Source organism: Protomyctophum parallelum (genome assembly GCF_964188405.1).
Source record: "Protomyctophum parallelum genome assembly, chromosome: 2".
NCBI classification, from domain to species: domain Eukaryota; kingdom Metazoa; phylum Chordata; class Actinopteri; order Myctophiformes; family Myctophidae; genus Protomyctophum; species Protomyctophum parallelum.
In genome coordinates this window covers 8,915,317-9,059,495 of record NC_139699.1, presented here as the reverse complement: position 1 = coordinate 9,059,495, position 144,179 = coordinate 8,915,317, and the positions used below count along the sequence as shown (strand labels likewise).

Genomic DNA, 144,179 nt, shown 5'->3' with positions numbered 1-144,179 from the left:
CTGCTGCTGTGAATTTTACACCTCTCCCGCTTAGCGGAGAGTGGTGTGTGGTAGAGGACATCTCCCCGAACGCGTGGGTATGTCCAGATAGTTGCCTCGCGGAGCCGTCTTTTGTCCAGTGTCCATTCTGGGTCCGGAAACGGTACTTTTGTGAGCATTGACCCCAGTAGAAGGTCTGCTGCTGGGAATTTTACACCTCTCCCGCTTAGCGGAGAGTGGGGTGTGGTAGAGGACATCTCCCCGAACGCGTGGGTATGTCCAGATAGTTGCCTCGCGGAGCCGTCTTTTGTCCAGTGTCCATTCTGGGTCCGGAAACGGTACTTTTTTCAGCATTGACCCCAGTAGAAGGTCTGCTGCTGTGAATTTTACACCTCTCCCGCTTAGCGGAGAGTGGGGTGTGGTAGAGGACATCTCCCCGAACGCGTGGGTATGTCCAGATAGTTGCCTCGCGGAGGCCTCTTTGTCCAGTGTCCATTCTGGGTCCGGAAACTGTACTTTTTTGAGCATTGACCACAGTAGAAGGTCTGCTGCTGTGAATTTTACACCTCTCCCTCTTAGCGGAGAGTGGGGTGTGGTACAGGACATCTCCCCAAACGCGTGGGTATGTCCAGATAGTTGCCTCGCGGAGCCGTCTTTTGTCCAGTGTCCATTCTGGGTCCGGAAACGGTACTTTTTTCAGCATTGACCCCAGTAGAAGGTCTGCTGCTGTGAATTTAACACCTCTCCCGCTTAGCGGAGAGTGGGGTGTGGTAGAGGACATCTCCCCGAACGCGTGGGTATGTCCAGATAGTTGCCTCGCGGAGCCGTCTTTTGTCCAGTGTCCACTTTATAAAGTCCATGCACTCCAGTGAATTTATCCATTTAGATAACTTTATTATTATTATTATAATGATTTAATTACTTATTTTTACACAGAAACATAATGTGTGTCTTATAGCATCATATAGCATCATTTAAATGCTTAATTTGTAGTTTTAATGTGCCAATTAACCTTTTTTTCAATACTCTAGAGGGTACTCTTATTTTGAAGAGATCGTCCACCGGAAGCCTTAAATCTGTTCATTAGATCTGCTCACTAGACGCTGCCACCAACGAGTACATTAGCAACTAGAAAGAGGCAATTCTGGGAAATTGCAAAGTGTGGTTGCCCACATCGCACCCGTCGAAAATGGAATCGCTTTCGTCTCTGCGTTGATTAAGCCACCCTCGACATCTGATTCAGATTTGGGATGGATCGGACATTCCGTGCGTGAATTGTGGCGTTTTTTGTAAAATAGGCCCCTCCCATTAACTTTGGAAGACGATTACGGCCGAACGATACAGAATATCTAAATTCTGTCTGTGCTGTTTTAATGGGATAGGTCCCGAGATCATGTGTACCGATTTTTGTGAGATTTGGTCAGGAGGAGGAGCAAAAAGTGTGTTTTGAACAAAATTCAAAATGGCGGGAAATCTATCTAGACGCAAATGGGCGTGGCCTATATGGGGAGATGTGTCATGACCCAAGGAATCCAGGGAAAAAATATTTTTTATTTTACGACCTACGGTTAAAGAGTTATACCCCAAAAGGTAAAGTTGGCTGTTATAGCGCCACCATGAGGCCGACCGATATAGTTCTAAGGTAATTAATTTTAGTAATTATTATGAATCTCTCCTCCAAGTCTTGTAAGTATAGCCCTTATGGTCTCTGAGGAAAAAATACTTGAAAGTGAGTTTTTGCATTTTCCCATTCATGTCTATGGGGAAATTTAATGCACTAATTAATTCATATCAATTAAACTATCCAACAAATGTCTTATCCCAATACACGCACACGATTCCCGATGTAGCCCGTCGTTTTGACATATGGCTCGAGTGTGTGCGACAAAAACTGTGGGAGGTATAACGCGACAAAATAAAGTTTATCTATAAAAATAAAAGGTCACAAAAACAATAGTATGGTTGCCTTCAGGCAACCACACTAATAAAGTGTTACAATTACTAGAGTCTGGTTGCCCATTCGGGCAACCACACTAATAACAGCAGGAAGGCATGGGCCACAATCCACCGTCTTGGCAAAGACCACACCACCCATAATTCACAACGGTCACAGCAAACTCTATTGCATCACAACTGGTGTAGTTATTGGATGGAGCCCGCACACCACCAAAAAAAGAAAAACAACATACTATAGTATGCCCTCCGTGACCATGGACTTTAGCCTTTCGCTTTTCTGCGATTTAACCTTTTTTCAAATCCTCAACAATGATGAAGAATCGTGCACTATAGCGTGCCACTTAATGACCTTGACCAATATCAATGACCTTGAGCAGTATAAATTACCTTCAATAAGACTAGTAAATGACCTTGACCAGTATAAATGACCTTGACAAGTACAAATGACCTTGACCAGTATAAATGACCTTCACCAGTAGAAATGACCGTGACCAGTATATGACTGTGACCAGTATACATGACCTTCATGAGACTAGTAAATGACCTTGACCAGTATAAATGACCTTTATAAGACTAGTAAATGATCTTCACCAGTATAAATGACCTTGACCAGTATGCGGTCCGTGACCATGGACTATAGCCTTTTGCTTTTCCTTGATTTTCACCTTTAAAAAATCCTCAACAATGATGAAGAATCGCGCACTATAGCGTGCCGCTCAATGACCTGAGACCATGGACCAATGAATGAAATACAACACATTGAGCAGGGCACTGCAGGGAGTTGAACCCCGTTCCGGTAAACCAGAAGTCCGACACCAGTGCCTTAGTTTTTGTGTTGTTGTTCATTTAAAGGTCCAGGTGTGCATACGCATGTGCGCCTGTGCGTGTGTAGGTGCATGTGTGCATGTGTGTGTGCACGCTTCAATGACCACTGTTGGACCCAATGGCGATCAAGGACCTCAGGGAGCCACCCATAATTCACAACGGTCACAGCAAACTCTGTTGCATCACAACTGGTGGCCAACAGTCGTAACCAACACCGCCGCCGACCCACAGGAGAATACCATCGCACAGTGGTATCAGACCAACCACAATCAGCCAGCCCTCAAACCAAACCATTCGACCTAGAAGAACTCGAAACCCGGAAAAGCAGCAGGGATTGATGACATACTGGCAAAAATTATACAGCACCTGGAACCTAACGCAAAGACCTGGCTCGTGGGGATGCTGAACACATGCATGGCACAGAAAACCATCCCTTCTGTCTGGAGAAAGGTCAAAGTGGTTGCAATCCCCAAACCTGGCAAAGACCCATCATCCTCAAAGAGCTACCGACCCATTTCCCTCCTCTGCATCACCTACAAGAGAGGCTGCTACTCCAACGCCTCATACCACTCATAGACACCAAGCTGACTAAAGACCAAGGTGGTTTCCGTCCCGTCCTGTGCTGGACAGAGCTCAACCTCACCCAACACATTGAGGATGGGTTTGAGGGAAAACAAATAACTGGAGCAGCAACTGGAGGGCGAAGCAAGCACGCAGGCAGCTTGTGCCTGCCTGCGTGCCTACCTGCCTTCCTGCCTGCCTTCCTCATGTGGAAGCTGCATAGTTGACTTTGTGTGTGTCTTTCTTTTTCTGTCTGTCTTTCTTAGGATGAAGATCAAGGTAGACGCCGTTGGAAGGCTCAACACAAGCCGATGCCCCTAGAGATCCATCCCAAAGCTTCCCTCAGGGAGTCCAGCAAGCCAGCTAGCCAGCAAGCCCGCCCAGTCAGCCAACGCAGCCAGCCAGCTCCGCCAGTCAGCCAGTGTAGAAAGTCAGGCTGACAAGCCAGAGCATATCAGCCCTTGCAGTCCGCCATTGCAGCCATACCAGCCTTGCTCAGTCAGCTCAGCCAGGCCTCTCTCGAGGCCTGGCTCTCTGTCTGCCTGGCCCGGTCTGCCCTGCCCTGCCTTGCAGCAACAGAACCAGCCTTGCTAGCAAGCCAGCCAGCTCAGAATACGAGCTCAGCAAGCCAGCGCAGCTGGCAAGCACGCAGTTAGTCTTAACCAGTTTCAGACAGGCAGGCCAAGGCAGACAGACAGGAAGACCGAGGCGCCTAGGCAGGCAGACAGGCCAGGAAGGCAACAAAGTGCAGGCAGGGGGACTATCCGGCCTAAGGCTGCGCTGCAAGGGTTGGAGCCTGGCCAGCTCCTGCTGATCTCCGCTGAGTGGCTGTGGCTGCACAGTAAGGCTGCAGTAACCTAGTCTGGGCTTGTTGCTGCACTGGCTTGCTCAGCTCGCATTCTGAGCTGGCTGGCTTGCCAGAAAGGCTGGTTCTGTTGCTGCAAGGCAGGGCGGGGCAGACCGGGCCAGGCAGACAGAGAGCCAGGCCTCGAGAGAGGCCTGGCTGAGCTGACTGAGCAAGGCTGGCATGGCTGCAGTGGCTGACTGCAAGGGCTGATATGCTCTGGCTTGGCAGCCTGACTTTCTACACTGGCTGACTGGCGGAGCTGACTGGCTGCGTTCGCTGACTGGGCAGGCTTGCTGGCTAGCTGGCTTGCTGGGCTCCCTGAGGGAAGCTTTGGGATGGATCTCTAGGGGCATCGGCTTGTGTTGAGCCTTCCAACGGCGTCTACCTTGATCTCCGTCCTAAGAAAGAAAGACAGAAAAAGAAAGACACACACAAACCCAACTATGCAGCTTCCACCTGAGGAACCGAGACGCGAAAAAAGAACTGAGCGTCACTTGGGATGGTCACAAACTCTTCAACCATACCCACCCCATGTATCTTGGAGTTACACTGGACAGGACACTCTTCTTCAAAAAACACCTGGAGAACACAAAAGCCACGGTCAACACCCACAATAACATCCTGTGAAAACTAGTGAACTCCAAGAGGGGCGCAGACCCACAAACAATCTGTGCAACTGCCATGGCCCTGTCTTTCTCTACAGCAGTGTATGCCTGCTCAAGCTGGAGCCGATCACGTCACACCAAATTGGTCGACACAGCCCTAAATGACACCTGTCGCATCAACACGGGATGCGTCAAGACAACACCTGTCCCGTGCCTTTATGCGCTAGCCGGCACCTCCCCCCGCACATCAGACGACTGTGTATCGCTCAAGATGAATGGAGAACACAGGAGATAGACAGTGAAGTTGGGAATGAACGAAGGAAAGTCTGGAATGAAATGATAGAGAACACCTCACACACACATAGTTTCCTTTTGTGGCTGTTTACATTCGAGGGTCGCCGGTCCTCTCGAACGGAACAGTTTAACGTCATGCCCAGGACGAAAAGATATAGAGAACACCAACATGACAAATAACAGCAGGAAGGCATGGGCCACAATCCACCGTCTTGGCAAAGACCACACCACCCATAATTCACAACGGTCACAGCAAACTCTATTGCATCACAACTGGTGTAGTTATTGGATGGAGCCCGCACACCACCAAAAAATGAAAAACAACATACTATAGTATGCCCTCCGTGACCATGGACTTTAGCCTTTCGCTTTTCTGCGATTTAACCTTTTTTCAAATCCTCAACAATGATGAAGAATCGCGCACTATAGCGTGCCACTTAATGACCTTGACCAATATCAATGACCTTGAGCAGTATAAATTACCTTCAATAAGGCTAGTAAATGACCTTGACCAGTATAAATGACCTTGACAAGTACAAATGACCTTGACCAGTATAAATGACCTTCACCAGTAGAAATGACCGTGACCAGTATATGACTGTGACCAGTATAAATTACCTTCATGAGACTAGTAAATGACCTTGACCAGTGTAAATGACCTTTACAAGACTAGTAAATGATCTTCCCCAGTATAAATGACCTTGACCAGTATGCGGTCCGTGACCATGGACTATAGCCTTTTGCTTTTCCTTGATTTTCACCTTTAAAAAATCCTCAACAATGATGAAGAATCGCGCACAATAGCGCGCCGCTCAATGACCTGAGACCATGGACCAATGAATGAAATACAACACATTTGAGCAGGGCACTGCAGGGAGTTGAACCCCGTTCCGGTAAACCAGAAGTCCGACACCAGTGCCTTAGTTTTTGTGTTGTTGTTCATTTAAAGGTCCAGGTGTGCATACGCATGTGCGCCTGTGCGTGTGTAGGTGCATGTGTGCATGTGTGTGTGCACGCTTCACCACTGTTGGACCCCATGGGGATCAAGGACCTCAGGGAGCCACCCATAATTCACAACGGTCACAGCGAACTCTGTTGCATCACAACTGGTGGCCAACAGTCGTAACCAACACCGCCGCCGACCCAAAGGAGAATACAATCGCACAGTGGTATCAGACCAACCACAATCAGCCAGCTCTCAAACCAAACCCTTCGACCTAGAAGAACTCGAAACTGCAATGGGAAAGTTGAAACCCGGAAAAGCAGCAGGGATTGATGACATACTGGCAGAAATGATACAGCACCTGGAACCTAACGCAAAGACCTGGCTCGTGGGGATGCTGAACACATGCATGGCACAGAAAACCATCCCTTCTGTCTGGAGAAAGGCCAAAGTGGTTGCAATCCCCAAACCTGGCAAAGACCCATCATCCTCAAAGAGCTACCGACCCATTTCCCTCCTCTGCATCACCTACAAGAGAGGCTGCTACTCCAACGCCTCATACCACTCATAGACACCAAGCTGACTAAAGACCAAGGTGGTTTCCGTCCCGTCCTGTGCTGGACAGAGCTCAACCTCACCCAACACATTGAGGATGGGTTTGAGAGAAAACAAATAACTGGAGCAGCAACTGGAGGGCGAAGCAAGCACGCAGGCAGCTTGTGCCTGCGTGCCTGCCTTCCTGCCTGCCTTCCTCATGTGGAAGCTGCATAGTTGACTTTGTGTGTGTCTTTCTTTTTCTGTCTGTCTTTCTTAGGATGAAGATCAAGGTAGACGCCGTTGGAAGGCTCAACACAAGCCGATGCCCCTAGAGATCCATCCCAAAGCTTCCCTCAGGGAGTCCAGCAAGCCAGCTAGCCAGCAAGCCCGCCCAGTCAGCCAACGCAGCCAGCCAGCTCCGCCAGTCAGCCAGTGTAGAAAGTCAGGCTGACAAGCCAGAGCATATCAGCCCTTGCAGTCCGCCATTGCAGCCATACCAGCCTTGCTCAGTCAGCTCAGCCAGGCCTCTCTCGAGGCCTGGCTCTCTGTCTGCCTGGCCCGGTCTGCCCTGCCCTGCCTTGCAGCAACAGAACCAGCCTTGCTAGCAAGCCAGCCAGCTCAGAATACGAGCTCAGCAAGCCAGCGCAGCTGGCAAGCACGCAGTTAGTCTTAACCAGTTTCAGACAGGCAGGCCAAGGCAGACAGACAGGAAGACCGAGGCGCCTAGGCAGGCAGACAGGCCAGGAAGGCAACAAAGTGCAGGCAGGGGGACTATCCGGCCTAAGGCTGCGCTGCAAGGGTTGGAGCCTGGCCAGCTCCTGCTGATCTCCGCTGAGTGGCTGTGGCTGCACAGTAAGGCTGCAGTAACCTAGTCTGGGCTTGTTGCTGCACTGGCTTGCTCAGCTCGCATTCTGAGCTGGCTGGCTTGCCAGAAAGGCTGGTTCTGTTGCTGCAAGGCAGGGCGGGGCAGACCGGGCCAGGCAGACAGAGAGCCAGGCCTCGAGAGAGGCCTGGCTGAGCTGACTGAGCAAGGCTGGCATGGCTGCAGTGGCTGACTGCAAGGGCTGATATGCTCTGGCTTGGCAGCCTGACTATCTACACTGGCTGACTGGCGGAGCTGACTGGCTGCGTTCGCTGACTGGGCAGGCTTGCTGGCTAGCTGGCATGCTGGGCTCCCTGAGGGAAGCTTTGGGATGGATCTCTAGGGGCACCGGCTTGTGTTGAGCCTTCCAACGGCGTCTACCTTGATCTCCGTCCTAAGAAAGAAAGACAGAAAAAGAAAGACACACAAACCCAACTATGCAGCTTCCACCTGAGGAACCGAGACGCGAAAAAAGAACTGAGCGTCACTTGGGATGGTCACAAACTCTCCAACCATACCCACCCCATGTATCTTGGAGTTACACTGGACAGGACACTCTTCTTCAAAAAACACCTGGAGAACACAAAAGCCACGGTCAACACCCACAATAACATCCTGTGAAAACTAGTGAAATCCAAGAGGGGCGCAGACCCACAAACAATCTGTGCAACTGCCATGGCCCTGTCTTTCTCTACAGCAGAGTATGCCTGCTCAAGCTGGAGCCGATCACGTCACACCAAATTGGTCGACACAGCCCTAAATGACACCTGTCGCATCAACACGGGATGCGTCAAGACAACACCTGTCCCGTGCCTTTATGCGCTAGCCGGCACCTCCCCCCGCACATCAGACGACTGTGTATCGCTCAAGATGAATGGAGAACACAGGAGATAGACAGTGAAGTTGGGAATGAACGAAGGAAAGTCTGGAATTAAATGATAGAGAACACCTCACACACACATAGTTTCCTTTTGTGGCTGTTTACATTCGAGGGTCGCCGGTCCTCTCGAACGGAACAGTTTAACGTCATGCCCAGGACGAAAAGATATAGAGAACAGCAACATGACAAATAACAGCAGGAAGGCATGGGCCACAATCCACCGTCTTGGCAAAGACCACACCACCCATAATTCACAACGGTCACAGCAAACTCTATTGCATCACAACTGGTGTAGTTATTGGATGGAGCCCGCACACCACCAAAAAATGAAAAACAACATACTATAGTATGCCCTCCGTGACCATGGACTTTAGCCTTTCGCTTTTCTGCGATTTAACCTTTTTTCAAATCCTCAACAATGATGAAGAATCGCGCACTATAGCGTGCCACTTAATGACCTTGACCAATATCAATGACCTTGAGCAGTATAAATTACCTTCAATAAGGCTAGTAAATGACCTTGACCAGTATAAATGACCTTGACAAGTACAAATGACCTTGACCAGTATAAATGACCTTCACCAGTAGAAATGACCGTGACCAGTATATGACTGTGACCAGTATAAATTACCTTCATGAGACTAGTAAATGACCTTGACCAGTGTAAATGACCTTTACAAGACTAGTAAATGATCTTCCCCAGTATAAATGACCTTGACCAGTATGCGGTCCGTGACCATGGACTATAGCCTTTTGCTTTTCCTTGATTTTCACCTTTAAAAAATCCTCAACAATGATGAAGAATCGCGCACAATAGCGCGCCGCTCAATGACCTGAGACCATGGACCAATGAATGAAATACAACACATTTGAGCAGGGCACTGCAGGGAGTTGAACCCCGTTCCGGTAAACCAGAAGTCCGACACCAGTGCCTTAGTTTTTGTGTTGTTGTTCATTTAAAGGTCCAGGTGTGCATACGCATGTGCGCCTGTGCGTGTGTAGGTGCATGTGTGCATGTGTGTGTGCACGCTTCACCACTGTTGGACCCCATGGGGATCAAGGACCTCAGGGAGCCACCCATAATTCACAACGGTCACAGTGAACTCTGTTGCATCACAACTGGTGGCCAACAGTCGTAACAAACACCGCCGCCGACCCAAAGGAGAATACAATCGCACAGTGGTATCAGACCAACCACAATCAGCCAGCTCTCAAACCAAACCCTTCGACCTAGAAGAACTCGAAACTGCAATGGGAAAGTTGAAACCCGGAAAAGCAGCAGGGATTGATGACATACTGGCAGAAATGATACAGCACCTGGAACCTAACGCAAAGACCTGGCTCGTGGGGATGCTGAACACATGCATGGCACAGAAAACCATCCCTTCTGTCTGGAGAAAGGCCAAAGTGGTTGCAATCCCCAAACCTGGCAAAGACCCATCATCCTCAAAGAGCTACCGACCCATTTCCCTCCTCTGCATCACCTACAAGAGAGGCTGCTACTCCAACGCCTCATACCACTCATAGACACCAAGCTGACTAAAGACCAAGGTGGTTTCCGTCCCGTCCTGTGCTGGACAGAGCTCAACCTCACCCAACACATTGAGGATGGGTTTGAGAGAAAACAAATAACTGGAGCAGCAACTGGAGGGCGAAGCAAGCACGCAGGCAGCTTGTGCCTGCGTGCCTGCCTTCCTGCCTGCCTTCCTCATGTGGAAGCTGCATAGTTGACTTTGTGTGTGTCTTTCTTTTTCTGTCTGTCTTTCTTAGGATGAAGATCAAGGTAGACGCCGTTGGAAGGCTCAACACAAGCCGATGCCCCTAGAGATCCATCCCAAAGCTTCCCTCAGGGAGTCCAGCAAGCCAGCTAGCCAGCAAGCCCGCCCAGTCAGCCAACGCAGCCAGCCAGCTCCGCCAGTCAGCCAGTGTAGAAAGTCAGGCTGACAAGCCAGAGCATATCAGCCCTTGCAGTCCGCCATTGCAGCCATACCAGCCTTGCTCAGTCAGCTCAGCCAGGCCTCTCTCGAGGCCTGGCTCTCTGTCTGCCTGGCCCGGTCTGCCCTGCCCTGCCTTGCAGCAACAGAACCAGCCTTGCTAGCAAGCCAGCCAGCTCAGAATACGAGCTCAGCAAGCCAGCGCAGCTGGCAAGCACGCAGTTAGTCTTAACCAGTTTCAGACAGGCAGGCCAAGGCAGACAGACAGGAAGACCGAGGCGCCTAGGCAGGCAGACAGGCCAGGAAGGCAACAAAGTGCAGGCAGGGGGACTATCCGGCCTAAGGCTGCGCTGCAAGGGTTGGAGCCTGGCCAGCTCCTGCTGATCTCCGCTGAGTGGCTGTGGCTGCACAGTAAGGCTGCAGTAACCTAGTCTGGGCTTGTTGCTGTACTGGCTTGCTCAGCTCGCATTCTGAGCTGGCTGGCTTGCCAGAAAGGCTGGTTCTGTTGCTGCAAGGCAGGGCGGGGCAGACCGGGCCAGGCAGACAGAGAGCCAGGCCTCGAGAGAGGCCTGGCTGAGCTGACTGAGCAAGGCTGGCATGGCTGCAGTGGCTGACTGCAAGGGCTGATATGCTCTGGCTTGGCAGCCTGACTATCTACACTGGCTGACTGGCGGAGCTGACTGGCTGCGTTCGCTGACTGGGCAGGCTTGCTGGCTAGCTGGCATGCTGGGCTCCCTGAGGGAAGCTTTGGGATGGATCTCTAGGGGCACCGGCTTGTGTTGAGCCTTCCAACGGCGTCTACCTTGATCTCCGTCCTAAGAAAGAAAGACAGAAAAAGAAAGACACACAAACCCAACTATGCAGCTTCCACCTGAGGAACCGAGACGCGAAAAAAGAACTGAGCGTCACTTGGGATGGTCACAAACTCTCCAACCATACCCACCCCATGTATCTTGGAGTTACACTGGACAGGACACTCTTCTTCAAAAAACACCTGGAGAACACAAAAGCCACGGTCAACACCCACAATAACATCCTGTGAAAACTAGTGAAATCCAAGAGGGGCGCAGACCCACAAACAATCTGTGCAACTGCCATGGCCCTGTCTTTCTCTACAGCAGAGTATGCCTGCTCAAGCTGGAGCCGATCACGTCACACCAAATTGGTCGACACAGCCCTAAATGACACCTGTCGCATCAACACGGGATGCGTCAAGACAACACCTGTCCCGTGCCTTTATGCGCTAGCCGGCACCTCCCCCCGCACATCAGACGACTGTGTATCGCTCAAGATGAATGGAGAACACAGGAGATAGACAGTGAAGTTGGGAATGAACGAAGGAAAGTCTGGAATTAAATGATAGAGAACACCTCACACACACATAGTTTCCTTTTGTGGCTGTTTACATTCGAGGGTCGCCGGTCCTCTCGAACGGAACAGTTTAACGTCATGCCCAGGACGAAAAGATATAGAGAACAGCAACATGACAAATAACAGCAGGAAGGCATGGGCCACAATCCACCGTCTTGGCAAAGACCACACCACCCATAATTCACAACGGTCACAGCAAACTCTATTGCATCACAACTGGTGTAGTTATTGGATGGAGCCCGCACACCACCAAAAAATGAAAAACAACATACTATAGTATGCCCTCCGTGACCATGGACTTTAGCCTTTCGCTTTTCTGCGATTTAACCTTTTTTCAAATCCTCAACAATGATGAAGAATCGCGCACTATAGCGTGCCACTTAATGACCTTGACCAATATCAATGACCTTGAGCAGTATAAATTACCTTCAATAAGGCTAGTAAATGACCTTGACCAGTATAAATGACCTTGACAAGTACAAATGACCTTGACCAGTATAAATGACCTTCACCAGTAGAAATGACCGTGACCAGTATATGACTGTGACCAGTATAAATTACCTTCATGAGACTAGTAAATGACCTTGACCAGTGTAAATGACCTTTACAAGACTAGTAAATGATCTTCCCCAGTATAAATGACCTTGACCAGTATGCGGTCCGTGACCATGGACTATAGCCTTTTGCTTTTCCTTGATTTTCACCTTTAAAAAATCCTCAACAATGATGAAGAATCGCGCACAATAGCGCGCCGCTCAATGACCTGAGACCATGGACCAATGAATGAAATACAACACATTTGAGCAGGGCACTGCAGGGAGTTGAACCCCGTTCCGGTAAACCAGAAGTCCGACACCAGTGCCTTAGTTTTTGTGTTGTTGTTCATTTAAAGGTCCAGGTGTGCATACGCATGTGCGCCTGTGCGTGTGTAGGTGCATGTGTGCATGTGTGTGTGCACGCTTCACCACTGTTGGACCCCATGGGGATCAAGGACCTCAGGGAGCCACCCATAATTCACAACGGTCACAGCGAACTCTGTTGCATCACAACTGGTGGCCAACAGTCGTAACCAACACCGCCGCCGACCCAAAGGAGAATACAATCGCACAGTGGTATCAGACCAACCACAATCAGCCAGCTCTCAAACCAAACCCTTCGACCTAGAAGAACTCGAAACTGCAATGGGAAAGTTGAAACCCGGAAAAGCAGCAGGGATTGATGACATACTGGCAGAAATGATACAGCACCTGGAACCTAACGCAAAGACCTGGCTCGTGGGGATGCTGAACACATGCATGGCACAGAAAACCATCCCTTCTGTCTGGAGAAAGGCCAAAGTGGTTGCAATCCCCAAACCTGGCAAAGACCCATCATCCTCAAAGAGCTACCGACCCATTTCCCTCCTCTGCATCACCTACAAGAGAGGCTGCTACTCCAACGCCTCATACCACTCATAGACACCAAGCTGACTAAAGACCAAGGTGGTTTCCGTCCCGTCCTGTGCTGGACAGAGCTCAACCTCACCCAACACATTGAGGATGGGTTTGAGAGAAAACAAATAACTGGAGCAGCAACTGGAGGGCGAAGCAAGCACGCAGGCAGCTTGTGCCTGCGTGCCTGCCTTCCTGCCTGCCTTCCTCATGTGGAAGCTGCATAGTTGACTTTGTGTGTGTCTTTCTTTTTCTGTCTGTCTTTCTTAGGATGAAGATCAAGGTAGACGCCGTTGGAAGGCTCAACACAAGCCGATGCCCCTAGAGATCCATCCCAAAGCTTCCCTCAGGGAGTCCAGCAAGCCAGCTAGCCAGCAAGCCCGCCCAGTCAGCCAACGCAGCCAGCCAGCTCCGCCAGTCAGCCAGTGTAGAAAGTCAGGCTGACAAGCCAGAGCATATCAGCCCTTGCAGTCCGCCATTGCAGCCATACCAGCCTTGCTCAGTCAGCTCAGCCAGGCCTCTCTCGAGGCCTGGCTCTCTGTCTGCCTGGCCCGGTCTGCCCTGCCCTGCCTTGCAGCAACAGAACCAGCCTTGCTAGCAAGCCAGCCAGCTCAGAATACGAGCTCAGCAAGCCAGCGCAGCTGGCAAGCACGCAGTTAGTCTTAACCAGTTTCAGACAGGCAGGCCAAGGCAGACAGACAGGAAGACCGAGGCGCCTAGGCAGGCAGACAGGCCAGGAAGGCAACAAAGTGCAGGCAGGGGGACTATCCGGCCTAAGGCTGCGCTGCAAGGGTTGGAGCCTGGCCAGCTCCTGCTGATCTCCGCTGAGTGGCTGTGGCTGCACAGTAAGGCTGCAGTAACCTAGTCTGGGCTTGTTGCTGTACTGGCTTGCTCAGCTCGCATTCTGAGCTGGCTGGCTTGCCAGAAAGGCTGGTTCTGTTGCTGCAAGGCAGGGCGGGGCAGACCGGGCCAGGCAGACAGAGAGCCAGGCCTCGAGAGAGGCCTGGCTGAGCTGACTGAGCAAGGCTGGCATGGCTGCAGTGGCTGACTGCAAGGGCTGATATGCTCTGGCTTGGCAGCCTGACTATCTACACTGGCTGACTGGCGGAGCTGACTGGCTGCGTTCGCTGACTGGGCAGGCTTGCTGGCTAGCTGGCATGCTGGGCTCCCTGAGGGAAGCTTTGGGATGGATCTCTAGGGGCACCGGCTTGTGTTGAGCCTTCCAACGGCGTCTACCTTGATCTCCGTCCTAAGAAAGAAAGACAGAAAAAGAAAGACACACAAACCCAACTATGCAGCTTCCACCTGAGGAACCGAGACGCGAAAAAAGAACTGAGCGTCACTTGGGATGGTCACAAACTCTCCAACCATACCCACCCCATGTATCTTGGAGTTACACTGGACAGGACACTCTTCTTCAAAAAACACCTGGAGAACACAAAAGCCACGGTCAACACCCACAATAACATCCTGTGAAAACTAGTGAAATCCAAGAGGGGCGCAGACCCACAAACAATCTGTGCAACTGCCATGGCCCTGTCTTTCTCTACAGCAGAGTATGCCTGCTCAAGCTGGAGCCGATCACGTCACACCAAATTGGTCGACACAGCCCTAAATGACACCTGTCGCATCAACACGGGATGCGTCAAGACAACACCTGTCCCGTGCCTTTATGCGCTAGCCGGCACCTCCCCCCGCACATCAGACGACTGTGTATCGCTCAAGATGAATGGAGAACACAGGAGATAGACAGTGAAGTTGGGAATGAACGAAGGAAAGTCTGGAATTAAATGATAGAGAACACCTCACACACACATAGTTTCCTTTTGTGGCTGTTTACATTCGAGGGTCGCCGGTCCTCTCGAACGGAACAGTTTAACGTCATGCCCAGGACGAAAAGATATAGAGAACAGCAACATGACAAATAACAGCAGGAAGGCATGGGCCACAATCCACCGTCTTGGCAAAGACCACACCACCCATAATTCACAACGGTCACAGCAAACTCTATTGCATCACAACTGGTGTAGTTATTGGATGGAGCCCGCACACCACCAAAAAATGAAAAACAACATACTATAGTATGCCCTCCGTGACCATGGACTTTAGCCTTTCGCTTTTCTGCGATTTAACCTTTTTTCAAATCCTCAACAATGATGAAGAATCGCGCACTATAGCGTGCCACTTAATGACCTTGACCAATATCAATGACCTTGAGCAGTATAAATTACCTTCAATAAGGCTAGTAAATGACCTTGACCAGTATAAATGACCTTGACAAGTACAAATGACCTTGACCAGTATAAATGACCTTCACCAGTAGAAATGACCGTGACCAGTATATGACTGTGACCAGTATAAATTACCTTCATGAGACTAGTAAATGACCTTGACCAGTGTAAATGACCTTTACAAGACTAGTAAATGATCTTCCCCAGTATAAATGACCTTGACCAGTATGCGGTCCGTGACCATGGACTATAGCCTTTTGCTTTTCCTTGATTTTCACCTTTAAAAAATCCTCAACAATGATGAAGAATCGCGCACAATAGCGCGCCGCTCAATGACCTGAGACCATGGACCAATGAATGAAATACAACACATTTGAGCAGGGCACTGCAGGGAGTTGAACCCCGTTCCGGTAAACCAGAAGTCCGACACCAGTGCCTTAGTTTTTGTGTTGTTGTTCATTTAAAGGTCCAGGTGTGCATACGCATGTGCGCCTGTGCGTGTGTAGGTGCATGTGTGCATGTGTGTGTGCACGCTTCACCACTGTTGGACCCCATGGGGATCAAGGACCTCAGGGAGCCACCCATAATTCACAACGGTCACAGTGAACTCTGTTGCATCACAACTGGTGGCCAACAGTCGTAACAAACACCGCCGCCGACCCAAAGGAGAATACAATCGCACAGTGGTATCAGACCAACCACAATCAGCCAGCTCTCAAACCAAACCCTTCGACCTAGAAGAACTCGAAACTGCAATGGGAAAGTTGAAACCCGGAAAAGCAGCAGGGATTGATGACATACTGGCAGAAATGATACAGCACCTGGAACCTAACGCAAAGACCTGGCTCGTGGGGATGCTGAACACATGCATGGCACAGAAAACCATCCCTTCTGTCTGGAGAAAGGCCAAAGTGGTTGCAATCCCCAAACCTGGCAAAGACCCATCATCCTCAAAGAGCTACCGACCCATTTCCCTCCTCTGCATCACCTACAAGAGAGGCTGCTACTCCAACGCCTCATACCACTCATAGACACCAAGCTGACTAAAGACCAAGGTGGTTTCCGTCCCGTCCTGTGCTGGACAGAGCTCAACCTCACCCAACACATTGAGGATGGGTTTGAGAGAAAACAAATAACTGGAGCAGCAACTGGAGGGCGAAGCAAGCACGCAGGCAGCTTGTGCCTGCGTGCCTGCCTTCCTGCCTGCCTTCCTCATGTGGAAGCTGCATAGTTGACTTTGTGTGTGTCTTTCTTTTTCTGTCTGTCTTTCTTAGGATGAAGATCAAGGTAGACGCCGTTGGAAGGCTCAACACAAGCCGATGCCCCTAGAGATCCATCCCAAAGCTTCCCTCAGGGAGTCCAGCAAGCCAGCTAGCCAGCAAGCCTGCCCAGTCAGCCAACGCAGCCAGCCAGCTCCGCCAGTCAGCCAGTGTAGAAAGTCAGGCTGACAAGCCAGAGCATATCAGCCCTTGCAGTCCGCCATTGCAGCCATACCAGCCTTGCTCAGTCAGCTCAGCCAGGCCTCTCTCGAGGCCTGGCTCTCTGTCTGCCTGGCCCGGTCTGCCCTGCCCTGCCTTGCAGCAACAGAACCAGCCTTGCTAGCAAGCCAGCCAGCTCAGAATACGAGCTCAGCAAGCCAGCGCAGCTGGCAAGCACGCAGTTAGTCTTAACCAGTTTCAGACAGGCAGGCCAAGGCAGACAGACAGGAAGACCGAGGCGCCTAGGCAGGCAGACAGGCCAGGAAGGCAACAAAGTGCAGGCAGGGGGACTATCCGGCCTAAGGCTGCGCTGCAAGGGTTGGAGCCTGGCCAGCTCCTGCTGATCTCCGCTGAGTGGCTGTGGCTGCACAGTAAGGCTGCAGTAACCTAGTCTGGGCTTGTTGCTGTACTGGCTTGCTCAGCTCGCATTCTGAGCTGGCTGGCTTGCCAGAAAGGCTGGTTCTGTTGCTGCAAGGCAGGGCGGGGCAGACCGGGCCAGGCAGACAGAGAGCCAGGCCTCGAGAGAGGCCTGGCTGAGCTGACTGAGCAAGGCTGGCATGGCTGCAGTGGCTGACTGCAAGGGCTGATATGCTCTGGCTTGGCAGCCTGACTATCTACACTGGCTGACTGGCGGAGCTGACTGGCTGCGTTCGCTGACTGGGCAGGCTTGCTGGCTAGCTGGCATGCTGGGCTCCCTGAGGGAAGCTTTGGGATGGATCTCTAGGGGCACCGGCTTGTGTTGAGCCTTCCAACGGCGTCTACCTTGATCTCCGTCCTAAGAAAGAAAGACAGAAAAAGAAAGACACACAAACCCAACTATGCAGCTTCCACCTGAGGAACCGAGACGCGAAAAAAGAACTGAGCGTCACTTGGGATGGTCACAAACTCTCCAACCATACCCACCCCATGTATCTTGGAGTTACACTGGACAGGACACTCTTCTTCAAAAAACACCTGGAGAACACAAAAGCCACGGTCAACACCCACAATAACATCCTGTGAAAACTAGTGAAATCCAAGAGGGGCGCAGACCCACAAACAATCTGTGCAACTGCCATGGCCCTGTCTTTCTCTACAGCAGAGTATGCCTGCTCAAGCTGGAGCCGATCACGTCACACCAAATTGGTCGACACAGCCCTAAATGACACCTGTCGCATCAACACGGGATGCGTCAAGACAACACCTGTCCCGTGCCTTTATGCGCTAGCCGGCACCTCCCCCCGCACATCAGACGACTGTGTATCGCTCAAGATGAATGGAGAACACAGGAGATAGACAGTGAAGTTGGGAATGAACGAAGGAAAGTCTGGAATTAAATGATAGAGAACACCTCACACACACATAGTTTCCTTTTGTGGCTGTTTACATTCGAGGGTCGCCGGTCCTCTCGAACGGAACAGTTTAACGTCATGCCCAGGACGAAAAGATATAGAGAACAGCAACATGACAAATAACAGCAGGAAGGCATGGGCCACAATCCACCGTCTTGGCAAAGACCACACCACCCATAATTCACAACGGTCACAGCAAACTCTATTGCATCACAACTGGTGTAGTTATTGGATGGAGCCCGCACACCACCAAAAAATGAAAAACAACATACTATAGTATGCCCTCCGTGACCATGGACTTTAGCCTTTCGCTTTTCTGCGATTTAACCTTTTTTCAAATCCTCAACAATGATGAAGAATCGCGCACTATAGCGTGCCACTTAATGACCTTGACCAATATCAATGACCTTGAGCAGTATAAATTACCTTCAATAAGGCTAGTAAATGACCTTGACCAGTATAAATGACCTTGACAAGTACAAATGACCTTGACCAGTATAAATGACCTTCACCAGTAGAAATGACCGTGACCAGTATATGACTGTGACCAGTATAAATTACCTTCATGAGACTAGTAAATGACCTTGACCAGTGTAAATGACCTTTACAAGACTAGTAAATGATCTTCCCCAGTATAAATGACCTTGACCAGTATGCGGTCCGTGACCATGGACTATAGCCTTTTGCTTTTCCTTGATTTTCACCTTTAAAAAATCCTCAACAATGATGAAGAATCGCGCACAATAGCGCGCCGCTCAATGACCTGAGACCATGGACCAATGAATGAAATACAACACATTTGAGCAGGGCACTGCAGGGAGTTGAACCCCGTTCCGGTAAACCAGAAGTCCGACACCAGTGCCTTAGTTTTTGTGTTGTTGTTCATTTAAAGGTCCAGGTGTGCATACGCATGTGCGCCTGTGCGTGTGTAGGTGCATGTGTGCATGTGTGTGTGCACGCTTCACCACTGTTGGACCCCATGGGGATCAAGGACCTCAGGGAGCCACCCATAATTCACAACGGTCACAGCGAACTCTGTTGCATCACAACTGGTGGCCAACAGTCGTAACCAACACCGCCGCCGACCCAAAGGAGAATACAATCGCACAGTGGTATCAGACCAACCACAATCAGCCAGCTCTCAAACCAAACCCTTCGACCTAGAAGAACTCGAAACTGCAATGGGAAAGTTGAAACCCGGAAAAGCAGCAGGGATTGATGACATACTGGCAGAAATGATACAGCACCTGGAACCTAACGCAAAGACCTGGCTCGTGGGGATGCTGAACACATGCATGGCACAGAAAACCATCCCTTCTGTCTGGAGAAAGGCCAAAGTGGTTGCAATCCCCAAACCTGGCAAAGACCCATCATCCTCAAAGAGCTACCGACCCATTTCCCTCCTCTGCATCACCTACAAGAGAGGCTGCTACTCCAACGCCTCATACCACTCATAGACACCAAGCTGACTAAAGACCAAGGTGGTTTCCGTCCCGTCCTGTGCTGGACAGAGCTCAACCTCACCCAACACATTGAGGATGGGTTTGAGAGAAAACAAATAACTGGAGCAGCAACTGGAGGGCGAAGCAAGCACGCAGGCAGCTTGTGCCTGCGTGCCTGCCTTCCTGCCTGCCTTCCTCATGTGGAAGCTGCATAGTTGACTTTGTGTGTGTCTTTCTTTTTCTGTCTGTCTTTCTTAGGATGAAGATCAAGGTAGACGCCGTTGGAAGGCTCAACACAAGCCGATGCCCCTAGAGATCCATCCCAAAGCTTCCCTCAGGGAGTCCAGCAAGCCAGCTAGCCAGCAAGCCCGCCCAGTCAGCCAACGCAGCCAGCCAGCTCCGCCAGTCAGCCAGTGTAGAAAGTCAGGCTGACAAGCCAGAGCATATCAGCCCTTGCAGTCCGCCATTGCAGCCATACCAGCCTTGCTCAGTCAGCTCAGCCAGGCCTCTCTCGAGGCCTGGCTCTCTGTCTGCCTGGCCCGGTCTGCCCTGCCCTGCCTTGCAGCAACAGAACCAGCCTTGCTAGCAAGCCAGCCAGCTCAGAATACGAGCTCAGCAAGCCAGCGCAGCTGGCAAGCACGCAGTTAGTCTTAACCAGTTTCAGACAGGCAGGCCAAGGCAGACAGACAGGAAGACCGAGGCGCCTAGGCAGGCAGACAGGCCAGGAAGGCAACAAAGTGCAGGCAGGGGGACTATCCGGCCTAAGGCTGCGCTGCAAGGGTTGGAGCCTGGCCAGCTCCTGCTGATCTCCGCTGAGTGGCTGTGGCTGCACAGTAAGGCTGCAGTAACCTAGTCTGGGCTTGTTGCTGCACTGGCTTGCTCAGCTCGCATTCTGAGCTGGCTGGCTTGCCAGAAAGGCTGGTTCTGTTGCTGCAAGGCAGGGCGGGGCAGACCGGGCCAGGCAGACAGAGAGCCAGGCCTCGAGAGAGGCCTGGCTGAGCTGACTGAGCAAGGCTGGCATGGCTGCAGTGGCTGACTGCAAGGGCTGATATGCTCTGGCTTGGCAGCCTGACTATCTACACTGGCTGACTGGCGGAGCTGACTGGCTGCGTTCGCTGACTGGGCAGGCTTGCTGGCTAGCTGGCATGCTGGGCTCCCTGAGGGAAGCTTTGGGATGGATCTCTAGGGGCACCGGCTTGTGTTGAGCCTTCCAACGGCGTCTACCTTGATCTCCGTCCTAAGAAAGAAAGACAGAAAAAGAAAGACACACAAACCCAACTATGCAGCTTCCACCTGAGGAACCGAGACGCGAAAAAAGAACTGAGCGTCACTTGGGATGGTCACAAACTCTCCAACCATACCCACCCCATGTATCTTGGAGTTACACTGGACAGGACACTCTTCTTCAAAAAACACCTGGAGAACACAAAAGCCACGGTCAACACCCACAATAACATCCTGTGAAAACTAGTGAAATCCAAGAGGGGCGCAGACCCACAAACAATCTGTGCAACTGCCATGGCCCTGTCTTTCTCTACAGCAGAGTATGCCTGCTCAAGCTGGAGCCGATCACGTCACACCAAATTGGTCGACACAGCCCTAAATGACACCTGTCGCATCAACACGGGATGCGTCAAGACAACACCTGTCCCGTGCCTTTATGCGCTAGCCGGCACCTCCCCCCGCACATCAGACGACTGTGTATCGCTCAAGATGAATGGAGAACACAGGAGATAGACAGTGAAGTTGGGAATGAACGAAGGAAAGTCTGGAATTAAATGATAGAGAACACCTCACACACACATAGTTTCCTTTTGTGGCTGTTTACATTCGAGGGTCGCCGGTCCTCTCGAACGGAACAGTTTAACGTCATGCCCAGGACGAAAAGATATAGAGAACACCAACATGACAAATAACAGCAGGAAGGCATGGGCCACAATCCACCGTCTTGGCAAAGACCACACCACCCATAATTCACAACGGTCACAGCAAACTCTATTGCGTCACAACTGGTGTAGTTATTGGATGGAGATGAAGAATCGCGCACTATAGCGCGCCGCTCAATGACCTGAGACCATGGACCAATGAATGAAATACAACACATTGAGCAGGGCACTGCAGGGAGTTGAACCCCGTTCCGGTAAACCAGAAGTCCGACACCAGTGCCTTAGTTTTTGTGTTGTTGTTCATTTAAAGGTCCATGTGTGCATGTGTGTGTGCACGCTTCAATGGCCACTGTTGGACCCCATGGGGATCAAGGACCTCAGGGAGCCACCCATAATTCACAACGGTCACAGCGAACTCTGTTGCATCACAACTGGTGGCCAACAGTCGTAACCAACACCGCCGCCGACACACAGGAGATTACCATTGCACAGTGGCATCAGACCAACCACAATCAGCCAGCCCTCAAACCAAACCCTTCGACCTAGAAGAACTCGAAACCGCAATGGGAAAGTTGAAACCCGGAAAAGCAGCAGGGATTGATGACATACTGGCAGAAATTATACAGCACCTGGAACCTAACGCAAACACCTGGCTCGTAGGGATGCTGAATACATGCATGGCACAGAAAACCATCCCTTCTGTCTGGAGAAAGGCCAAAGTGGTTGCAATCCCCAAACCTGGCAAAGACCCATCATCCCCAAAGAGCTACCGACCCATTTCCCTCCTCTGCATCACCTACAAGAGAGGCTGCTACTCCTGTTTACATTTGAGGGTCGCCGGTCCTCTCGAACGGAACAGTTTAACGTCATGCCCAGGACGAAAAGATATAGAGAACACCAACATGACAAATAACAGCAGGAAGGCATGAGCCACAATCCACCGTCTTGGCAAAGACCACACCACCCATAATTCACAACAGTCACAGCAAACTATGTTGCAACACAACTGGTGTAGGTATTGGATGGAGCCCGCACATCACAGGTATAAAAAAAACGTTCTGTATTGAAATACTGACAACGTTTCGATCTATTTGATCTTCATCAGGTCATGTGTACACAAAACATACACTTTTATACTAAGGGAGTGCCCCCATCAACCAATCAAAACACCACATTTTGGTGCCCCTCCCATCACTGCAGGTGTGACACGTCAACCCTGAGTGAGTAGGTGGGGACCCAGACATATTGATGTAAATATAGTCTGTTCAGAAATGTTAGTGCCTCTCATAGAGCTTGTAGGTGATGCAGAGGAAGGAAATGGGTCGGTAGCTCTTCGGGGATAATGGGTCTTTGCCAGGTTTATGGATTGCAACCACTTTGGCCTTTCTCCAGACAGAAGGGATGGTTTTCTGTGCCATGCACGTGTTCAGCATCCCCACAAGCCAGGTCTTTGCGCTAGGTCCCAGGTGCTGTATCATTTCTTCCAGCATGTCATCAATCCCTGCTGCTTTTCCGGGTTTCAACTTTCCCATTGCAGTTTCAAGTTCTTCTAGGTCGAAGGGTTTGGTTTGAGGACTGGCTGATTGTGGTTGGTCTGATACCACTGTGCGATGGTATTCTATGTGGGTCGGTGGCGGTGTTGGTTACGACTGTTGGCCACCAGTTGTGACCAAGACCGCCAACGATCAACAGGAGAATACCATCACACAGTGGTATCAGACCAACCTCAATCAGCCAGCCCTCAAACCAAACCCTTCGACCTAGAAGAACTCGAAACTGCAATGGGAAAGTTGAAACCCGGAAAAGCAGCAGGGATTGATGACATACTGGCAGAAATGATACAGCACCTGGGACCTAGCGCAAAGACCTGGCTCGTGGGGATACTGAATAAATGCATGGCACAGAAAACCATCCCTTCTGTCTGGAGAAAGGCCAAAGTGGTTGCAATCCCCAAACCTGGCAAAGACCCATCATCCTCAAAGAGCTACCAACCCATTTCCCTCTGCATCACCTACAAGGCTATATGAGAAGCTGCTACTCCAACGCCTCGTTGCCACTCATAGACACCAAGCTGACTAAAGACCAAGCTGGTTTCCGTCCTGGCCGCTCCTGTGCTGGACAGAGCTCAACCTCACCCAACACATTGAGGATGGGTTTGAGGGAAAACAAATAACTGGAGCAGCATTCAGAGATCTCTCTGCTGCCTACGACACTGTCCAACACTGCACAATGGTCAGGAAAAGCCTCCTCAACAACAGGCGCTTCTATGTCCAGTTAAATGACCAGAGGAGTAAATGGAAAGCCCAAAAGAACGGCCTACCACAAGGTAGCCTGCTCGCCCCCTCCTTTTCAATATCTACACAAACGTCCAGCCACTACCCAAAGTAGTAGTACTGGAATGAAATGATAGAGAACACCTCACACACACATAGTTTCCTTTCGTGGCTGTTTACATTCGAGGGTCGCCGGTCCTCTCGAACGGAACAGTTTAACTTCATGCCCAGGACGAAAAGATATAGAGAACACCAACATGACAAATAACAGCAGGAAGGCATTATAAATTACCTTCATGAGACTAGTAAATGACCTTGACCAGTATAAATGACCTTCATAAGACTAGTAAATGATCTTCACCAGTATAAATGACCTTGACCAGTATGTGGTCCGTGACCATGGACTATAGCCTTTTGCTTTTCCTTGATTTTCACCTTTTTTTTAAATCCTCAACAATGATGAAGAATCGCGCACTATAGCGCGCCGCTCAATGACCTCTGAGACCATGGACCAATGAATGAAATACAACACATTGAGCAGGGCACTGCAGGGAGTTGAACCCCGTTCCGGTAAACCAGAAGTCCGACAACAGTGCCTTAGTTTTTGTGTTGTTGTTCATTTAAAGGTCCAGGTGTGCATACGCATGTGCGCCTGTGCGTGTGTAGGTGCATGTGTGCGCACGCTTCAATGACCACTGTTGGACCCAATGGCGATCAAGGACCTCAGGGAGCCACCCATAATTCACAACGGTCACAGCGAACTCTGTTGCATCACAACTGGTGGCCAACAGTCGTAACCAACACCGCCGCCGACCCACAGGAGAATACCATCGCACAGTGGTATCAGACCAACCACAATCAGCCAGCCCTCAAACCAAACCCTTCGACCTAGAAGAACTCGAAACTGCAATGGGAAAGTTGAAACCCGGAAAAGCAGCAGAGATTGATGACATACTGGCAGAAATTATACAGCACCTGGAACCTAACGCAAAGACCTGGCTCGTGAGGATGCTGAATACATGCATGGCACAGAAAACCATCCCTTCTGTCTGGAGAAAGGCCAAAGTGGTTGCAATCCCCAAACCTGGCAAAGACCCATCATCCTCAAAGAGCTACCGACCCATTTCCCTCCTCTGCATCACCTACAAGAGAGGCTGCTACTCCTGTTTACATTCGAGGGTCGCCGGTCCTCTCGAACGGAACAGTTTAACGTCATGTCCAGGACGAAAAGATATAGAGAACACCAACATGACAAATAACAGCAGGAAGGCATGAGCCACAATCCACCGTCTTGGCAAAGACCACACCACCCATAATTCACAACGGTCACAGCAAACTCTGTTGCATCACAACTGGTGTAGGTATTGGATGGAGCCCGCACATCACAGGTATAAAAAAAACGTTCTGTATTGAAATACTGACAACGTTTCGATCTATTTGATCTTCATCAGGTCATGTGTACACAAAACATACACTTTTATACTAAGGGAGTGCCCCCATCAACCAATCAAAACACCACATTTTGGTGCCCCTCCCATCACTGCAGGTGTGACACGTCAACCCTGAGTGAGTAGGTGGGGACCCAGACATATTGATGTAAATATAGTCTGTTCAGAAATGTTAGTGCCTCTCATAGAGCTTGTAGGTGATGCAGGAGGGAAATGGGTCGGTAGCTCTTCGGGGATAATGGGTCTTTGCCAGGTTTAGGGATTGCAACCACTTCGGCCTTTTTCCAAACAGAAGGGATGGTTTTCTGTGCTATGCATGTGTTCAGCATCCCCACAAGCCAGGTCCTTGCGTTAGGTCCCAGGTGCTGTATCATTTCTGCCAGTATGCCATCAATCCCTGCTGCTTTTCCGGGTTTCAACTTTCCCATTGCAGTTTCACGTTCTTCTAAGTCGAAGGGTTTGGTTTGAGGGCTGGCTGATTGTGGTTGGTCTGATACCACTGTGCGATGGTATTCTATGTGAGTCGGTGGCGGTGTTGGTTACAACTGTTGGCCACCAGTTGTGACCAAGACCGCCACCGACCCACAGGAGAATACCATTGCACAGTGGTATCAGACCAAGCACAATCAGCCAGCCCTCAAACCAAACCCTTCGACCTAGAAGAACTTGAAACTGCAATGGGAAAGTTGAAACCCGGAAAAGCAGCAGAGATTGATGACCTACTGGCAGAAATGTTACAGCACCTGGGACCCAACACAAAGACCTGGCTTGTGGGGATGCTGAACACATGCATAGCACAGAAAACCATCCCTTCTGTCTGGGAAAAGGCCAAAGTGGTTGCAATCCTTAAACCTGGCAAAGACCCATTATCCACAAAGAGCTACCGACCCATTTCCCTCTGCATCACCTACAAGGCTATATGAGAAGCTGCTACTCCAACGCCTCGTTGCCACTCATAGATACCAAGCTGACTAAAGACCAAGCTGGTTTCCGTCCCAGCCGCTCCTGTGCTGGACAGAGCTCAACCTCACCCAACACATTGAGGATGGGTTTGAGGGGAAACAAATAACTGGAGCAGCATTCAGAGATCTCTCTGCTGCCTACGACACTGTCCAACACCGCACAATGGTCAGGAAAAGCCTCCTCAACAACAGGCGCTTCTATGTCCAGTTAAATGACCAGAGGAGTAAATGGAAAGCCCAAAAGAACGGCCTCCCACAAGGTAGCGTGCTCGCCCCCCTCCTTTTCAATATCTACACAAACGACCAGCCACTACCCAATGCCTAATGCCAGCATTTCATCTACGCCGACAACCTCTGCATTACGACCCAACAAGCAGACTTCCAGAAGATTGAGTCTGTCCTTGAAAGTGCCCTCCAAGAAATGTCAAGCTACTACAATACAACCACCTGAAACCCAACCCATAGAGAACACCTCACACACACATAATTTCCTTTCGTGGCTGTTTACATTCGAGGGTCGCTGGTACTCTCGAACGGAACAGTTTAACGTCATGCCCAGGACGAAAAGATATAGAGAACACCAACATGACAAATAACAGCAGGAAGGCATGAGCCACAATCCACCGTCTTGGCAAAAACCACACCACCCATAATTCACAACGGTCACAGCAAACTCTGTTGCATCACAACTGGTGTAGGTATTGGATGGAGCCCGCACTTCACAGGTATAAAAAAAACGTTCTGTATTGAAATACTGACAACGTTTCGATCTATTTGATCTTCATCAGGTCATGTGTACACAAAACATACACTTTTATACTAAGGGAGTGCCCCCATCAACCAATCAAAACACCACATTTTGGTGCCCCTCCCATCACTGCAGGTGTGACACGTCAACCCTGAGTGAGTAGGTGGGGACCCAGACATATTGATGTAAATATAGTCTGTTCAGAAATGTTAGTGCCTCTCATAGAGCTTGTAGGTGATGCAGGAGGGAAATGGGTCGGTAGCTCTTCGGGGATAATGGGTCTTTGCCAGGTTTAGGGATTGCAACCACTTCGGCCTTTTTCCAAACAGAAGGGATGGTTTTCTGTGCTATGCATGTGTTCAGCATCCCCACAAGCCAGGTCCTTGCGTTAGGTCCCAGGTGCTGTATCATTTCTGCCAGTATGCCATCAATCCCTGCTGCTTTTCCGGGTTTCAACTTTCCCATTGCAGTTTCACGTTCTTCTAAGTCGAAGGGTTTGGTTTGAGGGCTGGCTGATTGTGGTTGGTCTGATACCACTGTGCGATGGTATTCTATGTGAGTCGGTGGCGGTGTTGGTTACAACTGTTGGCCACCAGTTGTGACCAAGACCGCCACCGACCCACAGGAGAATACCATTGCACAGTGGTATCAGACCAAGCACAATCAGCCAGCCCTCAAACCAAACCCTTCGACCTAGAAGAACTTGAAACTGCAATGGGAAAGTTGAAACCCGGAAAAGCAGCAGAGATTGATGACCTACTGGCAGAAATGTTACAGCACCTGGGACCCAACACAAAGACCTGGCTTGTGGGGATGCTGAACACATGCATAGCACAGAAAACCATCCCTTCTGTCTGGGAAAAGGCCAAAGTGGTTGCAATCCTTAAACCTGGCAAAGACCCATTATCCACAAAGAGCTACCGACCCATTTCCCTCTGCATCACCTACAAGGCTATATGAGAAGCTGCTACTCCAACGCCTCGTTGCCACTCATAGATACCAAGCTGACTAAAGACCAAGCTGGTTTCCGTCCCAGCCGCTCCTGTGCTGGACAGAGCTCAACCTCACCCAACACATTGAGGATGGGTTTGAGGGGAAACAAATAACTGGAGCAGCATTCAGAGATCTCTCTGCTGCCTACGACACTGTCCAACACCGCACAATGGTCAGGAAAAGCCTCCTCAACAACAGGCGCTTCTATGTCCAGTTAAATGACCAGAGGAGTAAATGGAAAGCCCAAAAGAACGGCCTCCCACAAGGTAGTGTGCTCGCCCCCCTCCTTTTCAATATCTACACAAACGACCAGCCACTACCCAATGCCTAATGCCAGCATTTCATCTACGCCGACAACCTCTGCATTACGACCCAACAAGCAGACTTCCAGAAGATTGAGTCTGTCCTTGAAAGTGCCCTCCAAGAAATGTCAAGCTACTACAATACAACCACCTGAAACCCAACCCATAGAGAACACCTCACACACACATAATTTCCTTTCGTGGCCGTTTACATTCGAGGGTCGCTGGTACTCTCGAACGGAACAGTTTAACGTCATGCCCAGGACGAAAAGATATAGAGAACACCAACATGACAAATAACAGCAGGAAGGCATGAGCCACAATCCACCGTCTTGGCAAAAACCACACCACCCATAATTCACAACGGTCACAGCAAACTCTGTTGCATCACAACTGGTGTAGGTATTGGATGGAGCCCGCACTTCACAGGTATAAAAAAAACGTTCTGTATTGAAATACTGACAACGTTTCGATCTATTTGATCTTCATCAGGTCATGTGTACACAAAACATACACTTTTATACTAAGGGAGTGCCCCCATCAACCAATCAAAACACCACATTTTGGTACCCCTCCCATCACTGCAGGTGTGACACGTCAACCCTGAGTGAGTAGGTGGGGACCCAGACATATTGATGTAAATATAGTCTGTTCAGAAATGTTAGTGCCTCTCATAGAGCTTGTAGGTGATGCAGGAGGGAAATGGGTCGGTAGCTCTTCGGGGATAATGGGTCTTTGCCAGGTTTAGGGATTGGATTGCAACCACTTCGGCCTTTTTCCAAACAGAAGGGATGGTTTTCTGTGCTATGCATGTGTTCAGCATCCCCACAAGCCAGGTCCTTGCGTTAGGTCCCAGGTGCTGTATCATTTCTGCCAGTATGCCATCAATCCCTGCTGCTTTTCCGGGTTTCAACTTTCCCATTGCAGTTTCACGTTCTTCTAAGTCGAAGGGTTTGGTTTGAGGGCTGGCTGATTGTGGTTGGTCTGATACCACTGTGCGATGGTATTCTATGTGAGTCGGTGGCGGTGTTGGTTACAACTGTTGGCCACCAGTTGTGACCAAGACCGCCACCGACCCACAGGAGAATACCATTGCGCAGTGGTATCAGACCAAGCACAATCAGCCAGCCCTCAAACCAAACCCTTCGACCTAGAAGAACTTGAAACTGCAATGGGAAAGTTGAAACCCGGAAAAGCAGCAGGGATTGATGACCTACTGGCAGAAATGTTACAGCACCTGGGACCCAACGCAAAGACCTGGCTTGTGGGGATGCTGAACACATGCATAGCACAGAAAACCATCCCTTCTGTCTGGGAAAAGGCCAAAGTGGTTGCAATCCTTAAACCTGGCAAAGACCCATTATCCACAAAGAGCTACCGACCCATTTCCCTCCTCTGCATCACCTAGAAGAGAGGCTGCTACTCCAACGCCTCTTGCCACTCATAGACACCAAGCTGACTAAAGACCAAGGTGGTTTCCGTCCTGGCCGCTCCTGTGCTGGACAGAGCTCAACCTCAACCAACACATTGAGGATGGGTTTGAGGGAAAACAAATAACTGGAGCAGCATTCAGAGATCTCTCTGCTGCCTACGACACTGTCCAACACCGCACAATGGTCAGGAAAAGCCTCCTCAACAACAGGCGCTTCTATGTCCAGTTAAATGACCAGAGGAGTAAATGGAAAGCCCAAAAGAACGGCCTACCACAAGGTAGCCTGCTCGCCCCCTCCTTTTCAATATCTACACAAACGTCCAGCCACTACCCAAAGTAGTAGTACTGGAATGAAATGATAGAGAACACCTCACACACACATAGTTTCCTTTCGTGGCTGTTTACATTCGAGGGTCGCCGGTCCTCTCGAACGGAACAGTTTAACGTCATGCCCAGGACGAAAAGATATAGAGAACACCAACATGACAAATAACAGCAGGAAGGCATGGGCCACAATCCACCGTTTTGGGGAAAAAATAGCTGATCAATAAGCCCCAAACGCGTTGCACTGCGACGCGTTTTGAGCTTGTACATCGGCTATTTTTGCTACAACAGTAATATGCAACGTGGCCCTCTGGAGTGAGAGTGGAAATATAGTGGACTGTGGAAATATAGTCTCTATCGTCAAAGTTGCCCACCCCCATTCTAAACACTACAACATGCAGAGGAGAAGTCATAACAGAACCATCTAAACACTACAGCATGCAGAGGAGAAGTCATAACAGAACCATCTAAACACTACAACATGCAGAGGAGAAGTCATAACAGAACCATCTAAACACTACAACATGCAGAGGAGAAGTCATAACAGAACCATCTAAACACTACAGCATGCAGAGGAGAAGTCATAACAGAACCATCTAAACACTACAGCATGCAGAGGAGAAGTCATAACAGAACCATCTAAACACTACAACATGCAGAGGAGAAGTCATAGCAGAACCATCTAAACACTACAGCATGCAGAGGAGAAGTCATAACAGAACCATCTAAACACTACAGCATGCAGAGGAGAAGTCATAACAGAACCATCTAAATACTACAACATGCAGAGAAGTCATAACAGAACCATCTAAATACTACAGCATGCAGAGGAGAAGTCATAACAGAACCATCTAAACACTACAGCATGCAGAGGGGAAGTCATAACAGAACCATCTAAATACTACAGCATGCAGAGGAGAAGTCATAACAGAACCATCTAAATACTACAGCATGCAGAGGAGAAGTCATAACAGAACCATCTAAACACTACAACATGCAGAGGGGAAGTCATAACAGAACCATCTAAATACTACGACATGCAGTCATAACAGAACCATCTAAACACTACAGCATGCAGAGGAGAAGTCATAACAGAACCATCTAAACACTACAACATGCAGAGGGGAAGTCATAACAGAACCATCTAAATACTACAACATTCAGTCATAACAGAACCATCTAAACACTACAGCATGCAGTCATAACAGAACCATCTAAATACTACAGCATGCAGAGGAGAAGTCATAACAGAACCATCTAAATACTACAGCATGCAGAGGAGAAGTCATAACAGAACCATCTAAATACTACAACATGCAGAGGGGAAGTCATAACAGAACCATCTAAATAGTAATACTACGACATGCAGTCATAACAGAACCATCTAAACACTACAGCATGCAGAGGAGAAGTCATAACAGAACCATCTAAACACTACAACATGCAGAGGGGAAGTCATAACAGAACCATCTAAATACTACAACATTCAGTCATAACAGAACCATCTAAACACTACAGCATGCAGTCATAACAGAACCATCTAAACACTACTCTGTTCACCTCTAGTCGATTATTTATTCAGCCACGGACCACCATTGTGAGCATAGAGTATATTATGAATAGAGAAGGCACCCAGAGGAAACCCTGAGGCGAAATGGACATAGTGGCCGAATGAAGGTATTGCAGCCTGGCCCCAAACACATGAACGCGCTGGTCCGTTGACTATCATTGTGCACGTTCACGACGGCAGCACGCTAGCTAGCTAACGAACTAGCGTGCATCCCAGAATGCTTTGTTCCTACTGTGTTGTGTTCATATATGTTACTACTACTACTTTATAAAACCATGATCCAGTAGCCTAATGGTTAAGCCGATGGTATGTGAACATCCGGGCCCGGGTTCACTTCCCAGTCGATGACCGAGTTTATTTTCTTCTCAACAAACACAACACTGTTTGTTTGCATCAAGTCGAGGTCCTTTATTCATTCCGTATCTGAGCCACGGGACCACCATTTTTAGGCTCAAATACTGAATGAATAATGGACCTCGACGAGAAAAGCTAAAACAATTGTGCTAGTTTGGTAAGAATGAAGCTAACTCTCAGTCCTCGATGGGGACTCGAACCCGGGCCCTGTTGTCTACTAGGCGCCGAGAGTAACCGTTCGGCTACTGGAACACGGTTTTACAGAGTGGCACGAACATAATATATAAACATCACAACAAGTTAACATATAAAGTGATCACAGATGTTTGAACAACAACAACGTTAAGTATTAAATAACATTGAACGTACCTGCTTGCTGCGGACACGACGACGACCGACATGGTGACGTGGCAAAACAACACTGAGCAAAACCCCCTCCACGCGTCTCTTCCGTATTTGAGGGGGGGCGGCACTTCCTTCCGGGTATGACGTGAGGCCACGCCCGCGAGGACGTGGAGCTTTCTTGATTTGAGGGGGGGCGGCACTTCCTTCCGGGTATGACGTGAGGCCACGCCCGCGAGGACGTGGAGCTTTCTTGATTTGAGGGGGGGCGGCACTTCCTTCCGGGTATGACGTGAGGCCACGCCCGCGAGGACGTGGAGCTTTCTTGAGTAAGACCCGGAAGCGGGTTACGTCACGGCTTATAAATAGTCAATACAGACATGAGTCCCCTTCCTGGCAGCGTCCTCAGTGGTCTAGCGGTTTAGACACCCGACTTTGAATTAAACTTTATATAACTTCACGGGTTCAAACCCCTCTGATGTTTTTCTCAATCATTGATTCACAATACCAGAATGCACGTTTAATCATAGTACATAAAGCAGACAGCCCTGTGATTAAACCTTCAGCATTACATTACACTGCAACCCCACTGTGGCTATACCTTTTTATTCACAATGCAAAGTTATTGTACTCCTAATAATATATCATGGTGTAGTCTAGCTCTGGTTTGATTGATTTATTTAAATATTTTATTAATAGTTTGTAGAATTACAGTACATTTCAAGCACAAACTCAATACAAAGACTGTTAACTGTGAGTGGACGACCCAATTAAGCATTACACTTGTTTTAGAGGGTCCACATTGTTCAATTCATCAAAAGTCCACATTGTTCAATTCATCAAAAAACAACATTATTACAAACCTACATTATGTGGGATCCTTTAGCTTACAAACGGAGTGACATTTCTGGCCACAACGTGGGTGTCGCTGGGCTGTGGCGCTGCCAACTGACTTTTGTGTTTCCCTCTGCTTCATGATCACCTTTTAGTTCCTTTATTACAGCGAATCAAAGGTGTGTGAAATACTTCTGTAATTAATGACTTGCTGACTATCTCGCGATTTTAGCCTGGATTTAGTGTTCACGCCACATAGGCTATACATTGAAGACCACATAGGCTATAGCCTACATGAAGACCCGACTCCAGCAGCAGAACTGACAGGTAGGCTACAGTACCAAAAAAAAGCCCTATCTTGACCACAGAAACGCCCCTAAAAGACACGGTATCCTACCGTCGGTATACGTGTAACATAGTGTGTATAAATTGGCAGATTTTATTTTTTATTTTGCACGTCACTTTCTGACTTTCCAAAGGAAACGTTTTAATGCCTTATTGCTGTGTTGTTGGTGATTTGTGGATTCGTTTTAGATCAATCAGGGATCTGTTAATAACGTAATACTGTACTGCAGTCTGCAGTTGTTCCCAAATCCACATTTGTTGAGCCCCCATTAGACCCCCATTAGACACTACTTGATATGTATCAAACAAATTTGGCTAATAATAAATTAATTAACATAATTTCAAACATTAAACCATTTAAACTTCTTCACCTGAACTGACCAGCTCGGTGAAATAACTCAGTACTCAAAACATGTTAATTTATATCAATTTTATTTATAACTGCCAATGTCATGTAAATGTACAACGCACAAAATGTATGTCACCATAACCAAACATGTATTTCTACTTGATAAACCTTATTTATTGGAAGACGGAGCACTTGCAGCATGTATAGATTTTGAGTCTATAATTTTGTTCTAAATACCTGCAAATTGACAAATTGTACATAACTCCTGTACTGGACGCTTTATCGTATAAAGTAAAGAAAATAAAGAACCAGACCACGTGATTAGACAAAAAGTCTCTGCAAAAAAAAAAACAGTTTCTTACCCAAACTTACAAGTGAAACTTCAGTAGTATTTAACCCATTCTGACCTGAGATCAGATTCATACGAGGTTTCCACATGGACACACACTGGTCTGATTAACCCATTCTGACCTGAGATCAGATTCATACGAGGTTTCCACATGGACACACACTGGTCTGATTAACACGGTTCTGAATGTGAAAATCTGACATAACATTTCTATGTTCCGCATCTAGAGCCATACTGTAAAATAGATTCCAGCCTCACAAGAACTATGCATACATTTCACCTGGGCTGGTGGTGATTCAAATTAAATGCCAGCAAAGCCATCCATCCTTTAATCACTTGAAACATGTGAAATTATCCTTTACAAATGTTCAAAAACAGCCTCACAATGCTGTGTTGTGAGTTTGTAGATCAGCCATTTTTACAATTGAACATTGTTGTGCGACTAAGTGTATATATTATGTAGGACTTAAGAGGTTAATTACAAAATGATGTAACAATAACTGAACGACTTCTACAAACATCTGTCAAAGGCATCACAAATTTAAAAAAATTGCAGAGTGTGGTTGCCGCAGTGGCTTACATATGCCCCTCCCACTAGTATTGCCAGCCAATTACAATTTCAAGTCACGCCTTAGATCATGCGTAAGTAATTCGGAGGGGATTTAACCCCCGAAATTCATGTTTTTGCTACAAACGGTTACATTTCTCGCATTTGCGGCGCCCCCTATGGATGAAAATGGAATTGCTTTGACATGTGATTGAAATGTGGGATGGATTGGACATTCCGTTCGTGATTTATGGCATTTTTTGTGATATAGGCCCCTCCTACTAACTTCGGAAGACGATTACGGCCGAACGATACGCACTTTCAAAATTCTGCAGTTCAGTTTTAATTGGATGGGTCCAGAGATCACGTGTGCCGATTTCTGTGAGATTTGGACAAAATCTGTAGGAGGAAAAGCAAAAAGTGTGTTTTGGACAAAATTCAAAATGGCGGAAAATCTATCATGGCGGAAATGGGCGTGGCCTATATGGGGAGATGCGTCATGACCCAAGGAATCCAGGGAAAAAATATTTTTTATTTTACGACCTATGGTTCAAGAGTTATAAGCCAAAAGGTAAAGTGGGCTGTTATAGCGCCACCATGAGGCCGACCGATAAAATTTTAAGGTTAAATAATTTTAGGGATAATGTGGAATTATCCCTAAAAGTTTTGTAACTATAGTGATTACAGTCTCCGAGGAACAAATACTTGAATGTGAATTTTTGCCTTTTCCCATTCATGTCAATGGGGAAATTTAATTCACTAATAAATTCATATCAATTAAACTATACAACATTTCTCTTAACAAAATACAAGCACACGATTCCCGATTTTTCCGGTCAATTTGACATATGGCTCAAGTGCGTACAGCGTACAGTGTGGGAGGTATAAAGCGTCAAAATAAAGACTACTCCAGTGAAATAATAAAGTGTCACAGTTACAAGAGTCTGGTTGCCCATTCGGGCAACCACACTAATTAGGGGTTCAGTGTCTAGCTCAAGGACACTTGGACACAAACTCTGGGGGAGCCCTGGTTTGAACTGGCAACCAAACTGGCCATTCTTCTGATCTATTTTTAGGCCAATATATTAAACAAAAGAATCCTGTTGGCTGCCGGACTATAGTCAGTGGCATCAGTGCAGACTCAGAGCCGTATAATAGTCTATTTCTTAAGGGCAGTCCATACTCTCTCCGACCACCGAACTTTTCGTCTGAAAGATCAGACTTTAATTTTCGGAGTTCGGAGACCGTATGGACTGCCCTTAAAGGACCACTTCACCACTTTTCAACCTATTTTCATAAAATAGGTCCTCACTAATAATCATGAAGAAATTGTGCAATTTTTTTCTACTCGGTCTGTGTCTCATAGGAGGGCTGTGGGCAGTTCAGAAACCGTCTTCCAGTGACATCATCGATGGGGAATACAAGCTAATAGAAACTGCAGGCTTTCTAGTCCTGAGAAGTTGCAATGTGAAAATGGAAGCCATTGTTCTCACGATAATGAAAATCTAAATATTTTTGTAAAAAAATCTTGTTTTAAAAAACCCTGCCTAATGATGATGTCACTGGAAGACGGTTTCTAAACTGCCCACAGCCATCCTATATGAGACACAGACTGAGTAGAAAAGAATCATGACATTTTTTCATGATTATTAGTGAGGACCTATACACTGACACGAAACAAGACAGGAACGCCCAAAAACGTCACATCCGGTTTTTTACCCTGGGCAGAATTTTCTATGGCTGCCAATGCAACTTTTTCCAATCCTTAATCACATACGGACAAACATCTATGCCGATAATATCTAACTTGCGGAGATAGCGTGCCTTGTCCACGGGCAACAGATCTTTCAACGTATGGCATTGCAAATACGTTTGATAATCGCTACTCTGCGCAATATTGTTTTGGAAATGCCGCAAATTGCATTGCAGTGAACGAGAGCAAATCACAACTTACCCTGGGGGTGGTGACTCCGCCCTGAATACGCGTTTTCGTGTCAGTGTATTATATGAAGATAGGTTGAAAAGTGGTGAAGTGGTCCTTTAAGACTCTGAGTCAGTGTAATTGCGTTGCTAGGGAGCAGTTTAGGCTCAGCTCTTGGGTCCAAGGTTCCTAGGCCGTTACTAACAGTATCAGTATCAGTGTATAAACAGCCAGGCTGTAAATTATAGCCGGCCTACTGATACTCACAAAGGCTGCTGAAATAATAAACTTTGACCCATTTAGAAGAATGTTTATGTTGTCACAAAAGTAATAAAAACAAATTTTATTTTTATTTACATTTTTATTTATTTTAATAATAATAATAATATCATCATTTTTATTATGGTCCGTATTATTATTATTATTATTATTATTATTATTATTATTATTATTATTATTATTATTATTATTATTAACAACATTGCTGAAGAAGCAAGTTTCTCTTATTTCGAAGGCCACTGTTCGACGGAACATCTCCCGGATACACCGGATCAGGAACACAGCTGTGTTGTTTACGATTGATAGATTGTTGTGTCTGTTTATCTGTTTATGTCATTCCTGCACACACGTGGATAACTGTATATTTTACGTTCGGTTGAATCTGTTGTGAAGTTGTGTCAGTGAATAGCGATGGGGCGTAAAGTCACTCTTGCTACTTGTTCGCTGAACCAGTGGGCTTTAGACTTTGACGGGAACTTTGAGAGAATCCTGAAAAGTAAGTAAGACATGTCATAACAACTATAGCTATTTGAAATCGAAACATGGCGTTCTCTTTCCCTTGTAATGGACCTGACCAGATCTATTAGGCTACATGGCTTTATCATTTGAAAAGGACACAGGGATGGCATCACGGCTGTACGAGCTGTGCTCTCCAGAGTTAGGGACTGGATTATTGATTATTATTATTATTATTATTATTTTAATTATTATTATTAAATGTATTATTGAATATCTTATATCTAAATAAATAAATGAGGGACATGAAGACACCCACCTCACCCCTTTGCTTTCACCTACAGGCAGTAGGTGTTTCTTTAGTAGATTATGCTATTATGACAATGAACTCAGACCATTTGAGATGTCAATTGATCTATTGTGTTTCCTCTCCAGGTATTGAGACTGCCAAGTCTAATGGAGCTAAATACAGACTGGGGCCAGAGCTGGAAATCTGGTATGACTGGAACATGTCATTTTGTATTTTGTATAATTTTTGAGGGGCGCCAGCCCCTCCTATACACAGGGTTAATGTTTGTCTTTAGTTCAATGTTTGTTTTGTAAACGCCGTTGACAATGAAGGGAAAATCTACGTCATAATGTGCCTTATTACATCATATTGTCTCTTTATTGTTAATGGCGTTGAATGTGTGTGTTGGCACTGTTTGTTTTACATCACCATTACATCACCTAATCAACATGAGTTAGACTTTAATATATTAGCACTCCTCATTTCATACTGGTGTGATTTTTATATTATTGGTATAATTTTGTTATAATTGTGTTATAATTTAGTAAATTTTAGTTTCCCCCTATTATAACAGGGTCCTCCTTTTTTAAAGCTGCTGCCAGTACATGGAAATAGTCTACCTTGTAGACAGGTGAAAATCCCATTGAGATCTCTTTTACGAGGGAGGCCTGTTCTGGGTAGCAGCAGGACAGTTGCAACGTACATAACAAGGTTGTGGCCTCCTGGTGGCGCTATAATAGGCCAATGTGAAAAGGGTGCCATTTGTTCTTACACCATTGATGGCAATTGGATGATTTGAGGCATTTTGTTCCAAAAATGTGTTTGGCTAAAATCCACCTGTTGGTGGCGCTATAACGGGCCAATGTGAAAAGGCAAGGGTGGGATATATTCCTCAGCCTAGTAGGAAAGTCTGTGAAAGATTTCATGTAAATTGCACGCTGCGTTCATGATTTGAGGCTTTTTGTTTCAAAAGGGCCAACCCTGCAAATTTTGAAAGTCAATGTTAGCCAATTAGGATGAAATATCGGACAGATGAACACAGGACTATAGAGATAGTGTGTAACGATTTGCGGGGTTTTTGGACAGGTCTGTCCCCTCGTGGCGCTATAACAGGCTGACATTTTGGGGCAGAGGTTCATCGTTGGCATCCAGGGAGTGTATTCTGCCAACCATATATGGAGTCGGACTGATGGGCGGGTTTTGCAAGTTTTCATAGTAATCTGCGACCTACAGTCGCAACAAAATAACAAATTATTTTAGAATGTTTCCTGACGAGGTTTCACCTTGCCCAAGCTAAAAAGTGGCAAGCTAATGAAAACAGAACTAAGTACTTGAAGAAAGGAGAAGAAGCAAGCACTCAGTTGAGTAGTTCAAGGTAATGATGTATCGGATGCATGGTTCTGGTAGTTACAGTCCATAGAAAAGAATACCAGCACTCACATTGTATCCAATAGGATTCTTGTTTATTTTTCAGTTTTCCCCCAACAGCAAGCAAACACACAGACGTTTCGGCCCAGAGGCCTTCCTCAGCGTAAATCTGAACAATGATGAAGTTGGTGTCACTTATAAAGGGGACCTAGGTGCCACGGTCCGATTGCACCACATATCAGTTAAATCATTCATAATATTACATACTGCCCTCTCATTTTGTGCAAAGTACAGAGACATTACCTGAGAGAAGGTTGTCTGAGCTCTGTAGCAAGATGGAGCATTGGACAGGCCTGTGAAATATGAAGTAAAACCTGCTGAGTGAATATGGGGAATTTGCTGAGCCTCTTGTGCCTTATGTGATGTCACACGTGTCTCTGTTGTTTAATTGTTTTCCAACCATTTTAAGTTGCCATACCTGATGATGATGATGACGACATTAAACGTTGAGGTGCTCTTCATGAGGCTTTTGTCTATACCGTGATTAATTATATTAATACTAACAGAAAGGTTTTTCAACAAACCACCTGACCTGACCCTCACAAACCTAACTATCATTCTACTTCTTATCTCCTGGATTTCTTTCCTTCTCTGTCTTCTCATCCATCTTCCTTAGTGGCTATGGCTGTGCAGATCACTTCTATGAGTCGGACACATTGCTCCACAGTTTCCAGGTGCTCAGGAAACTTCTGGAATCTCCGGTCACCCAGGGCATCATCTGTGATGTGGGAATGTTAGTATATCCTTGCGTCAAACATCTAACAGACTTATGCAGTCAAAATCCTTTACCTCAATATTTGAAAGTTTATTCTATGATAAAGTATGCAGTATAGTTTGATGCTTAACAGTAGTTAAAGTGTCCCTCTATGATCAATTTGATATATTTGGTTCATAATGAACAATTGGACAGCGTTTATATAATGCTAAACTCATTATTTATATGTCCTGCTATAACTACAAAATCAATGATACCACCCATCATCTAAACAAGAATGAGTCTTTCTCATGGGTATATCGCTGAATTCACGATGAAATTGTTTGTTTGTCTGTTCCTGTACCTGATTATTTCCTTCTGTTATTATGACCCTCAGGCCCATCATGCATCATAATGTGCGTTACAACTGTCGAGTGCTGTTCCTTAACAGGTATGTTAGCAAACCATACGTTAGTTATGATGTATATCTCCTACCTGGAATGGATATAAGGGCTGACATTTTGAAGACAAATACAGTAATAAACTTACCTTCTGTGAAATAAATTTAGCCCACCTTTTGAACCCATTCAAGCCAATACTAATTTCACAGCCTATGGTGCCTACATGAATGATTTAAATCAATATACCGGTAGATCATACAATACAACTAAATTATGTTGTTTACCTTCGTCAGGCAGCCTCTGTAGACATTTTTAAAGCTCAGCTCAAGACCCACTTCTACAACATTGCCTTTAATTGATCTTTTATTTTTTATTTTTCATGTCCTCACTGTAACTGCTTGTTTTTTAATGTCGTTGCCTTGCTTTTCTTTTATTCTCCATTGTTCTGTAAAGCACTTTGAGCTGCATTTCATGTCATGAAAGGTGCTATACAAATAAAGTTTTATTATTATTATTATTATTATTATGGCTGTGCAAACTGCAGTGACAACAGTTTGCTAGAATTAGTTGTTATTCATCACATCCTTACATTATCGCCCCTTCATCCTCATCCTCATCCCCACCCCCTCCCTCATCCCTACCCCGCTTCCCTCCTCCCCACTGCCTACCCAATCCATGCAAAACCAATATATTTATCCTGACAGGTTAATCTCCTCTTTTAAATAAATAATCTTAAACGATGTTCGGTTTGAAAGCCACAGCGTGGTCTGTACAGTACGAGTGAACTATAATAACTAAACTAATTTGTCTTATTCTGCTTCCATTCTAAAGGAAGATACTACTCATAAGACCAAAAATGCACATGGCCAACACTGGGAACTACAGGGAGTTGCGCTGGTTTTCACCGTGGAACCCAGTCAGGTTGGTCCTCACAAGATTGCATCAGATGTAAATCTGTACATTAGTACAGATTTATCTGTACTAATGTCACTGATGACTAATGTCATCAGTGACATTAGTCAAGATTGGCCATTGACAGATACCAACCAGTATTGCCATATATATCAACTACCGATATTGATAATATACTGATATTCTTTTTACATATTGACATTTACTTTTAAACTGTGTAGAGAATAACCCATTGTAGATGTGTAGGTGTGTTCTAAAACTCTTGATTTATCTTTTATTTTTTATTATTCTTTATCGTCCAAATTGGTCTTTGACAGACACATTTGTTGGGTGTCCCCCAAGAAAATCTTTAACATGATTGGTTAGTAAGGATATTGTCCCATTTTCTTTTTTTTACTCTAGATGTGTAGAGGAGTATTTCCTGCCCAGAATGATTCAGGAGGTGACAGGACAGGTAAGACCTGGGGTTTTAATCACTTAAACTATAAAATTATAATTATAATTATATTATAAAAATTCCAGTTACCAAATCTCTTCGTCAAAAATAGCCGATCTACAAGCTTACAACTCGTCACATTACAACGAACGTTATCCCCAGAACATAAATGCTAGTGGTTAATTGTTTTAAAGATGGTTGGTTAGACTGTTAATTTTCACATTACAAAGGATGGGTAATTAACTGATAATGATTTGAAACTGAAATCTTGTGTCCTCAAGGATACTGTTCCCTTTGGTTACTGCGTTCTTTCTACCAAGGACACCTGCATTGGGAGTGAGATATGTCAAGAGCTATGGAGTCCTAGAAGGTAGTGTATAGATAAGTATAAGAGTATTATTCTATTTTATTCCTTTTATTGTTGATGGGTTAAAATACCATTGATTTATGTCAGAGTCCCATTACTATGTAGTGTTTAGTTGATTACTCAGGAGACTAATATGTTACTCCTACATATTACATATCACTCCTTTTATGTATTACCCCTTTAAAAAGTAATATTATATTACATTAATTCATACATAATTTCATGAACAACTGAATTTATGTGATTGGTTGGTTTAATTTACGTAATATTTGGAAGACATTTGATCTAATTACTCCTTTCATTGTCAATGGCAAATATTGAGACTCTTGTTTCACTGTAATAAAATAGAGTTGTGTTATCTCTGCTCCCTTAGCCCTCATATACACATGGGACTGGATGGGGTCGAAATCATCACCAACTCCTCAGCCAGCCACCATGAGCTACGCAAGGCTGACCTTAGAGTCAACATGATTAAATCAGCCACCAACAAGGTACACAATATACAGTCATCCTACACAGGTAGTTCACGCTAGTAACCACCAGATGGCATCATTGTTTTCTTTCATAGGATTTACAGTCATTGCATATTTAGTTTCTGTCCCATCTTCTACTTGACTATTATTTCTATTCAGTTTTTAATGGCTCACAATTGGCAAGAGAAACAGATCAGGCTCTGATGTAGATTCAATAATAATTTGTTTGGTGTTTACAAGCATTTCGGGATCTGGTGGGAAACAACACAAGCCAAGCTCAATAACTGTTGATCTATCCTTCGGTTGCAAATTACACAAATACATTACTGATACAGTTAATATATATAGATATAATAAATTGTTCTGTATACATAGTCGTAGATAATTCCTCTCTCAGAAAGGCTACACATCAATCAATCAATCAATCTTTATTTATATTGCACATTTTTCAGGCAGCGAGTGCAGTTCAAAGTGCTTTACAGTAAGAGCAAAAATAATAATATATATATATATATATATATATATATATATATATATATATATATATACATATACATATACATATACATACATATATATGCATAAACATAACAAAAAGAGCAAAAAGAAATGAATGAACATGAATATTTATTTATTTTCCTTAATCATGTGATCACTGTCTGACCTGTTCCCGGGTGATCAGTGTGAAACATAAACAACATTTAAAGGTATATTCAGTGATTTGGTGGTTTCGTTTTTGGCTGGGACCTAAGCCTTTCATCCAATCAGGATAGAGAGCCAAAAACGAAACCTAAGGTTTTTTGACCCCCAGGGGTTAACTGGGGACAGGGAGGAACTCCTTATATGGTCAGCACACTCTATAGTAGAGAGGATTATCACAACAAAATAAAAAAATAAGTGATATTTGAATTAAGTGAAATCACTGAATATACCTTTAAAACAAGAATGGTAATTTAATGTATTGCATTTCAATATCTGAAGCCAGTCTGAGAAAAGGTAGGCAGTCTGAATAGCTGGCTGTAAGAATAAGGGAGACATTGCTGCGACTCTATTTACATTTCTCACTACATAAGTCAGAGATGTCAAAAAGTATAAAACAAAAACTAAATGCTGCAAATGTCACTCCCCCAAATGTAAGTTGTAAATGGGGAAGTGGGTAAAAAAAGGAACTACAGAAATAATAATTATCATATTGGCAGACCAATTGGTAGTCTACTTGGGGGGGAAAAAAGACAATTTGTCAGCTAGTTTCTATTTGATTGATTGATTGAAATATTTATTAACAGTTTGTAGAATTTACAGTACATTTTAAGCACAAACTCAATACAAAGACTGTTAACTGTGAGTGGACGACCCAATTAAGCATTACACTTGTTTACAACAGGGTCCACATTGTTCAATTCATCAAAACATTTAGAGACATACAAACATTTAGAGACATACAAATAGACATTTCTATGTAGCTAAAGAACAGAACAGGAATTCATCATATAGGAAGCAAAAAAGGGAAAAGATACATTATACAGTGAGGGGAAACCATAGTCCTGTATGGGCCAGTAGAGATGGCAAAGTCACTTCTGCTGCGACTAATGTTTGCTTCATAAATCCCACACTGAAAGTTAGAGTGGGATTTAACCCATTCTGAACGGGCACCCATTTTGGTGTCAGCATCATGTTATGCTTTAGCTATTTAAAAATAGCAGATCTACAAGCTCATATCGCGCCACCGAGTGGCGCGATACGAGCTTGTAGGTCTGCTATTTTTTGAAAAATCGAAGAGCGACTGACATTTTTAGAATCTGATCTCAGGTCAGAATGGGTTCATCAGACCAGTGTGTGTCCGGCGGAAACCTCGTATGAATCTGATCTCAGGTCAGAATGGGTTAATGTGTTGAGCGTTCAGCCATTGTTCATATGAACAGCACTACTTTATTTGGCATTTTTTTATGCAATTAGATTTAGCCACACATGTTCTCTGCTTTGTGTAATCTTCAAAAAAAACTATATTTAAAGTGAGCGACGTGTAAAATGAGTAATTGGAAAATTGGAGTAATACATTACAAACGGCCAAAGCATTTAATCTGTAGAACGGCATGCCATTGACTGCTTATCTCATGTTTGTTTTTCAGAGTGGGGGGATCTACCTCTATGCCAACCAGAAGGGCTGCGACGGGGACCGTGTTTATTATGATGGCTGTGCCATGGTGGCTATCAATGGCGATATCGTGGCACGCGGCGCACAGTTCTCCATGGACGATGTGGTATGGACGAGGAGTGGTCCATTATGATGAGTATTAGCCTGATGTAGGTCTGAGGACTGAAACGCTTGAATCCTCGACAGTAACAAGTGTGTGTGTGTGTGTGTGTGTGTGTGTGTGTGTGTGGGTGGGTGCATATGCGTGTGCGTGCGTCATACAGGAGGTTGTAACGGCCACCCTGGACCTAGAGGATGTACGTAGTTACAGAGGAGAGGTGTGCCAGCCTCATATGGTGAGATTTGACCTCCAGTCCAGAGTAACCAGGATCACTTGATCTGTTTTATTATGATGTCAATCGCACATAACCGCGCACATAACACCTCATCCGCACTGATGCGAGCAGAGCAACATCGTCCACCCATCCATATATTCACTCGCAGTCCCGGGGGTCCCCGGTCAAAAAACGTCGAGAACCCTAGTCTACCTGCACGGCTGAGAGCCTTTTGCAAGCAGGACGGTGTTGGACAAATAAACTCTCACTGTGCTCGTCGTCTTCAGCCTCTCCGGGTGTGGTTTAGGCCTGTGCAGCAGCAGGTACATGCTGTCATTCACACTCTTTTTGGCCTTGTACACAGACTGGGTGTTCCTTACATGGCACTTTAGACAGTCCACGCTGATCTCAGCAATCAGCCCGTTGCTTTTAATGTGAGAGTCACATGGGCTGACAACAGGCCCGGTGCCATGGGGGGGTAAAGGGGGTGTTTGCCCCCCCTAAATCAACCTCTTTGCCCCCTTAGATCAAATAGTTACAGACAAAACAATGGTACATTTCCAGGCATTCAATTAAATTCCATTGCTTGAAAGCCCTCTATAGATATGGAAAATGTGGCGCATTGTCTTCATGTCCAATACTTGCCCCCTCTGTCATTTCATCCTGGCGCCGGGCCTGGCTGACAATCTCAGTCATGGCCGAGAAGATGATCCAAAACAGGCTTGAGGCGTGCGTCGGTAGATTCCCTTTGTTCCCTTTGATCAGAACAATCTTTGACTCTTCAAGATCTGAAAAGAAACCTGTGTTGATTTGAAAAGTTATGAATGCATGAAAACGGCCATGCATGACAAACTGATGAATGTTACAGTATTTCTGTATACTGTGGCATTCAAATTATACCCACTATTAAATATTTATATTTTTAAATGATATATTCATCATCAGGAAAAATAAATAATAGTGTGTGGATAGGATATAGCTTTGCTGGACTGGAATTTAATTTGTCTTCTCTCCCACTAATACGGTACTTGAAAGAGAGCACACAGTAAAAAATGTTCCAACATATTAACATCTCTGTGTCCTGTACTGTACTGTAGTGTACTGTATGTACTCGTTATTTCAAATTAATGGCATGCTTATGTAGTGAGTGAGTGAGTGAGTGAGTGAGTGAGTGAGTGAGTGAGTGAGTGAGTTTGTGTGTGCATGTGCAGTACAGTATTTGTGTATGAATATTTGTGTATGAATGGGTGGGTGCACATATTGTATGCTTGCATTCATGCAGAGGGGCCTGCATTATGTTTACCTGTTGCAGGCCTCTACTGTAAGAACTGACCAGACAAAAATAGCATGCTTGATATTTAGCTCTCACATGTCATACTGTTGCACAGCACATGAGCACATGGCCGCTTGGTTCTCTATTGTATTGTGCTCTCTTCAGGAACTTGCTTGAAATGGAAACCACAGTGATTTCCTCTGTGTATTGTGGTGATGGGTTGAAAAGCTTTCAGTTTGTATTCAGAAATGACACCACCTGCATGCATGTTTCACTGACTATCTCGCTCTGTTTCTGTCTCCCACTCATCTGTCCTCTAACAGGACAGTGAGCACCAGCCGTGTCACAGGGTCAAAGTTGACTTCTGTTTGTCCTGTGACGATGATATCTACCTCCCCACTCACCAACCAATATCATGGCAGTTCCACACACCAGAGGAAGAGATCAGGTTGGACATTTACTTGTTGCCAGAGGAATTACAGTAGATTACTTGAGGTTTGTTTACGCACGCGCAAACACACAGCAAAACCCTTAGCGACAGAACACAGGATTCATTCAGGATTCAGCTTCAGTTTTTAATGCATTCATTTGCCGTCACCATCTCCTCCTCCAACGCTTGTACCTCCTGAGTGGTACATCGTTTACAACTGCTATGTTTTTCAATTGGGACATAATAATAAAACACATTCTCACAGCTCACTGGTCATGAACACTACCTACTGCCACAAATCATAATCCAACTAGAAAAAGTGCCCTTCCGGGCACAGGTCTCCACCAGGTTATCCACAGATCCGTGCAGTTAGAGGTAAAAATACTTTTCGGCCAGTTATAGCGCCACCTTGAGGCTGAGTTGAAATTGTTCATGTGGCATTTCGTCCTCGGCCTAGTGGGAATGTGGGTGCACAATTTCACGGAAATCACGCGATGTGTTAAGCCAATCTTAACCAATCAGGATGGAGTCTGATAAATCTGAAAGACCCGTTTCGTTGAATGGCTCTAGAGAGACTGTGTACCAATTTGCGTGATGTTTGGACAAAATCTGTAGGTGTACTGTGCAAAAACTTGTTTTGCACAAAGCGGCCTCCTGGTGGCGCTATAACAGGCCGTTCTGGAAAGTTTGGGGCAGAGGTTCATCGTTGGCATCCAGGGAGTGTGTGTGCAAAATATGGCATCGACCGGGTTAACGGTGGCCGAGATTAGCTGTTCACGGACACACGGACGGACACACACACGGACGGACGGACGGACGGACGGACGGACGGACACGCGGACGGACGGAGTGCAAAACATACTCTCCCCACATGCCTTCGGCCTGGTGGAGACAATTATAGAACAAAGGTTTTTATATGAAGCATTTCACCCTCCATATAAACCCTTCATGAGGAAAAAGCTTAAAGGTAGAGTTCACCCCCACAGTGACTTTTCTTCTATCGATTATATTACCCAGCCCATGGAGCCTTGAATTCATGGAGATTTTTGAGGGGTGCTAGTAGCCAAGTCTATGGACTTTTATTGTTTAGATCACTTTTAACCAACAGAGTGGCAGCCAAGTCTATGGACTTTTATTGTTTGGTTACAGCAGTAAACATAATGTGACATCATGTGAGTCAATATAAATACATCTCGTGCCGCTCACTTCAAGTGTGATTTATATTTATTTATTTCCCGAAATTCCTAATCCAATAATATGATAACCGGCAGAGTATCTTTGAGTCAAGGCTTCTTGAATTCAAGGCTTCATGGGATGGGTAATCAATAGAAAGGGTGAGCTATCCCTTACTGCCTAAAACAGTTGCCTCACTCATTCACACAGGTCATAAACTGTCTTCTGCAAAAATGTGTCCCTTTCAATCTTCTGTCTGTCGATTTAAACATGGTGCATGTGTAACAACCAAGTTGGAGCTCGGTTCCTACAGTCGAAAGGAGATAACGTTTGTGAGTACCGGGGAAATGTGGCCATCTTTTATCTAGATTGAAGGCTATAGTATTGTCCTCAGCCACTGTCAGGCTTACTGGAATCAAAAATAGATGAGGCGATAAAGGCAGACTGAAAGGTTGCATAATGAATCCACTTAAACATTAATCGCTTATGTGTGACATTCATTTCACTCCCCCAACTGTCTTTGGCTTCATTGTCTACGATAGGAGAAAACATCTTCATAGCCTAAGAAAACAGTATATCCTGCCTCACTGGTTAACTCATCCTGTTTCTTCTGTACATTAAACCATGGTGTAACACAGTGTCTAAATTATTACATTATTACTTAGTATTACCTTACAGAATTACCTTACAGAACACCAACTACAGTAATGCTATGTGACATGTGACAAAAGGAGTTCTCACTGCTAGTTTATGTGCTGAACTTCTTCTTGTCCCAAGGACATTGAATATCTAATCTAATATAGTCTGGTTGCAGAGAATAAAACAAGAAAGTTGAATCAAGGTTTATGTGTGAGGAGTTCAAACTATGGTAGACACTTTGTAGAAAGCTTCACTTGTCAACAAGAATTTACAATGTCTGTGTTTACGTACAGTACCCTATCACTCCTTCTTTGTACACTTGTATACTGTTTGGTTGTTCACAGACGCTAAGCACAGTATGTTATGTTGAAGGTATGTTCATTATGTAATGATCGGTTTGATGTCCACCTGCTATCCTAGTTATGTTGTGTAGCACATACTTGTTTTCTCGGCACTCTAAACACTCATTACTCAACCACTTAGCCTACCCTGCATTGTGTTACACGGTTTCTGCCCACTTATTCAGACCTTGTACTTTGTACATCTCTCTGCATAAGAGCATCTGCTCTACAATGCCTAAAATGTGCTACTGAAAATAATCAGGTAATGTTAACAATTTAATGTTAATGTCATCATGGTAATAACCTGGTTTTACTGTGTTAATTCTGTTGTGCCTCCCAGTCTAGGACCTGCCTGCTGGCTGTGGGACTACCTCAGGAGGAGCGGGCAGGTGAGACCTAGGAAAAGAAGAAAGGGGGATCAATTTCTCTTTGAGTTCAGTACCTTGCTCAAGGGCACTTTGGCTGTGCTGATGGAGTGGACACTGTATATATGAAACCAGTCACGCTGTATTCTCCAGCACACAACTGAAATGCACAGGCATGTCAGCGCTGGGGATCTCTCCATACCCCTAGCCACAGTTGAATAGTGTAAGCCTGTAAGGTTTAGAAAAATACAGAATTCAGTCACTATGCAGGTGAGGTGAGGAGGGGTTGGGAGTCAGAAGAATGGAATGCTCTTGCATTCTGTGGAAAGCTTATTAAATCATGTACTGTGGAGAGCTTATTAAATCATGTGAATAATGTAATATGACTTAACCCAACGTTGATTTCTTTTGGGCGGGGCAAACAGAGTCTAATGAGCTTAAAGACGAATCTTACAGATTGGTTGGTCAAATTGCATTTGTAATCTTTTTAATACAATATCTCATTAATATTCAGTCAGGACTGGAGCTTGACTTTTCTATGATAAGTTACACATTTAACCTTCCAATAGGAAAATTGAAATGTTTAAGCGTCGTCTTTAGTGGTTGCGCGTTCTGTTCCAGGGTGGGTTTCTGTTGCCTTTAAGTGGAGGTGTAGACAGCTCCTCTTCGGCCTCTCTGGTCTACTCCATGTGTGTGCTGGTCTGCCGGGCTGTACGTGACGGCAGTAAGTACCAGTTCTATCACAGGCTTTACTCAGACTGAATGCAAGACCCATGAGATACATAAGATACCTCTTTGCCTCCCTCCCTCCTCCATCTGTGCGTTTCGTCCCTGTCCCTCAGACAGTCAGGTACTGGAGGATGTACGCAGAGTCGTTGGAGATGTGTCCTACAGTCCCGAGGAACCCAGAGAGCTGTGTGCTCGAGTCCTCACCACCTGCTACATGTCCAGCGAGAACTCGTCAGAGGGCACGCGCAACGCTGCCAAGGAACTGGCCAGTCAGATTGGCAGGTACGTAGGGATGGTGTTAACCTGGCAGTATCCAGTTTTGGCTTTGGGTAGCTATGGCAATAAGCCATACATTACTGTATTTGGGGCATGCAAAATGCATTAACAAAGATTAGGAATTGAATTTATCGGTACTTAATTTCAGAGTTCATACACGTTCTTCATCAGGTCTGCAGCAGCCCTATCAGCATAATATGAAGTGAACAGAGAGACCACAAAAATGTACAAAATGTGAATGTTGACTATGAAAGAAAGAGTGTATTTGTGGACCAAACCCAGCAAGCATGGTCAGGACCTGGACGAATTAGTGACGTTTCTTTTGGGGCCAGATCAAGTCAAACCAAGACTAGTCAGATGGCCCAGAATATCACCTGATTTCAACCAACATAAATTCTGCCCACTAAAACGGAGAGAGTCCGATCGAGGCCAGATCAATTTAAGTCATATAATTTAGTCAGATTAGAATTAGTTATATTATTTCAACTGCTGAAGACGTCCTGAAAATGACGTAAAGATCATCCCCATATGGGCTGTGATCTGGCCTAGTCCTGAATGTCACCGGAGTCACCGGAGGACATCATAACGTCATCATGACTTAATTTGGCTTGCTGGGAAAGAATGGGAATGCTTTTCTATCCTGAATTAACTTCATTCCATAGTCGTGCTATCTGTTCAGAAGACAAATGTGCTCTAATCCATAGAATCCAGAGATTTCTCATGGTTACCTGATTCGATTGCTCTTAGGTTAGGGTTTAAGCCCAAATGCAAGCATTGTCTCCAATGACGGTTACAAAGTGTTTTGTTGCAAGTAGTTGCATTGGTGCAGTTGGTGCGGTTTGGCCTTTAGTGTACAAACGTAGTGTACGTTTTCCTGTCTGGCTTTGGTAGAGACGTGCATGATCATAAATATGAATTGGACTGTACGAGACATATGAATACTGAAATTGCTATTCGTTTAGATTCACAAGCGTATCACAAGCATCTTTCATTGCTTTACTCTAACCTATCCTTGAAGAACTAGAGGAGCTAGAACTTAATTTCATGTTATTGACATTGTCAAAACCATTGTTTCTTGTTTTTACAGCACCCATATGAATATCAATATAGATATGGCCGTGAAAGCCATGCTGGGTATATTTTCCATGGTTACGGGAAAGTGGCCCCAGTTCCGTGCAAACGGTGGAACCCTCAGGGAGAACCTAGCACTGCAGAATGTGCAGGTTGGTAAGCCTTTCATGTTTCTCTCCCTCTCTCTCTCTCGCTCGCTTGTATTTCTTCTTTGTAGTTTGCAAACAAGTTAACAATTTTCTTCTTTATAGTTTGCAAACAAGTTAACAATTTTCCCGCTGAATGTTTCAGTAACAGCCTTTCCTGTGTGTGTGTGTGTGTGTGTGTGTGTGTGTGTGTGTGTGTGTGTGTGTGTGTGTGTGTGTGTGTGTGTGTGTGTGTGTGTGTGTGTGTGTGTGTGTGTGCGTGCACGCGTGTGCTCCCCCACTCAGGCTCGTATCAGGATGATCTTAGCCTATCTGTTTGCCCAGTTGAGTCTTTGGGCCCTGGGCAAGCCAGGAAGCCTGCTGGTGTTGGGTTCAGCTAACGTGGATGAGAGGTAACGTTAGGTTTCTGCACTGTCAATGAGAGCAGTTTTATCAGATTGTAGCTCTGTTTATTAAAAGAAAACATGTCTTCAAATATCAAATATACACCAATCCTTCTTTTCACTCTTTCCTTTCACATTTTTGGTCCTTCCTTCTCTCCTCTCAGTCTCACAGGCTACTTCACTAAGTATGACTGTTCCAGTGCTGACATTAACCCAATCGGAGGAGTCAGTAAGATAGACCTCAAGAGCTTTCTACTCTACTGTGTGGAGCATTTCCAGCTCACTGCCCTGACAAGGTGAAGTCAGGAGAACACTGTGGTCTTTCGCTGAAATACTATTATTACTCTCGTATTACTCATTAACTGAACCCTCAAACAACATTTAAAAGTGTTTTTGAGACATTGGTAGCAGCTTCCTATTATCAATTTTTGTTTTTTGGTGATCCATGCTGCTAGTACAAATCATGGAAATATGCATACCAGTAAGACGCCCTGAGGGCGAGAAAGGGCTTGGTCGCAAGGTGCACGCATCCGCCTGGGTGACGGCAGACTGCTGGGCGAGCGCTGGCGCTTTGGCATGGGGGGGTCAGATCAACATATGGAATGGCAGAACAGGTCAGCTCCATAGATGGAGATCTAAGGGTGGCAGCAGGGGCAGTGTATTGAGTGTACAGGGTTTGATGAGGTCAGATGAGGTCAGATCAACATATGAAATGAATTCGTATTGGCCATATATGGAGCATGTCACGAGGCGTGACTGACAGGTTTTGCAGGTTTTCATAGTAAACTGCGGCCTACAATCGCAATAATGTCTATTTCAAGATTTAGAGAAAATACACTAAAGTACATTATTATCATCCTACCAATGCAACTCCTTGCAACATGCAACTACTTGCAACCATTATCCCCAATGGCAGTTGCAAAACTGTTTTGTTGCAAGGAGTTGCGACTACTGTAGTTGCATTGGTGCAGTCTGGCCTATAATATTTGCTAAAATGCCAGTGTTTCCGAATATAAAGAAAACTTAGATTTTCTTTCCCACTGTCCTAACAGAGCACTTAGTGTAGTATAAATGTACAAAATATTATCATTTGACATGATTTCTGGTTTCCTCTGCAGCATCCTGGCTGCTCCGCCCACTGCTGAGCTGGAGCCACTAAGTGACGGACAGGTGTCCCAGACTGATGAGGTATAATAACACAGAACACTAAAACAATGTATTTTAAACATGCTGGTGAATATTTCCCAGCTTCTTGGTTCCCCACAGTTCCTTTTGTTGTTCATTTGTGTTTAAATAGCTGGTTGTATCATGATTCATGTGTCTTAGGCCAGGGTATTGGGGTGAGGTTCTGCAGTCATCTTGAGGGAACAGGATAATTTAGAGTTTGCTACCATAGCTGTGCTACAGTATGGAACTGTAACTGGTTGGATTCAATCCAGGGTCACTCTTGTTGTTATTGTAACTCTCGGTCTGATCGTGGCTGGCTTGTTTGTTCTCAGGTGAAATCTGTCTGGCAGTAGTACTACTAGAGACACACTGCAGCTGCTGTTCCTCTAGTCTACAATGAGGCACAACAGCTAGTGCTACAGTAGCTGTGTAGAGAGAATGATCATTTAAGTAGTATTTATTGCAACCCTTTATTTAGCCAGGAAAAAGCCTCACTGAGATGAACAATTAAGACTGGGTCAAAACCCAGTATGCTTTGACCTATAGGGCCGGGGCCGGGCTGGTAACCGGTATTTCATAATCGTGCGGTTGACAGAAATGATTCATCAACACGCATTCAAAACAACACTTGGCTAGGGATCAGGCCTAGAGAGGATGCAGAAATCTGTGTGTGCAATGTGCATGTATGTGTGTGTGCAAATTACCTGATGCAGACTGCAGAGCTGGGCTCTAGACCTGACCTGACTCACACTGAGCAGTATATTGAAAACAGGCTTTCCACATGTTTTGTTGCCATAGCTTATCACCGCTAGCAAGGAGTTGCTAATAATGGCACGCTACTGTAGATGGAGAAGCTGCAAATATTAACATGCAGATTATGCCAGATTTGTTATGTCAAAGGAAATGTTTCGTCATAGTCAATTATTTCCTTCATCAACAATAATGGACTTCTCTGTGACTCTGTCCATCCTAAAGTCCACAGAGGCAACCCATGTAACATAATTTGTTTGCTAATTCCATCCCTAATGCACAACATTATCCATCATCACAAAAAGCCATACTTACGTACTGACATCCTCCATATAGGGGCTATTTTTGTTGAAGTAAAAGAGGATTTTGGTTTGTGGTGATTGCAGGTCTTCATGTGATGGTGTTTTTTTAATATATATATCTGTCTGCCCAGGTTAGGCTGGCAGTTTAACTTCCTGCCAGGAAACAATTTGGTTTAATTTACTTAACGACTTAACTCTTGTTTGCACATGGTTGCAGGACCTGATGATACTTAATGTTTTGCACATACTCACCATTATGCTTGTCCTGTCTCCTCAACCTGCAAGTTGCTGAGCTTCTTCACTGTGTCCTTGGACATAATGAACCGTTGCTGTCAGTCCCAAGGGAGTAACCTGTACAAAACACAGATCTGTTTTGACTATCTGTAACATGCTCTCCCATTTTGTGCCCTGTATGTCTCCCTCTGTCTATCCATTTCCAATTCTCTCTTCATAACCTTCTTTGTCCCCTCCACACTCTCGTCTTTCCTCTCCCCTTGCATCTCTATCCGTCCAACACCCTCCCCACCACTCTCTCTCTCACACACACACACACACACACACACACACACACACACACACACACACACACACACACACAACACACACACTCCCTCAACGACCCCCTTCAGGCGGACATGGGTATGACCTACTCTGAGCTGTCGGTGATCGGGCGCCTGAGGAAGATATCCAAGTGTGGTCCTTATAGCATGTACTGCAAACTCATTCACATGTGGAAGGAGATACTCTCTCCCATGCAGGTCAGTGTGTTCAGTCACGGACCGTTACCCTCCGTCTCTGTTTGTGAAAATGGGGGAAACCACGTGAACTCCTTTGGGTGGCAAAGTGAACCAGCTTGGCAGGTTTCACACATTCTGTTGTTGAGGAAATGGCTGGTGTTAGTTTTCTTTGACAGTATTGTCACAGGGAAGATTTATTGCATTTTCCATGCACTAACTCCCTGTTCATATTGAACACAATTATATATAAGGTTCCCTAGGTTTTACCTCTGTAATATTTAATTAACTGAGATTCATGCAAACAACATATTTCTGATTTTGTACACATGAATAGCAAATCTTCCAAACCTGATTAAATAATAGGGTCTTCTATATAGCCTCCCATATAGTCATACGTTTGACTTTGAATATAGTTTGTGTCTAATTATGCAGAAATACCATTAATATATTGCTGTAAAATGTTTAACTATGCCACTCTTAAAACCTATAGAGCTAAGCAAAGCAAAGCAAAGTTCTTTGTTTACCCAGGGAAGTGGACTAAGCTCGAGATGCTTGTTTACAGCCACACCCTGCTCATAGAACATTTCATGGTAGGGGTCAATGCTTTGCTCAAGGGCACTTCAGCGGTGGTAATTTTAACGTGCCGGTCCGGGGATTCTAACTGGCGACCTTTCGGTATCAAGACCGCTCCGTAAACCGTTCGGCCACCGCTGCCTAAAACAGCAGCTCCTGACCTTTTCTCGATCAGGGCCCACTTTAAAATGTTGTCTATGGAGAAAATAAAAGGAGTCTGACTCCTGACTTCAGTTCCGGTGCTGAACAGGCCACTGCTATGCTCTACTTCTACCTTGTATGTCACTTTGTCAAATAGCTAAAAAAGAACCCATCTACCAGCTCACAACACGTTTAGAAATAAAATAATAAAATCTTTCAAATTCGTGAAGATGTTCGCATATAATAACATGCTCAAACAAGGGACAAGTGCTTGCAAGTGGTAAATTACAACTTTGGTCAAGGTGTAGTGTCTCAAACGGACATTGCTGTGTGCATACCAGGTGGCCCAGAAGGTGAAGCACTTCTTCAGGATGTACTCTGTGAACCGCCACAAGATGACCACTTTAACACCGGCCTACCACGCCGAAAGCTACAGCCCTGACGACAACCGCTTTGACCTCCGTCCTTTTCTCTACAACACCCGATGGACCTGGCAGTTCAGGTCTATCGATAACCAGGTATAGATGTGGCAATGGCAAGGTTTATGTGTTAGCGCAAAAACTCTATTACATCCTGCTTACAAGAATTGAATTGAATTGAATTGAATTGAGCCATGACATTTATACAATTAATTATTTCTCCAATCATTCCCCAAGGTGTCTCAGATGGAAGCAGGAAGCTCCCACTGTCCATAATGTCATGAGACCTCATGCAATCATCACAGAGAAGCCATATACTGTCATTGTGATTAACCATCCAAGATTAAATGTTGTTGTAAGATGCTCTGTGTTTGAGCAACTGTGCATTGCATAATGGAACCCAATGTCTTGTCCTAAAAGGATAAACACTGTCCCTTTGTCTTCACATGTACCCCAAAGCTTGAGACAACTTATGGTGCATTGTCACTGCTATTGTTAATGTGTCTAAACAAACTCTAAACAAAGCACCACTGTTGGTTACAAAAATGATAATCACACTCAATTCTCAGGTCTAATATGTAATCAATAAGGATGTATTATGGGCCTGGGCCAGTTTAGCGGTCCAGGCACCTTGGCTGGTAATCCAGCATGACAGTGTGTCGGGGGTTCGAGTTCCGTTCCCGACAAACTTTGCTGTGTGTCTTCCCCCCCCCATGCTCTCTCCCTGTTTCCTGTCTACCTGTGATCTATCAATAAAAAAAGAAAAAAATAATGTATTATGGAATAATATATAGGCTAATCAAGGAGAATGTATTATGAATTCTGCCTGGAAAAGACATGACTGAAAGCTGGTTGTGTATGGTCAATTGGTCATCAAGAAACAGTTTCTTTCTTCCAGTCCATTTGTTCTGTTTACAATTTAAATTGTTTTGTTATGATCTCGGAACTTATATGAAACAATTGTGAAATTTCTAAAGGATTCAATTCCTCCTGAATTCCTTCGTTTTTTTCTTGTTTAAGCATTATTATTGCCATGTATAATACATTTTTATTGGTTAGTAACTATCTATTCTAATTCATCTGAAGTGAAAATAGCATATCTGCAGGGCGTTGGTTGTGAGCTTGTAGATTGGCTATTTAAAAAAGATATTCCATCTTACATATTTGATAATTTGCAATGTTTGAACATTTTCTATTTCTAGTATTAAAAGGTCCTTGAATGAATTGTCACTTCACTGTCATCTGGGGACCCTCCAACCACTGCAGAGAAGTTAACCACTGCACTCACTGACTCAGATTTAGTGCACTGCACTACAGTTTAATAGTAGCCTACTTTAATAGGCGCGCTGCAAACCAAAATGTGGAACGCCCTACCAACAGTCATTAAGACATGTGAATCCCTTGACTCCTTCAAAACCGCTCTCAAAGGGCACCTACGGATGGCTGCAATTCGAAACTGGCTTCTGTAAAATCTGAATCTTTAGCTACATAGAAATGTCTATTTGTATGTCTCTAAATGTTTGTATGTCTCTAAATGTTTTGATGAATTGAACAATGTGGACCCTGTTGTAAACAAGTGTAATGCTTAATTGGGTCGTCCACTCACAGTTAACAGTCTTTGTATTGAGTTTGTGCTTAAAATGTACTGGAAATTCTACAAACTGTTAATAAATATTTCAATCAATCACTGACTCAGATTTAGTGCACTGCACTACAGTTTAATAGTAGCCTACATTAATAGGCGCGCTGCAGTGCACTGTAGCCAGCGGGGGGTGTATGTAAAGTGATACTTGAGTCCTGACAGCCGAGACTAGAGAGGGAGGAGTGGCTCACGACGTTTCCTAAAAACCACATTTCCCATTCGAGGTTAGTCGGCCCGCCGCCCTATGCTCGTCAAAAAAAGTTCAGGAACTCGGCAGCCTACTACTGGACAGTGAGTCAACTTTAATTAAATCTACAGTGGGACAGCTCCCGCCTCAGACAGTCACACATGACATGATCCGAACCCGCTCAACCCGGCCGGTAACTTAAATAGATGTTTGTTTATGTTTATATTAATAGACCAGGCTATGTTTTCCTATACAAACTCTTTTCTGATTTAACTCCACCTCGGCTGGGCTGCGGGACGCTGTAGTTTTGAGACATCTCGGGGTCGGTTTCGGTTTTGCCGAAGGAAGGAAGGTAGGCAGGCAGAGCAGAGCCTAGGAGGTCTTGGATGGAAACAGAGGGTCTACTGGCCGGGGACAACGAGACGGCAGACTACGGCTCCGGATCCTCGGAGCATGGCTGGGACCATGGAGGACAGACAACATCATCCCCAAGGACCAGACGTCTGTCCTACTCAGCCGCCCGAGACGCATGCTCTGTCGAAGGGGGTAAGTCAAGTCGTCAAGGTGAATTATTTTATAGGAGTCGAGAGAGAGGTTACTACGTCTCATACCGGTCCGGACAGGTAAAAAGGTATCTGCGTTTCTGCTGCCTGATAATATATCGCACTCTCCTAAAGCAAATATATATCGGGTCGGCCGGTGGGGATTATCACAGTTCAGAAATATATTGGGATCGATTGGTTGTTGTTGATAATGTAAATCCTTGAGCAGCCCCCTTCGATCCTTCCTGACTGTCTCTGACTAGTGTCTGTCTAGACTGACTGACTGACTGACTGTCTCACACACATGCTAATTCTTATTCACTATTGCAGTGTTAGCTGATGTTTGTCACTAGGCTATATTCTTTATTTAAAGCGTCACTTAGAGGCATGCCTCATGCCTCTAGCTTATTGACTCATTGGTGTAGGCTGGCCTTCAAACTCACAACTCCTTTACTGTTGTTGGGTGTGTGAAGTTGGCTATTTTCTATATTAATTCATAATAATTTGTGATAATCACACGTCTTGAAAACCCATGAGATTTTCTTATGATGGACACTGTTGCTTGTGACTGTGAGTATATAGCTCTGGTGACCAAAGTGAAAGTCTGCAGTCAGCTAGCCTGTGAGTATTTTATGTGTTGTGAATGGGAAGTATTGTGTTGCATTATCATGTACTTTGAAGTCTTGCGAAATTGGATGCTTTGTTGTTGGGTTTCGTAGAATCCCTAGATACCAATATGCCAATACAATTCCTTGTATGAACCTCATACTTGACAATGCATGCACAATGTTTTTGTTCCATGTAGGCTACTTGGCACAAGGCATCTGGGTTCTCTACAAAAGCCGAATTAACACTTTTAATCCAGTCTGCTCTTTGAAAAGGAATATTTGAAAAGTGAAACTGGGTATTTTCATTAAGAGGTGGGTTTACACCAGGGTTGTAACCCCCATGACTTCTGTAGCCCACACAGTACACATGCCATAATATTGACAATGAAGGAGGCATGAGGTCGCCATTATACCCAGTGCAGCACACTCAACCATCGTTTTTGATTCAACAGAGTACCGTCACTGTTGTTAAGTTATTACAGTCTACGCTTTTGTAGCAGTAGTTTTCGTGTTTAAACCAGCACAATTCACTTGGTTATTAGAGTCGTTTTTCAATCGGTAATTTACACCTACAGCCCCCAGTTGAAAGGAAACTTGGAGAGACTGTAGGCATATCTGATGCCAAACCGTTTCCAATCCATGCTGTGCCACTTAAGAGAAGACTATAAAGAAGATAGTTCCAAGAAGAAGTGCAAGTGCTGGAATACATAATATTAATCAAAACGCTCCAGATAATAGTTTTTAGCACCAGTGGATGGAGGAGATCCTCCTTACAACCATGTGCCCAGCCGTCCAGGTGCCCACATGTCCCTAGGTGCCCAGTCATCCAGGTGTCCAATCTTCCAGGTTCCCAGTTGTCCCTAGTGCTCAGTTGTCGTGTGTGTGTGTGTGTGTGTGTGTGTGTGTGTGTGTGTGTGTGTGTGTGTGTGTGTGTGTGTGTGTGCGTGTCATGATGCATTTTTTCATGTAGGCCTACTGTACGTCGTGCAACTGGTAGCCATCAGCAGCCTATGTCACAGGAAGAGCACTGAGCTATTTGTGTGCAAAATGTGGAGTTAGATGGAGGACTTGTGTGGTGTGTGACTACCTCCACAATATGGCCGCATACGGCACAGAGGTGAATTAGGTAGCAAGATGAGATCTGTATTTAGTGTATTAATACTAGACCACACTGCAGTGATACTTCACGTACAGACAGACGACCTGTGTTCCAATAAGTAATAGAAATGAGAAGTTGTAGATGATCATTTAGCACCTTTTCGAAATCACTGTGGGTTTGCTTTACTGTAAGGTCTAATGGTACAATAGAGTGACTATACCTCACACTATAGCACTTTGTTATAGTATGTTCTATACACAGAGCCAGACCATTTTTGGGGTCTTCAACCATTTTAGGTGTTGTATTGTCATTAGCGCCGACCACAAAATGACACATGCAGGAGTGAGACGTATATGATATGAGACATACTGTATACTCTCTGGAAAACAGGCCAGAGCTGACTCATCATGTCTGTAACTAAGTAACTGCTAGGAGGGAAAATCCATGGTCATTCAATAAATGGCAGTAACAAAAGCCATCAGAATCAGACGTCTGTGAAACACATACAGTAGTCATTCTATTCTATTTAGTGTTGTATATTTGTCTACCCCATTAGGATCAACACGTCTCTCTCTTTCTCTGCCTGGTGCTTCTTTTGCAGAACTCCGCCTTCTTACTGCATCCTGTCAGTTTATCTCTGGAATTGTAGTCGAGCTCTGTCAGCCTGCTTTTACAGGGACCGTTTCCACATCCAGGTCATCAGTCTGCTGAGCAGGCACTGAGCTCTGTCAGCCTGCTTTTACAGGGACAGTTTCCACATCCAGGTCATCAGTCTGCTGAGCAGGCACTGAGCACTGGCACCATGTCATTCTCACAGTAGTACATGCTTTCATCACACATGCCCGTGTGCTTATACTCCATTCTGACCTGAGATCAGATTCATACGAGTTTTCCACTGGACACACACTGGTCTGATTAACCCATTCTGACATTAGATCAGATTCTAAAAATGTCAGTCGTTCTTCGATAAAAACAAAAATAGCAGACCTACAAGCTCGTATCGCGCCACTCGGTGGCGCGATATGAGCTTGTAGATCTGCTATTTTTCAATAGCTAAAGCATAACATGATGCCAACACCAAAATGGTCAGAATGGGTCCATTCTCTGCTGTTGGGAATAAACTGCCTAACTCAAAAATGTTTATTTGTCAGATTTTCTTTCTCAGGTAAATGAAGAAAACCGTATATATTTTGAATCAAAGTTGGTGTTGTGATTTTATATTATTGTCAAGAGAGGGGGAGAGGTGGTGGAGTTAGCTGTTTTAGCATACAGTTTGAGGGTCCAGAACTCGGTAGAATCTGCACCTGGCTCGCTGATAACAAACTATCCTTACACCTGGGAAAAACTGAATCCATCCTCTTCGGATCAAATAGTAAACTCAGCAAGGCAGATGGCTTCTTGGTTAGAGTGGGTGACAATATTATCACACGAAAAGATGAAATTACCTACCTAGGTTCCATCCTGGAGGCCAATCTTTCCGGTGATAAAATGGCCACCAACGTAATCAAAAAAGTCAATCAAAGAACAAGATTCCTTTACAGGATCTCCTCACTGGTCAGCAAAAACACCTTGAAGACCTTAACAGGAGCCCTCGTACAAGGTTTCTTTGACTATGCATCCACCTCTTGGTACCACAGCACCTCAAAGGCCCTTAAAACAAGGCTCCAGACCTCTCAAAACAAACTGGTCAGGCTCCTACTTGGCCTCACCCCCCGAACCCACCTCACCCCTGCCCACTTTGACAGGCTGGGATGGCTTAGGGTCGACGACAGAGTACAGCATCTTGCAATGGGTCTGGTCCACAAGATTCGATACACCACCAAGATACCCATGTACCTGTCTAAATACTTCCTTAATGTAAACGAAGTCCACACCCACAACACCAGAGGGAGTGCAACAAACCATGTACAACCCAGATTCGGCACAAACAAGGGACTAAATTCTTTTCGCTCCTATGCCACCAAAATGTGGAACGCCCTACCAACAGTCATTAAGACATGTGAATCCCTTGACTCCTTCAAAACCGCTCTCAAAGGGCACCTACGGATGGCTGCAATTCGAAACTGGCCTCTGTAAAATCTGAATCCCCCCCACCCCCCCACCCCATTTTCCCTCACTGTATATAGTATCTTTTCCCTTTTTTGCTTCCCATATGATGAATTCCTGTTCTGTTCTTTACCTACAGAGAAATGTCTATTTGTATGTCTCTAAATGTTTGTATGTCTTTAAATGTTTTGATGAATTGAACAATGTGGACCCTGTTGTAAACAAGTGTAATGCTTAATTGGGTCGTCCACTCACAGTTGACAGTCTTTGTATTGAGTTTGTGCTTAAAATGTACTGTAAATTCTACAAACTGTTAATAAAGATTTCAATCAATCAAAAAATCCAGTGGAGTTAAGAGGTTTTGTCCGAAGCACTTTTTAATACTTTTCATTGGTTCAGTATTGTTTTAACCAACACACAGACAGTAAAGGGTGTTCAATAGCATTGATTTATGCTCCCGACAGCACCGATATTTATCTACTGTTATGTGCAAGACTGAGGTCTTTTATTTATGTCTAATACATATCACATCTAATACACATGGCAGCTCACTGTGACGCTTTGTGAGCTTGTAGATTGGCTATTTTCAATGCAACTAATGACACCATCAAGTCCTGGAGTCCTGGCAACTAACACTGTGCAAGCTGCAGCACGCCCCGACTGATGTCATCCTGCAGTTCCTGTTTCACTCTTGTCCATGACTGTGTCCTCAACTGATCCAGTTAATAACATCACATAGCAGCGTAATAATACAAGAACTAGAAAAAGTGCCCTTCTGGGCACAGGTCTCCACCAGGATAGGAATGTAGGACATTGCAGCTTGCCTTCATCTGGTGGTTGGATAAAAGGGCAACAAAAGTAAAAAATCTGAAAGACCGGTTTCGTTGAATGGCTCTAGAGAGACTGTGTACCAATTTGCGTGATGTTTGGACAAAATCTGTAGGTGTACTGTGCAAAAACTTGTTTTGCACAAAGCGGCCTCCTGGTGGCGCTATAACAGGCCGTTCTGGAAGGTTTGGGGCAGAGGTTCATCGTTGGCATCCAGGGAGTGTGTGTGCAAAATTTGGCATCGACCGGGTTAACGGTGGCCGAGATTAGCTGCTCACGGACACACACACACACACACACACACACACACGGACGGACGGACACACGGACGGAGTGCAAAACATACTCTCCCCCCATGCCTTCGGCCTGGTGGAGACAATAAGATAAAACAGATTTAAGAGAGGCCTAAGGGAGTAAAGTGCTAAACAAGAGATTAGGTCATAAACAATTATTAAACTAAGAAAGATTTAAAAACATTGCAGGTGTCAAGTGACAGATCTAAACATACATTACAATTATGAGAAGGCTTTCCTGAATAGATCTAGTCCATGGCAGGCGGGCGGGCGGGCGGACGGACGGACGGACGGACGGACGGACGGACTGTGCAAAATCTGCCAACCTTTTATCTCCATTTTCTAACTTTTGGTTAACTAATTGATCATACTACAGCATCACACAAAAGTATCCAAAGTTGTAGATCCACAAGCTCGTGCCGTGTTTTGAGCTTACATATGCCAACAGTTTTGGACATATGATGTTTCCATCCGATATACGGTATCGAGCTGTTTGTGTGGACTCTTGCTTTTTTATACGTTTTCACCAGTGACAGATATGCATGTGCACAACACTATCTGTTGAACTGTCTGACTCCTGAAGCTAAACATAGCCAACTACTTGCCCCCAGGTGTCCACAAATATTTATTCCACTCAGGTGCATAATGTATATTCTATTGTACACAATAGGCCTCATATATGTGTGTGAAGTCAAAATAGTCCCACACACAGCATACCGCGTCTCAGTCTCTGAGACAAGGGACTGAGAAGGTCTCTTTTGCCTCCCTTACTGAAACCCTATCTGATGGTCATGCTTCTGCTGTTCTTATCCATAGAAGATGAGGCCCTATACATCCAGCAAGCCGTGGTCTTCATCGAGGACGCCATACAGGTGAGATGATTCATGATATAAACAACTGCTAGATTTTTCCATTTTTGTGAGGTAAAAGTAATCACTTGTTGTTTTGTGTTTTATATAGTATCGGTCAATCAATCACCGTGTAGATGTCCGCTCACTCCGCCTCTATCGATGGTACTATTCAAGGTTATGCCAATGGTAAGTAAGCGCAGTGCGTGCTGTGTGCGTGCCCACCTGTGTGTGTGTGTGTGTGTGTGTGTGTGTGTGTGTGTGTGTGTGCGCGTGCTGCGTGCGTGTGTATGTGCGTGTGCATGCGTGTGTGTCTTTGTATGTGTATGCTGTGTTTACGCTGTGTAATTGCCCAACTTGCCCTTTGCGCAGCCTCGCTGAATTTGCTTGTCAGACTTTACAGATGACATTTCCGTTAACGCGCCGCAGAGTAGCCTACTCAATACTTCTGGGTTCAGTCTTGTTTTGTTAAATACTGTATTTTATATCTGCATGGGACTGAAGGTGAAAATTAGCCAACACTGGCTAACTCAGGCACATTTAGATTTGAATTCATGTTCATTAATGTGCATTGTCCCTAAATCCTTGTCCTTTAATTACCGTAAACACTGACAATCTTTGACAAGGATGGTCATATTGGATTATCAAATCTTGCAACTTGCATTGAATTCTTCTACCTCAAAACCTTAAAATAGACCTTTCAATTCCACCTGGAACAAGAGGTATTGTGATGTATTGCAGATAAACAGTATATAGAGGCTATATTGAAAATCTTCAAACTGTGAGGTTCATTGTGTTAGTCTCTAATAGAGAAAAAAAAAATCAGGTTTGGATACCAATTTTATCCAGTCACGACAGAGAACTCACACAGGATACATATTAAAAGTTTTCAATTCAAAGGAACTTTATTGCATATTAAAGTGATATTGGAAGTTATAACAAAGAGACGACAACATCTGGAAATGGAACTCTATCAAATGGAATCAGATAAACGGGTACTCTCTCCTGATTGGCTGACATTGGCAACTCACCTGAACACCATGTTTGCTGAAGAGCTGGAAAGACTTGGATTCCACCGTTACTGAACAAACAGTCAAATACTCTATACAGCAATATAGAGCTATTTAACCCATTCTGACCTGAGATCAGATTCACACGAGGTTTCCACTGGACACACACTGGTCTGATTAACCCATTCTGACCTGAGATCAGATTCTAAAAATGTCAGTCGTTCTTCGATTTCTTTCAAAAATAGCAGACCTACAAGCTCGTATCGCGCCACTCGGTGGCGCGATATGAGCTTGTAGATCTGCTATTTTTCAATAGCTAAAGCATAACATGATGCCAACACCAAAATGGGTGCCCGGTCAGAATGGGTTAACACTGTTATTTAATATACACTGTATATACAGCAATGATTGATAGGTACAGATAACTGTCAAACTGTGAAATACTTTGTGTGCTTCTTAGTTCCTGTAAATATAAAGGAATGACAATAAAACACCCTTGAACCGGGTTCATGTGTTTGGTCCGACGGAGCATTGGTCCGAACGACAACCTACCTCAAACCCTCACCCTAACCCTATAACCTCCCCCGGGGCAGCACACCCAAACCGAGCCCCAACCCTCTCCCGAGCCCCAACGCACCTCGGGACCAATGCTCCTTCGAACCAATGCTCCGTCAGACCATAGTATGCTTTCCCCCTTGAACCAACCTAATCTCCATCCATCATGAACGTGTTCCTCTCAGGGGCCTGGGGATGGCCATTGCAGTGGTGCTGTTGGTGGCCTTTGTCGAGCGCCCGTCCTCTCTCTCCTACTCCTCAGACCCCAGGATCCGCACCCCAGCGTGGGAGCCCCCCTGCGGCGTAACGGAGAGCATTGAGATCATCTGCCTCATCATCTTCTCCCTGGACCTAGCTGTCAAGGTTAGTGGTGTCATCATCTTCTCCCTGGACCTAGCTGTCAAGGTTAGTGGTGTCATCGCCATTCGGCCGTGCACAATTCTGCATCGATGCAGCAACGTGACATAATCGATAATTGAAGTCTAAATATAATTATATATAATATAATTATATTAAATATGTTGTTCATTATATCTGACTGCTCGTATTGACTGAATATTTGCCATGTTCTGCAGTAATATAGAAAAGTGTGATGCATCGAGATGCATCGTAGAATTAAATCGAATCGAATCGTTACCTGGTGAATCGTAATTGAATTGAATCATGAGGGCAGTGCCAATGCACACAGCCACTAACCATTATTCAGCTTAAGTTTTGTCTTTTGTACCTCGCCTCTGAATATAACCAGTATCATACATCATACATTATTCAAAACCACATCAACAGTATTTGTCGTCCATTTCCTTCGTTAACCTCGTGATCTGTGAATTGGTTTCATTTGACGTGCCCTATCCTCAGAGCTATCTGATTGGCTGGGAGGAGTTCAGGAAGAGCAAATGGCTGATCGGTTACTGTGTGGTCATCTCAGTCTCTGTCATTGATTGGACGTTGTCTGTCAGCATGGTCTGTGATGAGGTGAGGTCACATTTATTTCTTTATTTGTTTAGCAAATAATGGAATTTATATAGTGGTCTGGTTCATAATTACAAACATTTCCAATGAACGATTAAAGTAAAACCTCACTGTCGTGCTTTCCCCCCTCATAATCCCAGTGCATTATCCTTTAATCAGACCAGTGTGTGTGTCCAGTGGAAACCTCGTATGAATCTGATCTCAGGTCAGAATGGGTTAAATGGTAAATGATGCATTGATATAGTGCCTTTATCCAAGGCGCTTTTCATAGATTGTGCATTACATTCACCCATTCATGCACACATTCATACATCTATGACGGCGAAACCATGCAAGGCAGTGAAGGCACCAACCTGCTCATCGGGAGCAATTAGGGGTTCAGACAGAGTCTTGCTCAAGGGCACTTTGACTCTGGGGAAACCCGGGAACTGGGAACCTTGCGGTTCCCTTCAGCCACTCCTCTATAGATCACTCATATCCTCATTCCAATAGAGGGTATGCACGTGACATCATCATCAAACCTGGAAGTTATGTAGGAACGTCTACTGATTGGCAAAAATCGAATTTCTGGCCTTGACAGCCCATACATCCAAACAGAAAACTTGAATTTGATTGCATTAAACTATGATAAAGCACATTAAACTCACTTTGTCACTCAATTTGCCATTCACTTTATCCAAGTGCATACCGTCTATAGACTGTACATTGAATACTCATTGGCTATGGGGATCAGGAAGCACATCATATGGTATGGGGGCAGGTGTAAAGGGAGAACAGTGATTGTCTAGTAAGGTACTATTTATGAGAACTCTAAGAACAGTCTAAAACTAATTTTGTTCTACATTTCTGCACCAGAAACTGAGAGTACGGAGGCTCATTAGGCCATTTTTCCTCCTTCAAAACTCTTCACTGATGAAGAAGACACTGAAGTGTATCAAGAGGACCCTGCCTGAGATAGCAAGGTAACCAGCCCACTGCCAGGGATATTATTATTATTTTTCATGTAAATACCACCATCATTTACACCTTAACGCAAAATAGATGTTCACATGCCAAAGGATTTATATGTATTATTAGTTTCAATAGAATTTTGAAACTATGGCAACAAAACAAACCTTGTACTCTGGCTTTCATCAGTGATAAAATGTTACTCAGGATGGAATATTATTATTATTATTATTATTCATTACTGTCTCTCTCTGTCTCTCTCTCTCTCTCTCTCTCTCTCTCTCTCCCCAGTGTGATCCTACTGTTGGCGCTCCATCTCTGTTTGTTTACAATGATAGGCATGTTGTTGTTTGCTAAAACAGAGGTGAGGTTACGCCCTGATAAATACACAGTACACCTGAGAACCATGATAAATACACAGTACACCTGAGAACCATGATAAATACACAGTACACCTGAGAACCATGATAAATACACAGTACACCTGAGAACCATGATAAATACACAGTACACCTGAGAACCATGATAAATACACAGTACACCTGAGAACCATGATGAATACACAGTACACCTGAGAACCATGATAAATACACAGTACACCTGAGAACCATGATAAATACACAGTACACCTGAGAACCATGATAAATACACAGTACACCTGAGAACCATGATGAATACACAGTACACCTGAGAACCATGATAAATACACAGTACACCTGAGAACCATGATGAATACACAGTACACCTGAGAACCATGATAAATACACAGTACACCTGAGAACCATGATAAATACACAGTACACCTGAGAACCATGATAAATACACAGTACACCTGAGAACCATGATAAATACACAGTACACCTGAGAACCCTGATAAATACACAGTACACCTGAGAACCATGATAAATACACAGTTCACCTGAGAACCATGATAAATACACAGTACACCTGAGAACCATGATGAATACACAGTACACCTGAGAACCATGATAAATACACAGTACACCTGAGAACCATGATAAATACACAGTACACCTGAGAACCATGATAAATACACAGTACACCTGAGAACCATGATAAATACACAGTACACCTGAGAACCATGATAAATACACAGTACACCTGAGAACCATGATAAATACACAGTACACCTGAGAACCATGATAAATACACAGTACACCTGAGAACCATGATAAATACACAGTACACCTGAGAACCATGATAAATACACAGTACACCTGAGAACCATGATAAATACACAGTACACCTGAGAACCATGATAAATACACAGTACACCTGAGAACCATGATAAATACACAGTACACCTGAGAACCATGATAAATACACAGTACACCTGAGAACCATGATAAATACACAGTACACCTGAGAACCATGATAAATACACAGTACACCTGAGAACCATGATAAATACACAGTACACCTGAGAACCATGATAAATACACAGTACACCTGAGAACCATGATAAATACACAGTACACCTGAGAACCATGATAAATACACAGTACACCTGAGAACCATGATAAATACACAGTACACCTGAGAACCATGATAAATACACAGTACACCTGAGAACCATGATAAATACACAGTACACCTGAGAACCATGATAAATACACAGTACACCTGAGAACCATGATAAATACACAGTACACCTGAGAACCATGATAAATACACAGTACACCTGAGAACCATGATAAATAGTTTTGTGTTTTAGTCATATAATAGTCCTTTGAATAAAACCTCATTTAGTTTTTGTCATTTTGTAGTCATCTTTAATTACACACAAATGCACGCACGCACGCACGCACGCACGCAGAGTGCATCCCAGTGTTTCAAAGTTACACACTCCTCCTTTCTTTTCCATCCAGGACCCAAAGAAGAACGGGGAGTGGGAGCTGTATTTCAGGAACTTTTCTGTTTCCCTCACATCACTGCTTGTGCTGCTCACCACCGCCAACAACCCTGATGGTAATGCAACGGCATATCTTCTCTCTCAATAGAAGAGGAGGGAGACAAATTACAACCACCCTAATTGTATAAGTCATATTGTTCTATCATTCAGATTGGACAACATTTTTAATGTATTCGTAAAGAAAAGTTACATATTAAGGCTTTAAGACTTTGAGTGACCCTCTTTTAAATAATCTCCTTCTCCCTTCTTGTCATAGTGATGATTCCTGCCTACACCTTAAACAGAGCTTACTCCATTTTCTTCGTCATGTTCAGTGTATTCGGTAAGCCTTAATAACTTAACAGTGGATACACACAGCATGGAAAACGTACACTATCCTGAATATTTAAGCTATGAAATCCAGCTTTTCTACTCAGAGGTTGAGAAGACGTATTATCTTTCCTTCCAGGAACCTACTTCCTAATGAACTTACTCACAGCTATCATCTATAATCAATTCAGAGGATACCTTCTGGTGAGTCTTAAATATACTAATGAAAACCTAACTGAGAGGACTTCAGTTACAACCAATAAGATGGATACTTACGATTTATTGTTTGTAAAATACATGGTTACTATTACTAATCTACCTAGCACCCGGCATCTGTTTGTCAGACTCACTGCCTATCTATCTTACATTCTATCTTCTTGACTACCTGTCTGTCCATCTTCTACCTGTCTGTCCATCTTCTGCCTGTCTGTCTTTCTATCTGTGGTGCGGTCCAGATGTCAGTGCAGACGTCCATCATCAGGAGGCGGTTGGGAATCAGGGCTGCCTTTCAAGTCCTCAGCTGCCGGGGGGGCAGCCGCGCAGACGCGTACGTTCACACACGCACGCACACACGTATTTAAGGCTGTCACGATTACACATTAATTATTTTTATACTTATAGTACTTAAAAATAGCGGACAAAAAAACAGCGTCACTTTGTGACGCGTTGTAAGCTAAACACAAATAATTGTGATTAGAGGATATTATGTAATAATTCTGACAGGCCTGGTAGACATGTGTATTTGATCTTGACTGTGTGCTGTGTCTCCTTCCAGAGAGCGAGTGGATGTGCAAGCCGTGCTGCATGTGATGGCAATGGTGCAGATGAAGTCTTTCTACAGACAAGCCATCATCAAGGTCACTGTCACAACAACCACATGAAAACACAATATAGCTTTAACACAATAATGTCTTCTTTTTGTTATGGAGACGTGTGTCCCTTTAGGCATGTGGGTCTCTTATGCGATTGTGTTATATATCATGACTGTCGGGTGGAAAGCTTTTACAGTATGTCCAAAACCACTCCTTTTCAGGAAATGTAAAAGATGAACCTGTGCAGACTGCAGACATACGTTGTTCATTTGTTCTCATGTTTTTGTTGCTTAGGCTTGTTTGTCTTGACCGCAATGTTATTATGTATACATAATATGTATACATACATACCATATGAGCATACTGTATGTATTACATAATGCTCATATGGTTCATTGTTTACCTGGTATCATTTTGTTGCAATGTACGTTTTTTTTTTTTTTTTTACTTTATTGACTGGTGCAATAGCTTCTTGGTTTACCTGTGATCCTTGTTTACTGAGGCACTACACTGTCTCTCTGCATTTGATGTACAATATGTGTCTTGCTTATTGTAAGTCACTCTGGATAAGAGCGTCTGCTAAATGCCTAAACTGTAAATGGCTCGTGGTCAGGAGGTGCACAGTCTGCACACCGTTTTTTATGCTCCCAACATAATTTATTACCAAAGCTGTAAAAGTATACCGATTACCGAGTGAGTATACCTGAGTATACCTGAGGCCACAGAGGCCCAAACGTTGTGTGTTTTCTTGACTGCTTTGGTAATGAATTCAAAACGGTTCTCTAAATTGTAAAAGGCATCACTCACAGTGCTTTGTGCCTGGCTCAGGGCCGTGCAGAGAATGTTAGAGAGGCAGGGCCTGAAATCTCGTAAAAGTGCACTTTTGAAAAAAAAAAATGAAAATAGCAGATCTACAAGCTCACAACGTTTCACAGCGCAACACGTTGAGGGCTTGTAGATCAGCTATTTTCGGCGCTGCAAGTAACCCAGCACTCTTTATCTACTGGAGATGTGGTGTACGACATGGATTTAGAAATACATTTGTTCAGCGTAAAATGGTGCGTTCAAAGTTCAGGAGACTTCGGAAAAAAGCTATTCTCCTGAATGCTGCCTTCCGGTATAGCATGGAAAGGAGTGGCATTTGCATTTCTTCCACCATGTGTAGCAATGACGTAGAGTCTGTGGGGGCCACGGGGCCACAGCCCCCATGAAGATTCCCAGGGCCCCTTTAGGCCCCCATGATGATTTTCGTGGACATTTTACATTTACATTACATATTTTCTGGGAATTCCGAACATTTTGGACCTCTCCGCCGGCAATCTGAGAATCCCATCATCAAATATTCGGGAAAACAGCGCCTCCCCTGTTGTTCCTCAGGCAACAGTCTGTCTTGAGAGACACCAGCCGTCCAAGAGGTGTGTTAAAAAGTGCTAATCGGGTTTCTTTTGTAGTTGTTCTTGAGGCGTGACATAATAACACTGATCAAGAATTCACCAAAGAGACCTAACCCTACACAGACTAGTGAGACTCGAGAAAAGACCCATATCGTCCAAAATAGCCTTGAGGATTGATCAAACTCTTCGGCTCTGATGTGTAGTAAATGCTGCATTCGTGGTCTGGAGAGGGCAGTTGTTTTACAGGGTAAAAGCGCAGGGCCTGAAGCCCCCTTTGATGTCTATGTGTGCACGTCCCTCCCTCCCTGGCCTGGCTGATTGTTCACCTCTTCCTTCCAGGAGGCGCAGAATCACTCAGACGTTGGTTATATGCAGCGGGAGGACTTCAGGAAGTTGTTCGACGAGCTGGACAAGGACCGCATTAAAGAGGTAAACTTATATAATCACATATCTCACATAATCGTCATGATCATTTCTATGTCGAAAAATGATCATATACTGTAATGTTCAATCATTTTCCAAAAATAGTGGAAATAGACTATTTCATAATCGTGACAGACAGCCCTATCAAGTGGTGGTGTGGATGAACTTATAGCGTGTGTGTGTGTGTGTGTGTGTGTGTGTGTGTGTGTCCATTCACAATAGCATCCTCCCCTACCTCAGTATGGGTCTCCAGTCTTGCAGAAACTTCAGGTGATCTTCAGTCATTACTATGTGACTCTCGTGGGCAACGCCATGGCACTGATCAATGTCATTTGCATATGTGTAAGTCTGCAATGTAGCACACACACACACACACACACACACACACACACACACACACACACACGCAGGAATATATACCTACAGATTATAGACTTACACACCATACAAAATGACACTCAACTATCGAACATTGTGTTTTCTCTGTGTGTGTGTGTGTGTGTGTGTGTGTGTGTGTGTGTGTGTGTGTGTGTGTGTGTGTGTGTGTGTGTGTGTGTGTGTGTGTGTGTGTGTGTGTGTGTGCGCGTGCGTGCGCGTGCGCGTGCATGCTTGCGTGTGCATTTCAGACTATACTGGTGATGAACACAGAGAAGTCCATCGCAGAGAGAAAAGATTACTACATGGAGGTAGGCAGCTATCTCTCTTTTTTTTGTTGGAGGGGCGGTCATTTCTGCCTTTTATTGGATAGTGCACAGTATGGTGACAGGAATTGGGGGGAGAGAGATGGGGAGCGACACCCAGCACAGGTTGTTGGAATCGGGGGTTGAACCCGCGCCTAGCCGGACCAGCAGCTCAGGCGTCCGGACCACCAGGCCGGCCCGCCACAGAAGCTATCTCTTCTATTCAAATGGTTTAGGTACAGTCACTTTACAGAGTTCAAGTTAAATAACAGTATGTGAAAATAGCAGATCTACAAGCTCAAAAAGCGCTGCAGCGTGATGCGTTGTAAGCTTGTAGATCGCCTAAGAGATTTCAGTTCAAAAAGAAAAAAGGGGAGGAGGCCAAGTACGAACCCCTGGGGGTTAAAGTGGTTAAAACCAGTCTAACCATTTGAGCAACATTGCTGAAATTACCTCCATGATTCAACAAAAACGGTATGATTTATTTTATTTTGCTCATTTCCTTTATACAGTTTACTCTTTGAACATGTTAATTAAATCACACGTTAACCGAGGATAACCCTTATTAACCCTCGCTCAGGTGATCAACTGTTGCTTCATCTTCTGCTATTTGTTGGAGATGTCCTTGAAGATCTTTGCCTTCGGCTGGAAGGGATACGTGTCCTACAGGAACAACATCTTCGATGGCCTCCTCACCATCCTGCTTCTGGTAACACTACCACTACATTCACACCATTCTAGAGGATGAGGGACAAATGACTATTACATCCTCCAAACACATCTTGTTTTCATGTAGAGGAGCTTAAACCCATTCTGAACGGGCACCCATTTTGGTGTCAGCATCATGTTATGCTTTAGCTATTGAAAAATAGCAGATCTACAAGCTCATATCGCGCCACCGAGTGGCGCGATACGAGCTTGTAGGTCTTCAATTTTTTTTTAATTGAAGAACGACTGACATAGAAACATAGCTTTTTCAGAAAACTGTCAGGATGGAGAAGACATTTTTAGAATCTGATCTCAGGTCAGAATGGGTTAACATGTCCACCAGTTCACAGTGTTCTCACAGTGTTCATTTAACTTAATCCAAAGGGACTGTAAAAGTATTTACTGTGTCTTACTCTTTACTGTCTGTCATCAGTCAACAGTGTGCTTGACTTTTATTCACTGTAAACATAAAATGGTAAATGGTAAATGGTGCATTTATATAGCGCCTTTATCCAAGGCGCTTTACAGAGATTGTGCATTACATTCACCCATTCATACACCGATGGCAGCGGAAACCATGCAAGGCACCAACTAGCACATCGGGAGCAATTAGGGGTTCAGTGTCTTGCTCAAGGACACTTCGACAGTGACTCTGGGGGAGCCCGGGTTTGAACTGGCAACCTTACGGTTACCATCCAGGCACTCTACCCCTGAGCCACCGCCTCCCATCTGCTCTGGATCATATTGTGGGAACAGCCCCTCATTTCTGAGGCCAAATAACAAATTACATCATATTTATAGTTATATCTTGCATATATACGTTATTTGTTGAAGTAATCTTAATCACTCTGGCATACAGATTCATATTTATTACTCTCCTTCCATTTTCTCCCCCTAGACTTTCCAGATCATAATTCTGGCCACCTACAGGCTTCCATTTTCTGAATGGTAGGTTTAAATATCCTTCAGTTTATTATGCGTTTTATTTTATTTTATGCTATTTTGTAGCCTTCTTTGGAAAACTTCTACAGATTATTATTATTTGTTGTGCTTGCAAAGTGACACTAATCTGTATTATGAACTGTATGTCACTCTGTCTGCAAATGTGTCCACCAGAGGGTACTAATGGCAAACAAAGAAATGGCAAAACAAAATGGTACCAGCAGATACCCAAGTAGGCAACTATGTAGCCTATATATTTTACAGATAGAGCTATAGACAGAGCTTTTGGTTTTGTCACAGTATGTTTTAGTTGTTTTACCATTAAGTATGAAGAATAATGTTTATGCAAATGAAATAACCAACAGCTGTGGCATTTCATTAATAAAAAGCAAGGAAACATGTTAGTGAGGAAGTTATTCCTCCCCTCCTAGTCTGACATGGTCAGATTTTACATCAACAATTCCAGCGACTGGAGTGTCTGAATCACAAGTCAGCATGTCCGGCTTTTGTCAGAGAACATCTCAGGTTGGCTGTGTTCTAACTGACGGATGTCTGTGGTTGGTCAGTGGTTAGTAGTCTAAGGCAGGCTCAAATTGGGGTCAGGGGACCCATAAGTAGGTTACTTGAAATTAGGGGGGGGAACTGTGGAATATTTTAGAAACATTTTTACAACGTGAGTGGTTATTGTATTTGTAGGCTCTGTCTAATTTGGAAGGGTACATCACCGTGGCACATATAAAGATAAGCTAGGACAATAATCGTTTTTGTCAAGTAAGCTAACAAGACAAGTATGCTACTGTACTGTGTATTCAATAAGATGGCAAACACATCACATAAGAGCACAGGGCAACATATTGCATAATAACTGCATAATGCATAATGTTAATACAATTTTCAATCAACAGGAATCCAGAAGAATCTGCTAGTCACGTGTCCCTGTGGGAGATGGTTCGTCTGGTCAATATGCTCATTGTCTTCCGCTTCCTACGTATCATCCCAGATATCAAGGTATTATTATGACATGGTCTATGCCTTATGATGATGGAACACCCATCACAATGCACCTGGTTAGTGTAGCTATGAAGTGCTACTTACATGGTTAGTTACTGTGGATGCTCCTAAATATGTGTCAGTAGTGGAGGGAGGTGTTTCCACACTACTGTGTTCAATAAAAAAATAGTTATCCTATAGTCCTTTTTTTTTTTTTTTGTTAAAATAAAGAAAAAGGGGGTTTCCCCCACCCTCCCACCCCACAGGTTGAACAGCAAAACAGATACAGGGTAAAAAATAATCATAATAGTAATAATAGTAATAATAATAATAATAATAATAATAATAGTAAATAAGGCGAGACAGATATTTTACAATTGGATAAATCAAATTAAAAAGGAGAAAATAACAGTTATCAGGGACGTTGGCATGATTTAAGTTTTTCTAGTGCTGTGGATAAGACGTCAAGTGTGTTTTCTTGTGCCCCATTGGATCGAGCTATAGAGAGTTCCAGAGAGATCATGTCCATTAATGAGAGGATCCATTGTGAGATCTCAAGTTTATGGGGAGGTTTCCATCTTAGGACGAGCAGTTTTTTTGCAGCTGTCAGTCCTAAGAGCAGGAGTCTTCTACGTGGCATTGTCAATGTCAACCCAATCGCTGAATCATCATTCAACAGGAAAATATTAGGCAAGAGGGGAATTCTAGTTCCCATGACCTCAGATAGTACTTCTGAAACTCTAGACCAAAAGCTATTGACATCTGGACACTCCCACATCATGTGCATATACGTCCCCAGTTTGTTATTGTTGCATAGGGTGCAAATGGGTGTCGTACAGAGCTGGAGTTGGAACCGTTTTCTTGGAGTCAAATAGAATCTTTGAATACATTTGAAATTCAACATTTGATAGTTATAATTTCGTGATGAGAGGGAAATATTTTCCCAAGTTCTTTTCCAATTGGTCGGCCGCTGCCAACTCTTTAAATCGACGTTCCAGACTGTAGAGACACCCATTGGCGGACATGTAGATTCTCTTAACTTCTTATACAAATAAGATACAAAGCCTATATCCCAATTTTCTTATAGTTTTTCTTACGGACGTCAAAAACCAGATTGCCAATGTGTGTATTTATTCCATGACATGTTGTGTCGTTTTTGTGTATTTACTGATGATCATTATCATGTTAAAGCCAGCTGTACCATCATGCCTTCTCGCTTAGAGCAGATAGCTCAAGTCGCCACGTACTAGTGCATCATTGGTAAACAAATAAACATACATTCATGCTGTTTTTTTGCCTTGTGGTGGTGGCTTGTTTCCTTCTCCAGCTCATGGCTCTAGTTGCGAGCACCCTGTTAGACTTGGTGAAAAACCTCCGCGCCTTTGCAGGAATACTGGTGGTGAGTACATTATTCGTAAACAATAACATATATACACCATTTGAAGCAAATGAACCACAAGCTTTATTTTGGTCATGTCATGGTGGTGAACATTAGGTTAAAATAGCAGATATACAAGCGCACAAGTCACAACGCAACGCATTTTGAACTTGTAGATAGGCTATATTGTCAATGTCACTTGTATTTGAATTAGTTGATTCAAATACATATGACTATGTTGTTTTTACAGTCTGTACACGTAATAAGAAAGCTATTCTCCTACTATTCTCTCATACTGCAGGTGGTCTACTATGCGTATGCAGTTTTTGGAATATGGCTTTTTGAGGGAGCCATCAAACCCCCACCAATGAGGTATACTAATATACTGAACATAGCATTGATTACTGCAGTACATTGATCCTTCTCTTTTCTCCTCTCCTCTCCTCTCCTCTCCTCTCCTCTCCTCTCCTCTCCTCTCCTCTCCTCTCCTCTCCTCTCCTCTCCTCTCCTCTCCTCTCCTCTCCTCTCCTCTCCTCTCCTCTCCTCTCCTCTCCTCTCCTCTCCTCTCCTCTCCTCTCCTCTCCTCTCCTCTCCTCTCCTCTCCTCTCCTCTCCTCTCCTCTCCTCTCGTTTCAGAGTGACCAGATCAGTGAGTTTTTATTTCTGAATATGCCTATAGAAACATTTGTTCATTTCTAGTGCATATGGAGAAATAAAAACTCACAGATCTTGTGAGTGCGATCCTTCACTTTCCAAATACATGATTATAGTAGTATACATACATACTATTAGTGAAAGAGGTACAGAATGCATTGGGAAGTGGTATGTCAGATTTTCACGACTCTCCTCCAGAAGCATAGCGACCAGGCCCAGTCAATTCAATGCAGATAGAAAAAACTCAACATTTACATTGGCAGCCCCCGGGCTCACCCCTGTACTAGGGAACGGCAAGTCGCCTTTGTTTTCAACAAAAAACCGGCAAAACCGGTTTCAGGGAAATAGACCTGTCGGCTGGTGTATGTTTAACTTTGTCTTGTCTTGTCAACCTGTAAAACCTGTGTTTCAGAGTATGTGTTTTTGTGTTTCACTAGTGTAATGGAGGCCTCTAACTACAGCACGGAGTGTGGGACTTATGAACAATTGGGCTACTGGCCCAACAACTTTGATGACTTTGCCGTGAGTGACTGAACAAATGAACCCTTCATTTAGCTATTTTTTGTATCTGTTTGTTTTTGTTGGGCTCTCAATGCCCTGTCATGTGCATGTACATTTTCGTCTACTACCTTTTTTCACAGATGAAAACGAAATAAAAACTAAACTATTATGACAAAGACTAAATTAGCAAATAAGCACTAGATAAAATGTTATGGAGGGACTAGTGGAGAAGAGATCCAGTAGAACTAAAGGCATTGTACTGTATGTTTGGTTGCACTCAGGTGTTACACTCTTAAAATAGCAGATCAGCTATTTTCAGCATGCAACCAGTAAAATCAGAAATAACTGTATATTTAGTTGACCTAAAATCTTATGATATTTAGTCGACTGAAACTATACTGAAACTAAAACATTCCAGGTGAATAAAATATAAATTTTGATTCAAAAGACTATGACTAAAACTAAATCAGACTTTGCTGTCAAAATGAACACTGGTCTTCTCATCTGTGTCTCCAGGCAGCCATCATTCTGCTCTACGACGTCATGGTGGTCAACAACTGGCAGGCCTTCTTGGAAGCCTACAGCAGATACACCTCAGAGTAAGCCTACAGCATACAGATACACCTCAGAGTAAGATAGATACACCTCAGAGTAAGCCTACAGCATACAGATACACCTCAGAGTAAGATAGATACACCTCAGAGTAAGCCTACAGCAGATACACCTCAGAGTAAGCCTACAGCATACAGATACACCTCAGAGTAAGATAGATACACCTCAGAGTAAGCCTACAGCATACAGATACACCTCAGAGTAAGATAGATACACCTCAGAGTAAGCCTACAGCAGATACACCTCAGAGTAAGCCTACAGCATACAGATACACCTCAGAGTAAGATAGATACACCTCAGAGTAAGCCTACAGCAGATACACCTCAGAGTAAGCCTACAGCATACAGATACACCTCAGAGTAAGATAGATACACCTCAGAGTAAGCCTACAGCAGATACACCTCAGAGTAAGCCTACAGCATACAGATACACCTCAGAGTAAGATAGATACACCTCAGAGTAAGCCTACAGCAGATACACCTCAGAGTAAGGGCCCATCCATTCACACTCCTGTTTATAGTCCTCCTGGTTCGGGAATGGTCCCCGACCCGACTCTAGTTAGGCTCTATAAAAGTCAATAAACACACCCTCACGGCTAGTGCCGAAGTCGCTTGTTGTAAATATTGGAGGTCCTTGACATGAATATGTTTTGTGGCCGGTAAATGAGCTTCGCTCCGCGCATACATAATTATCTAATTATTGAGGCAGCGGTGGCGGAACGGTTTGCGGAGCGGTCTTGATACCGGAAGGTCGCCAGTTCGAATCCCCGGACTGAAGTGCCCTTGAGCAAGGCATTGAACCCCTACCATGAAATGTTCTATGAGCAGGGTGTGGCTGTAAACAAGCATCTCGAGCTTAGTCCACTTCCCTGGGTAAACAAAGAACTTTGCTTATCTGACTGACCCTCGCTGGTGCGGTGCGTCCTCCTTGTGTGGGTGTGTACAAACGCACCTTTTTAAGAACTCATTAAGAACACGATGCGTTGTGGGAAACGGAGGTATCTTGTGTTTTTGTTTCTTATGTGAACGTGTTGTTTATTTGTGTGGCCTAGTAATAGGTTTGTAATTATTTTAGACAGTATTTATTTTATTGTTGAGAACGAGTGTGAGGAGGAGAGCAGCAGGTCTGACAACACACCCTGCAGCCAGATTGCACGGCCAGCAGAGCAGAGACAGCTACTGCACGCTCTGCAGAGCTCACCTCCCGGCCACAAGCATTTGGAAGTTGGCTTGTGTCTCTTCCAAACTACCGGTGTTTCCTTGGCTTCACGGCCGACAACAATCTTTTACTGCTTTTTATGGCGTTTTTATTATTTTATTGCTGTGATGAAGCACTTTGTGGCACACTACACTACACTATCACAGTGTTGTGCATTTCAGTATATTGTTGATGGACACCATAGTTTATAGAAACGACAATCCATACAATCAACACCTACAGACAACCCTTTCTCAATGTTCCTACAATTCCCAGGATGCATCTTTGCAGGCAAGCATTGGCCTTGCATGCTCATATGGACTATGCCCCCTATTGTATCAACCTGATTAATCTTTTCTGAAGTCCAGCTCACTATTTTTGAGGGGCTCTAGCCCGTTTTACGTTACATCACCTAATCAACATGAGTTAGACTTTAATATATTAGCGCCCCTCACTTCACACGGGTGTGATTTTTGCTTTAAACACAGGAAACAAGGACAACTGTTCATAAACATAAAGAAGACTGCTCAATTTCATGGCTACAACAAATACATTTGGAGATAATGTGGGGACAGAAGTATTTGTTGCGACCGAGGGTCGCAGTTAACGTGCATTTCCCGTCAGTGTGTTGGTTGGTCGGGCACGTGACATCACATGACATCATCAGGGATGGAGCATGTTACATCATCAGGGATGGCATGGAGATCCCTGATGTGATCAATATTGGCCAGCAACTCTACATCTGACCTCAAACCTTTAGATCTCCATATATGGAGCTGATCTGTTCTGACATGCCATATGTTGATCCTTCCCCATCCATCCTTCCTATGCGATGTCTCTCTTTTTATTTCCATGCAATTTTGAACAATAGCCACGTAAGATAAGATACATATCCATTGGCCAAACAAATGGTTCACTGCAGCTCAGTGTCAGTGTCAGTGTCTATGAACTCTGCGTTTAAAGACTTGAAGACCATTGTCTGATGATGGAGTCAACTACATGCTCTGGTAGGTCATGCTCATGCTCCCGGACAGCAGTGTGTAGAAAAGTTCTGTCCAATGTGCGTGTTTTGGAGCCTGGGAGTCGAGAGCATGTTCTGGTGTGACTGCATCGGTTGCATCGGTTCTGAATCGCTGCCTAATGTTGAGGGTGGCAGCGAGCGGCACCAGCCAGCAAACTGAGACTCAACCAGCATTCATTGCTGCCCTCATGTTGTGCCCTTGTGCAATGAGGATCAGGAAAGTGGTTGATAATTCATATTCAGGTGTTGTTTCTGCTGAGGATTATGACGATCTGTATCTGCTCTCTTCCCTCGTCCAGGTGGTCCAAGGTGTACTTTGTGTGCTGGTGGCTCACCTCTTCAGTCATGTGGGTCAACTTGTTTGTGGCGCTCATCTTAGAGGTACAGTAGGCTCCTCCTATACACTAATAGCAGATGCTTGCACAAATAATAATTATTGTTCCTTTTTCTTCAATGCTCATGGGATAGATCGATCACATTCTCACTCTAACAGTGTATACATTAATTGATGTCAGTTACTGTATGAACATTAATCTGACTTGGCTCCGAGTCCAAAGATAATTCATTTTATCACAATAGTAAAAATGCCAGAGGACCACAAGGATGGACGGACGGACGGACTGACGGACAGACAGACAGACTAGAGTCACTAGACAATACTATGTACATCTTCATGCACTGTACCTATAATAAATCCTCTGCCTTGTTTTCCTAATAGAGTTTTATTTATAAGTGGGACCGCAGTCACAGCTGTTCTATCACAGATGTGGAGAAGACAAGATTTGACACTTCCGTCCAGCACATATTTAAGTACGTTGATATTTTCTCACTGCTTGTTCCTGTCCAATCTCTACTACTATTGTAGACAGAATACTTTTAGTGCTATTATTACTATTATTAGTACTCTTATGTTTTTTCCAATTCAATGTTGTGAAATGGTGATTCTGAATGGGGTGCTTTGGATAGCAGTCCTTCAAAATGAGGGGTTAATAAACAAAGAAGTGGATAAACACATCCTAATTACTACTCATTACTACTAATATTTAGCTTGTTCTTTGGTTGTTTTCTCTACAGAGAGAAGATTCAAGAGCCAACAGAAGAGGAACTACTTAGTCAACTCCACCAACACCCACACTTACACTTGCATTGGTGACACACGCACGCACGCACGCACGCACGCACGCACGCACACACACACACACACACACACACACACACACACACACACACACACACACACACACACACACACTCCAATGCCCTGTCAAATGTCTATGTCTTTTTAACTTAATGCACTGTCATTTTTATGATTGTTATTACACGTTTTAACGTCGGTAAGTAGTCAATTTTATTTTCAATGGAATTGTGGACAATGCATATCCATGAATACAATTGATTTCTTTGTTAACGAATGTTTGAAGGGACTGTACACTGTAAGATAAGAATTGTGGTGTTAGTTTACCAGGATTCAAAGGTTTGTACTCGTTCATTTTCGTAGTCAATGTATATGTCACAGTACGGTTGGAAAACCTTTCAGACTGAAAAAGGTGCACTCCATTTCACCGTCGGGGGCGCACCGCCTGAAGGTTTCATAAGACATGTGAGGCACCGTCAAGCGAGCGTGAGTGACCGCGTACGAATTACCTGACAAAGAGCCTGTGAGGGCAGTAATGAAGACTCAATTTATTGGGAGCAGTTACAGAATTGTGATTCTTTTGAACTACATGGACTAACTGAATTCTGCCTTTTCCTTTAAATGGTTATACCATAGTGCACTAATATAAGGCACAGACAAACGCCTTGTTTTCTGGGTGCACAAAACTGCACATAGTATGTATTGGTCAAGGAGTTTGTTTTGTTTGTCATTGTACAGTAGCTACAGTATGCATTGTATTCTTCAAAGTAAAATGTTACTTTATTCTAAAAGATGCAACTGGAGTCTTGTCAGTGATTAAACAAAACAGTGGATTTTTTTATATTGAAATGTAAATTCTACAGAAGTGGACAAGGGCTTCATGTAAAAATGTAAATTACATGATTTAATCTTGTAATTCTTACCTCCTCTCAGAAATTGAATTAATATAAGACTTATTTTGTCAGATATGTCCCGAATCCCTTTCTGTACAATTTGCAGTAACTGTGGTGTTTTATAGCAATAAATGGTACAGTTACATATGTTACAGTGTCTTAGTTAACATAAGACAATGATTATAATGTGGATAATATTTTAAACTCCTTGCTGTTGTTTAAAAGAAAACCCACAAAACGAGTGTAAATAAATGTATCACACAATTTGTAGACATTTGTTCTCAGTTATATGTGATGGCATGTTTGTTTGTAAATACATGCAAATATAATCCATTTCTAATGGATGCCTTGGCCTGGAAGAGAGGTCATCAGGTGGTCTCCAACCTTTTTAGAGTGTTTCAACACTCAACCACTACACTCTCCAGTTGGCGGGTCAGCAGTGATTGGCCAATGGCCAAGTCACTGCCCCTCTCCTCCAGGCTCTTCCAGCTATCCCGGAGGGGCGCCCCGCGAGCAGACATCACCGAGGCTCAACCAGCACCGGGAGAGAGAGCCACACCCGGCCAACAGGGAAGTGCGAAAAACCTGCCAGCCAGGTGCAGCAAACCAGTGCTGACTACACCCCAGCGACCGCCGCGCCCAGGGCAACCCCCCCCCCCCCCGCGGACCCGCCCACTGTCCTTTCTCCCCTGCCAGAACTAGCAGGATGCTCTCTCTGCCTTGTGTGTTCTTGCCTTGGGGGATATCAGGCACTGAGAGGTCTCTAGGACTATGGTTTGCCTCCTGCCTAGTGTCCTCCTACGTCTCACCAGACTGTTCGTCTGTGCGGTGTGCATGTGTCCGTCCTTGTCCACACTTGGCCTTACTCTGGTGTACTTGAGACAAGGGAGCCATCTCTGCGTCTGTGTCACTGTCATAGTTGTTGTCGTTGAATCTGTCCTATCAAGTCTCTCTTCCTCCCCTCCTCTCGGGAGACTCTGGGGTATTGCTCATTTGTACGGTGTGTAGCTTGCTTGGTGCCCTCTTGATAGTGCTGCAACAGAGGTTGCTAAGCAATGCAAAGTTCTTTGTTTACCCAGGGAAGTGGACTAAGCTCGAGATGCTTGTTTACAGCCACACCCTGCTCATAGAACATTTCATGGTAGGGGTTCAATGCCTTGCTCAAGGGCACTTCAATGGTGGTAATTTTTAACGTGCCGGTCCGGGGATTCGAACTGGCGACCTTCTACGAACCACTACTCTCCAGTTGGCGGGTCAGCAGTGATTGTCCAAGTCACTGCCCCTCTCCTCCAGGCTTCCAGCTATAGACAAGTCGGTTACGCACCGCCATTCAGAACCACCGCCATTCCGAACCCTAACCCTAACCCTAACCGGGTTTCTGAATGGCGGTGTTTCGGAATGGGGGTTTGTTCCCAGACAGGTCCACGCCGGAGGGGCACCCCACGCTCAGCCATCACTGAGGCGCAACGAGCACTGGGAGAGGGAGCCACATCCGGCCAACAGGGAAGTGCGAAAAAGCTGCCCGGCCAGGTGCAGCAAACCAGTGCTGACGAGCACTGGTTTGCTGCGAAACAATGTGAATTTATCACATTATTATTATTATTTACATAACTTAATTCATTCACGTTATCTTGCCTTGCCGAGACATGATGAGGGACATAGGGCAGGAGCTATATCTCCTGTTTCTGTAGCGTGAAACAGTATAAGGCTCATTCATAGTCTGGATTTTCGGTGGTGGGGTGACCACCGAACTACAACATAACGTCACGATGAAGAGCAAAGTGAAGAGCAAACCACCGCTACAGCCCTTCTCTCTGTTTTTACTCACCACCGCTCAATATTATTTCAGCTCTGGTGGTCACCTGACCACCGGAGCGGTGGTCACCTCACCAACGAAAACCCAGACTATGAATGAGCCTATATAAATGGTAAATGGTGCATTTATATAGCGCCTTTATCCAAGGCGCTTTACAGAGATTGTGCATTACATTCACCCATTCACACACCGATGGCAGCGGAAACCATGCAAGGCACCAACTAGCACATCGGGAGCAATTAGGGGTTCAGTGTCTTGCTCAAGGACACTTCGACAGTAACTCTGGGGGAGCCCGGGTTCGAACTGGCAACCTTACGGTTACCATCCAGGCACTCTACCCCTGAGCCACCGCCGCAGGGACCCAGTCCACACAAATAAATGAGCAGACAAAATTGGAACTGGAACACTAAAAATGAAGCTGAGATAAATGGCTACTTTCTCCTGTATGGCTGAAATGTTGTCACCTACCTGAAAATGTATTTTCTGTTTATTAAATGAGCTGGAGAGACAGGAAGACCTGTCTACTGAACAAACACTCTAGATAGCAAACATTACTATCAGAATTTAGTGATTTAACAAAGGAGGTGATCAGCATGGCACTGTTGAGGTTTGATTGATGTTGCTGGTTTGCTTTGATAGCAGCCGGCCCGTAAGCATATACCTTCCTCTTGATATAGAGGGTTTCCATGTGGGTTCCGGTCAGGCCAATTGGCTGGGCTGTTAAGCATGTATGGTCAGTACACCAAACTAATTGCTTGGCTCTGTGGGCAGATGTCAAATCCATGGTAAAATCATGGTAAAGCTGCTAAAGCATAGGCTACTGAAGCACAAAGTGCTCTAAAATACACAGCAGATATAACACTGTGGAGCTGAGTGGACCAACACAACACCATCACATGACATGACACCCCAAATCATCACTGACAGTGAAAACAGTGAGTATTTGTACATTGCAGACTGCAGCAGTATAACTGAGCACAGTTATGGAGGTATGAGTGCTGCCTGCCCACCCCTGGCAGCACTCATAACTATACTGCACAATGATCTTTTATTTTGTGTTAGTGTGTTAGGTAGTGTTGCCATGTCTGTTTATTGTAAGCGACGTTGGGATTAAAGTAAACCGGTTATAGAAAGGAGTGGACAGCCTAGTAGTGAGACAGACTGTTGGCCCACGTCAAGGACAAAACAGGGGGCGCTGTTTTCCCGTTATTTGTCGATGGGATTCTCAGATTTATCACTTAGGACAGCCAGAAATTTGTCCAAGTTCAAGGACGGACCCCACAATCATCTAAAAATATGTTGTGCCAGGCTGCCAGCGACCCCCATACCACATTTGTCACTTTGTGACATGTCCCCGATAATAGCATAACTACAAGCTCAAGCTCACATCGCGTAGCATCGCGACTTGAGCTTGTATATCGGCTACGGTATTTTCAAATAGAATGCACTCTGTGGTTTATTTTAGGCTCGTTTTCGTAGACCTGTGCTGCTTATTTCTCTCACACAATCTGGCAACACTGATGAGGTCGCAAAGCATTATGGGAGTCACGTTGCTCCGCTCAAAGGAGGAACCAGGGAGTTGGAAGATAATAACTTGATAATATAAATGGTTGGAACATCAGCACGCAGTTTTGTGAAGAAGAAAAAAGTTGTTTTCGTGAGAAAATACGCTGATTTATTTCATTTCTACGGTCTGTGTACATGGTGACAGAAGAAGAAAACTACTTTCAGCAGGTTAGTAGTGCTAACCTGCTTTAAACTTTAATTTGCTTTAAACTTTCGTTGAAGTTTTACTGCCTACTTCTGGACTTTAGTATCACGTCACCCAGCCTAACCCTACCTGTAGGGTGTGTGTGTATTGTGTAACTACCGTAGATGAACAGGTAGCGATCCAGTTAAAGATCTAAATCTAAACTAATAGACGCAAAACTAAAATATCGATCCAGTTTGTAATTTTAGAGCAAAACGCACTTTTATTCTGCGAATGTACTGCTAGCTACGAATGTACATAGATATAGTTGTTATAATACAATCAAAGTCTCCAGTGCTTCCCGAGTGCTTCACGATGTAATGCTGAACTTCCTGAAACCACATTAAGTGCACACAACACAATGGTTGCTTTATTTCCCCGGCTTACCCTTAACTTATTGGAGAGAGAGCCATCGTATAATGGAAGATTGCGCGGGGGAAAAGCCATTTATTTATCTAAAGCCTTTGATAAAATGGATTATGCACTCTTAAGTCTTAAATATTTGACACAGAACTGGGATTAATGGAAATAACTGCAGGTGGTTTCGGAACTACCTGGCTTTGGACTGGGAGAGCACAGTCATGGTTCTTACCTCAAAAGGTGTCCCACAAGGATCGATCCTGGGCCCTGTTCTATTTACACTATATAAATAATAATTTATATATTACTACCTCGATTGGATCAAACATAGAAAGGGTTGCTGAATACAAGTACCTTGGAATATGGCTTGATGACAAATTTGCATTTAAATACCATATAGACAATCTAGTCTATAAATGAAGGCAAAAAAATGTTGTTGTTTTTTTTTTTTTTGACATGAGGGATTTATGTAGTGAGCTATATACTTATATGATTGGTCTATTTTGAGAGAGACAGATGTGCATAAAGACAAACTAAAATGACAACAAAGGTTATGTGTATTAAGATGTGTATGTGCATGGATCATAATGATGGATTGTAATATTGTTTATCTTTTATTTTTTAGGCACAATGTCCAATAATGGCCAGGAGATGGTGCCTTATACAGCTCCATCAAGCAAAAATGGCCCTCAAAAAAAGAGTAAGAGGTAAGATGAGAATCGAACTGTAAGTGATTATTATTGTTGCGTGATTGAACGTGTTGGTCTTTGTCACGTGTCACTCCCCGTCTCTCTGTTTCCTGTCAATCTCCACAGTCTACGTACTGGCATTGGTTCCACATCCCATTAGTCTGACCATTACTAACCCTAACCTCACAGGAAGCCACAGGTGATTTATAACCTGCAGCATGGGTCATTTGTAACCAGCAGCACAGGTGATTTTATAACCCGCAGCACAGGTCATTTGTAACCTGCAGCACAGGTCATTTGTAACCTGCAGCACAGGTCATTTGTAACCTGCAGCACAGGTCATTTGTAACCAGCAGCACAGGTCATTTGTAACCTGCAGCACAGGTGATTTATAACCTGCAGCACAGGTGATTTTTAACCTGCAGCACAGGTGATTTATAACCTGCAGCACAGGTGATTTGTAACCAGCAGCACAGGTCATTTGTAACCTGCAGCACAGGTGATTTATAACCTGCAGCACAGGTGATTTATAACCTGCAGCACAGGTGATTTATAACCTGCAGCACAGGTGATTTATAACCCACAGCACAGGTGATTTATAACCCACAGCACGGGTGATTTATAACCCGCAGCATAGATCTGACTAACGGGAGGTCTGACTTAAGGGCAGTCCCCAAAACATATACAGTTATAATCAGAAACTGAAAGCTATTGTACAGTTACAGTCCATTCATGGACAGTGACACATACTCAAATTGAGTGTGAGACAGTAACACAAGGTCTACCTGATGCGTTGTTATGGATCCCACAGCTGCTCTAGGCAAACCCTGCTGCGATTGTCTTTTTGCAACTATGCCTACACCTAACCCTACAATTATGCCTAACCTCAGTAAAACTATACCTGCCCGGGAGACAATCAGGCGGGTCTATTCTATTCTAGAGCTGTGGTGGCAGGGCCGGATCTACCATATGGGCACTTTGTGCAGGGGCCCCTCAGCTCCACAGAAAATGTCCCTGCTAATCCGAATGAAATAAATGGTGTCTAAAAGTAAAAAGGCAGCTGAAAAGTGCAACAATGCGCTAGATTGGCTGTTATTCAAGTTGGGTGGGCCCACTGGGCTGTGTGAGGTTAGGTGGAGAGGTGACCATGATTCTGGTGTAATAAAAGACGTACGTCCGCCATCCAGCATTGCTTTGTTTTCATTCTGCATGCATAGCGCGTCAGGTGGCTCGACAAAAAAAGGTAGAAACACTGAAATACACTGGTGAATTCTCTTACCCATTTGCTTACTATGTGGGTCAAATAAAAATAATGTGTTTGTTACTGCCTGGCTGTCACTCTGGGGCGGGGTAGGTGACTGGGAATAGGCCAATATAATGGCATCAAAATGACCCAAAACAGCCAAAAAGATTTACGCGTGCATGTGAAGGAGGGGCCCTTCGAGCTTCAGTGCTCAGGGGCCCTCAGAGGTGTTAATCCGGCCCTGTGTGGTGGGATTCATAATCACGCCTACCTGATATGTCTCACAATAAAGCTGACAGTCTGGATGTTAACCTCATTTGTTTAATTTCATATCCAATGAAGCCGTAGAGGTCCTCAAAGAAGCAACTCGACATACACAGTGAGATCCGCTTTTTCATTCAGTTTCACCTCTGGAAAAAATCTTAATACACAAAGAAAACAAATACTGAGTTGATTGTTGTCCGTTTCAGGCTAATGCACCTGGGGGGATGCCTGGGGGGATGAGGTTGGAGCAATCGTACATCAGCTTTCCAGGGGGAACGGCATATCTGAAGGGAGGTCCAGATGATGAGGAGGAGGAGAAGGAGCGAGCAAGGAATCGGCGGCGGAGGGGGGGAGGAAGAATGGAAGTCACCGTCAAATATGTCATGAAATACGACCTCATTGACATTCTTGATGATAGTAAGCGAAATCATTATTTACGCTTTCATCATGTGTCGAGGTACTACTGAAATGCAAATCCAAACACAATGGGTATGTTTACTGTACATGCACTCCAAAAATGGGCCTTTAAAAAAGAAGACAGTAAGGCAGATTAAAGCTTTATTGCCATATACAGTATATTTGCCTTCCACACATCCAATAACATTTAGTCTGCAATCAGGGTGACGTGATTGTCAAGGGGTGTCCAGAAATCGTGTATGTAAGTTTGCAAAACATAGTAAGTACTGCAAAAGAACAATAGGCAGTGCAATTGAGAGCCCTCCTATATTCCACTATTAGTGTAGATTTCTGTCATACATAAACATTAAATTCCCATTGACGATGGAGAATTTTAAATCATTGTCTGAGCAAATCGGCATATTCTTGTCCAACACAAACATTAAATTCTCATTAACAACGAATGGATAATTTGATGTCTTAGTGTCTGAGCAAATCGGCTTATTGTCTATTTTTGTTCTACACAAACATTAAATTCCCATTGACAATGAATGGAGAATTGTACGTCATACGGCTTAACCCATTCTGACCTGAGATCAGATTCATACGAGGTTTCCGCTGGACACACACTGGTCTGATGAACACATTCTGACCTGAGATCAGATTCAAAAAATGTCAGTCGCTCTTCGATTTTTCAAAAATAGCTAAAAGCATAACATGATGCTGACACCAAAATGGGTGCCCGGTCAGAATGGGTTAATGTCATTTATGAAGATTTTCTAAAGCAAAAACAAAAAACAGGCTCATCACCCTGGGTTTTGAGCTTGTACATTGATAATTGTTGCATTTTCTTTATGATGAATTAATTTCGAGATTTATTTATGGACAAAATATTATTTTAAACATTGGTCTCTCCATATATGGAAATGGTATCAGACCCATAAATATGGCATCGGTCAGGCTCTATTTTACAGTACATAACACGTTTTGCATGTTGGCTAAATAAAGTGATTTCTCTGGGGTGCCAAGCCATAGTTAAGTACTGCTAACATAATGTCTGACTGTACCACTACCTTCACCTTGTGCTGTTTACAAAGTATTGAATCAATCAAACAGAACAGTAGACATTGCAATTGAGAGCATTCTGGAATAGTACAGTACATCCACACATTGTTTAACAGTTGCACATTTACAGTGATGGATACAATTATTTTAGTGTGTGTGGTGGGGGATACTTGACACTAGGTTTAGGAGGGATATTGCTTTGAAAAATAAGTAAGTTAGACCTGTAGTGCCTCCCAGAAGAGAGTCGGCACATTGTGTGGGCGGAGTGGGTGGGACCGGTAAGACTTTCTTGCATGCTTCCTGGCCTGGGATTTGTCACTAGGGTCAGCTGTAGCATGTTGTTTAATTTCCTCATGTGCAAATAGGTTTATTAAAGGGAGATAATTTACAGAACCACGTAAATGATTTACTTAAACTAGTGCCTCGTCCGCTTGAATGGCAATAATTGCATATTGAGTGCATGCAAAGTTAACCACTGATATGAATGGGCAACGTGATTTCATGCAACCCTGCTGATCTGGATACTTGGCTGCACAAATTTATTTTCTACTATGTCATGCCAATAAACCACGTTCAATTGAAATTGAAAAATGTTATGGAAACATTGAAAACAAATTAAGCTCAAGAATTCATACAGTATTCTGTCAAGTAAAGGTCATTACACACTGGCGAATTAGCGACGCGATGCGAATAAGCGATCTGAAAATGCGAAATATTGCATGTTGCAGTTCGCCTGCGAATCTCTGCAAAATACGACACCAGAGCGAACAAATAAAAGCGAAAACGGTCGCATTTTCGCACATTCGCACATTCGCCACTGATGTGGAAGCTTGCATGGACTTCAATTGTTTTTTTTTAAATGCAAATTATTCGCACGAATATATCGCGTCGCCAATTCGCCAGTGTGTAATGACCTTAACTGTTGACTGTCAAGTAACTGAATATTATAAGAAGGGGGGTAGAAGTAAATAAGTCTTTACTTCTTCCTCCTTTTTGAACTTCAGGTGGAAGATCAATGATCACGTTGTTGTTATATTTTCTTATTTCATTAAAAAAAGAAATGTATACATTATGTACTTTAAAAATATATATATTTTACTGTTTTCCCTTTAGGTTCAAAATAAAGATGATCAAATCAAAAAGGATAAAATACCTCATTACCTCTATAATTGGTTGTGACATACTGGGCCACTCAGAATAGCCAAATGGCATTGATCACGCCTCCAGGTCTTTAGTTTACTCAAGTTAGGTAATAAGACCTGGTACTTAAGACACGCAAAATACAGCCCACTGACTCCACAATAATTAATACCTGATGGTGACTGTTTTTCAAATGAAAATATATTTGTCTCTAGATATTAACACTTATCTTCCGTTTCATTTTCTCTTTCTTTTTTCAGAGGAGGCGATTTTGGATTTTCAGGTAGCAATGGGATCTAGGCAGTCGTTTAGGTATGTGTTTGAAGGGGTCAGAGATAAAACCCCTAAGATTCTATCTGAGATCTGGATTGAACTTTTAATCATAATGGAAGAGAGAGCAGATGTGAATAAACGGGTCAGTCAAACTGAAATATGTTCAGATGTGAGCAAAGAACAGGTCAGTCAAACTGAAAGCTGTTTAGATGTGAACACAGAAGAGGCCAGTCGAGCTGAAAGATGTTCAGATGTGAAAGAACAGGTCGTCGTTCAAACTGAAAGATGTTCAGATGTGAGCAAAGAACAGGAGGTTAGTCAAATTGAAGGATGTTCAGATGTGATCAAAGAACAGGTCAGTCAAATTGAAAGATGTTCAGATGTGAAAGAACAGGTCGTCGTTCAAACTGAAAGATGTTCAGATGTGAGCAAAGAACAGGAGGTTAGTCAAATTGAAGGATGTTCAGATGTGATCAAAGAACAGGTCAGTCAAATTGAAAGATGTTCAGATGTGAACAGAACTGAAAGTGCATCCAGTAAACTAGCATTCAGGAAAAGAGAAATCAGAATGCTTGACTTGATTAGAATCATGCCAGGACAAGAGAAACCAGTCAAAACATTGTTAACAATAGGATGTGCTGGCATTGGCAAAACATTTCTGACCAAAAGATTTGTTCTGAAATGGGCACACGATGGTGCCAACGAAGACCAAATAAAGATATTGATCCCATTCTATTTAAGAGGCTGGAATAAAATAGTAAAAGAAAAAAAGAATCTCACCTTTCGAGAAGTCATTCATACGTTCTTTAAAGAATTGCAGGGATTTGATGACTTCAACATGACCGAAGTAATGTTCATCATTGATGGTTTGGAAGAGTTCATGTATCCTTTGGACTTTGAGAACAATGAGGTCTTGACTGATATCAATAAGCCAGCACCAATTCCTGTGATGCTGACAAGCCTCATCAACGGGCATCTGCTTCCCTTGGCCCGCCTTTGGATAACCGCGCGGCCAGCAACAGCCAGACAAATCCCTGCTCTACAGCGTGTTGACAGGGTGACTGAGCTTCGGGGCTTTACTAGACCAAATCGAGAAGCCTACTTCAAGAATAAGTACAGCAGTGACGAAGATCTAGCCAGCCGCATGATCTCACACATTAGGACATCAGTAAGCCTCCAAACCATGTGCCACTTGCCGGTCTTCTGTTGGATGACCAGTACGGTTCTGGAGCATTATTATAAAAAAGAGGAGGAACACAGTTTGCCAATAACTGCCATTGAGATGTACATGCATTTCCTGGCAATAGAGTCCAAATACGTCTACGCAGGGTGACCAGATGTCCCCATTTGTGTGGGATAGTCCCTCATTTCCAAGACTTTTGAGGTGTCTCACAAATTGAGACCCTGTCCCACAGGCAGCAGTGTTCAAATGCCTCAATAGTTGGCTTTCTGTTGTAAAGCTGAAATGAACATTCTCCCCTAGCCCATTCTGGGCGGGAACCCCTCTTGGGGTTCTGTACACTATTTTAAAACTTTGATGCTGCTATATAAATATTTTCAGAAAGCTTAGGTCAGGATTTAGAGGGCTTTTTAGAATCGGCCTCAGTCCAAAATGGAGACCAAAATTAGCATTTTAAAACATTTTTTTATATTTCTCAAAAGGTATTCCTGACTTCTCTCCCACATTTTCACTTAAGTTGTGTGATGTGATAAATTCAAAACTTAAAATTTAATTTCATATACCGGTCTGAGCCAAAAACTGAATTTGCTCTTCACTGGATTGAATAGTCCATAGTGTACTCTAGACAGCCTCTGGTTTGTTCAGCCCATCTTTGGTATGTGCCATGTGGTAGTTGTTTTGATTATTGATTCATCTTTTCCTCTGACCAATAAGCAAGCTGGACCTGATTAACAAAGGTTTTCTGGATTAATTCAAGAGTGGAGCTGTTCTGGGACTGGGGAGCACCTCACTGTTGACTGGAACCACTCCGATGAGTTAACTGAAAACTGAAACTCATGATGACCCCTTTTCTAAATCAGTTTAGGCGATCAATTTAGGCATTTGGCAGACACTCTTATCTTCCCCAATGCTTAGAGACTCACACCACCCCTTTTGAGGGAAGGGAAAGAGATGGAGTCAGAAATATTGGTTTGTGATGTAATCCCTTGGTTGTCTTTTTATTCTTTAGTATTTCTTTCCTTGACCACATCTTGACTAATGAATTTTATGTTTTTACTTTTTATTTCATGTTCGCATTACAGTTGCATTCCAAATGCTCACAAAATGTTTTTTCAAACCTGGGAAGGGTTGTAATTTCTTCATTGGTAGCACTTGCTGCAATATATGTTGTACATAATTGATTATTAGTAAATGATGGTGTAATTGATCTGCATTTGTCTGCATCATTGTTTGGTTCACATTCTTTAAAGGTTTCATGACATTCATTTATTTATTTTTCCTTTTTCTTTGACGTTTTATGACCTCAACAACCTGAACTTTCAGTGGATTTTCTCTGTGAAGCCTTTTGAGCTACAATGAAAACAGGCAAAACAGTGACATCTGCTGGCAAATCCCATTGTCATATATGGGATATGCTGGCTCTTTTTACTTACCGGTATAAAGCCAGAAATCCCCAGACCACAGAAAATCTACTGAATGTTAAAAGTTCCGTTTTTTTAGGGTGCAATTGAGCTCCGAGAGAGAAGGAGAAAATAATATATAATGCTATAATAGGGCAATTCCTATTTTTACTAGAGGCCATGGAAAAACATTGTCCCTGCATCCCTCCACATCTGCCAGTTATAGCGCCACCATGAGGCCGATTTCTGAACTTGGCAGCAGAAATAATGAGACAATATGCATTTTTAATAGTTTCATCTTCAGAATATTCAATAGCCCTTCACCTCTGTGTGTGCCATTATGGATTCTGAGCTTCATCAATTGAACTCTGCTAAAGGGGGGGGGGGGGGGGGAGACTAAAAAAGACTCTGGCGCCGAAAATAGAATGAGAAAGGACAGCAGTGAGAAAAATGGGATATAATGGATATTAACCCATTTTGACCTGAGATCAGATTCTAAAAATGTCTTCTACATCCTGACAGTTTTCTGACGATCTTGACGATTTCTAGTCAAGATGTGGTCAAGGAAAGAAACAAACACATTGTTTATTAGTCTCACAGATTTCATCCAAAATCTTTGTAGTCATGTGATCAAGACGAGTCTGTTGGATTTCTCAGATTATACACTGATTGGCTATAAAATTGCCTTCCAAAGTTTTCAGGAGTGGCCCGTTTTGCTACAAAATGCTGCAAATGTCCTGCTCATCCAGAATTCCATCCTCAGAGATGAGTGATCTGGCTCTGCATTTCCTCAACAAAATGCAAAACACATTGTTGCAAAAAAAAAAAAAAAAAATGTTTATATTAATCGTAAACATTTTGCCAAACATCACACACACTCCTATCCTCCTGGTGGAGACCTGTGCCCAGAAGGGCACTACAGTCTAAAACTGTGTGAAAATTGTGCGAGTCAACAGACTGGCTCGAGAGACTAGTAGGCCTACTCCCCTCTCCCAAAAGTTCTGCACATCTGTCATGTTTGTCATTTCCGTTCACGAAAATATATTTCATAGCCCGTCATCCATTTCTGCTAAACTGCAAAATAGACAGGCTTTGACTAATCTGATAGTAAGGGTTGTAAATTGGTTGGCTAATCCCTATACATTCCAATCCAGATACTGATTTGGATTAGATTAGATTAACGGGGGAAAAAGTGATCTATAGTATATGTGATCAGTTAGTATAGTCTGTACTTTACACTGCATGTGTACTGCAGTATGCAATACGTAAATGTCTGGAATTCAAAATGTACTCATGTGCCATTTCAAGTTTCCAAATATAGGCCTATAAACATCTTTTGAAAATAGCCAATCTGAGATGTAGTGGAGTAGAAGTAAAAGTATTGGAAACACTCAAGGAAAGTACAAATACCTTAAAATTGTACAAAGTACATGTGCAGTAATGTACTTAATATTTAGTTACTTTTCACCACTGCTAACCACGTGAACCCGGAGGTTAATTGAACATGGTGGACCCTCTTGTAAACAAGTGTAATGCTTAATTGGGTCGTCCACTCACAGTTAAAAGTCTTTGTATTGAGTTTGTGCTTTAATGTAGGCTACTGTAATTCTGCAAACTGTACATATTTCAATCAATCAATCAATCAATCAATCAATCAAAAAACACTTATTTTGCAGTTTTGCATATTTCTGATCCGGTCTAGAATAGAATTAATCGGATTATGGACTAGTCTCGCGTTGTCTGACTGTTGCCACTCGCAATTTCCAAATGCTCATAGAGTAAAATGCTGCATTCGGAGATTGTGGAATAGTTGGACCGGTCCGATATGATCCCTCGGAAACAACCCCCCGGAACAAAAGCGTGAAGGTTCACGCGGAACAAAACACTGCTGCACCGACGGCCGGATGCGGATATTAGGCTTTTGTTTTGTGACGCGACGAGAGGATAGCAAACACACGTGAAAATGTTTGGTGAGTTTATTATTTGACTTTTCATTGATAACTATATGAATAACAAACATTAATAGACCATTCAGTGATCTCGATTTAAACATTGAGGTGATGCTAATTTATAAGCTAATAAACGAATCTATAAATTAGTCAAACACTATCGTTTTGATTGATTGATTATATTGATGCAACTTTTGATTGATTGATTGAAATATTTATTAACAGTTTGCACAAACTCAATACAAAGACTGTTAACTGTGAGTGGACGACCCAATTAAGCATTACACTTGTTTACAACAGGGTCCACATTGTTCAATTCATCAAAACATTTAGAGACATACAAACATTTAGAGACATACAAATAGACATTTCTATGTAGCTAAAGAACAGAACAGGAATTCATCATATAGGAAGCAAAAAGGGAAAAGATACATACACAGTGAGGGGAAATGTGGGGGGGGGGGATTCAGATTTTACAGAGGCCAGTTTCGAATTTCAGCCATCAGTAGGTGCCCTTTGAGAGCGGTTTTGAAGGAGTCAAGGGATTCACATGTCTTAATGACTGTTGGTAGGACGTTCCACATTTTGGTGGCATAGGAGCGAAAATAATTTAGTCCCTTGTTTGTACTTTGTGCCGAATCTGGGTTGTACATGGTTTGTTGCACTCCCTCTGGTGTTGTGGGTGTGGACTTCGTTTACATTAAGGAAGTATTTAGACAGGTACATGGGTATCTTGGTGGTGTATCGAATCTTGTGGACCAGACCCATTGCAAGATGCTGTACTCTGTCGTCGACCCTAAGCCATCCCAGCCTGTCAAAGTGGGCAGGGGTTCGGTGGGTTCGGGGGGTGAGGCCAAGTAGGAGCCTGACCAGTTTGTTTTGGGAGGTCTGGAGCCTTGTTTTAAGGGCCTTTGAGGTGCTGTGGTACCAAGAGGTGGATGCATAGTCAAAGAAACCTTGTACGAGGGCTCCTGTTAAGGTCTTCAAGGTGTTTTTGCTGACCAACAGCTAGATTGTAACATTACAGTACATTTCAAGCGCAACTCAATACAAAACTTAACTGTGGACGACACCATAAAGTATTAACTTGTTTACAATGGGGCCCACCATGTTCAATTCATCATAACAATTAGAGACGTACAAATATAGGTTTTACGGGGGCCAGTTTCGAATTGCGTCCGTAGGTGCCCTGGTCCTATTGAGAGCTGTTTTGAAGGAGTCTAAATAGGGATTCGCATGTCTTAATGACTGTTGTATAGGGCGTTCCACCTTTTGGTGGCATAGGAGCAAACATTATTTAGTCCCTTGTTTGTGCCAAATCTGGGTTGCACATGGTTTGTTGAACTCCCTCTGGTGTTGCAATTGGGTGTAGACTTCGTTGACATTAAGGGTATCTTGGTGCTGTATCGAATCTTGTGGATCAGACCCATTGCAAGATGCTGTACTCTGTCGTCAACCCTTAGCCATTCCAGTCTGTCAAAATGGGCAGGGGTGATGTGGGTTCGAGGCGTGAGGCCAAGTAGTAACCTGACCAGTTTGTTTTGGGAAGTCTGGAGCTGTGTTGCCAAGAGTTGCATGCATAGCATAGTCGACTCGTAGACACCTTGTACTAGGGCTCCAGTGAGCTTAGAATAGAAACAGGGCGGTAGTTGCTGCGGTCTAATTAGCTCCCTTTCTTGTGCAGGGGGGGGTTACTTGGCCACTTTGAAGTCTTGGGGGACCTGTCCGTTTTTTTTTGTTTTTTTTATACGTTTATTTAACGGGGACAATACAAAAAACAATGTATCAAGTTGTAAAAACATGAAACCGTTGCAATGTATATGGATTTGTAGCCAAGGCTAATTTGCAACCCCAGTCTTTGATGGAGAGGTTTATTATGTGGGTGATGATTGGAGCTATAGAGATGGCTGAGTCGCCTTGTGGGGTTGAAATAGTGCTCCTGAGCTCATCGGACCAATCCAGATTCTCCAGTTCCAGGTTAAAGGCCTCGCTAAAGTAGGTTTTGAGGTCCCTACTCCCTAGATATGACTGTTTGTGAGTACAGAAAATGATGCTAAGCCTGCAAACGTTAAGGACAAGGAAAAGAAACAAAGTGTTTGGTATGTTTCTTTTCCTTTTTTTTACCTCCTTACATGATTTCCATATTATACCAAGTGTATATTTGTTTCTCTAAATGTTCTGATGAATTGAAAATTGTGGACCCTGTTGTAAACAAGTGTAATGCTTTATCAGTGTGTCGTCCACAGTTTATCAGTCTTTGTATTGAGTTGTGCTTTCATGTGAAATGTACCCATTCTGCAAACTTAATAGATATTTCAATTAATCAATCAATCACGATATATTATGTATTAACACTTAACTGACCAAAGGACAATGTTATTACATAGTTGCGAACGCAGTGAGCCACTTACTATGACAGCAAGGGCTGAATGTCTGTGTGTCTGTGTGTCTGTCTGTGTGTCTGTCTGTCCCGCTGTTACACCACCCGCCCGCCACCAGAGGGCGCAGCTGTAGCACACACACACACACACACACACACAGGGCGCAGCTGTAGCACACACACACACACACACACACACACACACACACACACAACCACACACACACGAGCTGCGTTCGCTTCCCGCGTTTGCGCGTCTTACTTGTACCTTAAATATACTAACAGTATGTTGTCTTCCACAGAAGACAAACTTGTCCGGGCCCTAATTCCTCATGAACTCGAGGAGGTTCTGGGTGTTGAGGTGAGTACACTCAAACAAAATGCTAAGGCCCCCCTCCTTTACTGTACTTATTTATGTTTATATGATTTTGCATAGTACTGTATATTTGTATTGTATGTCATTAAGTCATAGGCTTTCTTCTTGGGTTTTAAATCTTCTTAGCCGAAAGTGAACTCTACTGAACTGTACTTTCCTGTTCTTTTTTCTGCAAACTGTTAAAGTATTCCATCAAACAACAAACCCAGTCAGCTATGGCTGCCCACCTGATTTATAATAAAGGGTTTTGCATCCTGGATGGTACAGGGCAATCAGTGTTTTTATATTGTGAAGAGTTAGTGCGTTTTGTGTTATCAGAGGCAGCAGAGTCCTACTCCTTGCATAATATTTTGGTAATTTAACTTGAATCTTTCCGTCTTCTCAGTCTCAAAAGAAGCTTCAAGCAGAGGCTTTCACTAAGTCTTTCGTGAGGAACAGTATGCGTACCATGACACCACAGCAAGTTAGCAGCATGCTTGATCGCAAGGCTGTGGTCCTGCAGTATCCCAGACGCCCACAGAAGGACAAAAAGAGCAAGAGAGCCAAAGGTCTTAACGCCAGACAGAAGAGGGAGATGAAGGTCTTCCAGATTAAACCTGAGCACCAGAGGTTGGTCTGGTGTGTTCTTGTCCCATTTACTGTAGTGGCGCTTTGCCTACTGGGATCTTCCAGGGTGAAAGAAGCATTATCTTGCTGGGCAGTGGGCAATATGGCCTAAAGTTTCTCAATATTTTGATTTAGTCTAAAGGTGCGTTCAGACTTGAATTAAAATATTCGCCTCTGTTTGTCCCGTTTGTGCTGCGCCAGGTCGCACCGCGCCCGTTCACGGCGCTCGCGCAACTTATCGTCTTTGCATTGACTTTATATGTAATCGGGCCGCTCTAACAATCCAACTTTTAGTCTTTTGAATAACACCATTTATGGCTTGTACATTGTATTGTCACACTCACAATACAGTATGAGCCGGGTTGCGACTGCGCCCCGATAAGGCCTGTATTACAGCCAATGAGAACACACTGCTCACAGCACTGCTGTCTGTCGACTGTATCGATAGATGATCAGATGATAAGATATAACCTTCATTCCGTCTGTAAATCCCTGTGTCGTAGGCTACATATTGGTATATTAGCCCAATATTACTTTTACGCATTTCACTTAATGTTGATAAAACTGCATCGGAATCAACAGTACAGAGCAAACTTTTGGACTGTGTGTGTGTGTGTGTGTGTGTGTGTGTGTGTGTGTGTGTGTGTGAGATATTTTTATGTTATTACTTTTGTAAGTAAATCAAATGCTCTTAACTCTAGGTATGAACTTTTCCTACCTCTTCATGACCTATGGAAGCAATACATCATTGACTTGTGTAATGGATTGAAACCAGGAAGGTGAGAATCGTTTTTGTATCTATTTCTGCCAGTCATTCAAAATTCATTTTTTCTCAATTGTTATTGTAGCTTTAAGCTTGTCAGACAAAATATTCTGTTTGCCGTACATTAGGCAGGCATGTATTGTTTAAACAAATCTATTTTACACAGCAATCCACAGACAATTCAGCAAAAGCTTTTGAAGGCAGACTTCCATGGTGCAATTCTCACCGGTAAGAGTTTGCTCTTTTTTTAAAATGTTTTACCAGTTAGTATGTATGTGTTTTCAGATACCTGCTCCCACATCAGTTGTCACTAATGTTAAGGCTAGTCTACAATGCGTCACTTTTGTTGCTCTACTGTGGCATACAAGAATGGAACATTTTCAACTCAAGTGTTGACAGTTGTTCTTTAGTTGAAAATACGTAGTCTTTGTTAACCAACAGTGGCGTCGGATGCTTGTCTTCTTAGTATTATAAAATGTGTTGCATAGCCTAAATTAGCAACACTATGCAGTGCTGGAACTTAACTGACGGTGAGAACTTCTCATGTACATGCTCACCATGCATCAGCAACTGTTATCTTCTCATAACTTGTTGCATGCCATGGGTCATGAATGATGATATATTCTTGTTTCATTTTGATGTCACAGTGGTGCGATCCAAATGCCCATCATATGTGGGTACAACAGGGATTCTGGTCCAGGAATTCAAGCACGTGTTCAAAATCATCACGAAAGAGGACAAACTAAAGGGTAGGTCACAACTGAATTTAGTCAACATCTTATTTTGACTGTTAATGCCTTGTTTAGTTATGTTTGATTACGATTTTGTTTCTATACATAGCCACTTGCATTGATACAGTCCATATTATGACTTCAAGCACCACTTTTCAACTTATTTTCATGGAATTGGTCCTCACTAATGTTCTACTCAGTCTGTGTCTCACAGGAGGGCTGTGGGCAGTTCAGTAACCCGTCCACCAGTGACATCATTGTGAGAACTATGGCTTCCATTATCGCATTCCAACTTTTCACGAATATAAAGCCTGCCGTTTCGCTTGGATTTCCCATCGATACTGCTGAACGGGTTTCTGGACTGCCCACAGCCCTCCCATGAGACACAGTGACAGAGTGAGTAGAACAAGAATTGTGGGATTTTGTTATGGTCATTAGTGAGGACCAGTTATATGGTAGGTATGTTGAAAAGTGGTGAAGTGGTCCTTTAACAGACATGTCTTTCACATAACGTACATACATGCTTCGCCATGGCTGCAACAACTCTTGTCAGTTGGTCTGTCCAAACTGTTCAAGCTCAAACCAAGTGCTGGTTGCTTTTATTTTTGGTTTTCATTTCTATAGCTGGCTGAAACCTTTCGGCATTGCTCAGTCATTAAGCAACAGGTCGGCCTGCTGTTGGTGATATCACAGACCGTTGTTTCATTACAAGCTTCATGTTTTAGCATACCGGTACTAACTAATTTCATCTCCTTCCCTTTGTGACAGTTATCCCCAAGAGGAACAGTGTATTCGCAGTGGAAGTTGAGGGATTTGTCTCCCACATTTACGGCAGCAAGTTTGAACACCGCGCTAGTGAACGCTCAGCCAAGAAGTTTAAAGTCAAAGGAACCTTTGACTTGTAATCGCAGTGATGTGACAAAAGTGGTTTGAGTCTTGTTCTGTGATGTGACACAGTGTTGCTTGCTACCCTACAAGCTTAACCCTATGGTGATGGTCACTAAGCAACGGAAGAGGCACCATTGTGACTGTGGACGAGTAGCATGGATGTGATGGTGGTGGTGATGACCTCCTGTTTCCTCAGTAAGTCCTGATAAAGGAACCGTTACTTATGGAGACAGCCTTTATGTAACTTCATCCATTGGACATTCTTTTTTTTTTTAAGATATTTTTTGCGGCTTACGCCTTTTATTGGTTTTTGAAGGGACAGACAGTAGGCTGACAGGAAACGGGAGAGAGATGGGGGGATGACATGCAGTAAAGGCCGTTTCGGGCTCGGGAGTCGAACTTGCGGCACACTGCGACTGGATTACCAGTCGGGTGCCCAGACGGTTACGCCACCGCCTGGGCCCATTGGACATTCTTGTTGGGTGGGAATTGGACATCATAGCAAGCCGGGCGTTGAAACCTACCAAGAGAATAACATTATTCAAAGTTCAACCCATTAAAAGCAAATGTCTAAAAGGGGGTTCAGCAGGCAGCCTGAAGGTGCTGTAGTTGGATGAGATGGTCACTCAATTGTCTTTCACACAGAGGTGCAATTGACATGGTTATTGTTTTGCAAGAAACACTGTTTTGATAATGATTAGTTCCTATTGTATCCATGTTTTTTCTAGAGATATGTTGTCTTCACTCTTCTTGAAACAACTGACCTGAAAACTTCAGTGAAACTTCATGATTTATTTTAAATCATGAATGTATATTTGGTGGATTCTTATTCATTATAGAATAGAGGGTACGCGCATGGCATCATAACCGGAAGTTATGTGGGAAGTGGGAACGCCTACTTGGCAAAAAACTACTGTCTGGCCTTGACAGCCCATACAAAGAAGTCCTATCTGATTGCATTAAACAAAAAAAATCACTTTGACACTCAATTTGCCATTCACTTTATGCATGTACATACAGTGCACATTTGCACTATTGTCAATATTGTGACATAAATCTGAAGGACTTTACTCTGAAAGTCATTGACATTTTTCAACTCTGACCAGTGAAAAAGTAAATAGATTTGGCAAGGCTATTTTTGCAGTGATAAACATTCAACACGAACTCGAACTCGAACAAAAAATACTACTTCTTGCTTGAAATCGGAAACAAAGTGGGCATGTCAGGTTGGAAGATGCAGATGTGATGTGATATAAGAAATTAACCCATTCTGACCTGAGATCAGATTCTAAAAATGTCTATTACATCCTGACAGTTTAATTATTAACCCATTCTGACCTGAGATCAGATTCTAAAAGTGTCTTCGATTTTTCAAAAATAGCAGACCTACAAGCTCGTATCGCGCCACTCGGTGGCGCGATATGAGCTTGTAGATCTGCTATTTTTCAATAGCTAAAGCATAACATGATGCCAACACCAAAATGGGTGCCCGGTCAGAATGGGTTAAGAACAACCAGTTCTAGAACCAGTTAAACCTGAACCTTGTGGTTATTGTTTTTAATTTTGTTTTTTGAATTACTCCTAATTTCAAGGGGGTGAATATTTATAGCATGCAGTAACTAACTGAAGTACAATTTTAAGGTATTTGTACTGAGTATTTCCAATTTCCAGTGGTTTTACTTCTAATCAAATATTGTACCTTTACTCCACTATATTTGAAAACTTTAGTTACTAGTAGTTACTTTATAGATTATTATTACAAAACATACATTACCCACTTCAGCCCTATATTTATTTTTGTCCATTTAAAAATAGGCCATCAGGAAGCTAACAAGGCATCTTATCTGCTATTTTCAAAAGATTTGTATACATTTTGAAATTGTGATATGGGACATTCTGCATAATGACTACTTTTTACTTTTGTTACTTTAAGTACAACACTTAATGTAACAAAATAATGTCACTACCCTAAGGAGGAATGATCGTCAACATGGTCATACCTCCTAACCCTTAAAACCAGTTGGTCTACATTTGTACATTTGTGAAAAAATACTTTGTGGTATTTTGCAAACTAATGTGACTGGTGTCTAAGAATATAATTAAGGTTAATTTGATCAAATTTCTGTTGTGTGTTGCGTCACATCACACATCTGTGTGGATACTGTGACATCACAGCTTCCACTTCAGTAATTGTTTATTAATTTCCTATTACACAAAGCCATTTCTGCAACAACTGCACTTGTTATTATAAAAAATATGTAATTTTGACCATAACCTTGTAGCCTACCTTTTCTACCTCCAAGTTAAACTGTTCAGGACAACCCACTGATCATTCCCAACCAGTTTATTTACACCCATCTATTCTGGACCTTGATTTTGACCTTGACATTTGAGATTTTTGACCCAAAATGTTGGGGCAGCCCTACTGATCATTCCCACCGATTTTGATTAATTTTGCCCATCCATTCTCGATTGTTCTATTTATTTTTATGATTCAAATTTGTATTGCTTTTTAAATTTTTAGTTTCACAAACAATTAAGACAACAAACGAAACAAAACTAGACAAGAAAATAATAAATACATTACACAACGAAATCTTTACAGAAAAGATAAAACAATACAGACCCATTCTCGATTGTTTGTCAGACACGGTGTGATTACAATGACCCTGCTATGCATTGTTGCTGCATGGCAAAATTAACGATTTGCTGAAGTTTTGAGAGGGCACTCTTGTTGAGAGCAATACTAATTGACACATCTGTCTTGCAAATTTTACCTTGAGCAGTAGGACAGTCACTCATGATATGGAGTTATTTTTCATGTTTGAATGTTACAGTTTACTTTCTCTTTCTCTTTCTTTTTCTAAAGAATTGTAAAGTGTCCTACATAAGCAGTGTAGTTTCCACTCTTGCAAAACCTGTTCGTGCATAAACATCAGTTGCTGAGGAGGACCGCCCCAATCCGTTGCATCATCAAGATCTTGAAGATACACAAAAGCGGGGAAGTGACAGTCTTCACACTTCACAGGCACATATATAAATAGGTCTACCACTGATCCCCAATCTATCAGTGACACACACTAGGCTGCTCACTCAGTGCACGCACCACGATGGACCAGCTGGGTACACAGCTGAACCGCGAGCGTATCCAAGCAGTGGAGAGTTCTTTCGGTCCCACGGGGAAACAATTGGTCAAGCCAGGCCGTGTTCTGATTGGAGAAGGACGACTTATGAAGTTGTGTCGCCGAAAGGCAAGGCCCAAGGTTTTCTTCCTTTTCAATGATGTGCTGATATATGGCAGTATTATTCTGAACGGCCGCTGGCACAAGAAGCAACAGATCATCCCTCTAGGTAAGAAAGAAAAAGCAGGTGCTGCTTCCTTTGAATGTCTTTTTGTTTAGGTTTTAGATAGCTCTGGTCCAGAGCCAATGCAGGGCAGAATCATAGAAGCATTGGATATGGACCAGATCTAGGGTTTAGGCAGTGGGTGTTCAGCTATAATTATATAGAAGTATATAGAAGTGTTCTGTATAAACAAGAATGTGTATCTGAGCCAGTCTTGCATCCTTTTTTGGAGGTGCCGCATTTTCCACTTTGATATTTGAACCTATATCATCCCTCAACGTAAGCTCCTCTGAGCATTTTTCAACTCTCCTTTTTGTCCAAGTCAGAAAAAGGGGGGTTTCTCGTTTAAAAAAATCATTTGTTTTAGTGGTATCGTAAAATATTCAAATTCACTGATAGGATTTTTTTTTTTTTTCATGAGCTGTATGCCATAATCATCAATATTAAAACAATAAAAGGCTTGAATTATTTCAGTTGTGTAATTAATCTAAAATATATGAAAGTTTATTTATTTTTATTACATTATGGCAAATAATGAACTTTTTCAGATTATTCTAATTCGTTGGGATGGACCTGTATGTTCATGATGCCACAATTGTTTTCTACTTGGAATGTGTCTCATAGGTAACCTGACGCTGCCAGATCCAAGAAGCTTGCTACACAAATTTTACCCAATACCGCCCTCATCTGGCAGCGTCAGGTTATCTCATAGGAGGGCTGTGAGCAGAACCTGTCCACCAGTGACATATCAATGGGGAATCCAAACTAATAGAAACTGCAGGCTTTCTATTACTAAAAAGTTGAAATGCGATAATGGAAGTCATCGTTCTCACGATAATAAAAACGTAAATGTTTTAAAAAAAAATCTACCTAATGTCACTGGTGGATGGGTTCATGAACTGCCTTCCTATGAGAGACCGACTGCGTAGAAAATAATTGTGGAATTTTATCATGAACATTAGTGAGGACCAATTATATGAAGATAGGATGAGAAGTGGTCCTTAATAATTGTAATATTTAATTACAAAATGTATCATGTCCCTTTTACTTTCTCCACAGAGGATGTCCAGTTGGAGGACCTAGAGGATAGCTTGATAATGAAAAACCAGTGGCTGATCCGCACGCCACGCAAGTCCTTCTATGTGGGGGCTGCCTCGCTGGAAGAGAAACGGGCCTGGATGCAGCACATTAAAGACTGCCGTTCCAGGTTGCTCCAGACGGTCGGGTGCCAGGCTGGGTCCACCTTTGCGGTCACCTGGATCCCTGACAGAGCATCCGCCATCTGCATGCGCTGCTCAGACAAATTCAGCGCGACACTGCGTCGACACCACTGCCGAAACTGTGGCTTTGTTGTTTGCGGGTCTTGCTCGAAACATCGTCATGTCATCGCACACATCGACCCCGCTAGGCCCTTGAGAGTCTGCCGGCTTTGCCACACGAGTCTCTCGAGTCAGAAGGCCGAGATAACGACACAGGTCAGGGTTGAAACCCGACAAGAAGGCTGGGAATGGAGCGAGGGGCAGAGTTCAAATGGATGTAGTGGATCTAGTGATGGAGAGGACGACAGTGTCGAGGAGCTTGCTCCCAACAGGGGGCTGGACTGCCAGGATGAATCCTGGTCACCCTATGTTTACATCAAGCCAGAGCATGAAACGCCCAAATAAACATGCAGAGGAATGTTACGGTCATTTGCACTACTTTCATATCTTGACCATTGTTGTTAATGTCGGACAGCGTTTTGGAACATGTACGTTACTTTCTATACTAAGGCAACTGTCTGTAGTCGTTAAATAGAAACGTTATAAAGTACCTTTTTTCCATGCCATTGGCTACTACATATATTGGACTATTTTTATCAGGTGTATTTTCCATGGTGTACAGACCTATTGAGTCAATTTTACTAGTCTATAAACACCAAGAAGACACTGGTGTGAACAGGTTTAATTCAACCATGAAGAGTATGTTTACAAGCAAGTATAGTGTATTGCTGTATATATATAGGTGTATGGTTTGTTTTATTTATTGTTGCACTTTTTTACTCTTTGCTGCTGTAACAAATCCTTGGAGATTAATAAAGTGTTACCAGCTGCAAGAAGGCATGTTTATGTAGGCTACTTTACGAGCAGTTTTAGTATTTTGAGCAGCTGCTGTTGTAATATACAACATGCCCCCCCCCCCATTTTCCCTCACCCCCCCCCCCCATTTTCCCTCACTGTATATTGTATCTTTTCCCTTTTTTGCTTCCCATATGATGAATTCCTGTTCTGTACTTTAGCTACATAGAAATGTCTATTTGTATGTCTCTAAATGTCTGTATGTCTTTAAATGTTTTGATGAATTGAACAATGTGGACCCTGTTGTAAACAAGTGTAATGCTTAATTGGGTCGTCCACTCACAGTTGACAGTCTTTGTATTGAGTTTGTGCTTAAAATGTACTGTAAATTCTACAAACTGTTAATAAATATTTAAATCAATCAAATGCTGTGTACTGATACTTGGTACTTGTACGTGAATATGCAATGCACTTATATGTATGGTGCACTGCCTGAACTGTAACATACTTTAGGGCTGTGTTAGGGCACGCTGAAGGCCGTGTGCTGCAGGCAGTGATTGTGATGTCTAGTCAGTGACGTCATTAGGACATGAAGTATCAAAGCTATATATATATGATTCTGTATGTGTAATAAACTGTGTGAATGTATTAATGTGACCAAGCCTTTGTGTCATGTTAATCTCTTCTCCCGGGCCGGCCTGCCTGTCTGTCCGCTGCCGAACCATGGAAATATCAACCGGGTCGTCACACACCAGAACCAGACGAGGGTCCAATACATAGAACACATAATCATAACAGCTGCCTGTTTAGTTTGAATGCTGCCTGCCTTTCTTTAGTTTCTTTTAACCTGGTTCTCATTCAGGGTGACAGCTAGCCTGGCTCCAGGTCATAGAGTCTATGACAGACTCTGCCCACTGGACTTCTCCAGCCAGATAATCAGGCTAGGTGACTGCTCTGCTGCAGGGTTCTGAGCCTGAGGCACGGGCGTTGAGACACCACCTGGCCCCCGTCAAATAAATCCTTCAAGTCAACTTTTTTAAGAGCTCCCCCCTGTCACACGGGTGTGATTTTTAATTCTTACTCTGTTAAAATTAACAATGTACATCGAATGAAGACATTTATATCTGACAGCAAGTGGGAGTTTATTTCACCACTGGACCAGTGTCTGTGTCAAACTTCAACTTGTGTGACAGCCCCAGCCCCCAGGGCCTTTTGTCAGGCTTCTGTGAGTTTGAGTGATTACTGCCAGGTGGAGCCAGAGGCAGTAATCACATCAGTCAGAGGAAGGGCCCCGAAGGGGAGACACCTGGCCAGTTTCCCAAATGTACGATAATTTCATCATATCACAAAAATGTGTGTGCATTGTTTTTTAAATTCCCTGGCTGCTAATTTGGGAACGAGTTTGGCTTTTCAAAACAAGTCAGTAAATCATCAATCTGACCCTAGATCTGTACTTAGTGGCATTTAAAATGCCGGCCGTGTCTTTCGAGTCCAGTTTCAGGCTTTTATCTGTGTAATGTCCAGGAAGTTGCCTGCTTCCACGCAGTATGTGATGCATGCTCTTACGTAGGAGTCACAAACAAGGTTGTTTTTTACATTAAATTCACAATTGTTTTTGTTACATTACAAATGTACGATTTCTCTTTTGTACGATAGTTCTTTCAAATATAATTTTAAGCCTCTGGTATGATAATTTAACATTCCATTTGGCAACAACAAAGCTCATTCTCCTCATTCCTCCTCAGCCACAGAAGAGCACCTTCAGCCCCACTTAAGGCCTTGAGTCTGTCGGCTTCGCCACTTGAGTCTTGTGAGTCAGTGGTTCTCAAAGTGTGGTCTGGGGACCCACAGGGGTCATTGGGGGGTTCCAGGGGGTCTCCAGCTAAATTTCTAAATACATCATCATTGTAAATCACTATCGATTTTTTTGTTGGCCATTTAAAAATAGCAGATCCACAAGCTCACGCTGCAAGCTTGTATGTCATCTGCTATATTTGGACATTTGTCAAAAATATCAGTGCGGTACAGTGACTGCAATGCCGCAAATGCTGCTCCAAGTCTCGGCTGAACTCCTGCTCCGCCCCCCCCCCCCTCATCGTGAACAAGACCCAGACATATTTAAACGGACTCAGCAAAATCTCGTTTCGTTCCCCATTCCCTATGTTGTGTGACCGGTTTATCTCTTACCTGCCGTGTCACAGCCGGTACATTTTTGGCTCACTAGTTCTGGAATTTACAAGAATTATTTATAGTTCACGATTCATCATCACACAGAATAAGGAAATGTTAAGACAATGCATTTTGTAAAATAACACCCTTCAGCATGAGTTCAGACTTCAGAGTGCAGTGTGCACTGATTGAGACAAACGACCTACACTGGGAATTATTATGATTGACAATGAACATCACCTCTAGTAGCTGTACAATGTAACACTGCTCACTGTACTGTTTGTTTCTGTAGGTTCACTAATCACTAATGACTTCCTTGCCATGTTGCCAATGAGAAACTTCAGCGGGTGGTTGCAGTATCAGTCACACAAATCTGTGTGAAGTTAAGTTTGAGCTTTTCTTGTGAAGTGTGAACTTGCACAACATTTATTTGTAATAGTTACGTTTAGTTAACTTCTCTTCACAGACAGAGAGAGAGAGAGAGAGAGACTTGAGTGTATGTACACAATGGGCATTTATTTACTATAAAGAGCTAATCCTTCGAAACAGGAAGGAAAGAGACAGCAATTACCTAACGGCATGCGTACAATTCACTGTAAATACTGTCCCCATCCACACTGTCTGTAGTGATGTCATTGTTTCATGCTATTATGCCTGTGGATATACAGAGTGAACTTAACAATGATACATTTATATGATAATACCTTTTATATAATCACCAACATGAATTATGTTTGTAATTTACAGCTAGGTAGAGTAGCGAGATGGAGAATGAGAATGGACCAGTATGAACACGCATCTCAATTTGAAATGAATTTATAAATTGAACACATTTGAGGATGATGACCAAGTACAAATGATTGGCTTAATCTCCAGTGTGATGTCATATAATATGATAAATAACTCATAATGGCGCACACACTGTATAAAGGCAATCGGTTAAGAAAATACAAAATAATAGAAAATGACCCAGTATAAGCGAAAGATTGTAAGAATGACCCCAATAATTTATTCTTGATCTTGATCAAAACCAGCATTGGGTTGAACTAATATCTTTTCAAAATAATCTTGGAATCCCCATTGATATCATTGGTAGGCAGGTTTCTGAACTGTCCACAGACAGTTGTGTCCATAGACAGATAATGACCATTAATGGTTTGAAGATAACGTGGAAAATGGTTGAAGTTCTCCTTTAATCCCCTAAATTAAGATTCCCAAACTGTGGTGTGTGCAACCCTTGTGGTGCACGAACACGTCGAGCAGCTGCATGTCTCTCAGTGCAGTGACATTATGTGATTATTTGCCATAATCATATAACAAAATGTCATTTTCAGCCAAATACGTGACTTGAGTGTTGGGGGGTGCATCAGCTAGGTCAGGAGGTACAGTAACAGGGGGTGCACGGACAAAAACGTTTGGGTAACGCTGGGTTAAGGCATTACAAATGTATGGGCAATTATAAAACATTCTGTACATTTACACAGGTAAAAAATAGCACGAAGTTCAGGGGGGAAAATGATCTAAAAATACATTCAAGTCTTGCTTGTGCGAGATGGAAGGGGAATCTGACGACACTGCCAGTGCATACCATTGAGTGACACTTGCATAGATACAGGTTTTTTTAAGAACATCAAAAACGTCAGTTTAAAGTAAAACAAAACTAGTTCTGCAAGTATACAAAAGGCCATAAAACAACCACACTAACTTCCTTCTTTCAAGGCACTCAAAAATATTGAATACAAATGATAGATTCCAAAATGTATCCAATTATTAAGATCTACTGATTAACTCCTTAACTTAAAACCTCTATAATTTGACCGAGTCAGTTCTGCACTTTGCTCTTATTTTTTCTCCATCTACACTTGAAGAGAAGACTTCCGCTCACCCGACTTATTTATCAGCAGGTGCGTAGGCGACAAAGCAGCAAACGTGTAGGAGGAGGGAGACCCGCACACTGCCACTTCCTGGTTGAAGAGATTTTTTAAATTATGTTCAAAGTGCAACGTTTCGGTCTTGCGACCTTCCTCAGGCAACTGCCTGAGCCTGAGGATGGTCACAAGACCCAAACGTTGCACTTTGACTATAGCTCTTGAACCAGCAAGTGGCAGTGTGCGGGTCTCCCTCCTTCTCCTACACGTTTTCTCCCTCTACACCAAATCTCTTCTCTGAAAATAGCCGATCTACAAGCTTACGGCAGGTCACAACACGTGTTGTGAGCAACTTTTGTTGATAATTCCCCCCGGAATATGGATGCTAGGGTTCAAGTGGTTAATCATAAACGACTCCTGTAGCCAACCACCAGTAACAAGTGATTGTGATGAGTGGTTGGATAAAGATAAGTCGTGCATGCTTCAGACAGCAGAATGTTGAAGGGCTCGTCAGTGCTCAACAGGGACAACTTGCATCAGAAGATATAATACCTGGTCACTTCAGGAGACTACCCAAATAAAATAAAGTAATAAACTGGAGCACTCGACTAGTCTGCACGACACATTCTTTATTGTCTTACCCCTGCAAAACAATAAAGAATGTGCAGACTAGAGTGCCCTAACCCTAACCCAGGTATTATATATTTTCTGATATGAGTGGTTTATCTGATTAACCAATCATTTAAAATCTGCACATATCCATTGTTGTTTTAACAATTTACAGCAGCACTCCTCCCATACGTCTCACCGTCCACCTAGGCTAGTAATCCAGCCTGACAGTGTGTCGTGGATTCGAATCCCGATCACATCTCTCTCCCCATTTCCTGTCAACCTACTATGTATATCTATCAAAGGCAAAAAGCCCCCAAAAAATCTTGAAAAAAAAAAGAAAAAAAAAAGATTCCTGAAAATGCAGTAGCCATATATTTTAGGCACATCAACGTCAAGAAAGTACACAGGACTTTCACTGTAGTTCTACTTAACAAGGTCCTGTGTCAGTCTTGTCCACGACTAACAGTCCATAATCAAATATCAATCTTATTGGATACACCTCAAAGTGGTGTATCCATTTCCATCTGCACAAAAACAAAATGCAGATCAATCTCCATAGCGTACCTCTGCCCTCAACTCCTTGGTGACATAGCTTAATAATGCAGCAGTGACCTGTTGCTGGAGGGTGGCGCTGCCCATCACTAGAGCAAGAAGCTGGGCCACATCAGTCCAGTCCAGATGTCCTACGATGGCCACAATATCTCCGTAAAGCTTCTGCCGCTGCTGAGGGGGGAGCTCAAGCAGGATCTGAGGCAGGGGCTTGAACGTGCCACTGGTCAGCCAACTGCCCAGCAGACCACCCACTGCACCACCTGGGAGAGGACAGGAGGTGGGATATAGTAGAGGTAGACAGAGAGTATTTAGAGAGTAAAATGATTCACTGCAGTAACATTAGAAGATTGCAAGAAGAGAACAATCATGTGTGTATAACAAACTATAATGGAACATAATTATACAGCATTTTGAGTAGATGGTAATGGTGCCACCTTGTGCTTTAAATTGGACATTGAGAAGTTTTAAGCTTCATTTATACAGGTTATTATGCACCAGTCTAGGGGCTTTCCCCAACTCCCAAGCAGCCACTCAAACAAAAGGGTTAAAGGTGTAAAGGCAACTATATATTTATTAACAGAATAGGAATAACAATTTAAGGTGAGTTTCATAAAGTAAAAAAGCTTTGTGTCATTTATATTTTATTTTACAAGTGGCCCAAATAACTAGATTATCAAGTGAAAAACCCAACAAATGTTTTTCTAGAAAATCTGTTAATTCATTAATTAATTCGTATAAATGTGTCCACGGTCTGATTTGTCTTACCAACAGCAATTCCTGGAGGCCCACCAAGAAGCCCCCCTAGAAAGGCAGTCCCTCCCGCCACCATGGCTCCTTTAGTAGAGTTCTTCACTGCCACTTTTATCTGCTGGTCGGCTGATATGTTACAGCACAGGCCCATAATGTCATCCATCCGCGGAGCCATTTGAACTGCTGCCTATAGTAGAGATTACAAAATGAAGTGTGAACTCTGTCTGATGTGCGAAGAACTCAAGCAATTCACCTTTTTTCTGTGGTCATGTGTTGTGAAATAGATACAGTCATACAGGTTATAGGAGGTTTTTCCAGTTTTATATAGGACCTCAGTGAAAGTAAGTCTGCCAGACTTGTTTGTGTTATTCTGTTAGACCAAGTGTATGGCTGTACTCAAGCTGTTTACCTTTCTGTCTAATTCCACCTAGCGTTGCACTTTGGACACTGACTGAACCCTGGTGTGGCGGGTTGCCTCAGTGTAAATGGGCGAATGTGAGGCATACATACTGTAATTAACACTGAAAGTTATCTTTGATAACACTGTATCCTCTTCATGACCAGCTAGGGGGGTTAAGTAATACATTGTGGGAATCAAACCACCATGGTAAGAAGATCTAACCACTGAGAGAAATATGTGAGTGAGATGATATCTACATACATAGACAATTGGACATACATATCCAGAAGCTACTTGAGATCATTGTGAGATAGACATGAATAAGCGAGTGTATGTTTTTCCTCACAAAGTCAAGAGTGACCTCTTCTGGCAAATGAATGCATTTCAGCCACAGCGAAACATCGTTTCAGTTTCAAGTTGACAATGTCAACAACCATTCTCTTAATAAAAGCACAACAAGTAAATACAATGTGAACGTGTATCTAAATACGATCTTTAGGCTAACTATACATCGGTGTTGGTAATAAAAACACACATGTTAATAAGTCAAGACAGACAGTGACACTTTGACTGTAGTTCCATCAATATTCGTGTAGAAAATAACAAGGTTCACATTCAACGCAGGCCGAAATTACTTCACAAATCGACACCAAAAGTCAAAATATCATACAGTCAGTTATAAATAACAATGTCATGATCATACCGTAGACGTATGGTAGTCTCTTTCGCAAGGCGACAAAGGCGTGTGGTCGCAAGGAATTATGGGAACCGTTGTGACGTCACCCCCCCCAAAAAAGAAAGTAAACTAAGAAGTAAGATCTATCTTTATGCATTTAACATTACTACTACTACTACGGTAGTTTAATCTTTTTCATGTCAAGGACCCCTTCAAATTGATATGTATAATTTGGCCGTGGACGCTCAACTGTAATGGTTTTGTGCCAGGAATCAGAAGAAAATATTTGTGTATTATTTTATTTTTTATGTCGTTCAAATATTTCGTAATAGTCAACGACAACGTATAAAATATATGGCTAAAAAATGATTGATGCAGCTACATTAATTTGCTCGGAACACTACTAAACCCCCTGGAAGTAAGTATTAATTAATTCATTTCCCATGGGGGACCCCCTGTGGCCGGACCCCACTTTGAGAACGAATGCTTATTCATGGGTGTAAACATTATGCAGAGTAGACAATATTATGTCAACAGTGTTTTGAATATATGTTGCTTAACTTGCTTCAGTGCAAGCTTGGCGTGGGCTACGTCATGGCAAAAGTTGTTTATATTTTTACTGCGAGGTTTTACAAGAAGACTCACCCCGTTTCTGTTTTCCTCCCAGAATTTTCCCCAGTGAGGGGTGGGAGAGGCTGGACAGTAGACTGCTGGATTTTGAATTTCTCTAACTATAAACTTTCATGACAGCAGAACAGCCTAAGTACAAATATAATTTATGAAAATCTACTACAGTGAAGTCTGTTCACAGAAGTTGTTGTAGGATATGTGGGGAATGGGGATTATCTGACGAGGTGGGGCTAAACCTTACATAATACTACATAATACTAAATTGTTTATAGGGTCAATAAATGTAATATTAAATAACCTTTCCACAGGAGTATCTTTTTATATTTTTCCAAAAAGAATACAAACAGCCAATAGCATATTACAAAGTTATCCCCCTCACTGGGGAAAATTCCGGGAGGAAAAACGGGCACGCACCGGGGTGAGTCTTCTTGTTACCATATAGATCAATCAAACTAAACTCCGCCTCTCATTGGGTGGGATTTGGTGACGTTGACATTACAGGGGGAAGAACAAGAACTACGAGTCTCCGACTGTGATAAACAAGTTTGAGATCAAAACAATCCTTGAAGAGCAACACACATATTTACACAAACTTGTCCCTCATACGGTCATACATACTCCAGGAGAAGAAGCATTATTTTTCGCAAGGTAAGATAAAGATACATCATTTGTGTCAGATTAGCGTACATTTTACGACCTGCTTTGTCGTTTATTGTTTTCCTCTGTTCCCATTGTTCTCTATATCTGCTTTGTGTGGCGATCAGCATTCAATGAACTGCAGATATCATTATAATACCCAATGTATATCAATAGCAATTTAAATGATCTTGACGCTTGTATTAAACGGGCAAGTATTTGCCAGTTTCTACAGCAGGTAGAATAAGGATGCAAAATATAGCTACGTTAATATACTAGGCTGCACCGACTGTCATAATTCTGCTTTCATATGGGCAATGCTACAATTTACAATTTAGGCATTTAGCAGACGCTCTTAATCCAGAGCGATTTACATTAAGCAAGAACAAAAAAGCATGGGAATACATCACATAAAAACATGTATCAAGAAACATGCGTAAGCTAAGAAAGTAACAGTGGAATATCTATATAATGAAACTATACATATACACTATACATCTATACTACTATGCTATACATATGTACTATGACGTGCTATGACTATATACAATGCAATTATAGTGCTGTCTACATAACATGCTATAAGTCTGTATCAAATGCTATCTAAGTCTACAGAAATGCTATCTAAGTCTACAGAAATGCTATCTAAATGCTACATCTTCAGTTTATTAGAGGAGGGTTTCTTACAGAATGTACTCTTGGCAGGCAGAGGTGTTTTGACAGTAGATTCCAGACAGACACGGACAAGCCTTATGTAACAGAACGTGGGTTTATTTGTGTCTGGATATTAACTGTGTGGTGTGTTGCCTTTTATATCTATCTTATATATAGCATAAGGCCTTTATAAATGCTGAAATGTAGGGTGGCTGCTGTGGTGATTCAGAATTAGTTGATGTTTTATAAGACTGATTGATTGATTGAAATATTTATTAACAGTTTGTAGAATTTACAGTACATTTTAAGCACAAACTCAATACAAAGACTGGAAGTGCTTTCATGGCTTCCCCAAGAAAGATACATAAACAGGCTTTACAGTTTGCACATGATATAACGTTGTTGACAGATATCAGGTGATGATAGTGTAATTTTAGCCGTTGGGGCTCTGACTGTCCGTCTGGTAACAAGTTACTTACTGGATCTACTTCTGTTTATAAACTGAAGTAATAGAAGCAGGAAACAGTGGACCTAAACAGTTACACGTGTAAACTAAACAGAAATGCACCCCAAGACCTAAACAGCTGACGGCAAGTCGGCTCAGCTGTTGCTCTGACTTTGGCCGTGACAAAAACTCACTTGATTAGGGAGAGGTTTTGGGTCTGTGCCAAAAAGGACTACATGTACTGTATGTTATGTAGTATCCATAGAGAAGGTAGTACCAGTCAGACATGATATTCCCTGTGATGGCCACAAGGGGGAGCTATTGATATTTAATATTAAATAAATTCTTACATTGACAGAATAGTAGTAATAGTATAAGTATAAACATTAAAAATAAAGTATGGAATAGTTATCTACAGCAGCTAGTCAGGTTGATATGTGGTAGAAGGGATTATTATTGTCAATGCTGTTATAAAAAAGTAAAATGAACATATTAAATAATAGTATCTATTACGGTATGAATTATTTATTAAGTAATATATTATAAAAAATAATCTTTACATTAATCCAACCCATTCTTGTTGTTTTCATATCACAATAGAGGGTGAAAAGATGATTGGAAAGATCCTGTCTCATCTGCTTTGGAACACGGCTGATGAATTTGAAGCAGCAAATGACAGCTATGAGGAACTGATGGAGCGTGAGGAGGGAGAATGGGTCATTGTTAATGTCCAAGGTGAGAAAGAAATGCACCGTCACTGAGTGCTGATAACTATATCGAACCTGTCAGATATACTTGTATTTACATTGTATTTAAAGATGAAAATGAACGGATTTGGTTTTACTATGATGCCTCTTTGCACAGAAAACGGTCCACTGTCGATTGCAGAGGCAGATCCCCTTGAGAACCTGCTAATTGAACACCCCAGCATGTCTGTCTACCAGATGAGATGTGGGGTGACCGGTGAGGAAGATGATGAGGAAGAGCTGGGCTCTGATGAAGAGGAGGACTCTCCAAGGTTAGTTTACATGTATACACATACTCAAACGTAAAATGTTATGGGGTAACACTGTCGCAACTCTTTTCTATAATTATATGTCACTTTGCGCTTTAGATATGCATTCCAGACATGTTGCAAAGTTGGAAGGTCCTAGGGGTGTCTTGGTGGTGTTGCGCTAAAGTCTGTGCCGAGTCTGCCGACCACTGTGGAGATTGGGGTTTGAATCCTCCAGTGTCTCTGGCTTGGCTGGGTGCTCCAAAGACCTAATCGTGTTTGTAGGTGGGAAGCTGGTTCGGGAGTGTGAACAGTCAGGATTGTTTGGAATTTCCAACTTCTAAGGGTTCCATTCACAGTCTGTGGTTTTATTGGTGTAGCTGGGGCCAGTTGTTTTCTTTATCAAACCATTCCCCGCTCAATGGTGCATCTCACTTTGTCGGGCGTCTATGCGAACACAATTGGTCCGTGTTCAGGGGACGGAAGCTGGGCGGTGAGGGTGATACTGGCTGAAGTGTTGGGTGGGAGGAGTAGGACGAAGGCCCTACGCCCTCCCGGTGGGGGCTCCTCACTGGCAGGTGAGTCAGTACTAGGAAACAACAGCAGTGACAACACAAATGTGTGTGGGGAGGAATTAATTGGCATAACGACTAAATTGGGGAGTAAAACATAATAGGATTACTAAAATGGCCGTTACATTGCATTAACGCAACATACCGGTAAGCACACATTTGAATCCTCCACCGCTTGTTTCTACAGGTCTGTGGTAGTGAGGCATCACATCTCCTGGCGCCTGGCGGCCTGGGGCATTCCACTACCCTGCAATGTCCAAATGCTGGGAGTCCAGAAGGCAAGAGCTCAGGCTGAGCACAAGAAGATGAGTCGCAGTGCCCTCAACAGACAGAACCTTACCAAGACACGCTTTTCCCCAGCAGAGAAACGCTATGGGCACTTCAAGCAGCCCTGCCAGCGTCTCTACAACTACTAAACAGTGGATGACTAGCATTGACTAGTGGGTGTTACAGGTTGAATCCATTCAAGTGCAATAGGATGGCTGTGTTGTTTTCCTTTGTTTCACTTGTGTTGCACCACCCTGAATGATTTTCAAAACATAACGTTGTATTCACCACATAGAATGTAATATCCAATACATTTCACTAGTGTGCAGCTGTATCTAGCAAATCATGGAAGGATATGAGATCCACCACTTCCTCTCTGTATCAAGAGACTATAAAGTAAAGTATGAACAACATAATAAAGTATGAACAACAACATTCACAACTGTGAGATTTAGATTTCAGATGCAGATTTGTGTGCAGCCTGAGTTCAGTGTAGGCAACCTGTAATGTAACCCCCATTCCATGTGTTCAAAGACTTTAGATCTCCTGACATTGTGAATCAGCCCCTCAGGTTTGATAAGCACATTGTAGTAGTTGCTAGCAAGTAAAAGCCTTGGTGTCAGTTGAAAGCAGTTGAGATATATCACATATTTTAAGACATATAGCTATAGTTTGGTGTAGATTTTTTATGTGTGTGAAAGCTATTATGGACAATTGTTACTATTGCAGTGTATGGCACTGAATGAAATGTGTAAAATGGCTTTGTGCCACTTTTATTTTTAGAATTTGCCCCATAGATTTAGATGTGACTCCTGTAAAGATTACAGAACCACTGTTTTGTGTATGTATTCCTATTTTATACTAGATGACACACTTTTATGATGTTGTCTTGCTTGTAAATACAAATGAATACAATGTTTTGTTTTCATCGCTTGATATATTTATAATATGTAAAAGGAAAAAAAAATGTAAATAAATCTTGTTTTATTAAATGGTTGGCAGTGTGTATTTCACAAAAGAGGTCAAGTATAATGTGTAATGAAGTCTATTAGTCAAATGCTCAATTTGTGATCCATACAGTTTCACCATGGCATTACAGAAAGATGAGATTCAACACATTTCTCACAAGGCAATGAAGGCAGAGATTTCAACCCACTAATAAAAAGTGGGTCCAGGTGAAGGCCCTGATGTGACATCAGAAACTACCATAATCAATTTCGAAGTTCCAACATCTTATTCATGAACCTGTTCACTCGTTCCGGGTCGACGGCGTTGGCCCAGTGGCCTCCTTGCTTGAAATGAGAGCCAATGATTATGCCATTTGCTTCCAGGTAGTGTTCCACGTTGTCATAGGTAACTCCTGAGCCTATCAGCACTGGACTTGTCACAGACTGGGCAACAACTGCAACAAGAGAGAGACAAGAACATATAAGCTCAAATTATGCAATTGGATGAGGTTGCTTTCTGCATATACCCACTCACTCTGCTATACCTCTTCAGGATATTTCACCATGAATACAGCTTTAAAGATTTTTTTTGTTTTTGCGGCTTACGCCTTTTTATTGATTTTTGAAGGGACAGACAGTAGGCTGACAGGAAACGGGAGAGAGATGGGGGAAGACATGCAGTAAAGGCCGTGTCGGGCTCGGGAGTTGAACCCGCGGCACACTGCGACTGGATCACCAGTGCCCAGACCGTTACGCCACGGCCTGGGCCCCTCTCTCTATGAATACAGCTTTGACCTTGCATATTGCTAGTTATATACAAACATCATGCAGATGCAGATAAACGACAATTCCATGTATTACACTGCAGATCTGATGTTTATGCTTAAACGGTGATATATGTAGACTTATACACGTAATATAATGCACTCACTCATTAATACTATACACCTCATCTCTGTTGTCATGTGATTAAGATCAGATCTTTCATATTCCATTCTGGTTACGATTGGCTTTCAAAGTTTACATTTCATTGCCCAATTGGGATGAAACTTTGAACACACACCCCCAGTAGGCCATGGAAGAACCGCAAAACCCAAAATGTTTCAAATCGGTGCCATGGTGGCGCAATAACAGTTCGCAGGTACAGTATAAAGGAGTTAGAAATATCATTGTATTCATGTCTTCACTTTTACACCATAGATATCTCCACCAAATACACAGACTAAACCCGTTACACAAGGCAACACAGACCTCGGTAGGCAACCTCAATCCATATTTGTGTATGAATGAAGGGGATTTACAGTAGTTTGCCCAAACTGGGAACTAAACAAAGGTATGCTTTCTCTTGCCAATGGACCTTAGACTTTGTATCAGCAGACCTCCAACTTGGCAGGTGAGCTAAAGTGTCATACAGTCTGCCTTGTGTTTGTTTCTGTTGGTTGAGAGAGACAGAGAGAAGAAAAGCAACATGCACACTGCATGTCTATTTATTGTTACGAATGGATGCACGTGTGAGTGTGGTTGTGCATGCACTAAAGGTCGTGTGCTTGTTTCACTCCATCTCATTACAGACTTATATGTGTCTAACTGGCGACTGCTCAAAATAGCATCACTGGTGGTATGGTGTCTGCATTTGCCTGTCTGGCTGGGATGAAGGCATGTGTCCTTCCCAGGGTACGGGGAAGCAGGAGGCATCCTCACCATAACATTGGGCTTCCAGACAGTACCAGCTTTTATGGACATTCGTTTAAGAATGGAGCTGGAACTCAGTGCATAACACATAATGCAAAACTTAATAGAAAGTGCAAAAGAGTGTGTAGGTGGGTGTGCATGTATATGTATGTGTGTGCGTGCATGCATGTGTGCGTGTGTTCGCTTGTATTTTATGTGCAATACAGTGATTACAGTCAGTTGAAAGTGAACACCTGAGGAATTCTGGGGAATCATGGTTCATGGATTGAAACTATGAGGATAATCCATCACATTTCAATTTCTTGATGGCCATCGACTGGATCATGAAAAACACAACCATGGCCAGTAAGACTGGCATCCAGTGGACCCTCACGCAACAACTTGAAGACCTTGACTTTGCAGACGATATATGTCTTCTTTCTCACAAACACCAACACGCACAGTCAAAGCTAACACTACTCTCCGAAGAGGCAGCAAAGACTGGCCTCAAGATAAATGTGAAAAAGACAGAACTCATGAAAGTAAACAACAAACAGGATCTCCCAGTCCAACTACAGGGAGACAACCTCAAAGAGACTGACCGCTTCACATATCTCGGGAGCATACTGGGCAAGAATGGTGGATCAGACGATGACATCAACAGCAGAATAAACAAGGCCAGACACGTTTTCACCACACTACGACCCATCTGGAACTCCAAGGCACTGTCCCTCCATAATAAAATCAGAATATTTAACACCAACGTCAAGTCAGTTCTCCTCTACGGATCAGAGACATGGAGAGTGACAAACACTACCACCAATAAACTCCAGACATTTGTCAACAGGTGCCTAAGGCGCATTCTGAACATCAGGTGGCCTGATAAAATATCAAATGCCAGCCTGTTGGAGAAAACCAACCAAAACGCCATCAGCCAGGATGTGAAGAAGAGAAAGTGGGGGTGGATTGGACATACCCTCCGAAAACCTACTGACAACATCACTAGGCAAGCACTGGACTGGAACCCACAGGGCAAAAGAAAAGTGGGGAGGCCAAAACAGACCTGGAGAAGATCAGTGGAGAGTGAGGCAAAGACGACCGGATTATCGTGGGCCCAGCTGAAGAAAACTGCTCAAAACAGAGTCCGATGGCGGGGTGTGATTGCAGCCCTATGCTCCACCTAGGAGCCTACAGGAATAAGTCAAGTAAGTCAAGTGCTTGTCAGAGAGAGTCAGAGAGAGTGACAGAGGGTTAGAGAGCATATGAAACCAAGGTATCTCTGAAGTAAAATGTGTATTTATTTCCAACTACACAGTAATATGCTCACAGTCATAAATGGATAAATTAACAGAAGATTGTACTGTGTGCTCCAGCCTCCAGCTAGCTCTAAGGCCAGTGTCTTTTGCTCAAGGGTTGTGGGCCGTGGCAAGAGCCTGTATGCAACAGGCCTATTCCTTTGAATACATGAATGTGCATGCGGAGTGTATAGAGTAGACAAATGGAGAGTGTGGATCTGTTTGGTTGTGTTTGTTTGGCGGCAACCCTTGTCAGATGCTAAGCGTTCCTAAAACAGAGACAGCGGATGGAGGCTGCAGACATGCACCATATTGGGTGACTGCTGAATGCTGGCATGAATGTAAACTATACCCTGCTGACAGGAGGTGATTCCCTTCAGCTTGCAAACAAGGAGGGAGCCCTCTGGTGGACAGAGGATGCACTCAAAAGGGGAAACCTAAAGAATAGTCAATCTGAACAATAGCCTTTAAGACTGTGTATTAATGACATCAGAAGAGTGTTGAGTTATGACAGTTATGGCTTGTCATATTTAGTGTGATTTGAGTTCACCTTTGAGTTCCTCTGGGTCTGCTTGCATTCCAGTGGCAGTTCCAGTGATGACCATTCCATCTGAGAGGAAGAACTCAGCAGCTCTGGCTGTCTCTTCTATGGTCATGTCTGATGTCAGGGCATGGGAACTGGAATAAAACACACACACACACACGCCTATCAAAAACTAAAATTATATACACTTTTTGTATGCAACCATATGACCCTGATTAGACCTAATTCCAGGCTAAAGTAGGGTTCTTCTATTAAAAAACTGTTTCCTCACTACTGAGATGTGTAAAAGACAATGAATATCTTACTCCGTGGAGGGAAATTCTGCATAATCCCAATCCATTTTGGAAAATCAACTATTTTAACACTATTTTAAAACTCATAATCTCACCTGTGTTTCTTTTTTATATCAGTAAAGATCTGCACATGCTGAGCCCCGATCTGCTTGCGGTATCTCAGAAGCTCACCAGCACATGCATTCAGAAGGCCCTCGTCGGCCACGTGGGAAAAGACATATCCTTCTGCCCTGATAAAATCCAGACCTTCCATAAAGAAAAATCAGAGAGGGCTATGTTTAGCCTCCCTAATCAGAACATGGCATATTGGCATTATTAACACTATCCCCCCTGTCAAATTATTTTCTATTCTATAATATAACTATGAAATTCCAGAGTCCGGGTGCTAAATAATTAAATTGGGTGCTGAAAGTCCAATAGCCACGGCACTGACTGAGCAAGGTTTAGTGTATGTTTGATTGTGACATGTATCTGTGTTAGGAATGGGATCCCCTCGAAAATAAGATGGTACATATCAAGGTTTTTTTTTTCCTCAATAAAGAAACTTGAATCAAGACTTGTAGCCACTGACTGAGTAAGAGTTAGTGTGATCTGCTTGTATAGGCTACAGCACAAGTTAAATATTTGCTATAACTTGTATGTGACTGACAGACAGTGCTAAATATGAGTGTGAACCTGAAGCCAGGGCAACTGCCATTGCGGGCTGGTTTGCGGCGGACAGTATTTGCACTCCAAGAGGCAGGGACGGACAGAGGCCCCTCACCGCGGCACACACAGCAGTCATGGAAGCACAAACCTCTGGACCCACCATGAAGGAGTAGGGGATGTCATGCATGTTTTCAATGATCATACCATCCTGATGGAGAAGAACCATATACAGCAATTACTGCAAGACACAGCACTGCACTATTAATAGTCAGAATCAACATAAAAACACACTGACAGCGTGAACTTGTCTTTATTTGATGGGATAAAACAGGACAATGCCATATGCACATATAATTCTACACAGACAGCAGCATAGGATCATAATGTTCAATCAGCAGGAGAGTAGTCTGCATGGACAGATGGTATCGACTATCGACAGATATGGCCAGATGAATGACCAAGGGATTAAATTGCTGCTGCCTTTCCTCTTTTGTACCAACAGTAGCAATAGTAGTAGTACAAGTAAGTACAGTAGGCTATATACTTACAATCCCTGCCTTTAGATATATCTCTGCTTCTCTGCATGCCTCTTCAGTGATCTGCGAGATGCTCATACACCCTAAAGGTGTGCCTATATAAGATCGAGGATTTGAGGATACAAACATGGGTCCAATTGAGTTGAGAATGAAACATGATATTGTCTAAAATCTATATTAATAAAAGGAAGAACAAAGAGTTTACCAGGTAAGGCTTTAACGTGGATCATCCCGATAACCACTGATTTTAGACGTCCAAAGAGGTCCACAAATTTCATGTTCATATTTTCCAAAAGCAAGAATGTTGTAGTGTAGGCTATATTTACCCCTATAGCTATACCTTGTTTCTCCGTCTGTACTTTGTTGTCGCGATGATCACGTGATATGGTCAAGGTTCATATTTATCTTACTTTAGTTTCAAAACACGGTAAACACCCCCAAATGTAGCCTGACACTCGTAATAAATAAAAGTTTTATGTTTAATAGAAAGTTTAGGTGTCACTTATGGGGATGGCTGAAATGGCGTGAAGTCTCGACACATTATGAAATAAAAACATAGCATTAGCAACAAAAAAAGGGCGCCCTGGCTAAAGTCCTCGTTGGTTTGTACACACATGGTTGTACAACATATAAAAATAATACATGCGTCTAGAATGACATCCAGTGTCAAGTATTGCTGCACCGTGTAGTGTCGATGCATATACATTTCTGTGGTGAATCTCGTCCTGCTGTGTTTGTTTTGGGGGTTTTATGAGAGAGCTGTAGGCTTTGTTTACATCTGTCAGCCTAGCCACGCGGTGCCCGGGACACTTCCTGTTTCCAGCCTAGAATCAAGATACCAAGGATGAAACTGTGACGTCACGAAAAACAGGAAGCGTGTACATGGGTTGTTAAGCGTGCTGTTCGGGAAAAACGTGGACCGTTGATTTTAAACGAACTAGTTAAAAACACATACACAACACGCGTGCGTTACTTTAACGTGACAATGCTGTGTTGTTTCGCTGTTCAAGAGCCCCATCGGCAAAGAGCACTTCCGCGCGACCGCTACGTCACTGTCGAATCCGTATTATCTTCATACTTGTTTCTGGTCACGCCTCTTCCCCGGCACGTCATCAGACACGCCTCCGATTTGCCGGCAAAAATCTGTAAATATACTTTATACTTAGACTAATTTAACAGCTGCGTCCCGGTTCTTTTTACTGTTCCTCGTTGTCGATGTGAAACATCCCCACAGCAGAGAGCGTGTGAAGAAGAAGAGTGGCGTCCAGGATGAAGCTGTAAAGACGTGCTGAACAGCCGGCGGTTTAGCGCCAAGTTAAATCACCTCCTCTCTGACGTGTGTGACTGTGATGCATCAAGTCATCTGTTCTCAGAGAAGGCGCAAAATAGTCGCGCCAGCAGCTCAGAAGAAGTAACAATCTGCCGGGTTCTTCATCATACACACCCAAAAGTGTCTGCAGGAGAGGAAAGCCACACTCCATTGGCAGTGTCCTGTTTGTTTATTTGATCGGTGCTGCTGCTTAGGAGTGAACTTCAAGGACTGGAATCTTGAGGTGATTAATGTTACGACGATACCGTGATTACCTCTGGCTTTTATAACCACATTTTCGGTCTAAGCTAAACGCTACCTAAAGCTATTGCAACTTTACACAACCTTCTTAAATGGTATAGATGTTTGGCTGTTGTGTGTGTGGTGCATATCCTGCAGTGTAACGTTATTAGAGAAAACTATAGTCACCCAGCTGTGCAGGGCTCGGCCATTAACTAACCGTGGCCATCTGTCCAAAGTTTGTGAAAAATAAGTAACTTCTCAATAAGAAAATGTCAAACTACTGCGCGGACCGCATAGCATAGAGTCACATGCTACGGGTTGTCTGGTCTAACGACGAAATTCGCTGTATTTAGTGCATATTATTGATCTTGTAACGTCGAGTCCCATCTCCATTTCCCCGCGCCTCTGAGTTGGGCTTTGTCAGAAGAGAGAGGTGGGGGTTGGGAGTGGGTGATGTGTTGTTAAAACTGGAAATAAAATGAATAAAAACACGTCGCTTGTTCTCAGGTTTGCTCGGAGTGTGGAGGACACGCGTTTGAGTATAATGCTTGGTAAAAGGTGAGTTTAGCCGGTATTACAACCGATCTGTCAAGAATATCAATCAACTGAGAAGTTATGTGCTGATGAGGCTAGCCATCCTGCTAATTAGCTCGGCACAGAAAGTACAAACCATTGTTTTCGCATAGAAAAAGCTGAGCTAGATGTTGTCAAAATAGCTCATTTATAGCACAATACATTTTGCACTTCTGACTCGTCTATACTTTGTTATTGTAGGCGAAATACAGAGTCGCAGTCTGCAGTCCCACAACTACCGAGGGATCATGGAACCCGTTCGAGGAAGAGGAAGGCAGATGTTGCTGTTGTAAGTATACTGCAAAGTTAGCCAACGAGCTACCTGAAGGCTAATTATTATTATTGGATTGAGCAATGATTGGATGGAAGCTAAAATACAGACTTATACTGTTGTTTGAGACTTAGTTAGACTAATGACTCAAATGCATGAATGATAGTCACTGTCCTAATGGAACAACTATAGTTTTCTCAAGTGTGGTGTGTGTGTGTGTGTGTGTGTGTGTGTGTGGGGGGGGGGGGGGGGGGTGTACTGATACAAATCAGTATTGTGTTTAAAGAACAGGACAAGTGGTAATATCTCTATCTGACCTGGCCTTTTACAGTCATCACACTATTATTGTCTTCCCAGTTTGTACTAGAGTGCCTTGTTGGCTCTCCAAAAATACTCCATTACAGAAAAAGACAGACATGCACTCTGAATTAAAACAAAAGGACTGAAAAAGAGACGACAAGATCATATCTAATATTAATTTGTGGACATGTTTTGGCGCAATGCCTTGGAGACGAACCATGCTCACCAATGAATTTGAGTCATTCAGTCCTTTTTGATTTAGAGTAGAGGTCTCTGCTATATATCTGAACTAGCCTGCAAACTGAATCACCTCTAAAATCTTTGTCCATTATGCAGTATTTGCAAGATCCTGATGCGGAGGTGGAAGAGATGGTGACGAAGAAGAAATGTGAGCGTAATGCTGAGGTAGCCATCTCTCACCACTTTTCACCATTCTATCAAATGCATCTCCATTCTTCATAAAACATATTCACTTGTCATGGCTATGTATGTGCACAGTGCAAGTGGTCCATGTCCGATCAAATGGAGAACCTGCTGCGTGTTCTCCAGTTTAATAAAGTATATACAAACTTGAATGCTCAGTCCTCTGCTGCATTACTTTCTGCCACTGGAAATGAGTGTGTATGGGGCTGTTTCTTTCTTATTCTCTTTTCTCTTTTAGAGATCTTTTTGTAGAGTTTCTTTTTCTCACCCTCTTTCCTTGTTTTTCATTTCTCCTGCCTTCCATCTGCTCTTCTTACATATGCAGCTGGGCTGGAGTCCTGACGCAAGTCCACACAGGTGGATCCCCACACCGGAGCACGAAGAGGACCAACCGGTTACCATCAAAAGTGCAGGCTTCCCCCAGTACACCTTCAGCAACATATTTGTCACCCCTGTTCGTTCGTCCCCACTCCCTACACTGTGGTTAGTACAGTTTCCTGCCTGGTGATATTTGTGAATTAAATCGGTTTACTCAAACGTACTTCTGTCTCCTGTGTGCAGATAGATTGAACTCCGATGTGGGTTCAGTTCGGATTCTCCTAGTAGTACTAGTACTAGATTACTTCTGTGATACTTATTCACAAGGTGTATGTACAGTACACTGCATTTTTGTTGTAGAAAAATAAGTGACTGGTACTTTCCACATAAGCACATTTTCATAAAGTTTACGTTTGGAAACACTGCCAGCCTCAACTGGACCCAGCCTCCCGTGCTGGAAAAACAGGCTCCATGATGTATGAGGGTCATTCAATTTTCCATATTGCATATTAACCTATGTGCAGATTTTTCTTTTTCTTGTATATACATTTTTCAATAGGTCACACATCAATTCTGAATCTGTCTAGTTTCAAAACGATCTGAATTCAGTACAACAGGTGTGTGTTCCTATGACTCGACCTCTCACTAGCCCCTACAGTTACCACGCACATACACACTCACACGGTGCCGCTCCACATTCCTTGTCATTCACAGAGGGAAGTTTTTTGCAGCAGCCGAATAACGCTGAAAATACTTGAAATATTGTTATGTAAATTTTAACCCGCGTGAGATCGTACATAGTGCTGGAATGTCGGAGCGGCATAGCGTGTGCAGCCAGCCACTAGAGCTCCCATACCTTACCATGACACTAGATCCATCCCATAGGCTGAACTCCCAATCGCCTGTGTTTACACAAATGCTAATAAATGGCGTACATTTTAGAGTGAAAAACGGAGCCAATGGCTGCGTGTAAGTTGAGGTCAATTGCTCAATCCATTGAGGAGAAGCATGTGGAATAGACCATAGATATTTAAAAAATCTCGTCTGTGTGAAGTGAGCGGTGCAACTATACATTTATTGTAGTGTACTGTACTCTACTGTACTGTGATTATTTTTGGATAAAATGTGCGTACATGTATGTAAATGGTGCATTTATATAGCGCCTTTATCCAAGGCGCTTTACATAGATTGTGCATTACATTCACATACACATTCATACACCGATGGTGACGGAAACCATGCAAAGCACCAACCAGCACATCAGGCCTGCGTCGCTGCCACTCAAGTGACTACTGGCCAATCACAGCACGTCTTTTCCAGGACTTATAAATTCAATCCAAATGAGCTTTTTTGGCATGAGAAAACAAATGTTTACATTGCCTGTTTGCAAGCTTCTGCTATGCTTCTGCAAAAGCTTGCCTCCATGTTGCCTACTCTGGAGATACACGTGCCCCCGGGCAGCGGTTTCCGTATTTATATGTAGTTTCAGACAACCTAAGCTGTAACCATTGTTTCATGCGCATCTCTATCATTCCCTTTGTTATAGCTGGGCGAGCAAGGATGTGGTATGGCACAACATGTTGGAGAAGGACAAGAGTTACACCAAGGATGTCCACCTCATGGAGAAGCATCCTCATCTCCAACCCAAGATGAGGTCCATTCTCCTGGACTGGCTCATGGAGGTCTACTCTTTGGCATTTCTACTTTGTACAGTTATGGCATGCTGTTCCTAGAGAAATGTGTCAATTCAAACTCCATTGAAAGGTGCTGGGTCTGTCACCGCTTTTCCTTTTCAAGACTGATTCACTGGCAGACATTCCCTTGTGGGATGGACGAAGAACATGGTTTCTGAAAGATAACATTTTATAAGTGTCCCGCAATGGCCCGCATGTGAAATGCTGCTAATCTACTGGATGTGCTGCAGATGAATGAACTGCAATATCTGTCGGATTAGTGAGCGCTTTATGCAAGCCATGATCAACAAATCAGATTAGCCCTGATGAAAGCCAGTAAAGAGCGTATCCACTGTGTCCTTATGATGTGGCTTTTGGCTCTTCTCCACACCATAAAGCAAACGTGGCTCTTAATAATTGCCATAAAAGGTTGAGTTGTGCAGAAAGTGGTCTGGGACTTTTATCAGAAATGAATTGCATCAGAGCAACATCAGGTGGTATGAAAGCGGAATAACTGAATTAACGTCTTCTGGTTGCTCATTATTGGTCCATTTTAACAATAGAGTTTAAAGCATCTACTCCACCGTAAACTCACGTCCAAATTGGAACAATACTTCGATGATGCTACACCTTTTTGGGCATTACAATTTAGCTTGTATTGTTGGGGGAATGGCAGTTAGGTGATGAGGATAACTTTCAAACTCAAAATAGCCACAATGTACATTTTGTCTCTGACATTTGTGCTTCCCAGATTTTGTGATGGCACTTTTTGCATCAGCGTTCACTGCACATTAGAGATGTGAGGAGTGACTAATTTCACTGACCTTTTAAACGATGTTTAAACAATGCTAGGCAAAAATTAAGGAAACGTAACCAACTGAGCACACTTGAATATATAATGTCAAACATAATCAGAAATTATAAATGAATTATAAAATAACTAATTGAAAATGTTAGAGTAGGCCTATGACTTTATAGTACTCAACCGTGACTTGCCTTCACTTTTTGGAAGTTGACTGAGAGCTTGAACATATAAATGTGTCCTTCACACTCACAGCCTGTTGTGATTTAAATGTGTTTATCCATATTAATGCTTTTTTCTTTCTTTAGGTGTGTGAGGCATACAAACTACACCGTGAGACGTACCACCTGGCCCAAGATTATTTTGATCGCTACATGGCAACGCAGAGCAACGTCTTTAAATCAATGCTGCAGCTGATAGGAATTGCCTGCCTCTTCATCGCTGCCAAAGTGGAGGTAGTGACCTGTGGAATCTTACTCAGAACTTCCAGACCCACGTGTCGGCCCCGTTCCGGCGGGCCGCTCCGCATCCGAAACGTTTGAGAAATGGCCGGTCCCTCTACTGTACTGTACTGTACTGTCACTGTACTGGCACACCCAAAATCATCCTATATACAGTTAATATGTGCGTGTGTGTGTTAGGTTGCGCACAGGTGGTGAAAAACAACCATGCTTTTTTCGTGCTCATACCCAGGCAGGCAGCCAGCCACCCACCCACACACATAACTCCTTAAGGGAGTGGTTGCACCACTCAAAAGGAACAAACACCCGCACACTGTCTTCAAATGCAGTGAACCAACTTATAATAGGGAAACCGCAACGTTTCGGCCTATGCAGCCTTCATCAGGCTATCTTTTAGGTTGAGTGTTAAAAATGTGCATAATTTACAGGCACTATGACACAGCACATCTGATAATGGTGTATTATTCAGTCTGTCAATGTGCAATTTTTGCAAAGATTAGTCTGTATTTAGGCTTTCGACCACACCATCACACCCCACAATGTAGAGTAATCTCTCTCATTGGTCTACATTGTAGACTACATTTTAGACCAATCGCAGTTTACATGGCTAAGTGCACAATGTTATGAAATCAAAACTCCCAGAGCCCGGTGTAACTCACACTGAGAACAGAAGTTGCTTCCACAACACCACTGAAATGATTAACTTGCTACAGTAGGGAACGGATTCCCACCACGAACAGCGTGCCACTGAAGCTATGAATTTGTTCATTGGCTACTTGCCTAGCAACCTAGCTAAGAATTGAACAGGGACCATGCTTAAAACGCTGTTTTAGGAGTTGTTTTACTGACGGCGGATTCTCACTCTTCAGGAGATGTACCCGCCGAAGTTGCACCAGTTTGCTTATGTAACAGACGAAGCCTGCACTGAAGATGAGATTCTCAGCATGGAACTGATCATTATGAAGGTATGGAATATTCAAACATTCAAACATACATATATATGCTTTGATAATGTTTGAAAATAAAACTATTGCCAGTTGTGTCTTGTGTTATTGTAAGCAGTGAATGTTGATCATGCAGTAGTTCGCTTTCTGCCTTCTAATCATGTCTCTACATCCCTGTGTGCCTTTCTTTGTGATGTAGGAGCTGGGGTGGAGTTTAAGCCCTCATACTCCCATCTCCTGGCTCAATGTTTACATCCAGGTGGCCTATCTGAAAGAGGAGGAGGAGCTGCTGATCCGCCGATACCCCCAGGACACCTTCACACAGATCTCTGAGGTACACACACAATGGAAAAGTCCTACTATGGTTACACTCTTGTATACATACACTGATTTATGTGATATATTCACCAGTACAAGCACTATACAAGCTTCTGTCCCAGGGAACAGGATTTCCCCCAATCCGCCACACACACACACACACACACACACACACACACACACCTATCATCAGAAAAAGCAATATGTAGGTAAATGGAAACCCTTTAGTCATAAATGTATCCATTTCCCTCTGAATATGATCGTATCAACAGAACCAATTCTGTGTTCTCAGGAAATGTGAGACATTGCCCTTTTTAGATGACTTTATTGTTTTTGCTGACCAGGGGGAGGCAGTATAGAGACCAGGATTAGATGGCTTCATTGTTTGTTGGTTTCATAGGGATACATTTTCAATTGTGTCTATATTCTCTTCCAAGCTGTTGGATCTGTGTATGCTGGACACGCGATCCCTGGAGTTCACCAGCGGAGTTCTTGCTGCCTCAGCTCTGTTTCATTTCTCTTCCTTGGAGCTTGTGGAGACCGTCTCAGGTAAAGGAACTGGCTGTCCATCCGATCTTCCAAAATAGGCAAACTGAGGGTATAGTAGCCCCTAGCCGCAATTTGCAACTCTAGATTTTTTTTACAATGGGTTGAATCTAGAGTTGCAACAAGCTCCATCTACTTCCTATTCATCATTTTTGGTTTGTGATCTGCTTGTCTTAAATGACGTTAAACTCACCAACATTGCAGCTGTAGTCCAAGCTTGAATTATCCTCTTTCAATCTGCCGAGCTTGTTTTTCATAAAAATCCCCCGTAGAGACGTTATGAGCTACTTTCTGTCAAGACATCCTCTGCAAGTGATTATTTTTCTAAGTGCTGGAGTTTGGAAGCACTCGTCGTACGTCACTGAACGGCCCTGCGTTCAACCTGTTTCGAATTTGCACATAATGCAGGAGGCAGCAGCGCGACCCGTAAACAGAAACGAGTGCTTCCAAACTGCAACACTTAAAAAAATAATCATTTGCAGAGGATGTCTTGACAGAAAGTAGCTCATAACATCTCTACGGTGGATTTTTATGAAAAACAAGCTCGGCAGATTGAAAGAGGATAATTCAAGCTTGGACTGCAGCTGCAATGTCATTTAACGTCATTTAAGACAAGCGGATCACAAACCAAAAATGATGAATAGGAAGTGGATGGAGCATGTTGCAACTCTAGATTCAACCCATTGTAAAAAAATCCTAGAGTTGCAAATTGCGGCTAAGTAGCCCCTTTCGGAGCCCTGAATACTTTCTTCTTTTTTGTATTTGGGATGTCGACATCCAGGGTCCCTTGAAAGTCAATGGCTTCTCACTGGTACCGCACTGGTCTCGGACAAATTTAACGTCTATAGAGTTTTGCGTTGAAGATTTCAAAGCTACTCTTAGTCTGACGTACATTAGGGTCCTGCAGAAACGCATGTTGGTCGGTACTAATCGGCGTTGCCATTAAACATGTTTAATCCATATTTGAAAATGTTGTTAGTGGTTAGTGGCATAGAGGGGGATTGTGTTGGTACCAGGACATTTTGATTTTAGGGTTAGGGTCTTCTGTGTGATAACCTTTTTTTTAAGCTGCTATTTGAAAGTGATAGTTGAAAGACGAAATGTAGAGAGAGTAGAAGATTATCAAACTGGGGACACAATAATCTGAGCATTTTGTGCCCATATACAGTGCACCATAGCAGAGCATGTGAGCGGCGCGGAGCGGCAGAGAAATCCACTCTTCGCTCTCGACGGCTTTTGTCCCGCTTGTCATTCGCTCGTGTTGATCCCCCATCAACGCCGCTCACTCAGCGCTCCTTCATTTGCGCATCGGGCGCTCTGCACACACAGGGGGGTGTTTGATGTTGCACTGCTGTCTCGGGTACGGTGAATAATAAGTAACCTAATGTCGTCCTGACCTAATCAACCAACGTCACTGCGGTAAACGCTCCATATAACGTAAACGTTAATGTTCACTGCATGCACGTAAGATACAGGCAAGTTACATGATGACCACGCAATGTTACAGTCCACTGTACAGGCTATTTCGTTTCCAAAATGCTTATTGTACACGTCGTCGCGCCTCATGTGTCCAAAATAACAGATCTGTAAGCTGCCCACGCGCCATGAGTGGTGCATTGGTAATTTGTATGTCTATTCTTATGGACAGTCCGTGACACACATTGCGCGTATGGGGTTGAGAGGCAATGATTGATGTATTGTTAACTACTAGCCAAGATGGCAGTTGATGGTGATAATGATAATACGGGACTGTTGGACTTTGCGAACGGGGACTGGACATAACTGCGTAACTTCAGAGGAATTAAAGGGAGCTGCTACTTGTTTACATACCCCTGGAAAGCCAACGTGTTGAACGTGAGTTGCATATTAAAATCCTTTATTTCTGCGATTAAGTCTGTTCTCCCCGTCTCTCTTTCATTTGGGCTTTTTCAGGTTTTCGGGCCTAACTTTATGGTAATTGTTAGGGTCGGCCAACCCAGTTGGGGTAGGGTTGGGCCGGGCTTTAACTTTCAGGCCTGATGAGAACTCTAATGCAGGTTCCTCCTCCTCTGCCACCACTTCATCATCATCTTTCTCCACTTCTCCTTAAAAGTCAGGGAGGATGTTAAATGCCTCGATGGCACTGTCAGTCACCACACGAATCACGCGTTGATGAATGTTCTAATTTTTCAGTACACTTTAATAGTAGTTCAATTGTGGGCTCTGCACACACTAAAACAACGTGTTACATTCTAAACACTGAGCGTCTCGGAGCGGAGGACAGTTCTCGCTCGGGAAGGCGCTCTGCACCATTTTAAAACTCGGTTCAAAATGCAGCTGCTCCACTCACATGCTCTGCACCATAGCCATAACCACTTGGCCCCAACAATTATCTTTAGACAAAGAAATGGTCACACGCTCCTCATGGTCACAAAGCATTCATGGAGTCCTGATAAAGGCTTCATAGCCAAAAGGTTGTGCATGAATAAATGAAAAAGTATGTTATTCACAATGCAATCGCAATACATTGTGACTATGCATTGCGATGTTGACTTGAAAATATGGTATTTATTATGAGCGACTGTTGACGATTTATATAATTACATGTCACATTTCTGTCCATCCCTGTCTGACTCACTGTCTCTCTTTGCGCCTGTGCAGCTCTGAAGCGGGTGGATGTGGAGGAGTGTGTGAGGTGGATGGTGCCTTTTGCCTTGGCCTTGAGGGAAGGTGGTGCTTCGCCTATGAAAACATTTCCTGGAATACCTGCAGACGACATGCACAACATCCAGACTCATTCAGCCTACCTGACATGGCTGGTAAGATTTGACACAGTAACTTTTAAAGTGATAGTCATAATGCACAAACAATTGTAAAATTATCATTTACATGAGTAAACCTCATAACTGACTTGGTAAGCCTGGTCAAGCCATGGGGCAGGAGCCATTGTAACTTCAAACTATTTTAACCATGTTAGATTCATCAAAACCACCTGTCCTTTTTTCTGGACTAATATGTGAGAAACACGGGCACCGTGAATACTGAATCGAGCAACAACTAAAAATTGTCTGGCGTGTTCACATAAGCCTGATGGACGATGAAATGACCCAAATATCCCTTGAATAAATCAATAGTAGTCATGTATACTCTAAAAATGCAGGTAGACTGTACACATTCTCATGTCACTCCCATAAGAATTACTCTTTTCCATTCCTTTAAAACATTTATGTTAATCACATTGTGTATGTGTTTGTGTGTAGGATAAAGTGGAGACCTACCAGGAAACTGAGCTAGAACGGGGAAACTGTGCTGTCCCCTCTGGAGTCTTGACCCCACCACTTAGCATTGAAAAGTGTGAAGAGGCACGTGATGAAGCTGCCACTGGCATTACGGTCCCCAAAATCAGATCGAGGATCAGCACTCCCTCCCGAGACCCACAACCTCTACAATAGCGGAGTGAGATCCTGAAGCTGACACAAGAACATCAGAGAAGCTTTTCGAGATCTATCAATGTGCAGTACCTGTACAGATCTTCACACAGAGTTGGAATGGAAAGGACCAACGGGACATGTGTGGTGGACTGGACTCATAAGGGGCATTTCATGCTTCCACCAGTCCAGGAAGGGAGCTTTTTAAATCTGCGGTATGCATTTACATAGAATTTGGCAAAATGGCGGAAGCCAGTACAGACTTGGGACGTGCAAATGGCTCGAATGCCACTCCTGTTAGGTTTGATCTATGTTTAGCCTGCTGATCGAACCAGACCAGTGAAGGACCTTACAGACCGAGAGTGTTTTGTGCCATTCATTCTCATTGCTGTCGCACTGCTGTTTGTATAACGAGTACGTCCATGCAGAATGCAAATATTGAGTGGCGATAAAGAAACACAAACGATGTTTCACTGCAAATAAGAGCATCAATCTCTATGAATTGGGCTTTACTAAATGAAATGCATTTTCGGGTTGTTTATTCGTTAACGCTCCAGGTGTGTAAGGTCCTTAAGAGGAGGGCTTTTTGTGGTTATCACCTAGTTGGAGAACTTCAGTGCGTTGTTGCATTGTATCCATGCAGTTTCATGAATTGCCAACCACGAGTCACATACTTGTGGCTGATGCCTCCATCGTATTTTATATGCCGAGGCTAAACTGATCGATTGGACGTTTATATTGGCAAGTTTCTTCTGTTGGTCGAGTGCTTTTACCATGTGTGTTTTGTATCACTAAGATTTTATTTTTTAATGAATGGTGGTCGCAGTTGCCCCTCCCCCTCAAAACAAACCTATTACTAGGGTCATCCATGGCTCTACGCTGCTATGAAAGGTGGGCTTTGCATTACGAAGGTTGAAATGGTTGTGTGTTTGTGTGTGTGTGCGTGCATGTGTGTTCGTGTTCCAATTTGTTCCAATCTTGACATTTTGCTGGGACAACATGGCCATGTTTTACTTCGGGACCAGTAGCTTGGCTACTCACAGTAAATGGACGAGTGAACACGCCAAGCTTACGAAGCTATAATATTGATTGTATTTAACTTTTGTGTTTTATTTTAACACCTCCATTTCATTCCACCACCGAAATTTATGATTTTCTTTTTTCTTTTTAAGTGAAATGCTGCTACTTCATATATTTTTGAATAAAGACTGTGCCTCAAGTTTTTATCGAGTCTAATGTGTTTGGTGAATACATTTTCAATTATATATATATTTTTTAAATGTGTCCATACAAATTAGTAGGGTGATTTTATTTGGTTAAAATAAGGTCAAATGGCTCTATATTCGGAAAGTATTTATTGCTTTCAGTGTTTGTTCAGTAACGGATGTCTCTCCAGCTCTATTAATCAAAGTATGCATTTTTCAAGTCGGGGTACCAATTTTATCCAATCAGGATAGACTGATGGAGAACTCGGGATACCGATTAAATGAGTGAAATTGGAAGTGATGAGACAAAAAAGCAGACAAGATTGGAACTAGAACACAAATGAAGCTGATAAATCGGTACTCTCCTGATTGGCAGGCTACTGTCCTGAATATGCATTTTGTCTTAAATCAAAGAGCTGTGGAGACCACTGTTACTGAGGAGACCCCTGCTGTTACTGAACAAACGCTCTATAGCATAAGCATAGTGATATATTGATTCCACCAGAATATACTAGTCCTTTAACCTTTAACAAAAAGCTTTGTTTTAACCAAATGTATCACTTGTACACTACCTACTCAAAATGGAGCTGTGGCACTGTAATGGTTGGGTGACTTGGCACGTTCTGTCCTCTGCTTACACGCAACACACACAGGTTTATTCCACTAGATGGCAGTGTGGCGCTGTCACATTTGCCCTTTAATGTTGACGTCTGATAAAAAATAATCATGATCAAATAAATGAGAAACTCATTAAGCGTTGATTGGAAAATAATGCCACAGAAGTGGGTGGGACATTTTCATTCTACCTCAACTTGGGAGCTGCTTGGAAATCTTTCCTGCACTTGGACAGGCCATTTAGGCCTATGTATTTATTCAAGAAATCAGATCTATAGATGCCAATGTCATCTTTACGGGACCCTTTTAGTTTTAGCTATGTCCTGTGTACCCCTGGAATTATTTCAATTGTATTCATCAGCTCCTAGCCCATGCCATAATTGCGCGTATTCGGCTCCTATGCCATTCTCGCTATTTGTCACTAACAAGTTAACCACAGCCAAATAGTAGAGTAGGTTCTGGCGCCAACTGCTGGCGGAACTGAAAAAAAAAGAAGAAAAAGAAAAACATGCGTGTGGGAGTTGCAGGATTCTGACGGGAGTCAGAACATGATACAACAAAGTATACAACGTCAACAGACTCAGTCAACACCTAGCTGTTCTGGAGTCAGTGGAGTGATGCACCCGCCGACATAGCCTACTACTACGGGATCCAAAATACAAAAACATCAGTAGACCAATCTCGACCACTCTCGCATCTCGAGGCTGCCGCTTGGGTTGCAACGCTGTACGTGACGTCGGGTAGAACTAGAAACGACGGTACAGGTGACCCGGTCAGGAGAGACACTAGCCCTGGAACATGACTGCCATGATAATTATCATGACAGTCATGCAGTAACTTTGCCCTGTTTTTTGCAGCCGCTGCATTTACAAGATTTCCGTATATTTAAACATTCAGATTTCAAATATAAAGTACTCACAAAGTTTCCCACGGGTGTTAGTTAGTAGCAGCGCGAGCGATTAGAATTGCTGCGTCCCGCGTTCTTTAATAAAAAGCATTTTTGTCCGAGCTCTCCGGCTACTTTTTTCAAACGGGGTTCGTTTGGGAAATCCACAGTTGCACACCGAGAGCGCACTCGCCTATTAGTCTGTATTGGCAGGGCGGTCAGCGTACCTATATCGAACACACCGAGTGCCACCCTCCTCCCGACCGATAGGGGCGCGTAGTTGAAAGCCAATGGCAAAATAACACCTCGGATAAAAATGCTTTTTATTAAACAACGCGGGATGCAGAAATTCTAATCGCTAGCGCTGCTACTAACTAACACCCGTGGGAAACTTTGTGAGTACTTTATATTTGAAATGCGAATGTTTATATATTTTAATTATTTGTAAATGTAGCGTCTGCAAAGACCAGGGTGAAGTTACGTCATGACCCTCGTATGAATACGAGGGTCATGTTTACAGGGCTAGAGAGACACGAGAGAGTGTTGAGTGAGTGAATGCAGGGGTGGACACACTGTGGTAGACTAGTAGTATAGTAGCCTACAAATCTTGAGTAATTGTCCATTTGTCCAGACTCACGGTCTATACTACGTTGCAAACGTGGTTAGGGGAAGGCCACAGCCCACAGGCCAGTGGGCCATGAAGAAAGACCCTTCATCCACCACGCCACAATAAATAATTGACTGTATGTGTTAGTATAATATTTACCCTATAGCTCAGAAGCTCGTAACATACAGTAGCAGCTATGCCACAAACAGTCATGAAGACAGACCGTCCCATGACCATAGACAGCAAAGGAAGGAAAGCACGTCGTCAACCACATGGTAAGCTACACCTGGCACAACCACCTTCACAACAGATTGATGTATAGCTTAGCTGATGCATGAGACTTGTTTACTGATGCAAGCTCGCAATGCATTTCCAATGGGAGTCACATGGTTTGACACAACATTTTTGTTGTATGAGGGGGAGGGGGGCAGTCGAAACACAGCCGAAAGCCATACAACAAAAATGTGACTTCCATTGGAAATGTATTGGGGCGGCCATGACACTTACCCTTTGTTTACATCTAGCATGCATCAATGGTGTATGCTAGATTGAAAGGTGTGAGTGAGTCAGTGAGGCCTAAAACTACTGACAACTTGTGGAAAGTCTGGTGACACGACATACCCAGCCGATTACAGTACTTGCGCAAGTAACAACAACAACAACACAATGTTTAGAGCAGTGTGGTGTGTTTATCCTACTATAAATACACCACGTCTCTGTGTGTATAGTAGTCGTGTACACACCACCACAGGGAGTGCAGTGCCTGGTGTCGGTCAGATACACGGTTGTCCAGAACCACCACAAAAGGCTCTGCCAATGGCATTTAATGTTTGTGTTGCCACAAATTTACGTCATATTTGAGGCAGAAATTACCCAATTTCTCCTTCCATTGAACTGAATTTATGTGATTGGTTAGCCGATTTGCTCATCTACACATTTTCCCTTCATTGTCAATGGCATTTAATTAATGTTTGTTTTGTCATTTAATTTGACCTAATTTCTCCTTTCATTGTCAATGGCAAATATGAGACGTGTGGACAAAAGCTGTAGGAGGCCCTCAAAAAATACACACAAAACAACAGGTGTAATTGCGAGATACAAATGGCTTTTTAATACTACCAGCTGTACAATCATTTTTGCCTATGTCATAGGCAGGCCTATGACATAATTGTCATGTTGAGAGTCACATTAGAAATGTCCCGTCCCAGCCAAAGTCTATGTACTTTATTGTTTGTTTAGGGTAAATTATGATGTAATTCATGCCAGCCAAGTCTATGTCCTTTAATGATTGTTTAGGGTAAATTACATTATAACTTAATTTGAATTGTGTCAGCCAAGTCTATGTCCTTTAATGATTGTTTAGGGTAAATATACAGCGACGTCATCTTGCTGACGCTGATATAAATACATCTTGTAATACATTTATAAAAAAATTCACGGACATGAGAACATCAACATGACCCCAAAAATCTGAGCGCCCCTCACTTCACACATTTCCGTTTGAGCACAGAATCATCCGCTGTGATTGGCTGGAAGGACTGCATCATCATGATAAAATGATGATGATGCACCGCTCACAAGTCACTTCACACAAGTGGGATATTTGAGGGGCGCTAGGCTAGCCCCTCCTATATCCAGCTTTTGGTTCTTGTGCACAAACTTTGTCCTACACAAACATTAAATTCCCATTGACAATTAATGGAGAATTTGACATCCTAGTGTCTGATCCAATAGACATAGTGTCTATTTTACATCATGATGATATAAGATGATAAGAGCTCCCCTCACTTCACACGGTTGTGGACATTAAACGCCATTGACATTGAAGGGAAAACTTACGTCATATGTAAACGAGCAAATCGGCTAACCAATCACATGTTGGTGGGAGTGCTTGGCCAATAAGGGACCACCTTATGTACCTATAGCAATGTCAAATGTCCGCTAACATTAATTGATGTACGATGACAAGAGCGCCCCTCATTTCACACGGATGTGTGAAACTACGTGGGTCGTTTTTCTTTTCTAGTGTGTGCTGATGCTATACTGTCAGCAGTGCTAGTGTTCGTGGTTGGAGAGGCGTGTGCTAATCGGGCCAGACGTCCCTGAGGGCATCGTCACAAGTCCATGTAAACAAGTTGCTTCAGTGTATATCAGTCAGACCCTTTGATGTTACCGGCTCCGGCTGACTCAGTTTCTCTTCACTTACTTTTCAATATTTCATCGACTTCATTCATCATAGTAATGTATGCCAACTTTTTTTGCTTTCTTTTAAACTGCTAACTTTGTTTTTTATTGTGGTGCAGACCTATATCCGACATACCAAAAGTCTGACATGCACAGGTTACAAATCATGCATGGCCGGTTACAAATCACCCGTGGGGCCTGGGCCGTGGCTCAACGGTCCAGGCACCTTGGCTGGTAATCCAGTTTGGAAGTGTGCAGCGGGTTCCCTTCCCGATCCCGGCGGCCTTTACTGCATGTCATCCCCCCTTCTCTCTACCCATTTCCTGTCAGCTACTGTCTATCCCTCCATAAAAATAAATTAAATCACCCGTGGCTCCCAACATGTGTTGCCTGTTACAAATCACCCGTGGCTCCCGAGATGTGTTGCCGGTTACAAATCACCCGTGGCTCCCGAGATGTGTTGCCGGTTACAAATCACCCGTGGCTCCCAACATGTGTTGCCGGTTACAAATCACCCGTGGCTCCCGAGATGTGTTGCCGGTTACAAATCACCCATGCTGCAGGCTACAAATCACCTGTGGCGTCTGCGTGCGGTTAGGGTTCAGTTAGTGCTTGGGTATGGTGTCGAACTAATGACTGTTGGACTCTTGGTATGTCGGTTGTCGGAAACAAATGCCTCCACCCTTTTTTATTATCTTGTTCATTTTCACCAACCCCTTGTTGGTTTCAGTGAAGGTTTAGACAATCATCTCAGATCTGTCTCCTTCGATACACATGACGTCCCTAGCTGCTTCTTTTCACTTGACAGTGTGGAGGTAACACAAACACACTATCCCTCCCTGTCGAACAGACACCCTGAAACCCTCCCCAGAGTCCCCACCCTTCCCACCCTCATGCATGAATACATGTGTTCGTTGGAGCTCCCGGTCAAGCTGGGGGCACACAGGAGGAGTCAAACCTCAGTCTCCACAAAAGTGACAATGTGGGCACAAATATTGTTTTATAATTGAGGGGCGCCCACTGTATTTATATCGCCCCATGAAGTCTTACGATCACGCTGTCATTTAGTGCCCTAAACAAACGCTAGATTTGGCCGGCAAATGTTTTTCGTGCTCTAAACAAACATTGTAATATCCTCAAAGTCCATAGACTTGGCTTGCAAACATTTTACGTCATATGTGCTCTAAACAAACATTGTAATATCCTCAGAGACTTAGCTCGCAAACGATTTACTGGTACATCTTAACAAACATTAAAAATCTGGCAAACGATTTACTGGTACATTTTAACAAACATTAAAAGTCCCATAGTGCTAGCACCCCTCAAAAATGGAGTCTGATTACCATTGTGAGAATCAGAATTTATCAGCTTTATTGTCACATCACAGATTTGTGACTGCAACCAGAGAAGACAGACTATATTATGAAGACAAACAAATCTTTGGACAGTGAACATATTGAAAGTAGTGTGGCATGTTGCCATCACTAGGACAAAGTGCATGGGAGTGCGCTGCGGGATGCTTATCCAGCGGCCAGCGTGCATGTCTCTGTGATTGGTTAGTTGTGGTCCATAGCCGGGCGGGACGCTTATCCCATAGCCTAGATGGGGACAAATGCTTTGCAATTATAAATTACAAATATACAATATATTTCAATGCATTTAATTGAAATACCAAGCTCTGGTGATAGTAAGGAACATTACCCCTGTGCCTTATGATCTACATACAAGCTCAAGGTGTTGCATTGTGATGGTTAATATGGGGGAAGTTGCTTGAGAAGCAATGAATGTACAGTGACTTAATGTGAAACTGGCAAACTTTGCAGTGTAATGAGTTTATTCCACATTCCTTGAGGATGGCGATGATCACTAATTTACCAATCCATGATGCAGTCCATGCCATTGTGATGCATGCACATCAGGTCGCACATTATTTCCAGTTGAAAACATGAAAACTTTTGAAGGGCCAGTTGCTATACAGACTTACAGCGCCCCTGTAGTACTCTTCAGTTTCGTGCAATATGTTCCTGTTGAAATGCCTGGGGATTCGGGACGGTTTATACATGATGTTCTCCTGGTCATGCTGTTTAAATGTGTATCTGCCTCCCTCTGGTGGCCTCTCTAATTAACTTCACACAATCACTTGATAAATCACAGCTTTTCTCTCAAGAGCCCTTCTTTCCTCTGTAAGGACACAACCAAGGAGCAATGTGTATATTAGGGGATGGATTTGTGTGTGTGTGTGTGTGTGTGTGATACAGAGAAAGGTAATTCTACCTATTAGCATTCTGCTTGGTCCCGATGAAACTTTTGGAATGGTGATTGTGAAGTTGCCCGAACAGCCAAGGCTCCAAGAACAGTCAGTAATGCAGTTTAAGGGTCTTTATTTTTCCCTAAAACTCCTCCACCAAAGTCCAGTACAGATTCAACAGTGTGAAACCAGGAAAATAACAATAATAATAATACTGAGAAATGAAATGAACACTTGAGCAAACACTACAAACAAA

General features: G+C 43.4%; 8 protein-coding genes and 1 long non-coding RNA gene across 9 annotated transcripts; 7 read left to right on the top strand and 2 right to left on the bottom strand.

Annotated features, from left to right (window-relative positions):
- The first annotated feature begins 37,072 nt into the window (after positions 1-37,072).
- Positions 37,073-56,588, top strand: nadsyn1 (NAD synthetase 1). The gene is made up of 21 exons (XM_083759152.1): positions 37,073-37,260; positions 37,656-37,716; positions 39,554-39,670; positions 40,029-40,082; positions 40,864-40,953; positions 41,347-41,398; positions 41,662-41,750; positions 42,121-42,238; positions 44,350-44,481; positions 44,639-44,710; positions 46,286-46,410; positions 48,886-48,934; positions 49,532-49,634; positions 49,753-49,921; positions 51,003-51,138; positions 51,418-51,524; positions 51,680-51,811; positions 52,634-52,703; positions 54,364-54,492; positions 55,527-55,703; positions 55,842-56,588. The coding sequence occupies exons 1-21, from the start codon at positions 37,176-37,178 to the stop codon at positions 55,878-55,880; spliced, it is 2,106 nt and encodes a 701-aa protein (XP_083615278.1). The 5' UTR covers positions 37,073-37,175; the 3' UTR covers positions 55,881-56,588.
- An 894-nt stretch (positions 56,589-57,482) lies between these two features.
- Positions 57,483-83,017, top strand: tpcn2 (two pore segment channel 2). Its single transcript, XM_083794491.1, has 26 exons — positions 57,483-57,979; positions 63,666-63,721; positions 63,810-63,886; positions 65,448-65,625; positions 66,121-66,237; positions 67,090-67,196; positions 67,474-67,546; positions 69,072-69,171; positions 69,372-69,437; positions 69,564-69,628; positions 69,880-69,971; positions 70,200-70,281; positions 71,970-72,059; positions 72,276-72,395; positions 72,680-72,739; positions 73,314-73,442; positions 74,340-74,389; positions 75,289-75,391; positions 76,701-76,772; positions 77,053-77,123; positions 77,842-77,926; positions 78,422-78,504; positions 81,035-81,116; positions 81,454-81,545; positions 81,810-82,356; positions 82,391-83,017. The coding sequence occupies exons 1-25, from the start codon at positions 57,820-57,822 to the stop codon at positions 81,886-81,888; spliced, it is 2,289 nt and encodes a 762-aa protein (XP_083650617.1). The 5' UTR covers positions 57,483-57,819; the 3' UTR covers positions 81,889-82,356; positions 82,391-83,017.
- A 5,943-nt stretch (positions 83,018-88,960) lies between these two features.
- On the top strand, positions 88,961-93,800 carry LOC310853594. The gene is made up of 3 exons (XR_014568814.1): positions 88,961-89,000; positions 89,092-89,302; positions 91,747-93,800. It is a non-coding gene; the product is annotated as an uncharacterized lncRNA (long non-coding RNA).
- A 2,403-nt stretch (positions 93,801-96,203) lies between these two features.
- Positions 96,204-102,325, top strand: pop4 (POP4 homolog, ribonuclease P/MRP subunit). Its single transcript, XM_083791718.1, has 7 exons — positions 96,204-96,309; positions 98,971-99,029; positions 99,430-99,653; positions 100,352-100,429; positions 100,580-100,641; positions 101,061-101,162; positions 101,913-102,325. Exons 1-7 carry the CDS (start codon positions 96,303-96,305, stop codon positions 102,047-102,049), a joined length of 669 nt encoding a protein of 222 aa, XP_083647844.1. The 5' UTR covers positions 96,204-96,302; the 3' UTR covers positions 102,050-102,325.
- Positions 102,326-105,094: 2,769 nt separating this feature from the next.
- plekhf1 (pleckstrin homology domain containing, family F (with FYVE domain) member 1) lies at positions 105,095-107,519 on the top strand. The gene is made up of 2 exons (XM_083757879.1): positions 105,095-105,383; positions 106,437-107,519. Exons 1-2 carry the CDS (start codon positions 105,143-105,145, stop codon positions 107,039-107,041), a joined length of 846 nt encoding a protein of 281 aa, XP_083614005.1. The 5' UTR covers positions 105,095-105,142; the 3' UTR covers positions 107,042-107,519.
- A 3,063-nt stretch (positions 107,520-110,582) lies between these two features.
- LOC310854900 (protein C19orf12 homolog) lies at positions 110,583-114,537 on the bottom strand. Its single transcript, XM_083759655.1, has 3 exons — positions 114,486-114,537; positions 113,398-113,569; positions 110,583-112,892 (listed from the first exon to the last, which is right to left on the bottom strand). The coding sequence occupies exons 2-3, from the start codon at positions 113,555-113,557 to the stop codon at positions 112,627-112,629; spliced, it is 426 nt and encodes a 141-aa protein (XP_083615781.1). The 5' UTR covers positions 113,558-113,569; positions 114,486-114,537; the 3' UTR covers positions 110,583-112,626.
- A 1,053-nt stretch (positions 114,538-115,590) lies between these two features.
- Positions 115,591-119,648, top strand: LOC310855234 (tumor protein p53-inducible nuclear protein 2). The gene is made up of 4 exons (XM_083760156.1): positions 115,591-115,736; positions 117,424-117,558; positions 117,688-117,841; positions 118,577-119,648. The coding sequence occupies exons 2-4, from the start codon at positions 117,435-117,437 to the stop codon at positions 118,803-118,805; spliced, it is 507 nt and encodes a 168-aa protein (XP_083616282.1). The 5' UTR covers positions 115,591-115,736; positions 117,424-117,434; the 3' UTR covers positions 118,806-119,648.
- A 130-nt stretch (positions 119,649-119,778) lies between these two features.
- LOC310855233 (uncharacterized protein F13E9.13, mitochondrial) lies at positions 119,779-124,929 on the bottom strand. The gene is made up of 6 exons (XM_083760155.1): positions 124,796-124,929; positions 124,603-124,685; positions 124,082-124,262; positions 123,502-123,652; positions 123,120-123,247; positions 119,779-120,058 (listed from the first exon to the last, which is right to left on the bottom strand). Exons 1-6 carry the CDS (start codon positions 124,872-124,874, stop codon positions 119,868-119,870), a joined length of 813 nt encoding a protein of 270 aa, XP_083616281.1. The 5' UTR covers positions 124,875-124,929; the 3' UTR covers positions 119,779-119,867.
- A 1,136-nt stretch (positions 124,930-126,065) lies between these two features.
- ccne1 (cyclin E1) lies at positions 126,066-137,391 on the top strand. Its single transcript, XM_083760153.1, has 12 exons — positions 126,066-126,143; positions 126,650-126,700; positions 126,917-127,004; positions 127,623-127,691; positions 128,035-128,192; positions 129,574-129,709; positions 130,811-130,957; positions 131,833-131,928; positions 132,107-132,241; positions 132,663-132,774; positions 135,412-135,569; positions 136,011-137,391. The coding sequence occupies exons 2-12, from the start codon at positions 126,687-126,689 to the stop codon at positions 136,200-136,202; spliced, it is 1,305 nt and encodes a 434-aa protein (XP_083616279.1). The 5' UTR covers positions 126,066-126,143; positions 126,650-126,686; the 3' UTR covers positions 136,203-137,391.
- Positions 137,392-144,179: the final 6,788 nt, after the last annotated feature.

Excerpts from the sequence above, each read along its gene's own strand:
- nadsyn1 (XM_083759152.1), top strand. The coding sequence starts at position 37,176 with ATGGGGCGTAAAGTCACTCTTGCTACTTGTTCGCTGAACCAGTGGGCT. Across the intron at positions 40,954-41,346 it reads TCACCGTGGAACCCAGTCAG|ATGTGTAGAGGAGTATTTCC; the intron begins GTTGGTCCTCAC and ends TTTTTACTCTAG. Across the intron at positions 48,935-49,531 it reads ACCTCAGGAGGAGCGGGCAG|GGTGGGTTTCTGTTGCCTTT; the intron begins GTGAGACCTAGG and ends GTTCTGTTCCAG.
- tpcn2 (XM_083794491.1), top strand. The coding sequence starts at position 57,820 with ATGGAAACAGAGGGTCTACTGGCCGGGGACAACGAGACGGCAGACTAC. Across the intron at positions 76,773-77,052 it reads CCTTTGCAGGAATACTGGTG|GTGGTCTACTATGCGTATGC; the intron begins GTGAGTACATTA and ends CTCATACTGCAG. Across the intron at positions 78,505-81,034 it reads TACAGCAGATACACCTCAGA|GTGGTCCAAGGTGTACTTTG; the intron begins GTAAGCCTACAG and ends TCCCTCGTCCAG.
- pop4 (XM_083791718.1), top strand. Across the intron at positions 100,642-101,060 it reads CCATGGTGCAATTCTCACCG|TGGTGCGATCCAAATGCCCA; the intron begins GTAAGAGTTTGC and ends TTGATGTCACAG. Across the intron at positions 101,163-101,912 it reads GAAAGAGGACAAACTAAAGG|TTATCCCCAAGAGGAACAGT; the intron begins GTAGGTCACAAC and ends CCTTTGTGACAG.
- plekhf1 (XM_083757879.1), top strand. The coding sequence starts at position 105,143 with ATGGACCAGCTGGGTACACAGCTGAACCGCGAGCGTATCCAAGCAGTG. Across the intron at positions 105,384-106,436 it reads GCAACAGATCATCCCTCTAG|AGGATGTCCAGTTGGAGGAC; the intron begins GTAAGAAAGAAA and ends CTTTCTCCACAG.
- LOC310854900 (XM_083759655.1), bottom strand. The coding sequence starts at position 113,557 with ATGGCTCCGCGGATGGATGACATTATGGGCCTGTGCTGTAACATATCA. Across the intron at positions 112,893-113,397 it reads GCCTCCAGGAATTGCTGTTG|GTGGTGCAGTGGGTGGTCTG; the intron begins GTAAGACAAATC and ends GTCCTCTCCCAG.
- LOC310855234 (XM_083760156.1), top strand. The coding sequence starts at position 117,435 with ATGATTGGAAAGATCCTGTCTCATCTGCTTTGGAACACGGCTGATGAA. Across the intron at positions 117,559-117,687 it reads GGTCATTGTTAATGTCCAAG|AAAACGGTCCACTGTCGATT; the intron begins GTGAGAAAGAAA and ends CTCTTTGCACAG. Across the intron at positions 117,842-118,576 it reads GAAGAGGAGGACTCTCCAAG|GTCTGTGGTAGTGAGGCATC; the intron begins GTTAGTTTACAT and ends TTGTTTCTACAG.
- LOC310855233 (XM_083760155.1), bottom strand. The coding sequence starts at position 124,874 with ATGAACATGAAATTTGTGGACCTCTTTGGACGTCTAAAATCAGTGGTT. Across the intron at positions 124,686-124,795 it reads CCACGTTAAAGCCTTACCTG|GCACACCTTTAGGGTGTATG; the intron begins GTAAACTCTTTG and ends GATCTTATATAG. Across the intron at positions 120,059-123,119 it reads AGACCCAGAGGAACTCAAAG|TTGTTGCCCAGTCTGTGACA; the intron begins GTGAACTCAAAT and ends CTCTTGTTGCAG.
- ccne1 (XM_083760153.1), top strand. Across the intron at positions 129,710-130,810 it reads TCCTGGACTGGCTCATGGAG|GTGTGTGAGGCATACAAACT; the intron begins GTCTACTCTTTG and ends TTCTTTCTTTAG. Across the intron at positions 130,958-131,832 it reads TCATCGCTGCCAAAGTGGAG|GAGATGTACCCGCCGAAGTT; the intron begins GTAGTGACCTGT and ends CTCACTCTTCAG.